The following is a 112,601-nucleotide window of genomic DNA, read 5'->3' on the forward strand; positions in this document are numbered from 1 at the left end:
CAACACGCACCTCTCTCCGTCAGGCCCCGGCTGGGTGCGGGTCAGCCCCTGTAAGCGGCGAGTTCGGAGGCTTGGGCCACGAGATGGCGCTCTGGCTGGTCGCGGCGGCCCGGAGCGTCCGGCTCTAAGGCGGGCCACTGTCATTCCCGGGTGGGCCGCCAGGTGGATCCCGCTATCGCGGCTGAAGTGCCCCGGGTCGGGTGAGGAGTCGGCGATTGGGGGGCCGCACCTGTCAGCCTCACTCCAACCCTGCTTCGGGCTGGCCCGGGCCTCCCGCACAACCCCGGCAGCCATTGACCCGGGCTGGGGAGGTCGCTGTCAGTGGCCGCTGAGTCACTGCCGCCCGAGGGTGACAGGGAGCGGCTTGGGAGTGGCCGGTGACCTCAGTCGGTACTGACGCAGGGAGACAAGGTGGGATTGGGGTCAGCCTGCACCCAGGGCAACAGAAGAAGGGAGGGCCAGGGCCACCACTCAGGAGGCAGAGCCAGCCCACCCCTGTGTCCCGGTACCTTCTGTTCAGGGAGCAGACAGCACCCACAGAGGGACCCCAAATCTAGGGCAGACCCTGGGCCTGAGTGTGTCTGTTGAATACACAGCTGGTTTAGATGACAGCTGCCATACTGTCTGCTCACTGGACATGCTGGGTTATTTCAGCAGCTAGGCCACCTGGGCAGATGGCCATAGATAACCAGTTCAGAGAGGAGGAGGAGGCTCAGAGAGGCTGAGGTTGGTTTGAGGACACACAGCATGATTGGAGGGGTGGGACTCTGAGCCCCTCCCCCAACTCCACACATCCTGCTGGCATGGGCAGGCCAGGGTTGGGGTACGAAGGGACATGTGTTCAAACCACTTCTCCAGAAGCCACGAAAGGGCTGTCAGCGGTGGGGCTAGGTCATTTGAGGTTGGGTTAGCCCCAGGAAGGTGGGAGTGGGAGCTGGTGGAGGTGCAGCCTCTAGGGAACCTGGAGTGCCACGCCAGGGCAACAGCAAGACTCAGAATGCCCTGGGGTGGGTAGGGAGTTGAGGGGAGACTCATGAGGTCTCCCTGGAAATCGATAGGTGGGAGGCAGAGAGAGCCAGGTTGGGGTCAGGTCATTCCTGGGGAAGGACAGAGGATGCCCATGGGCAGGTGGCCAGAGCGGCACCTCTGCCTCCCTGGGTGACAGGTGAGTCACCCTACCTGTGTGTCCACCAGGGCCTGTGTGAGTGAATTGTCTCAGGGAGCCAGCCCCCCAGAACAGCCCTGACCCACAGGAGCCAGCCAAGGTTAGCAGTACTGAGCAGGCTCACAGACCCGCTCCTGCCCACAGCATTTTCTTCCCTACTTTGCCCGGACACAGACTGAGTGTGGGACTGGGAAGGGGCAGGCCTGGGGCCTGTAAGTAGGAGCAAGTTGGCATATCTGCAGGTGCCTGTGTCTTACCTACCTGGAAACAAGGGAGGGAGTTTCAAGATGAAAATGTTCCCTCAGATTTTTTGGATGAATGCTCAGCATGCAGGATCTTATTTCCCTGTTAGTTCCTCAGTCGTGTCTGATTCTTTGTAACCCCACAGACTGTAGTCCGCCAGGCTCCTCTGCCCATGGAATTCTCCAGGCAAGAATACTGGAGTGGGTTGCCATTCTCTTCTGCAGGGGATCTTCCCAATCAAGAGATCAAATCCAGGTCTCCTGTATTGCAGGCAGATTCTTTACCACCTGAGCCACAAGGGAAGCCCTATAATACTACAGTGGGTTGCCATGATCTCCTCCAGGGGATCTTCCTGAACCAGGGATGGAACCCGCATCTCTTATATCTCCTGTATTGGCAAGCGGGTTCTTTACCACTTTACCACCTGGGAAGCCCTAGTTCTCTGACTAGGGATAAAGTCTGCGCCCCCTGCGTGAAAGGATGGACTCTTTTCCACTGGACGGCCAGGGAAGTGCTATGTTCCCTCAGGCTTTGAAGGCTTGATCCCCTGGCTTTTCCCACTACTGCTCTTGGGATATGGTTGTCATTTGAGTCCCAACCCAGGGTCCATGGTTTTTTGTGTTTTTCCACAAGAGTTTGTTGGGCTTCCCAGGTGGCGCTAGTGGTAAAGAATCTCCCCGCCAATCAGGAGACTAAAAACCGTGGGTTCGATCCCTGGGTCAGGAAGATCCCCTGGAGGAGGGCATGGCAACCCACTCCAGTATTCTTGCTTGGAGAATCCCATGAACAGAGGAGCCTGGGAGTCTGGTGGGTAGCAAAGAGTAGGACAGGACTCAAGTAGCTTAGCATGCATGCACAAGAGTTTAGGCTTTCCCCTTTTTTTCTAGCTGATCTGAGATTTCTGGGGTACCGGTACTGAAGACTTCTCATTCTTGTCTTGGCCATTATTAAGCCCTAGACCCTCAATGTTCTTCAGTTCTTGGGAATTTTCTCATGTTATTTCTTTCATATTTTTCCTCTTTCCTGGGTTTTTTTTTTTTTTTTTCTGTTTTGTTTTTTCCCGTTCTTTCATTTGGGGTTTTCTATTAATAGGCCGGCCATACCTCCTGGTTGAATCTTTTAATAGTCCTATTTTTCTTCTATCTCTTTATTTTTTTTAACTTTCTGTAATATTTTTTGACTGCTTCTGACCCTGCAGTGGAATTTAATTTAATTTTATTTATTTTAGTTACACTGTGCAGCATGCGGATCTTAATTCCCTGACCAGGGATTGAACCCATGCCCCCTGCAGTGGAAGCGTGAATTTGCTAACCACTGAACCTCCAGGGAAGTCCCTACAGTGGATTTAAATTTAGTTATTATGGTTTAAGAAAAAATTTTTTGAGACCCTTTCAGACTTGTTAATTTTTTTTTTTTTTTTTTTTTACCATTTGTCACACTTGTCTTATTTTCTTTTTGTTTTTCTCTTTTAATTTCTAAACCATTTGGGAGTTGGTCTCGGACATTCTGACCTTTACTCCTTAATATTTCAGTGTTTTTTCCCTAAGAACAGGGACATTGTCTTATATAACCACAGTACAGTAGCCAAAATCAGGCAGTTTCACATCAAGAGGACAGTTCATCTAATCTGCAATCTAAATTTCAGTGATGACAGTTGTCCCAATAATGTCCTACACAAAATTTTTTCCTGACCTAATCCAGGATCTGTGTTGCATTTAGTTATCCTAACTTATGACACACTTAGTCCCCAGGGCCTCACTCCTATTCTCTGTACCATTTATAGCATCACCTATAGGTGAGAAGATTTTTATCAGAAGCAGACCAGCACTAATGCCTCGAGCTGAGTGGCGTGGCATGGTCCCCATGGGAGCCATTTGACGAAGGTACCCATGTGCAGAGCCTGTTTGACTGTAGGACAAGGCAGTGAACTATTTCTGTTTTGGCCCAGAAGTAAGAGACGTAGTTTAGTCCTTTTTGGATCCCCAGCAAGGTTTCTGGCACATAGTAGGTACTTAATAAGTGCCTGTGATTGTTGGACATGAAGTGTCTGATTCTTTCATGATGGCCTGAGCTTCTGCAGATAGATTTGGCCTTGGCATGGGTGTTTGGCTGAGAAAAGAAGAGAAGCTAAAGGCAAAGGAGAAAAGGAAAGATACACCCATCTGAATGCAGAGTTCCAAAGAATAGCAAGGAGAGATAAGAAAGCCTTCCTCAGTGATCAATGCAAAGAAATAGAAGGAAACAATAGAATGGAAACGTCTAGAGATCTCTTCAAGAAGATTAGAGATACCAATGGAACATTTCATGCAAAGATGGGCAAAATAAAGGACAGAAATGGTATGGACCTAAACAGAAGCAGAAGATATTACAAAGATGTGGCAAGAATTCACAGAAGAACTATACAAAAAAGATCTTCATGACCCAGATAACCACAGTGGTGTGATCAGTCACCTAGAGTCAGACATCCTGGAATGTGAAGTCAAGTGGGCTTTAGGAAGCATCACTACCAACAAAGGTTGTGGAAGTAATAGAATTCCAGTTGAGCTATTTTAAATTCTAAAAGATGATGCTGTGAAAGTGTTGCACTCAATATGCTAATGAATTTGGAAAACTCAGCAGTGACCACAGGACTGGAAAAGGTCAATTTTCATTCCAATCCCAAAGAAAGGCAATGCCAAAGAATGTTCAAACTACCACACAACTGCACTCATCTCACACACTAGCAAAGTAATGCTTAAATTTCTCCAAGCCAGGCTTCAACTGTATGTGAACCGTGAACTTCCAGATGTTCAGGCTGGATTTAGAAAAGGCAGAGGAACCAGAGATCAAATCGCCAACATCCCTTGGATCATCAAAAAAGCAAGAGAGCTCCAGAAAAGCATCTACTTCTGCTTTGTTGACTCTGCCAAAGCCTTTGACACTGTGGATCACAACAAACTGGGAAATTCTTCAAGAGATGGGAATACCAGACCACCTGACCTGCCTCCTGAGAAATCTGTATTCAGGTCAAGAAGCAACAGTTAGAACAAAACATGGAACAACAGACTGGTTCCAAATCAGGAAAGAAGTATGTCAAAGCTGTATATTGTCACCCTGCTTATTTAACTTATATGCAGAGTACATCATGAGAAATGCTGGGCTAGATGAAGCACAAGCTGGAAACAAGATTGCCAGGAGAAATATCAATAACCTTAAATACGCAGATGACACCATTCTTATGGCAGAAAGCGAAGAAAAACAAAAAGAGCCTCTTGATGAAAGTGAAAGAGGAGAGTAGAAAAGCTGGCTTAAAACTCAACATTCAAAAAACTAAGATCATGGCATCCAGTCCCATCACTTCATGGCAAATAGATGGGGAAACAATGGAAACAGTGAGAGACTTTATTTTGGGGGCTCCAAAATCACTGCAGATGGTGACTGCAGCCGTGAAATTAAAAGACGCTTGCTTCTGGAAGAAAAGCTATAGCCAACCTAGACAGCATATTAAAAAGCAGAGACATTACTTTGCCAACAAAGGTCCATCTAGTCAAAGCTATGGTTTTTCCAGTAGTCATGTATGGATGTGAGAGTTGGACTATAAAGAAAGCTGAGTGCTGGCCGAAGAATTGATGCTTTTGAACTGTGGTGTTGGAAAAGACTCTTGAGAGTCCCTTGGACTGCAGGGAGATCCAACCAGTCCATCCTAAAGGATATCAGTCCTGAATATTCATTGGAAGGACTGATGCTGAAGGTGAAACTCCAATACTTTGGCCACCTGATGGGAAGAACTGACTCATTGGAAAAGACCCTGATGCTCAGAAAGATTGAAGGTGGGAGGAGAAGGGAATGACAGAGGATGAGATGGTTGGATGGCATCACCGACTCAATGGACATGAGTCTGAGCAAACTCTGGGAGTTGGTGATGGACAGGGAAGCCTGGCATGCTGCAGTCCATGGGGTCACAAAGATTCGGACACGACTGAGTGACTGAACTGAACTGAACTGAACTGAGTGTCTGTGTGTGTGTCTGGGTGCAGGCATCTCTGTGTGTTTTTGTGTAAGGGTGCACTCAGGCAGAGTCTGGGCAGAGGCTTCTATGGTCACCTGTAGAGTTGTGAGCTCCTGACTGTCCGTGCCAAGTATTGACACACCTTGGCCACTGGTGTGTCTGGAAGCCCAGGTGGGCAGTAAGTAGTCATATTTTGATGAAGCTGACCTGTTCCTCACTCAGTCCCATGTAGCCGGGACTCACTCAGACAATGTGAGTGCTCCTCTTATCCCAAGAATGTGCAAAGTCCTGAGATGTGGGTGCTGGAAGATCGCCCTGTGGCCATTGCCCTCAATCCTGTCCTTATGGTCCCTTTGGAAACTTTTGGCCTTGCTGGAGCCCGGAGGCCTCTGATCTCTCCCTCCTCTCTTCTGCCAGATATAGCCCTTGTCTCCCTCTCTCCCCCGCAGCCCCCCACACACAGGCTTTACAACAGACAAAAGCCAGGAGATTCACCAACTTCGTACCCTGACAGCCCCGAGTGGGGGTCTCCCCAGCCCAGCCTATAGGTTTCTGCTTAAAGTGGAACTGCCAAGATGGTGTGTGTGTGGGTGCATGTACATGTGTATGAGTGTGTGTGTGTGTGTGTGCGCGTGTGTGTGTGTAGATGAGGGTCTTAGGAGGAGGGGTCGGTGGGGGAGGCGAGGGATCTTGAGAGATGGTGGTGGATGGAGCAGGCCAGGCAACCCCAGTGTTTGTTTCATGTGGAACAGGCCGGGCACCCCCAGTGTTTGCCCACACGGTGCAGTCTGAGATGTGGGCGCCCCCTCCCTTCTGCCCTGCTGAGGGGAGCTGTCACCCTAAACCGCCAGCAGGCCTCCAGTAAACCAACCTAGGCCCCCACCCGCCCGTCTAAGTGGAACTGCGGGGCAGCGGAGAGCTCTGCCATGAAAAAATCATGAGGACACCAAGCTGTGGGCCTGTTTCAGGAACAATGCAGGAGGCCAGGCCTTGGGCGCCTGCCAAGCTGGACCCTGAAAGCAGGTGATGGGCCCAGGAGTGAGGAAATCAGGGCCTTGGGCTGTGCCCAGCGGCACCTGGACCACCGGGGCAGCTCTCACCCTGTGGGGCCGAGGAGTCCAGGGCAGAAGGTTAAGGAGGGAAGGCAGAGGCCTGGCCATGGGAGGGATGGTGTACCCGGGGTGGGGTGGGACAAGATCACCAACCAGGGCATCAGGTGGTCAAGGCCTGGGGCTGAGGCTCTGGGGTGAGGCATCAGCGATCTCTTCTGTGAGGAGTAATTCCCAGAGACTCACTGCCCTGTGTGCAGGGGCCTTCTGCCATTGCTCAGTGCAGGGGGCCAAGATCTGATTTAGGAAAGGTGTGACTGTGGAGGTCCCTCAGCCGGTGGAGCTGCCCTGGCCCCCATCCTGGGCCATTTCCCAGTTTCCAGGGCTCCAGGCCAGCTGAGGCAGAGAGGGCCCCCTCCCCCAGCCTGCACATACACAGCACCTGTGCCAGCTCACACCACCAGCATCAGTGTTGCCCGGGCACCAAGCCTGGTGCACGCGCTGGTTGCCATGACAGCAGGCAGCGTGCTGGCAGGAACCCAGGCTGGGCTCTAGCATCGAGGGCTGGCTGTCTAGACGTGCAGAGGTGGGGGTGCTTTCCCTGGTAGCCCCGGAGGAGCCTGGCTGGGGGGAGTGGGGGGGGGTCCCTCCAAATGGCTAGGACTGCCCAATCCCCAGCATTCCAGGAAAGGAACAGTTTTCTGAGAGCTGCAGGGTGGATGTTAGGGGTCTGGGGGGCTTTAAGGCCCTCTCTGCCCCTGGTCCCCCCACCTGAACACTAAGGGGGGCAGGAGGCCAAGGATCGGCCCCAGCCTTGTCTGCTGGGGGTGTCTGACAGCTGAGGCCACTCCTACCTTCTGGGCCCAGCTGTGGCCCAAAGGGCCTATCTGGCTGTGTCCATCCGCAGATGGCCACTCCCGGTAGTAGGGGCCAAAGACATGACTCGTTGTAGGAAATGGCGCCCTCCAGTCAAACATATTAAAGTTGGTGCGTTAGGCGGCCTGACATCTGTGCCCAGGCCTGGTCCTGGTTGCAGATGCCAGTTCAGGGTGGTGGGCACACACTGGGTTCATGCCCCCACCCCTGGGAAGGGACAGGGTCAGGTTCAGAAGTGAGCAGGGCAAGTGAATGGGGCTCCCAGAGTGGCAGGGACCTTGAATGTCCCAGAGCGCAGGCTGGACAGGGCAGTGGTGGGCACATTTGTGTGCCCCAAGTGGGTGGCTGTGTGGAAAAGTTCTGGCAGGGGGCATGGGATTCTGTGGGAAGGGTGCTCCCCATTGCCTGTGGATGCTGCCACGGTGTGAGAGACGCCCCTGAAAAAAAACTCCCTTAGGCCACGCATAGCCTGGTCACCCTGCTGGGCAGCACCGAGGGGGTTCTAAGACTGGGATCTAGAGTAGCATCTCCGGGCTGGGGCTGACCCAGTAGGTGGCTGTGGCTCACTCTGCCCAATTCCTGCCTGTGTGTACTCACACTCACACACACACACACACACACACACACACACACACGTCCAGACTTGCAGGCATCCTGCCCCATCTATCAGCAGATCCTGGGCCCATCACACAGGAACCTCCACATCAAGCATTCACAGGCATTTATTAAGTACCTACTATGTGCCAGAGCCTTGCAGGGGATCCAGAAAGGAACCATGACCCTAGCAGGCAGCTGGGTGAGGCCCTGAGATCCTGAGAGGAGGAGGGAGGGAGGGAGGAGGGACCATCTGTGCAAGGCCCCCTCCCTCCCAGGAAGCCTGTGCCGGAAGGCCCGCCTCTCAGAGCCCACCTTCCCCCACCCCCCTCCCCCCTACCCCCTGGGCCCCTGGATCAGTGCCAGGGAGCCCCACCCACCCCCTCTTGGGGCTGTGGGGCCCAAGAACTGAGAGGCCACAGGCACTTCTGGCTCTGCTGCTGAGAGGCTGCCTGGATCCAGGCCTGCTTAGCGCCTGGCGGCTGGGCTTCCTCCCGCAGGGCACGTGATGCCCATGAGCGCCCTGCCAGCACCAGTCAGCGCTAAAGAGGCCGTCATGCTAATCAGGCCCGGCGGGCCCCTTCAGAAGGCTGGCTGGGGGTTGGGAGTGCAAGGAGAGAACACTGCCCGTGCCTGGGGTGGCCACGGGCACAGCTGCCCCTTGGGCCGCCCATACACACAGGAACTGAAGTGCGGACAGCCTCACGGCTGGTACCGCCAAACCAGGACACTTCCCTGGCATCAAGCGCTGGGCAGTGCAGTCCCCTGGGAACGTGGGGGGATTTCGTGTAGGCCTCATCTCTCTGGAGGGGGTGCAAGCCCAGACTGCATCTCCTTCCCATGGGGTGCCTGGCACACAGCCTAGTCAGTCAGTGTCCCATAAACCCCTCTGGGCCACAGAGGTGGACCACACTAGCCAAGACCAGTTCCTCACTCGGTATGCACCATGCTGTGATGGGGATTTGTGTGCAGACCTCTCTCCCTGAATCCCAGTGTGAACCCCTCAAGCAAGGGGTCGGGTCTCCCGGTCTGCTCAGTGTCTGCACGTGCCTGGGGAGGTCGCTGCCTGGGATCCGGAAAGTGGAGGAACGACTCCCGAGCCGTGTGCCCATCCGTCCCACTCACCTCCTGGGTCCTCCGCATGCCCAACCCGAGGCCCCTTCATCCTGTTGGACCCCCGCATGGCCTTGAAAGGGATGGAGGGGTGATGCCTGGAGCATCAAGGGCAAGACCCAGGAGGCCAGGGCTGGAAGGGCCCTGCAGCTCCCACTCCTGGTCTCCAGGGAGGCCTGAGGGTCACACGCTGTGATGAGGAAGAAGACACCAAGGCTGGCCCAGGCCCAGAGCAGGTGGCTCTGGTTTCACTACTTGGCTCCTGGCCCCTGAGGCAGGTGCAAGAGACAGACAGGCAGGGTGAAGCTGAGCAGGCCCAGCGCAGCTCCCAAAGACAGCCTCCTCGGGCTCAGGGTTTGGGGAGGTACAACAGGGTGGGACCCCAGAGATTGAGCTGGGAGGTACTGGGGTCAGAGGTAGCCGCCTGTGGCTTCTCCTAGCCTGCTGGCCTCATCCTTCTGCTGGGAAGGCTTTGCCCTATGTGATCGTGGGACTCGGCCCATTAAGGACCCCATAAGGACCCCACAGTCAGGCCAGTCGCTCTATGCAGTATGAGTGGCAGTTCAGGGGTCCCCAGGGCCACCCATCAAGGCTGGCTTCACCAGAGCCCGCCCATGGCAGACAGAGCAACCTCATGGGCCCTGAGAGTTGCTCAGGGTACAGGGGTTGGGTCTGAGCCTGGCCCTGTGACCCCAAGTCCAACGGCCTGCCATCTCCTCGTGCTGCCCGGGATAACGTCTGCTCCACATGCATGCTCCCAGGTCACCCTCCCTCTGTGCAGCCCGTGAGGCAGGTGTGACTGTCTCCATCACACAGCTGCCACCTCAGCCCAAACCGAGGGCCCTTCCCCCCGGCAAAGCCAGGCTGCCTGGCCAGTGTGAATCCAGCTGAGCAGCTGCCTCTTCACACCTGGTTTGGATCTAGGTGCCATGAGTACCAGGATGGGGGCATTGCCTGGCCCGCTCACTGGCACCGACAACCCTGCCTGCCACTTTCCCAGCTACAGGCCACCCTTGGGAAGCACCAGACTCAGGGCTGCAGGCTGTGACCCAGGGGCTGCTGAGGAGGACAGTGCAAGGCTCGGCCACAGCCGCCCAGGTAGCAGCAAGGAATCAGAGAAGCGGTAACTGGATCTGGCGGCCCAGGGTGGAGGGCTGCGATCGGGTTGCGGCCACACGCAAGTTTTCCACCAGGCAGCTTTCTCTACCTTGGGAAAGAGCTGGCCTGGGCTGGCGAGTCTGTGCAGTGGGTCTGGGGGCCTGGGGGTGGGGGGCAAGGAGAGAGGCCAAGACTGGGGGGTAGGTGTCCAGAGGGCGGGGTACAGCACCAGAGCCAGGGCCAGGCAGCCGCCAGCGAGCACAAGGAGGTGGTCAGCCCTGCGGCGAGTGGCGCTCTCCAGTCCCGCCGGCCCCGGGCTCTGGCCCCTGGGTAGTCCGGGAGTGGCTGAAATCCAAGCTGGGGTAACGAAAGGCTGCTGCTGTTCCTAAGCCGGCACGGCTCTGATCCGCCCTCCCACCCGCCCTCTGCTGCCCGCTGGCCATGTAAGAGCTGCCTGGGCCCGCCACTGCTGGTCAGAGGCAGCATCTGAGCTGGCAGCGGGTCCATGACGCTAGTCGGGCCTGGGGGCCGTAGGCCAACCCAGACGAGCTGGGCCTCTAGGGGACCCCAGGGGTGGTGAGCACAGAGAGAGCTTCCTGGGCCCCTCTCGGGGACCTCAGCCAGGCCCAAAGATGCCCACCAATGGCCTGCACCAGGTGCTGAAAATCCAGTTTGGCCTCATCAATGACACTGACCGCTACCTGACGGCCGAGAGCTTTGGCTTCAAGGTCAACGCCTCGGCACCCAGCCTCAAGCGGAAGCAGATGTGGGTGCTGGAGCCGGACCCAGGGGAGGGCACTGCCGTGCTGTTTCGCAGCAGCCACCTGGGCCGTTACCTGTCAGCCGAGGAGGACGGGCGTGTGGCCTGCGAGGCGGAGCGGCCGGGTCGCGACTGCCGCTTCCTGGTCCTGCCGCAGCCCGACGGGCGCTGGGTGCTGCAGTCAGAGCCGCATGGCCGTTTCTTCGGTGGCACCGAGGACCAGCTGTCCTGCTTCGCCACGGCCATCACCCCGGCTGAGCTGTGGACGGTGCACCTGGCCATCCACCCGCAGGCCCACCTGCTGAGCGTGAGCCGGCGGCGCTACGCGCACCTGTGCCCGCAGGAGGACGAGATCACGGCCGACAGCAACACGCCGTGGGGTGTGGATGCGCTCATCACGCTCATCTTCCAGAACCGGCAGTACTGCCTCAAGTCCTGTGACAGCCGCTACCTGCGCAGCGACGGCCGCCTCGTCTGGGAGCCCGAGGCTCACACCCGCTACACGCTCGAGTTCAAGGCGGGCAAGTTGGCCTTCAAGGACTGCGATGGCCGCTACCTGGCACCTGTGGGCCCTGCGGGCACTCTCCGGGCGGGCCGCAACACACGGCCTGGCAAGGATGAGCTCTTCGACCTGGAGGAGAGTCACCCGCAGGTGGTGCTGGTGGCCGCCAACCACCGCTATGTGTCCGTGCGGCAAGGTAACTGGGGTGCGGGGCCAGTCACGGTGTGTGTGTGTAGGGTCCTGTAGCGAGTGGCTCCGGGTTGAGGGGTGAGAATACGCTTGTAGTAGCACACGGTGTGAGTGAGTGGGCCGTAGGCCATGTATGGGGTCCCTGCTGAGCCTCGGGCCCGCTGGACAGCTGCTGAATGCAGGATGGGCAGCACCCAGCTGGAGGTGGTTGAGGCTCAGGCTCACTGCTCCTGCCCCATCCACACCGGGCTGCCCTCTGCCCACCCTTCCCCTTTTCTTCCATCACCCCACTTCTGAACTTTAAAGGAAACTGGGGCTGTGACCAAGGGCAGGGAAAGCAGGCAGCAGGAATGGAGTGGGGAGGGGTCCTGGGGGCCCTTCCAGTCCAGGGAGATAGATGCAAGCGGTCCCTCCAGGGCGTGGACTCCTTGGTGGGGAGACACTCTCTCTGCTCAGCAGGTGTCGCATGGCTCCCCCCAAGTCCCCGATCATTGGTCACCTGCTTCATGTGACCCGTGGTTCCTTCTACACGTGATCATCTGCCTGTGGGGTGAACATGGGCAGCTCTTACTTCCCCTCGAGGAAAATGAGGTTCCAGAGTGGCTCCATGCCACTTGGACTCCTGGCTCTGTGCACCCAGAAGGGGTGGGTGTACCCGGACCCAGCTCACTGCCACCACCTGGTCCCAGCCCTGAGCACATGGAGGGGTGGCCCAGCTGTGGCTCTAGGGGTGCCTGCCTGTCGTTTGGATCTTCAAGGCCAGTGCAGAGTAGGGACTGGCATTCAGCAAACACCCCTGAGTCCTTGTGGCATGTGGTTGGGTCCTGGGGTGTAAGGGAGGACAGGCAGCCCCAGTCTTTCCCATCACAGGTTCTACTGTCTAGCCACACTGCTTTCTGCCCCTGACCAAGGCCCATATGCTTGGTTTGCCAGTAAAAGGCAGGCAGTAGTGGGGAAAGCTTTCTCTGTGAGTCAGAGGAAATGCTGGATACAAAGCATTTGTCCACGTTCAGCTTGTGAGTGAGACAAGTATAGTGGGTATGGTGGTGATGCTGGTGGTGGTAAAAGTGGTGGTGGTGATGGTAAGGGTGCCATGGTGACAGAGATGGTGCTGGTGGTTCTGCTGGTGATGGTGATGGTATTGGTGGAGATGGAGATGATGATAGTGATGGTGATGATGATGGTGGTGGTGGTGAGGGGGGGATGGTAGCCGTATAAACCATTTTTCATTCTCTGGATTACCCTGCATCTGACCCAATCCCTTTGATGGGGGAATTCCCCCACAAAGGAACAGATTCACTCCCCCACCACCACTGTGAGGCCAGAGGTACCTACATTCACCGTCCTGCTTTCCTTGCAGTAAGCCTGAGGGCATCAGACCTGGCCCTGAGATGTTCCAATGTTGACTTTGCTAACCAGTGATTCAGGGAAGCAGAGTGTTGCATCTCAGGCTGAGGGAGCAGGGGGATAGTGCCACTAGGTTTTGAGGCAGCTGGAGTGGTGGCTTCTGTGGGGTGGGCTGGTGGTCCCTTGGTCCCTGTCATTTTGCTGGCCAGGTAGCCCCCAAACTTGTGTCCTTCTCCCAGGCCAGGGTGTTTGTGAGCAAATTGGCTTTTCCTGCTGATTTTTTTTTCTTTCCCAACCTCCATCAACCAGAGTCTGCTTGTTTTTGCTATGCCCACTGCCAGCCCTCACTGATGTGGCATTGCTGCCGGGCTGCCCAAGAAGCAGTGTTTGCTGCTGCAAGTAACAATGGCTGCTTATTGGCTTAAGCCACGAGGACACTAATATCTTGCCTAAGTGGAGGTCTGGAGGCACAGGAGTTGTGGGGTCCCAAACAGGCACCACATCCAGTTCAGTGGCATCACAAAAGTCCTCCGCTCTTTCCTCTTTGAGGAACTGCTCTCCCAGGACAGCTCTGACCTCAGACTGGTGTCCCTGTGGCCACAAGACGTCTGCTGCTATTCCGGACCTCATTTCCAAACAGAACAAAGTCCAAAGGAAAGAGGGGCACTGGCTCTTTTTGTGGCTTTGCCGGAGTAAGAATAGGTCTCCTGTAAATGCTCAGACACCCCTTCTTGCTCACACATTCACCACTTGATCAATTTCTCCTGGGACAGTAGGGTCCATGCTCTTTGCCAGCACCAACCAGGACTCCATGAGACCCTGCTGCTGCAAGATCAGGGTCCCAGGAGCAGCCGGCTGTGTGAGGCTGAGCCCCTGGGCTATATCCTGTCTGGAGGGGGGTGTGTGGAAGGTGATGCTGGGGACACCAAGAGGCTTGACCTCAGAGTTGGGGGTGGAAAACCTGCAACCACAGCCTCAGACCCCTGGCTTCACTCCTCCCGTTAGTACCTGTCGGATGGCTCCCTCACCTTCTCAGGTCTTGCTTCAGGGAGGCCGTGCCTGGCCAAAACCCCAGCAGTCATGGGCACAGGACATACCATTTTTGTTGTCTACCGCTCCCCACGGGCCGGCATCTGGAGAACAAGGGCCATCGTTTTGTTATTGCTGATCACAGGCTGGGGGCAGCAGGAGCCTACTTTGTGCAGTACTGCTGATGGGATGGTGGGGTTGGCAAGGAGAAGGGGTCACTTTCTTGGGGTAGGAGCAGTGATCTGTGTAAGAAGGGAGACAGACTCCAGTCTGGGGGACAAACGGACAAAGCCATGGACCCCCCCCCTCCAGTCTGGGCCCTGCCTACTGTCCCACTTCCTTCCCAGGGGGCGGGACAGGACAGGATGTGGCCCTGACCCTTCAGCCCTGATGGGGGTATGCCCCACTCCCTTCTGCTCGGCCCGCTGGAGGTGTTGGGGCTCAGCCTTAGGGGAACTCTGTGATCTGCCAGTTGCGATGGAACAAGGACGTGGTTTATGGGAAGATACCAGGGAAACTCCACTGCCTGACTGCTCTTCCCCACCCTGGTCACAGATGCCCCATTCACCTCCCTCCCAGGCAGAGTCCCAAGTAGCTTTGCCCTCCCTCTGGGGTCCTGGGAGACCACACACATGTGCATGACGGGCTGAGGAGGTGACAGGGGGCCAGTCCCTGCTCAGTGCCCAGGAGCAGACCCCAAGCCCTCGTTGTGTCCTGAGCCATGCTAGGGAAGGACAGGAACCCTGCTGTGTCCACCCAGCAGCTTAGGGAGGAGATATAAATAGAGGCTGCTGTAAGTCCTGGGTCCAGAGAGCAGGAGCAAGCAGATTACCTGCCGATTAGCTGAGGCAGGGGATTTGGCGGCACGGAAGGGCCTGGCTCCTGGGGCTGTGTTGGGAACCCGGCCTCTAGGGAGCAGTGCGCCTGCACAGCGCTGGGGCAGAACTCCAAATGTTCTCAAGTCCAAAGGGTTCTAGATGAGACCCCCACTGACTTCAAGGATGCCCCAAGAGCATGCCTCCCCATCCCTCTGCTCCCCACCCCACCCAGGGTGAGGCGTGAGGGGCTTCCCATCTCCTCCCTCCAGGGGTCAATGTCTCAGCCAACCAAGATGAAGAACTGGATCACGAGACCTTCCTGATGCAAATTGACCAGGAGACAAAGAAGTGCACCTTCTATTCCAGCACTGGGGGCTACTGGACCCTGGTCACCCATGGGGGCATCCAGGCCACAGCTACACAAGTGTGAGTGCACCATCCTCACCTCTGTGACCCCCCTTCATCTCCACCAACACCAGCATCACCACCTCCACCATCACCATCACCTCCTCTACACGCACCACCTCCGCTGACGTCACCACCACCTCCTCCATCATCACCACCACCATGATCATCTCCATTTCCACTACCACCTGCATCACCACCTCCACTTCAACCATGGGGACCACATAGCCACCCAACCAGGGAAGAAGGCTGCTAGTGTGCGGGGCAGCTCTTCATGGTGGTGGGCGTAGCAGTGGAAGTCAAGTGCCTTGAGTGGGTGGTACTGGACTTGAAGGAGATGGGGGAGGTCTGACCCTGAGTCCCCATGTCCTGCTCCTCTGAGGGGACCTTGACCTGCCCCTTCCAGTACTGAGAACACCATGTTTGAGATGGAGTGGCGGGGCCGACGGGTGGCCCTCAAGGCCAGTAACGGGCGCTATGTGTGCATGAAGAAGAATGGGCAGCTGGCAGCCATCAGCGATTTTGTGGGTGAGCATACCCTTTCTGCCCTGGGGAGCCTGGGACTGGGCGCTCTGCCTGGGGACAGTGCCAGCTCAGCCCCTGTCTTCACCCAGGGCTGGGCCCTCTCCCTCCCCATGGAGCTGCTGTCTGACAAGAGTCATACTCCCTAGTCCAGCCCATTGTTCTTGACATGGGGGCTCAGATCCAGAGCATCTCGATCACTGCTGCACTTCTGGGGAACCAGGGGCTCACATAAGCTTTGGGCAGATCCAGGCGCACAAGCGGGGCGGGTCCTGGCCTGGTGCTCTCGCGGGGCCGTGGGAAGGCCACTCAAGCCCTTGTCTTGCCAGCAGGGGAGGACGAGGAGTTCACGCTCAAGCTCATCAACCGGCCCATCCTGGTCCTGCGCGGCCTCGACGGCTTCGTCTGCCACCGACGTGGCTCCAACCAGCTAGATACCAACCGCTCGGTCTACGACGTGTTCCACCTGAGCTTCAGCGATGGCGCCTACCAGATCCGAGGTGCGGGCTAGGGCCAGCTGGAGGGGCGGGGGCCCGGAGAGAGTGGGGAGGGCTGTGCCCAGCCCGGAAGGGGGCGCGAGCCGCCCGCCGACCCCTCTCTGCTCCACCCCAGGCCGCGGCGGTGGGTTCTGGCACACCGGCAGCCACGGCAGCGTGTGCAGCGATGGCGAGCGCGCCGAGGACTTCCTATTCGAGTTCCGGGAGCGCGGCCGCCTGGCCATCCGGGCCCGGAGCGGCAAGTACTTGCGCGGCGGTGCCTCGGGGCTTCTGCGCGCGGACGCGGACGCGCCGGCTGGGGTCGCGCTCTGGGAATACTGAGTGCCGCCCGTCTGTCACCCATTAAACCGTGTCTGTGACCAGCAGCTCGCGGGTCGGTGGTGCCTCTCGGGGTGTGTGGGGAAGGGTTCACATCGGCCTGCCAAAGGTTCGCTGGACGCTCGACACTTCGTCATCCCTCATGCCCAGAAAAATCCAAGGTCGGCACTTGTCCAGCCAATTGAACGTCCGGAGACCCCTTTCTGGACGGCCAGTCCCCGGCCTTCTTTTGCCTGCATCACTCCTTGGCACATATCTCCTCCCCAAGCTCGGAGGCGGGGGTGGGTGGGAGAGGACCCCCACTCTACTGAGTAGGACCAGGATGGGAGTGGGACAGCTGGGAGGAGCCTCATCCCAGGTCGCAGCAAGTCAGGTAGGTTAGAGGGTCTTCAGGGTCTCCATAGAGCACATCACTGCTCCCTTCCCCAGGGGCAGCGTCTTAGGGAATCCTGGAAGCACCTGATGAAGTGACCTCCACCCCTCCCAGACAGGGTTATGTGCGGCCAACCATGGGGGGAGGGCTCTTCTCAGCCTGGGCACTGTCCTGCTGCCACCCAGCCCCACCCAGCGTAGGAAGGGCGGACCACCAGGACAAGGCCCACGGTTCATCCACAGGTCTCCCCAAACCAGCTGGCACCCAAAACACCCGTTACCAAGGACCCCCACCCAGGCCAATGCCTCTTGGAGGTGCTGTGTAACCTGAACCACAGGAGGTGGGAGTGGGGTGGGAGGCGTGCCCCCTGGGATTGGCCTAGGCCTTGAGGACTGGGGTCATGGAGGGGTTGGGGGGACAGTCTGAGCAAAAGTAGGGGGAGACCACAGGCCTCACCGATCCTTTGCCTCAGCCCACACCCTCTCCCACCCTGGGCAGCCCTCACTCTTACCTGGGGCCTGAAGCGCCCCTTCCAGTGAGTCTGGCCAGTGTGATGCACTTTGGGAAAGGGGGGCAGCTGGGACCCCTCTCCAGGGCCTCCCTTGGCTGGCTCCCTGCCTCACCACTTCCTCTCACCTTAGGGATGAAAAAGAGTTGGGTCCCATGTGGGCCAACAGGCCAGGGTGGGCTGACGGACACTGGCCCCGAGGGGACGAGGGGACTGCCCTGCGTGCGGTCTGCACTGCCCCCTGGTGGCCTGGGGCACAGGAGGGTTGCCTGCTGGGCACTCTTGGCACCTTTGTTCAAGTGCTCCAGTGGGCACCAAGGAGGGTCTCCTGTTTGCTGACCTTGGCTGGACAGGCTACTTGGCTTCGGACATGCTGAGTGGAGTCTGTGCAGCCCAGGGCAGTGGCTGGAGGTGGGAGGCACGGAAGAGGGCTTGGGGGTCCCTGTGGGCTGGCCTACCCACTTCCTCCTTCCCCGGGAGGTGACAGGAAGACAACCCTCAGAAACAGCCACTAAGGGGGTATAGGCCCTTCCCTGGTTGGGCCACAGCTCCCCTCCAGGCTGCATAAGGACCACCCAAGCCAGCAGGGACCAGAGGCCAACTGCTTGCTCATCCTCGAAGGCAGCTATTACACTGCTCCCAGCACACACAGGGACAGAAGTCACAGGACAGTACTGGGTGGGCAGACCCCCTCCCCGTCCTCCCTCCTGCTCAGAACACTCCAGTGCTGGGTCTGTGTGATGACCCCAGACCGCAACTTGGAGCACATCACCACCCGTCTCCCTCAACGGAGGACGACGAGATGCCCGTGGTCCTCCCGGGAAGGGGCCCCCAATGACCTGAATGGCCCTGCAGGGACCACTTCACCCCAGTGTCTGAGGGTTCCCACTGGCCTGAGGACCCCAGAGAGGCCAGTTCAAGGCTCATCTGGGGAGTGCAGTGGCCACCAGCCTTGGCGGGGGCTTGGAGCTGCGGTGAGCCCAGGAATACAGGTCAAAGCTGGCACCAGACCAAAGCAGGGGGAGGCGTAAAAAACAGCCCGGACAAGGCAGAGCAACAGAAAGGGTCATTTTTTGAGGCGGGCTGTCTCGCAGGCCCTGCATGCACAGCAGGAGAGCACCGTGGGAAGTCCAGGGGGAGGGCCACCCTCCCCCAAAGCACCGGAGCCACCTTGGGGCTGCTGTCTGCCCCAAGGGACCCTTGGAAACAACGCACAGTGCTGGGCGCTGGGTGTGGCCCCGGCCAGAGGCAGCTAGTTGTTGAGTGTTTTGGCCACAGGGCACCTGCAGGAAAACCCCCCCCACCCCCACCCCGAGTCTTTGTGCTTTGGTCACAGGGAGCACCCTCCCACCTGGTGACCCCAGTAACTGCAGAGAAGCAGAACCAAGGCCCCCAGAGCGGGACAGCTGTGCAGGTGCGGACAGAGGTCTGGACAAGAGGTCTATGGGAAGGCGAGTGGTGCTGCTAAGAGGGGCAGCCCCGGGCTTTGGGCACCGTGGTGGGAACCAGACAACCGCTGAAACGCACCTGCCCGAGTCTCAACCCCGAAGCCCCATCTCTGGGGCCCCCGCATGCTGCGAGGGCAGCAGTGACCCTGCTCTGGAGTCTAGACCCCACGGCCAGGCCCGACTTCTGAGCGGAGCAACGTCGATGATCCAGCCCCGACGTTCTGGGTGGGCGGCGGCCCAGTGGCGTGGAGGTTGAGTGCAGAGGCCGTGGCAGCTGCTTAAGGAAAGGAAGGAGTGATGTGGGAGGATGAATGGGCCCCCGGCCCAGCAGGGTCATGGACCGCCTGGCTATCCTGACACGACAACTACATGACCTGCCTCCTCTGAGAACACCCCCACCGGGGGCACCAGGCGGCCATCTGGGGGGCCAGCTGCATTCACCCCAGACCTTCCCTAGCTGTAACCAGGCCGAGTGCCTCCTGGGTCAGGAGCCAGGTTATCTGCATAAAACCATGGAGGTACTGTGAGCTGTCAAGTGTTTAGAGGCTGGGAAGGACCCGGGCAGGGCAGGCGTTGGGGAGAGAGCTCCCGGTGTCCCAGGCAGGGCGGGGCCCACCTGGAGTCACAGCAGGAGGAGGCTGGGGCTGCGGAGCCGCCGGTACACCTGCAGCAGCCTCTGGGCAGTGGCGCAGGAGCTGGCTTCGTCCTCCGTGCACAGCCGGTCCCGCAGCATCTGCACCTCCCGCAGCAGCGTCTACAGGAAGGGACGGTGGCGACAAGCTAGGGGCCACCTTCCTACCAGGCACATCGGTGGGCCCCTCCGAGGCGGGGGGACACCCACCACTCAGATCCCACCCAGGCTGTGGCAGGTGGCCCAGGAAACTCACTCCTCTGTGGCCTTAACATGATGACCCCTCGGGACAGGAGGCATGGCTGGGCTGAGGGGAGACCCCGTCCCTAGGGGACTGAATGTCCTAGCCAAGGTGGGACAGCGTGACCGTGCCCATTCTGCCCTCATCTTGCCCCTGCAACAGGAGCCAAGACCTGACTATGGGCTGAGTGGACTGGGAGGCCCCACCAAGCTGGGCGACACGCAGGTGCTTGTGTGTGTGACCCCAGTGGAGCCCCGGGGGGTGGAAGGCTCAGGGCACGGACCCCCGAAGGGCCTCACCTCATGGTTGGCCTGCATCTGGTGGAGATACTGCAGGCGGAGATCAGGTGGGCTGGAGCCCCGGGCGGCCTGCTCCACCACCAGCCTCTGGTGGGATACAAGGCGTAGGTGGCTGGAGAGGGCACCCCTCCCGTGTGTCCCCAGACAGAGCCCAGGGCTCCTGGCACCGGCCCGCAGAGCCAGGCAGCCCTCCCTGCTCACTGAGACATCCATCAGGCCTCCCTGCCTCGCCCCTAGTTAATCTCCACTCCACACGAGCCCTAGCGTGATGGTCGTTTACTTGGAAGTAACCTTCCTGGTTCCCAGAGAGGATGCTCCCAGATGGATCCAGGCAGCAAGGCCCCCACTGGTCTCCGGGGCAAAAAACTGAGAAGAGACCCCAACACCCCAAGAGGTAGCAGGAGGTGCCACCAGAGGCAGAAAATACACATCTGACAAAGTCCCCCAAATTCCAAGTGGCCAAGTGAATGAAGAATATCCTGTCGTAGGTGCACGATGTAGCTGACGGAGGCCAGAGGTCTGCAGCCCATGAGAAGATTCCCATTAGGGGAGTGCCCGCAGCACTCTGTCAGGGGCTGACTCGTGCTTCCCAGATTCACACGTGGAAGGACCAGTCCCCAGCACCTCAGGTGATAGTGTTTGGAGAGAGTCTTCACAGATAATCAAATTAAAATGAGGTCAGGTGGGTGGGCTTTAATCCCACAAGGCTGGTGTCCTTCTAGGAAGAGATTAGGACACAGACATGCCAAGGGATGACCCTGTGAGGACCTGGGGAAGAGCTGGCCGTCCACACACCCAGGAGAGAGGCCTTGGAAGGAATCACCCTGCAGACACCTGGATCCCGGTCTCCGAACTGAACCCACTGTGTCCTGTCCACGGCACTTGGTCACCTGGTCCTAGCAGCCCTGGGATGCTAACTCCCCTTCTTGCAGGAAGTCTGGTCAGCATGCTCCCTGCATTCCTAGTTTCTCACTAACTGTCCGCCTCTTAGCTGCCATACTTGGCAGGTCTGGAGACAGCCCTGCATGTTTCAGGCCCAGCAAAAGCAACCACATGGCGCCCTCTGGGGTGCAGGGATGCAGGGGTGGGCGCTCTGCTTTGGGGACAGGAGAACAGAATCCTGAGCCCGGGCGTGAAGCTATGGCTATGCCATGGCAGGGCCGTCACAGTATGGCTGAGGGGGACCTTTGATCAGGGCTTGGCACCCAGGCTTGCCTGGGCACACCGGTGGGTCTGTTAATTGAACAGCAGCCTCCGATCCCTTGCTGGAACTCGGACTGCAGCTCTCCGACTCTCGGGGTCTGGGGTGGGGCCTGGGCATGGGCACTGCTAAGTTCCCAGGTGAGTCTGATGCAGAGCCCACACATAAGGAAAAGCGTGGGAATTGGCTGATAGCTGCCAACCCAGACCGCTCTGTGCAGCCGAGACCACGCACACACTCAGAACAGGCTGGAGAGGGGCCTCCCGGCCCTGGGACCACCCTGCTAAGGGCCCCAGCTCACAGATTTCCCTGGGGTCACAAAGACCTCCTCAGATCCTGGAGTTGTGGCCCCAGTAACCCCACAAGGCATTGAAGCAGCAGTGAGTGGCCCCCAGGGCTGTGTGTATGTGAGGGACTGGCTGCCAACTCTTGCTTTCTTGGCAAAGACATGGAAACCCCAACAAGCAGAAACCTTATCCCAGGACTTGAGCCGGACCTCTCCACACTACTGTATAGAGGAAATTTCATGCTGACAAATCACAGGTGGACTGTCTCCCTGTAACCACATGTCCTCACAGGCCACTGGGGGCTACTGCCAGGAGGGTGAGAGACAAGTCCCCCACCACCTCCCAACTGGCCACAGCTCATGTGCAACCCCAGGCAGGAAGCCAAAACACCAGAGTCCTGTGTCCCCACCACCCCACAGAGACTGCCCAGGCAAGCCCATGAGGGCCGACAGACCTGCAAACGCCTGACAATGGCGTGGTGTGCCCTGCACATGTTGGCTAGAGAGGAGCTCTCCACCTGGATCTCCGTGGCCTGGATGGGGCCCGCTGGGCACAGGTCAGTGACGGTCACCTGCAACACACAAGGACCCTCATTGGCTGTCCACAGCCTCACCTGGCCTGAGGGCAGCTTGGCCTGTGGGAGCATCTGAGCTGGCTGAGGCACGTGAGGCCTGGGTGGCCCCTCCACATCCCATTGTGGGCAAAGTTTGGGGGGCCCCAGGCCTCAATCTTCACACCGAACACGAGTTTCCACCTGAAGAACCAGCTAGCCAAGCAACAGTAAAGCTGCTCATCTGGAAACATCTGTCCAGGAAGAGCCCTGTTCCTTCTGCGTCCAGATGTGTGGCACTCATGCCAGAGGCAGTGATGGCTGTGGCTGCACCACCAAGGAAAGCCCAGGCCCCAACCCCTCCAGGGTCCACCCTATGCATTCCAAGTCACCCAACAGCAAGGTCAGGTTGTAAAAAAACAGGGAGGGGGCTGGGCAATGGAGATCTCTGCCCAGTGCCCTACAGCCAAAGATAAAGCCTGGCAAAGATGGGTGACAGCCAGGACGCAAGGCAAGACCCCAGGGACTTTAGGAAGGATGCTGTCCCTGGAAGCTCTTCCTTCTGGAACTGTGGGATGGCTGGGCACCCCACCCTCTCCACCACCAGGCCCCTGGGACACCCGACCTTGATGCTGCCTAGTCTGGGTGGACCTGAAAGGGCAGCCTCCACCCACCACCCTCAGAGGGGTGTGTTGGGTCACACGGGATGCTCCGCCACAGCCACCAACGCTGCAGCACAAGGACCAGCAGGACATGATCCCAAGGCTGCCAGGAGGGTCTCCAGAAGAAAGGTGTGTGCAAGGGATGCGGCCAGAGGACTGGGCCCCACCTCAGTGTCTCAGTGGCCCCTGGGTGGGGTATCTGAGACAGGACCCAGCACCCTGGGGCTCTGGGGGCTGCGTGGCTCAGGGGCTGGAGGGCTTGTGCTGCTGCTGGGGGTACACGTGAGTGAGTTGCTCGGGCTACTATGAACTCTAGCTGGATGCAGGGCCAGGGCCACGCATAGGGAGCGCTGGACAGGGTGGTCCTCATGGACACTTGACTGGGAGGCCAATGCAGCTTCTAGCCCTACGAAGGCCGCCCATCATAGCTTGCCTCTTGGACGTGGGTGCGTCGGACTCTTCTGGAAGGTGGGCCCCAGAATCTGATTCCTCTCTAGTAACCCAGGGACCCCACTCAGGACTGCTGCTGTCGAGGCTAACGTGCCCCCTGGGGCGGGAGAGCTGACCCCTGCTTACCTCTCGGATGATGAGGTGGACATCAGTGCCATCGGGGGCCACTCCCTGGACAGAGGACAGCGCCTGGGCCTTCACGATGTCTGCGGCAGGGTTCTCAGTGAGGAGCCACTGCAGGGTGGCACAGCCCAGGGACATACCTGGAGAAGAAAGGTGCACCGGTGAGGCTGGCCGGATTCCAGGGGAGGGAGGAAGGGCCCCGAGGCTTCCCGAAGCCAGTCAGTGCCACCAACCTGCGTGACTGTCCCCTAAGGCGGCCCTGAGCAGCTCTGCCGACACCTTGATGGTGGCCACTGACGGGGGCAGGTACTTGGCCCGCAGGGATTCGGGTCCCGCCGGCTGGCTGCCCGGCATGCGGCAAGTTCCCAGGAAGGTGTGGATGGGGTCCTTGGCAGGGCCCAGGGCCTCCGTGTGGGGCACGCCCAGGCTGGGGAAGCGCAGGCCCTGCAGCATGTCCACTGTGTGCTCGCTCAGGGGCAGGCACACACCGTCCTGCTCGGGCAGGACGACGGGGGTGCCCTCAGCCGAAGGGGGGTCCTTGAAAGGGTCCCGGGGTGCGAGGGCCCTGCCCACGACCTCCCGGAGGCTGTAGAAGAGCGCGCAGGACACGGTCACAGGCAGGTCGAGGGCACCGTCCTCGCCGGGGCCCAGGGGCAGCGTCACCTCGCGCCGACCGCCGGGGCCGAGCTGGTCCACGGGGATGGTGTAGGTGATGGCTGAGCCGGCCGAGTCCAGGTCTAAGGCCCGGGAGCTGCGGAGCACCTGGACGCATAGGGCCCAGCCCCGGTCCAGGCTGAAGCTGCTGCTGTTCTCCAGCAGGCAGGTGGCCATCAGCACGTCCTGCAGCTGCAGGCGGCTCCAGGCGGTGCTGATGGTGCAGGAGATGGGCCGCGGACCCTCCCGGCTTGACAGCAGGGCGCAGCTCACGTTCATGACTTCGTTGAGGCAGGTCAGGGCCTTGTCCCGCTGGTCAACTGCCTTCTTCAGAGAGGACACCCTGGAAACAGACATGGCTGCTGAGGGAAGACCCAGACCTCACTCCTCGTTAGTATAAGGTGAGAAGCCTTCACCTCAGGAGCTCCTGTCCTTCTCACACGACTGTCTAACCCGACCCTCCTCTCCAGCAACAAGAGACAAGAGGGCGGAAGATGGAGCTGGGGCACCCTGGACTTGGTGGCCTGGCCCCACCCCCTGGGCTCACAGAGCCTGTACCCCCATCAGGGTCACTGGGCCAGGAGGCACCCATGGTGGGGCTGGCCACCCCTGCTGTGCTCTCTGATGTGTTCTAAGTCAGCCAGGTGCTCCTCTGCAGAGCCACCACTGACAGCCCAGAGGGTGGCGTGCACCCTGGAAATGGTCCTAAACCACAGGGGCCTGGCATCCACGCTGGCCTCTATTATCACCTTTGGCCAGGCACTGCGACGTCTGGGGTGATCTCAGGGGTCAGAGGCAAAGTCACAGGCCCTGTCAGGACCAGTGCCAGTGCCAACGCCTTGGACACCTCCCGGGTGCCATGCAGGCCTCTGCCTGGGGTCACAGCCCACTGCTCACCTCTCAGACACAGTGCCAATTCCAGACAACAACTGCTTAATTTTCTGGCCAGCCTTTGCTGAGGTCACTCTGGAGGGCTGAGGTGCCTCATTGTGTGGGTCCAGGTGGCAGATCATCAGCCGGCCTTTGGCAGACAGGGCCAGGAGCTCGGCACCTCCTGCAGGAGAAGACACACGGGGCCTGGGTGGCAGGCAGGGAGGGGCACACGGCTGGGAACACACAGCAGTTTCCAGACTCAGATATGTGTTGGCAGAACACCAATACCCCCGTGAGGAAAAGAAGGTCCTCGGGACATCCTCGAGGAGTCCAGGGTGCGTCCTGGGCCGGGCTCACACTGTGAGGGGCCTCTCTGGGAGGGGGTCAGCCAGCAGAGGCATCACCTTGTACATGGACTAAAAGGGAACAGATGAGGGTCGTCAAGTTAGCAGGGTGTATGCCCCCTTCAACAGCCTCTGTCCTGAATAGAGCTGCTCTGAGATTTCCTAAGAGAAGTGAGTGCTACGCAGGCCCAGGCCTCCTCCACTGACCAGTCTGCACTTGCTGGGGCCTTTCTGGAAGCCTGCTGCCTGCCCCGCAGCGTTCTGCCTCCGTTCCCACTCCTGGGCACCAGGAGCTCCCTAGGAGACAGGTTCCATCTCCTGCGACCCACTGGTTCTGCAGGTCCAGTACCACTGAGGCCCTAAGCCCTGCCCAGAGGTGTGGCTCTTCCATTCCCTGCTGCAGGCAGCCCTCTTTCCCTCTGGGAGACAGCAGTTTCTTCCCTTCGAAAGCATTTCTTTCCTGTCGAGTATGGTCCACGGCAGGCCTTACGGTGCACTCATGGGCCATCTTAAGGGGACTATACGGTGGGGGGAGGGCAGCTGTACCCCTCCCCGCAGCACTGGGCAGACACGGCTGAAACACTGTCTGGCTCTGTCCGGAGGGAACACACACAGCAGAACTCAGGGATGCCCCCTCCCTGCCCCTTGCCTTCAGGGCAGGGTGGGCTCCTTGGAGGCCACTCGGTAAGTGGAACAAATGTTTTCCAGCCTTCAGGAAAAATGTAAAGGCTTGACCTGAACCAGGTTGAGTTTTCCCTGGACCACCTGCCACCTGAGACCTGTCACGGGAAAATGCTCTTACCAGGGGGCGCTGAGGTGCAGACCCTACCCAGGCAGAGGGACACAAACCCTGCCCCAAAACTCACACAGGACCCCAAGACCAGCATCAACCACAAGGCCGTGCCGGCGGAGGGTCGAGCTGCCCGGGGAAGTTTTAAGGAGAGCAGGAATGAGGCAGGGAGAGGAAGACGGCCAGTTCACAGGGAGGAGATGCCAGGGCGGAGGCTCCACCCACCCCATGGCTTTGGTCCTTAGCTGTCGGCCGTGGCTCATACCTTCAGGCTCGCCGGATGACACACAGAGGGTGGCGAGGCTGCAGACACCCAAGCTGTCCGGATACAGTAGAGCGGGCAGGCTTCCTGGGGCCCCGTCATGCTCCGTGGGGTCCAAGGGGGAACCCTCTTGAGCCAGGTCGACTACACGGAGGCCCGCGGAGGTGCTGTGGTACACGCGGCTGCTCCTGTCGCAGGCCGCACAGAGCACGGGCCCTGGGATGCTGTACTCCCGCAGCTCAGGCACCAGGTGCCCTGCCTCGTCCCAGCTGGCCTTGATGGCCAGCGTCCGGCCGTGGTGCCCAAGGGCCACCAGGCAGTCGCAGTGTACGTCTTCCACATCCTCGGCCAGTGGCTCTGTCCTCAAGGCGCCAATGAAGACGACAGGCTCCTCCAGGTGATGGAGGATCTTGACAAGGGCCTTCGGGTCACCCGGGGCTGACGTGGAGGTGACCAAGGTCTTGACGATCACACAGCAGAGCTGGCCGTCGGGCAGCCCACAGAGGACCACGGGTGACTCCAGGAGGGCGGCGTCAGCGCCAAAGAGGAGCCCAAAGAGGGCCCCCTCCAGCGTCACACCCCCAGAGCTCCAGGAGTGGCCGAGTGGGGTCCTGGAGCCTGGTGGTGATGCACAGCACAGCACTGGGAGGAAGCGGGGGGCTACGGACTCCCCCTGGCTCTCAGCTGGGGGGGTGCAGGTGGACAACTCCACCTCACCAATCTGGCCTCCCGGCCTGGGGTCCTCCCCTGGAGAGGGACGCTCAAACAGCTGCATCTTCCACTGGGTGGGGCCCAGCGCCAAGGTGACGAGCGCGTCATCAAGGACGGTGAAGGCATGCAGCGAGGTGTCCGGGAGCACACAGGAATCTGGGTCCACAGGGATCACAGGGACGGGGGGCTCACTGACCTGCCCATCCTCACTGTCCTGGTCGTCCCCGCCGTCCTCGTCTTGGGTCACAGACCTTGGAGAACCCAGGCAACTGTTGGTTACAGTGCTCACAGGCTCCCTTCAGGACAGCCTGCCACCGACATGATGGGTGTGGGGTCTGCACAGGCAGCAATCTCAGAGGCCGCCACCAGGGAGCAGCTGGCATGCCACAGTGCCTCCCACCTGCTCCAGGGAATGCTCTGCTTCCCCCACCCCGGTCACCCAGGGACACATGCATAACAGCATGTATCAAGGCTTCCAGAAATGGGGTTGGGACAGAAAATTCTCATCAGTGCAGAACTGTCAGGCCCCCGAGTACTCACCTGTGGTGAGTGCTCATTCTGAACCCAGTCCAGAGGTGACCAGACCATACAGGTCACAGGAGCAGTGTTTGAGGAGACAGGGAAGTACTACCACTCACAGACAGTGACAAGCCCATCTGAGGACATGTCAGCCTCAACCCGGGAGAGATCAGTGTGCGCCCAACCCAAAGCAGTGCCTGCCAGCGACCAAGCCTCACCTGGTCGTCTGGTCCAAAGACAAGCAATAGATGCCGCTCCGGGCGCACAGGACATAGAGCACCCTGCGAAGGGTCAGGAGCTCCAGGTGCCACACCTGACCGGGAAACTTGTACACGGCCTGGACGACCGGGAAGAAGGGCAGTGCTGGGTCAGGAGCGTGGGGGGGGGGCTCAGGTGAAGCAGAGGACACACACCTCAAATGCTCCGGCCGCTCCGAACATCCACGCCCGACCCCGCCCCCTCCAGGGCCCCGGATCCCCTCCCGCCCCAGCACCCCCGTTCCCTAGGCCCCCAGTCCCGGCCCCTCCCCGGTGTGCCCAGTGCTCACGATCAGCAGCCGCCCCTCCCGGTCGTAGACATAGACCAGCTCGCTCCCAGTGGACAGGAAGATCTCCGCCCCGTGGCACAGCACGCGAGGCTTACCCGCCGCCAGGCCCCCGAGCGGGCAGCAGAAGCCCGCCAGGTATTCGACCCGCGGCCTGGGGCCGGCCATCGTGGGATCTCCCTGGAGCCCGGCCACCGGCGGGGGCTCGGCCTCGCGGCGCGGGAGCCGGGGGGGCGGGGCCCTGCGCTTTACGGCCGCCCAGGTCGTAGCGCGGCCTCCGCCTTACGGCGGGGCCGGGGGCGGGGCCGCTGCGCGCCGAGTCTCAGGGGAGTCTCAGCGGGAACCTGGCCCTAACGCCGCTGGGATAAAGCTGGCGCAGACAGAGCTGTATGGCAAAGGGCCAACGTCTTTAAAGCCAAACGCGGGAGGCACAAGGGCCTGACCTCTCCACTCCTCTCCACTCGGGGGCTCCACTGGACCCGCCCGAAGTCGAAGGGCTGGGCAGGCTCCTGAACCCGGGCTAGTACACCGGCTCCCCCAGGGCGGCGACCCCTCAGAGCACGTCTCCTCCGAGCGGACAGTCCGCTCCTAAAGCGACTGTCTAGCGTTTTGGGGTTTGGTCTGTTAAGTCCAGAAGGGGGCGGGCAGCGCCAGGTCTTGACACTTTCAGCCGGGGTCTCTTCCCTCTGAGCTACTGAGCCACATCCACGCCTAAGCCGTCACCAGGACACTGCCGCCTCTAAACTTAACATGGACAGAAGGGTCTCTTCCTTTAATGCTTGAACTGTCTGTGGGTGTGTTAGTTTGACTGGACAGTGGGGAAAAGGGGTAAGTCAGAGGAATTCTGGGTTGAGGGCAGAAGACCATAAAGAAAATCACTGGTTAGGCCTTGGTAAGGGGCGCGGGTACAGCTCACCAGCAGTCCATCCTGGTGGTCAGGGTGAAGACAGGGCAAGATACCTCTTCTCCCTAACCCTATCCTCCACGGCTTTGAGGAAAGATCTAATCAGATGGCCCAAGAGTTCTCTGAATAGAGACTGAGATCAGAGTGACACTGAAAGATGCCTGCAGATAGGTCAGTTACACTCCTCTCAAGGTCACACATCTATGAGTCAAAGAGGCATCTGCGGAGGTGTGCCCAGACAGGCCAAGTTGAAGGGGCCCAGCAGCCAAGTGTTTTCTGGGCCTGAGTTAAGTTGACCTCACCAAGGCTGGTGTACCTACCAAAACAAGAAACCGGTGGCACAAGTTCTAATCCCCCTTGTTGAGGGTGGTGCTCAACCCTCAGGGCAGTGGACAGTCACTGTGCTTCTGGGTTGGACCCAGCATGAGTGCACCATCTGCAGTCTGTCCTTTGCCCCAAGACCAGCTCCTGCTTGACTTTTGGAATTCGAAGTGAGGACATGGTCCTCTCAAGACACACCACTCTGAATTCCTCCTCTACCCACCCCCCCCACCCCCACCCCCGAGTGCAACGTGTTCTTGGCTTGTGTTATGACCTCCAATCCTTGTGGGTGACATGCCCATACCAATTTCTACTCTGGTCCTCCCAGACTTCCAACACCAAGGGAACTACACTGAGATTGTCCCATAGAAAATGACCATATGGGCAAGTGGACTGCAAGATGGGCTAAGCCAGCCAGGCCTCACCACCCTGTTTCGGCCCCGACTGGCCAGGCACTGTGAAGTTGGTCACTGCTCTGCCCCACTCCCTTTGGCTCTGGGGGGCTAGCAGGCTCCTGGCCCAAACCCAGGCAAACCCCACACTCTGTGATACAAGGATTTATGACGGTCAGGCTATCCTGAACAGTGAGGGGCCCCTGAATGCTGATCGCCCTGGAGGATACAGACATGAACAAGGCGCTTAACCAGCTCAGGGGTGATGCAGAGGCAGAGGCCCTTCATGTGGGTGTCCCCAGAAGGCCTGTGGCAGGAGGTGAGACAGCAAAGCATGCTGTGGACAGTCAGTGGTCTCTATGCCACAAGTGGAGGCTGTATGTCTTCCAAGGACAAACTACTAACAGCACTGGGGGTGGGGAGGGACAGCATGTACAGGCAGTACCAATCACTTCTCATAGCAACATAGAATGCCAACATGTTGAACGTGCCTAGAAAGGGGGTGGCAGGACCCTGAGTTCTATTTCCAAGCAGTACCCTCCATTTGCTTGATGGAGGGGATATTCCAGAACCTCATCACTTCATAGAACCAACAAGGTCAGCAGCCTGAGCTATGCAGAGGGGAGGACACTGCTAATAAAAGCAGGCAAACTCAGGGACAGGATTGGAGCTGCAAGCTGAGGCCACTCATCCCAGTCCAGAAGCTAAGCTGGGCCTGTCTTACCCTAGGGCCCCCTGGACATCAGTGGTAGGGATTCTTATATACATGTTCAAGGAGCAGTGAGTCAGTGGCCAAAGGACAGAGTTGGCTGTGAGGTGTGTGTGAAGGCTGTCATTTGACAAGTAATTCAGGCCAAGCAGCGTGTCCCCTCCAGGTCTTGCTCCCCCCGTGTCTCTGCAACTTTGCGGGCTTCTGGGCTTTGTCCTTCACCTGCTGCCTGGCTGCCTGCACCTGACCCACCAAAGGCCAGGAGCAGCCACATGGCTGATAGTGGGAAGGGTGCAGGAAAGGCACAGAGGAGGCAAGGCTCTGTTCTTCCCATGGACATCACGCTGGGAGCACAGGGCAGAGGAGCCTGGGCAGGAGGGGGTCTCTATCCTTCATACTCTAAACACATCAGCAGAGGACAGTGACGTGTGGAGAGGAACAGTTATCAAGTCACCCGACAAGGTAGGCAGGTCAAGGATCAGGGCAGGGAGAGGCCTCAGGGCCCAGGAAGGACAAATGGGGCGCTGGCAGTCACTTCAGGTGCTTTTATTGGTTCACTTGCAGGGCTGGAATCCAGGCAACGCTACTGCAAACCCCAAGTGGGAGCACGGGGAGCAGACTGGTCAGTGGAGGTTGGGCACCTAGTCACCCTTCGCTGAGTTATGGTGCCTGGTGGCATGAGAGGGTGTGTCCACATGAGGGCAGGTAGGATGCAGGTGGGGCTGGGGGCCCCCTCCCTGTGTAAAAGGAGGATGGCTAAGCTGCCTGGGCCTGAGTCTGCTGGCAGGGTGCCCCCGCTCCTTTATGTTGACCGCTGACTGTCTTTGGACAATAAAGTGCATTACTGAACAGAGTGACTCAAAACCAGATGCAGAGAAATCACAATACTTTTTCTTTAGCTAAAAGACAGAAGGAAATGAACTATGCAGATGCCAGAACTTCAGGGTGAGCAGGATATTGGTTGAAGAGAAGGTAAAGACCAGAACAAGTGGAGGAGGAACGGCGGGGGCCGCGAGGTCTGAGGTCAGTGCACTTCTGCTCCCCCTGCAGACTCACGTCTGATCAAAGGAGCAGGCGACTTAGGCCAGAACGCACGCCCAGCTTTCTGGCAGGCGGCCACAGATGAGCTGGGGAAACGGGGCTCTGAGCCTCGTGCCCCCTAGAATAGGCCCAACCCACTGGCCACTTGAGTGTCCTATGCCAGGTCAACCTGGAGGTGCCAGGCACACCCCTGCCACAAGTGAACACAACACCCGAGTGTGCTCTGTTCACAGGCCAAGGGCGAGGGAGGGTCACATAGATTTGCGTCCTGCCCTAGGACAGAGACATGAAGTCCTCAAGCAGCCTGTGTCTGGGTCCACCTCTCCTGGGGATGGGTGCAGTGCAGCTCAAGAGATATGGGTTTTTTTTTAAGGCAAAGAGGCATCAGGATGTCACAGCTCCTGGGGAAGGGCCAGACTGGAACCCAGCCGTAAAAGAAATGCAGGACCCTAGAGCACGTGCAAGGTCTGACCAAAACCTTTGTCCTGGGATGGCCTGGACCCACACCTCAGCACAGTACCTACTTTCCCACGACCCAGCAGCAGCTCCACAGCCCTCTACAACCAGGTTCCCTACTCCCTGACCTGGCTTGTAATGTGGCCATGTCAGAGGCCAGGGTCTAGGCAGGACAACAGGAAGGAATGGTGTGGGGACAAAAGGGACCAGAGCTTCCGGCCCTGCCTGGGGTCACCCAGCTCACCCCACGCAGGCCTGGTCAAGTGTTGGCTGCCCGGGGGGTTGCCTGCTCAGTGGGGGACACCACCAGGCTCCTGCTCGGTCCTGGGTCTGCAGCTGTGCCAGCCGTGTGGCCTGGCAGGAAAGTCTCAGGCACTGAGGTTCATTTGTGAGGAGACCCGACCGTGGGTCCCCTGTCCACTCACCCAGGCTGCACACACCTCCAGGGACTCATTAAAGGAGGGATGAAGGTGGAAACTAGTCTCTCTCACTCCCCTTTTATGCAGTTTTTATCTTAAAAAAAAAAATAAATAAGTCTTCTGGGCAGGAATTACTGATTAACTGTTATTACAACCAAAGCAGACTTTAAAACCCCCCATGGACACTGGCTGGGAGCAGGAAAGGGCGGGCAGCAGATTCACCTGCAGACCAGGCGGACGGGAGGCCATGAGCCCGTGGCCACGCATTCCCACTGCATGATGGCTACCAGAAGGGGAAGAGGTGGCCCTCACAGGCAGGGTCTACCCCAGAGCATCAGGGTACAGAGGTCACCAAGAGCTCCCGACCAAAAACATGGGAGGAGCAGGAACAAAAAGCATCCAAGGAAGGAAAAAAGAAAGCTGGATGGTGGCAGCGAGCCCTCCCACCCCCTCGATTCCAGGTGATGATTCAGAGGCACCTAGTCCTTCTACCACAGTGGGGGCTGCTGCGGGGCGGCCGGGTGAGGCCACACCGTGCCTCCACCAGGAGACTGGTTTTAGCCAGTAGAGCACCAGTCTGGCTCCCTCTCTCCAGGGAAGCCTGGTGCTGAGAAACTTCCTGGGTCAGAGACCCCAGGGCAGCTGCCCCCGCCTTGCCTTCAGGGCTGCTGAGGTGGGGCACGGTCACAAGAATCTCGGCTTCCGAGAGGGCTGGGGTGGGCCCATTCCGCCAGCAGGGCCCAGGAGCCCTAGGTCCTGGGGAGGCTGCACATTTCGCAGTGGCCGGTGCCTGGCTGGTTCATGAAGGTGCAGTGCTGACAGGCCCACATGGCGGACGAGGCGGCGTGTGTGGAGCCCCCGACGGCTCCGTACTCTTGGAGGCCCGGAAGCTGCACACCAACTGTGCCTATGGGGTAGGAAGAGAAGCAGTATTCATCCATTCTGCACAGGAAAGCTGTCCCACCCCGTCTGAGAGTTCTGCACAGCTGCTTATCAGGACAGGAGTGGACTCAAAAAGCAACTTCCATGGGTGTGGACGAATGTGGCTTGAGAGCACTCACCCTGGGTCCCCTGTTCTCACACACAGAACCCTGCTAGGGAAAGCTGCTGTCTGCTGAGCAGAAAGCTGCCGGCGGTGGCCACTCACGCACCTGCCCACTGCCCCCGCCCAGCTGCTATGTCAGTGGCTCCTTCCTTTTCACTGCTGAGCAGCAGTACGTCATATGAAGAGCATCTCTGGTTATCTGTCTCCCTCCTGATGCACACTTGGGTCATTGCCAGTTTTAAGCTATTGTGAACAAAGCTGCTACGAATATTCTTAACACAGACCTTAGTGCGGATCTGTGTTTGCCTGTCTCTTGGGTAGTAGTGGGCTGGCTGGGTCACCCTCACCAGGGCGTGGGAGAGTTCCAGCTGCTCTGGGAGTGTGTGAGCATGCCATGCAGCCAGTGTCTGCATCTCAGTCACTCTCACAGCATGTGATGGTAGCTTATTTATTTATTCTAATGGTAGCTTATTTAATTTCCACTTTTCTGATGACTGATGGTGACCTTACTGAAGCTCTTTATGTGGAACATCTTCTATAGTTTATCTTCTCCTAGTCTGTGCCTTGCCTTTTCAAGTTTTTGACAACATTTCTTGATGAGCCCAAGTGTTTCATTCTGATAAAGTCCACCTGACCAATCTTTCAGTCAGTGTTTTTCTCTGTCCTACCTTCAAGGTCCTGAACATATTCAACTTTTTCTTTTAACATATATCTTTATAGTTGTAGATCTTACCATTAGGTCTATCAGCCTGTGATAGACCTAATGTCCCAGCCTGTGTTGACTTTTTCTTTTCCTTTCTTCTTAATCTTTAGCTTCTCCTGTTGCGTACACAGGCTCAGTAGACTCGCCAGATCTGTGACTGTGGCTGTGACCTGTGACTCGCCAGATCTGGAGCTCATGGGCTTCAGTATTTGTGGCACACAGGCTGTTGCTCCACAGCATGTGCAATCTTCCTACACCAGGGATTGAACCCTGTGTCCCCTGCACTGGCAGGCAGATTCTTAGCCACTGTACCACCAGGGAAGTCCTGTGCTGATTTTTATATACGGGGTGTACTGTGGAAGTCCCAAGTTCATTTTACCCACACAGATACCCATTTGCTTCGACCTGTTTTCCTAAAAAGGGTATATCTCCTCAGGTAATCGTTCAGGTGCCTTGTTATCACCCAATTCTCAACTCTCCATCTGGCCCATCAGCCTATTTATTTTCATGCCAAGAGCACCCTGTTTTAATCATGGCAGCCTTACTATTGAAAACAGGCAGTCCATGTCCTCCAGCTTCATTTTTTGTTTTTAATATTATTTGACTGCAGCAGGTCTTAGTTGTGGCACATGGGCCTTTGATTTTCACTGCAGCATACAGACTCTTTAGTTGCAGCATGCTAACTCTTAGCTGCAGCACGTGAGTTCCAGTTCTCTGACCACAGATTGAACTTGGACCCTCTGCCCTGGGAATGCAGAGTCTTAGCCACTGGACCACGAAGAAGTCTTCATTCTTCTTTTTTCATGATTGTTTTCTAGGCCCTCTGCAACCCCAGATAAATTTTAGAACTTTCCCCCCCTCCCTTCCCTTGCAAAATAAATATGTCTATGGGGAATGATGATTGAGATTATACCAATTAATTTTGGGAAAAATGACATCTTAGAAATATCTTGCCTTCCAGTCCAGAGCAATGGTATTTCTTTACCATCTATCTGGCTCTTCTTCTGGCACCGATACTCTTACATGGTATCGGTGCACTGCGTCACGAGATCTCTCATGTTCTGTGACTCTGCATCTGCAAAGGGTACTCCACTGCTAACTTATGTTACCAACCCCTGTGCAGCGAGCAGAGTTCTCTGAGTAGCGTATCTGTTGACAGCATGTGACAACCACACTGCACATCTCAGCAAAGTGCAGGTGCGTTCCCAGCGGAGGCTCCAGGCAGTGGGTCCAGACCGTGTCACCCTGCTGGTGTGAGACTGACGCTTGGCATAGGCTTGGGTTTCTTCCCACCCTAAGTATGAGGTGTGGAGCCAATGGGACCCAGCTCCTATGGGGTCACTAGCTTTTCATTAGTTTCTAGTGAGAATGGCAAGGCGTACCACATGCTCAGACTGAATCCTTTCCTGATCTAGTTTTCTTTTCTCCCAGCTGGGCCAGTGCTTATCTAGGGAAAAAAACCTCCTGGTCAAGACACCCTCCTTTCCCAGCTTTCCCATGTGCTCTTTCTAGAGCTCTCTTTTTAGAGAGAGAGCTCCAAACCACTAAAGCTGCTGGAGTCAATGTTTCTGTGTGAGGCATCTGAAGAATAACACCAGGGGCTGGGAGAGCCTAGTACGTAGAAGAGCTGGACCAGGAGCTGAGACCCTGGCCAGCACCTCATACTGTCCACCCAAGGACATGAAGCCATGGGCTTCGCTATAGGAATTTGGTGAAACAATGGGTCCCCTGTTTCAGAACATGAGGACAAGAGGTAAATGGCATGTCCAGCCCTTTTACGGTTTGGCTGTCAGGATCATATAAAAAGAAAACTTAAACAGAAGAGCAACACGATGAATAAATACCAAGGCTCCTCAGCCCCTGAACTTCCAGGTACTCAGTGTAGAGAAAGTAAGAACCCCACTGGGCTCCCTGTGGCTTGGGTTCCACTGAGGGTTTCCTAATTCAGGTTCAAGCATCTGCCCTCCAGATCGAGAAACTGTTTAAACACTTTTTTATATGTACTTTCATGTGTGTTTTCAGGGGGCACTGCAGTTTTTCTCAAAGCCACAGGGAAAAGGGCCGCCAGGGTCACCACCCTCTCAAGCTCTTGGCGAGGGTGCTGGGAGTATGGGGGGCAGCTCCCAAGGCTGATGAATGGAGGCTCTCACTCTGGAGACACAAGATCCCCTAATTCTATTCTTTCTTTTCCTCCTTCTCCACCAAGAATACTCTGAGGATTGATGGGGTAAGGGGAAAAGAAAACCCCAAGGAGCCCAAAAGCTCTCTGTACTCAGCACGTAGGTGAGTGTGAAATTCCTGTTCACCTAAAACAATGACTTTCAAACTACTCCTAAGATGCTTAAAGAATCATGTACAAAAATCCATGGAACTATGTACCCAAGATGTATGGCCTTTACACATATGTTACAGTGATTAAAAACAGCTGTGGACCCCAGCAAAGTTCTGTCTGTGCTTGTTCCACTGCCCATGATGCCATCAGGATACATCTGGGGTCAGGTTGCCAGGGCCCAGGAAGAAGTACTGAGGCCTGAAGGGCAGGAGCCCGAGCCCTGGTCATGGGGGCTGCAGGAGGGGAGGACACTTACTGCAGAGCTGCTCGATGGTGGCCCACTGCTCAGACTTCTTCCAGGTCTGGGCAAGCTCCTCATTTCTGGTCCTCACAGCCTCCAGCAACAAGCTGATGCTGTCCTGCAAGAAGCCAGAAAGGAAGGTTCCAACTCGCTTCGCTGACAGTGGACAGACTTGCTCACAAGTTTTTCCTCCCCAATATCAACACACTGAAGGAGGAATTTCGAAAATCTCCCAGGCTGTCACTATGAAATGCAAAACATCACACACTTAATCTATAAAGAGAAATGCTAAATTGAGCTAAAACGTAAATTCTTCCCAGAGAGCCCCAAGGTGACCACTGTGCTGCTCTCTCTCCTGAACTGACCGCTCCACCCCCTAGGTAGTCACAGCTCACAGCCCTTCTCCTGAGGGCCTAGGCAGACGGGCAGGAGCCCCGTGGCCATGAGGCCCACCCTCATTCCTCTCGCCTCCCTCAGTCCTCTGTCCTCATCACGTCTATATCTCAGTGTGCTTTGCAACCTAGAACTCCAGGGTAAAAGTGCAGAGAACTAAATAGCTTTTATAATTAGAAACTTACAAAGTCTTCCAGGGCCTCTCAGGCAGTACCTTCAGAAAATGCTTCCTAACAGGTGACTGCAACAACAATACACAGTTTCCAGTGAGAAGGCCCTAAGCTTTCACCATCTTCCCAACCAGACAGGCAGCAGCTGACCCTGGGACTGGAGCTACAACTCTCTGGGCTAAACAGAGAAGGCAAACCTAGTGTGAAGCCTCAGGATGCCCAGTGTCAAGTATCCAAGTGAGTAGTTTGGACAAAAACAAACACAAGATCAACCCAGCAGGACACAAAATAGCTACAGAAAAACAGCGGAAGGAAGGGGCTTCGCCCTTCTACTACGTCTCCTTGTAGAAATGTTTCCTTGGGTCTCAGGCAGAAAAAGGGCCAAAGTAAAAGGACAGCCACGATATAACCCATGCAAGAGGCTTCCTGACTGGACCCGCTGCTCCTGTGATGCTCAGAAAGAAGCTGCCATCTGTAACACTTCACCCTCATCTCCCCACAAAGCATGTCTTAAAAATGCCAACTGTGCAGCTGTGTGCCCGGGGCCTGGATGCTGGCCAACCTTCTGGGCCAAGGCGATAAACCAGAGCTGATTCGGGAGAAGGGGAGATCAGGAAGAAGCAGAGGCTGGGATTCTCAAACTGTTCCAACAGGAATTTTTAAATTGTTGATCTCTAATGCTCCCCCTAGAAGGACACAGAGTTAAGTGGCCTCTGCATCCCATATGATTTGTCCTCCGTCATGGAGGACAGACACTTTCAAACAAGCTAGTCTAACGCAAACTCTAAAACTGAGAAAGTCACCTATCGAGGCCCTCATGCAAGGCTGCTGCCCACAGGACAGGTTAAGGGGGCCTCAGCTGCTCCCGTGCTGCCCAGAGTGCTCCAGTCTGAGGACAGGAAGCCCACCTGGCTCGTACCTGCAGAGGCATGACGTCGTTGGTGACCAGGAACAGCAGGAGGTGGAAATCCGAGATAGTGTCCAGGAACACAGATGAGGTGTTCTGGGACAGGTAAGTGGCCAGGCTGTGGAAATCCTAGAGGGCCAGGTATGGAGGGGTGGAGACAGACACAAGCATCCATTGGTCCCAGGTCAGAGTAGGAGGAGAGCCACTGTCCTACAAAAATGGGACTGAGCACATTGAGCGCTGAGGGATGGCCCACCCCCTCTCCTTCTAGAACCATTTACTGGGAGCCAGGGATAGAGGAACACGCAGCTGCAGAGGAAAACTTCCAGGAAAATGCTCTTAGTACATCTGACTTACGGGAAGGTTTTAGCAACATGTCTGTGAAACTGACCCAGCTGCGAGACACATTCAAACTCACCTCTGGGGAGGAGTGGAAGTGGGAAGGGCCACCGTGGGGCTGCGAGAAGCCCCGTCTGTCCGGGTGCATTGTTGACCGGGCAGCAGAGTAGTGAGGAGCAGGAATTGGGGCAGAGGGATGGGGGGATTATATGACACTAACACTTTCAACAGGACTGAAGCAGGAGATTCAAGGGTGCTACCCCAGTCAGTGGCTCTGTTCCTCCACCAGCAGGTCAGGTGGGCAGTGAGGAAACCAAAGTATCAGAGAAGCCCTGGACACTATAGTCACTGCTTCAGAAGAAACTCTCAATGCAGACATTCTTTAACCAGGCCCCTTTCTGCAGTGACTGTGATCAACTTGGGATGGGTGTTCACAGGCCACTGACGTGAGGATAAGGCAGTCAGAGCAGTTCTGATGGGTCTGATGTGCAGGTGAGAGCCAAGGTGCCCAGGCCACATGAGGCCCCATGGCTCGGATGGGGCCAGAGAAACATGGCAGGGTGACGAGGTAGGGGGCAGAGCACACAGCAAAGCAAGACACCGCCACAAAAGACGGCGCTTACCAACAATCAATAACCTTGCTGGGAGAGGACATGAAGTGACCGATAAAACAGGCCCCCTGAGAATGGTCCTTCTGGCAAATCCATAGGCCTGAGGACTTAGAGGGATTTGCCTCTATGCTCATCCACTGCCCTTGCCCTAGAGAGGGCTCATGCAATCAGCAGTATCTTAGAAAAAAGCCTAACCAGGCTTTGTCACAAGAACAAATGAGAGTCAGAAACCTTGGTAATTTCTGGAAAAACAAGTGACGCTAGATAAACAAGCAGCAGTGACTTTAAATTATGTTTCTAAAGACAAGGAGCTTACCTGGGTCTCACCCAATACATCCCGGTTTTCAATAGGAAATGGATTTTGTGAAATAGAAAAAGTGTAAACTGGATCCTTGGGGAAAGTTGTTGTGATCTAATGAACAAAAACACAAACCCATGATAAATTAATTGTGTCATAAACAGGGATGTGGGCCCTGAGCACACCAATCCTTGGAGTCCTGAGCTGCTCACAGCAGCAAAGTCCTAACTGTTCTACCCTGAAGGGAACGCTTAGCTCTTAGGACAGCCCCTAAATGAAAATTCTGAAACTGTGACTCTCAGAGGCAAAGAATCATTTTTCATAGCTGGTGAGACTGTGGTACCTGTGGGCAGTTTCCTAACTCCATCTCCACTGGGATGGCCCCTCAGCTGCTCTCCCACTGCTGAGGGGGTTAGAGGGTGGGCCACGGCAGAGAGCAGAGGCGTGAGTGCCATCTCAGGAGCCAATTCTGTTCCCACCACCATGTCTGGAGGGCAAGTGCAGAATCAGTTCCTGACGGTTTTGAAAGCCACCGTGCCCTCCAGCGAGCTGGCTGAGGCCCCTTCCAATTCCCAGGCACCACTCCATGGAGCCAGGGCATGACCAGGCAGGAAGAGAAGCAAGGCCGGGGAGATGCAGGGCATGGCTCTCCCCTGAAGATGGCTGGAGTCAGGAGCTCGTGTCCAAGGAGGAGCCGAAGCCCTGCAGTGCCTCAAATGTGCTTCAGAAGCGACAGAGGGCATTTAAAATTCAAAATCAATAGTAGCTACAGGGACAGTGGCAAACGTGCAAAAATCAATACAAATACAGTTTCTCATTCCTCCTGGCGGGTGACCCTCCCCACAAACGCACCCACGTGTGCACCACCATCAGCCATCTTTTGGTTGACGCAGCTCTTCCTCTGCAGTATGACACTGGCAGCAGCAGATTACACCTCGTCCAGATTTAGCACAGCTATTCTGGTTCCTTTGGGACTATTTCTAAAGAATGAAAATGTGGCTCTGGCCTGTTTTCTGCATCAGTGAAGGCAGCGAGCTGTGCCAGGCTGGCTGGCTCAGAACCCGCTGTGCCTGTGCCAGCGCTGTGACAGTGAGCTGAGCCGTCAGCAGCTCCTTCACTCAAGCCCTGCTGGCCTTTTATGGATGACACCACGTGGCCTCAGGGCATAGGGTGTGAACACAGCACAGTGCCAAGTCCTCCTGTGAGGCCTCGCTCGGTTCATCTGAGAGATATGGAGACCGGAGAGCCTATGCCTCCTAAGGCTACATGAGGATCAAGTGTGCCCAGACATGTGGAGCCCACAGAACAGGCAGCACACATGGGGCTCAGTCTCAGCTGCTGTCATGATTCTAGAGATGGCGGAGGGGCCACCTCACTGCAGAGACAAGGCCTGTGGCGGGCTCACACCCCTCCCTTTGGAAGGCAGATAAAGGAGTGGACTGGCAACAACAGAAGACCCACTAGTAAGTAAATGTGGAATTAAGGGAAGTATTTGCTAGACCTGTAACTGCCCCTTGGAGAACTTCAGAGCCAAGTTCACACAGCAGTTTGACTATCCCAGAAGCCCAGAGGAGAGGATGCAGGGTGTCAAGCACTTAATTTTGTGCTCAAACCCTCTCCCCACCCAGCCTGCCTGGCTCACACCCCCACATGCAGAGCACCTCCACAGAAGGCCCGAACGGCCACCTGGTCACGAGGCTTATTTAAAGTCGTTGAATGTGCTGATCAGGTGGGGGTCTGGGCCTGGATGGGGAGTGAGCACACCTGTCTGGGCACCTGCTCCAACCTCCCTCCACAGAAGAGAGCACTTGAGTATAACAGGGTGGAATGCTTCCTCATCAACCAAATGCTACTGCAACAGCACTAAGGCAAGAGCTTAGCTCCTTCGTGAAAGGAAACGGGTGGGGAGGCCACTGGGAAAGAAGACCTCAGGAAGCTGGCTTTAAATCACGTAGACTCCTCCTAAGTGTATGCTCCATCAATCTGTTTTCATCTTAATTACACCCTAGGTAGTCTAAAAAGCAGATGCCTTTATGGCCTAGGTAATAAATATGTTCTCGGGAGCTGTCAGTTGGAATGGAGCGTTGGCGGGCTCGGCTCACAGGGACCCGCTGCTCCAAATGCAATGATACTTTACAGCCTGAATCACATGCCTGTCCTAGTCCAAATGTGGCCTGAATTCATCCTGGCAGGCAGCAGTTAGGAAACGAGCCACCTCCCGTACCCTGTGGACAGAGCGCTGACTGCAGCAAATGCATCAGGCTCTGGTCCTGCAGCACGCGCTGCCCTCGGCATACGACCACATCTCCGTGAGCGGAGCATGCCTCCGGAAAGGAGCCGAGGCTTGGGGAAGGTGTGCCAGTAGCAGGTGCCTTCTTGGCTCCTCGAGTGCCCTCCCAGAGACCATGCTGTCCCTTCACTCAAGGGCAGAGTCATGGCTGTATGCCTTAAGGACTGACTTGCAGCAGCCCACCATGAGCCTTGCTGTGGCAGCCACTGTGGCCAGGGCAGAACCTGCACACAGAGCCAGGGAGAGGCTCACTGACCTCTGGGGCTGCTTGGCCTCGTCAGTGGTCCTCTGCTGCACTGTAGGTTGGGAGAAATTAACCCCTTAAGTTGTTTTAAAGGAAATAAAAAATGAAAAGCCCTTAAGGTTTCTAGCTTTTCAGGGATGCCAGGGGCTCAGTGACTCAAACATCTCTGGGTGGCTATCCTGTGCAGGCAGAGGGGCAGGTGTTCAAGCGGCGCCCTCTCAAGGCCTCCCCCAGCCGTCCTGACCTCCGTGGGGAGATGACACACACTTACGTCTATGATCAGATACTCCACAGGCAGGGGGCGGGCCAGCTGGGTGATCTCATTGCCAAACTTGTCTATGTCCTGAAACAGGAGACAAAGGTCCAGGGTGTGAGTGCTAACCTGTGATGGGTTCTCCGTCCACATGCTTGTCTCACTCCTTAAATTACTACAATTCCTGTTGAAGTGTGTGAAAAGCAGAGAGGAAAATGTGCACATTTTTGCAATGACTCCACCTTCCACCATTTCTTGGAGGCCACGACCCAAGAAAGTAGACTTGCTCTTGGCCACAGGGGTCTCCGCCCCCCAGCCTGCTGCTGAAGCTCTGGGAGACAGACCCCAGCTCCCTTGAGGACAGGTTCCTGGAAACAATCCCCCTCAGGCCGCATCTGTGCCCCCTCCTTCTCTATAAGCTCTCCCAGTCTCACACCTGAATGCAAACTCTTAACAACCTTCCTCATACCTTTGAAAACCCAACTTCATGGAAACTTACTCCTTACACATTAACAAAATAAACACACACACACACACACACACACACACAAAGTACACATACTACTATGCAAACATGAAAACCCCACCACCAATCTGTCAAAGTCTAAACTTGTTTTGCTTTGTCAGATGCACGGAACATAAAGTTTAATTATGGGGAAAAATGGCCAGCATATGTTCATTAATCATAAAATGACAATTAGATCTGATTTATGTCAAACATGCTGAGTTCAAACAGAGCTCTCGAAATAAATTTCATAAGAACTAACGCTTTTCATTAAACATTCTGCGAGAGGATCATATTTTCTATCTAACTCATCACTTAACATTATATAAATCATTCATTGAGTCATATATAAATTATACATCCATAATTTCCAATTATGGAACCTTATATAAAAGTTTATGTTTATTAAGGCTCTCAGACCTTAATGGATGCCAAGCAGACCTCCCTGGGGCACGCAGGTGATGCAGTGCCACCCCGGCACATCACACCTTTTGGGGATGTCAGAGGCCCATGCCGTCTTTTGAGACAACGTTCACAGGCGTTAAACCAAGTCTGTTATCCTAACGAGAAGTCTAGAGGCTCCAAGCGGCCCTGCTCCGTTTTTTTTTTTCCCAGATATTAAACTCTTTGGTCCACAGCACATCTCAGATTACCCACACCTTCCCTACCTTTTCTCGGTTCGCAACCCAGAGAGCTGCTAGCAAGCATGTGCCCCTCTGCCCTTCCAGAAAATGGTTCAAATACATCTAAGCAAATACAACTAGCCAGCCACACAGGGAGTAAGAGCACCAGCAGAGGACAGGTTCCTGGAAACAATGCCCATTCTGTCTGTCTGCCCTCCTTGGAGGCTGGAATCCTGTCCCTTCCACCTGGGCAAGAGTCCTTGGTCATTCCGCATGCTCATTGCTGCAGCATATAGAGTGGGCCTGGCTTTCTGTGGCTCTACCAGCTTTGACACTGGCAGCCCAAGATATGAGGCTTGCTGAATGGGTCCTGGGCCCCAAAAGTGGTAGTTTTTCAATGGAGGAAACATGGTAGGAGGCGGGAATCAAACTCAATCAAACTACATCACCATTTCCAAAAATACATGCTTGCCCCTACAAGAAACAACCTCCAACAACTCACACATAATTAGCCCGTCTGGAATTCATCTTCAAATCTAATTAAGCTCTAATATGCAGAGACATTTTCACAGCACCTGTTCGCTTTAATCTTCCCCTCTAGGGATGTTTCTTGTTAAATGCTCCCCCCCCCTTTTTTTGTGTCATGCTATTCTCTTTCAAATTTAACTACCCCACTGTACCCTTCTGCTCCCCAAGAAAATAAAGGTGCTACATCCCCATCTCTTCCCTGGAGGAAAAGCAGGTACCTTCTATCTCTCCCCCATGCTTTCACTCAAATGTTTTTGCCAGCCAAGCCCTAGCCCCACACACCATTTTAAAAGGCAATTACTTTTTATGGGCGTTAGCAAATGTCAGGCAGAATACACTAGGAGAAAGACATCTTAATTCTAAGTTTGGCAGCCACCAAAGTGTCAGCAGTTTTATCTCCACCTGGAGCAAGACACTGGGAGAGTCAGAAATCGAGGTCCCTGACGCCTCGCTACCTGCCATCGGTCATGTCTAGAAACGTCAACGAGAAATCCAGGGATCTCTGTCTTTGTTAGCTCAGAGGCAAGCAGGCTTTGTGCCAGGACAACAGCAAAGTTCACTGACTGGGTGGCACCAGCTTGCTTTGGAAAAGGTGAATGAAATGCTTAATGTATTGCTTTTCTCCTTAAAGAACTGGCAAGAAGACAATAAGTGAAACTAGCAGCTTGATCTGAGACTTCACAGGATAATGTAAGAAAAAACAACATTCTCAAGACAAAGTCTCTTAAAGAATCAACATTTAGGAAACAGTCCAGTTGATAAGCACCTAAAGAGCACTTGTTAGAAGCAGAAGACCAGCAGAGCCTGGTCCAGGCTTGACAGTGTGTGCATGCACCCAGTGGGCCTCAGAGCACGCGGAGGGCACAAAGGGGTATGAGGACGAGCTGCTTTGCCCGAGAGCTAATAGCCAGGAGGGGCAGAGGGCAGCTGGGACAGCAGCTGTGTCCACTTCAGACTCCAGATCTCAGGACCAGGACTCACGGGTTCTGCTCCTCCGCAGCCTTGCCACCAAGGGTGTGCATGTCCAGCTCCATTTCCACCCTCGTGGGGATCTGACCACAGACTTGTCATCTCTAGCTCAACGGAAAGAATGAAAGCCAAGCTCAGAGGTCTCAAGAGACCACAAAATCCTCTCCCTAGACTGGGATGTTATACTCTTTGTTGCTGTTCAGTTTCTTCTCTTGCTGGCAACTTCTTGGTTCCTTGATACATTTTCCTGATTAATGCTGGAGGCAAACAATCTCCTGTGATGAAAACATTCGTTTAGAATTTCCTGGTAGTCCAGTTGTTAGGACTTGGTGCTTTCACTGCCAGGACTCAGATTCAATCCCTAGTTGGGGAACTAAGATCCTGCAAGCCAAGTGGCACAGCAAAAATTTTTAAATTTAAAAATAATTTAAAAATTTAAATTAAAAAAAAAATTAAAAGTAAATAGGCAAAAAATAAAACATTTGCTTAAAAAAGTTGAATAGTGCAGAGTCTTACCCTAACAAATATAAAACTGCATTATGAAACTAAAATAAATAGATAATGGATGAACATTACAAATCTGAATGCAAAATTAAATCAAAGAGCACTAAAAGAAAATATAAGTAAATAGATAGCTTTAAGTAAAGAATTATTTTCTAAGTATGATGATAAAAGCAGGAATTACAATGAATAAAGATTAAGGTATCTCTGAATCAGAAAATGTTAGAACTTCCTTTGTATGTAAAGTTAAAGAAATGATATATATGACAAAGGGTTTACGTATAAAGACCCCTCATAAACAAATGCAAAAATGATGAATCGCCTTAGAAATATCTCAGGGCACAGAGAAGCAATTCACACAGAAAACAGCAATGCACACAAGAGACCTGGGACAGAGTGAGTGCAGGGCATGGAGTCCCAAAAGCAGGGCCCAGGCAGGCGAGCGGACGAGCACAGGGCTGGTCCGCAGCACAGCCTGCTGCAGCCTTCTCAAGGCAACTTTGGGAGACCACATGAAACCCCTGAAATATAGGTTAACCTTTGACAAAACAACGCTGGTGGTTTGCTCGGAATGTCCCAAGTAACTCAGCACACACATGGAGTGAGCTCTGGGATGAGTCACAAAGCATGGCTAGTCACTGCCAGATGCTAGGACAAACCCATGTTGGGCTGAGGACAGGTGGGTAAATGATGGGTGGGACAGAGAGGACTCCACAGGCCCCCAGAGGGCGCCGGTCCCCTCCACAGCCACTACACCCCATCCACCTGTGTGCTCGCTTCTCCCCACCGCAGCCACCTGTCAGCTCTTGCAGATCGTCATCACTGAGGCCACAGCTCCCTCATGCCGGGAGAACCCACCTTGCCACCCTCCTGCCTGGGCAGCCACCTAAGAGCAGCATTCCCTGGGGTCTCTAAGACCCTCCTTGTCCAGTGAACAGTCCACCTTCTCTCTTCTACTTCCAGGGCTTTAATCTGGGGTGTCTCAGCAGATAACCCTGAAGAGGCACTCTTGGTTGGCACCTCTTGCCTTCCTTCCTGTCCCACTGCATCCAACTTCCAAACACAGGCACTGGCACCCCCTCCCACAGCCTCCTCTCAGCACTACTCATCAAGGTTTACAGCTCCAGCACCTACCACTCACCCAAACCAGAGACCCACTTCCTTCCTGGCCTCCCTGTGCAAGGCCCACAGGGCTCTCATCTCCAGAACACCCTTGCCATCCCCAAAGGTCAAGTCACCTGGACTGCAGCACCAGCATTCTCCCCCCTGGGCCCCGGACTCTGAACCCAGAATGAATCCCCCACACCAGGTGCTCCCTCCCCACAGCCTGGCCTTCAGCTCTTCCTGCCACACCTCACACTGCAGGCCCGCCTCACGTCTCTCTCCAGCTGCCCCTCCTGGATCAGCCACTGATCAGCATCTGACACTCAGGTTGCTACAGTGGCCTCCTGCCTCCAGATCCCTCTTCTTGCCACACCCAGCAAGAATGTTCCAGAACCACCTTCCATTTTTCTTTCTGTGGCTTCTCACTGCCCACCACCCATCATATGCACACCCCAGCTAGACTGAACCTGGGTCCCCTGGATGCACCATGCCCTATGGACGCGTGGCCCCCAAATGGGTTTCCTCCCCACCTGGCTAACTTCCTTGCCACACCAGACACCTCAACAGCCATCAACACACCGCCCAGGAAGAAAGGACGAGTGTGACCTGCTCACCACTACAGCCCCAGGACCTAGCGAGGCACCCGGCACGCTAGCCATGACTGGACTGAAATGCAGAGGCTACAGTTCCATGGGCGAGGCCTTGTCAACGTCCACACATCCGCATGAGCCTGGGGGTGCTGGAAGGAGAGTGAACGCAGGTGCTGGGGTGTCGAGTTTCTTATTAACCTGTAAAGTCTAATTTTCTTAACAAACACATGTTTGAGTTCACGTTAATAACATGCTCTGTGAGAGAACATTTAGAAGGCTTGCACCCCTGAGGCACACACAACCTCCACCTCAACATCCTGCTGCCCACCCCTGAGCATCCCCTCGCCAGCTGCTGAGCTCCTCTATGTGCATCTCTCCCCACCCTGACAGGGGGTGCACCCCGGCCATTCTTCACTGGTGCCACAGAGCTTTCCAGGACAAACAGATCAGAGCTGCAGACAAAGGTGGACCCTCAAGCTTTCCAGCCCTGTCCTCTGTGTGAAAGCACATACAAACGTGTGTACATACATGCACCAACATCTACAGGAATCGGGATTTTTACTATACATACAGATACATCTTATTTTTTAAATATATTTATTTACTGAGCCGTACCAGGTCTTAGTTGTGGCATGTGGGATCTAGTTCCCTGACCAGGGATCGAACCCAGGCCCACTGCATTGAGAGCACAGAGTCTTAGCTGCTGGACCACCAGAGAAGTCCCATACAGATACATTTTAAATTTTACATCATGAGTTTTATCGCATATCTTTTTTTTATCATATATCTTCACATAATTTTCAAACACACATTTTTAGTGACCAGAGAATATCCCACCATATAGATGTATTATAATTTAATGTTCCCATTACTAAACTTTTAGATTGCTTTAAGTTTTTGTTACCACAGATAACACTATGATGAACAGCCTTAGACAAACACGGGTATGTGTCCTGTTTACAAGGTATATTTTAAATCAACCCCAAAGCCCACAGGAGGACTAAAAGGATTACTTAAATGTTTGCTTTCATAGGCCTCTTTGCTCAAACTGATATTTTCCTGAAATGTATGAGAAATGAGTGTCTCAACTCCTACAGGGCTATAAACAATTCTGAGAAACCCTTCTAGCCTGCTCTCACTAACGGGCAAGTAAGCAATCTAAGAAAACAGCAGCATGATTAAGGAAATAATATGTTCCGTGACAAAAGGGAGCTCTCTTCTTAAGGGGAGGAAAACTTACAACAAGACATGGAAATAAAAAGCAAATCTCCACCATGATAAAGGGTCCAAAGAAACAAAACACAAAAAAGCCCCACAGCAAACTCACAGTTAATGATGAAATCCTGAAAACACATCTTTTACGATTAAAAACCAGACAAAAGCACTGGTTACTCAACACTTCCAGAAGCCCTAGCCAGCACGAGGAGCCAAAACGAAGGGAAGAATCATCACTCCTGCATAATGTAGAGAATCCAGAACACATGTACAAATTAGAGGAACAAGTAACAGAGAGCTGAACTGCCAAGCCAGTGCTTACTGCAGTATGCAGAAACTATAAAGTACCTAGGAACAATCTAACGAACAATGGACAGAACCTACAAGGAAAAAAATCCAAACTTTCTGAGAGATGTCAAAGGTATCGTTCGTGTGTGTCTGTGTGTGTGTGTGTCTGTGTGTGTGTCTGTGTGTGTGTCAGAGAGAGAGAGAGAGAGAGAGAGAGAATCACATCTGGGTGAGACCTGCAGGCTGGTCCTGAATTCTAAAGAAGGGGAGGGTTGGGAACAGTCCAGGCTCAGGGAGATAAGCAGAGTAGGGCCGCAACAGATCGGGGAAGAGTGACGTTACAGTGACTTGGACAGCACAGTACTGGTGCTGGCTGAGCAACACCAGTCAGGGGACAGAAGGGAGGACAGAGGTGAGGCCACAATCACCGGGACGACTGGTAATGGAGAAGCACTACAGATCAGCAGGGAAAGACAGTTTTCCCAATAAATGGTGTTCAGACAGAATATGGCTACAATAATTTAAGAAGAAAACTGGGCCCCTACCTTGGAACACACATTTGAAGCAATCTTGGTGGACTTAAAACTCAAAACCACCAGCCTTAGAGAAGACAAGATAACAGATTTTATTTATGATTCAAAATGCCAAACCATAGAAAGCTGACCACACAGAAATGTAAGCTTTCTGCTTCAATGACACCACGGGAGAGAAGAGGTGGAGATGTCACACTCCTGACATGGTCAGAGGCAGGGAGAAAAAGAATGAACCACCCAGCGAGGAACAGGAAACAGATACAACCAGCACATCACAGGAGACAAGAGGGAGCCAACAAATGAAGAAAAAGGAGCCTGGCCTCACTTATGATCAGGATGGCACATTTACAGCTCAAGAAAACGCCCCATGGATGTCTGAATGGTGAGCAGGACTTGGGCCCGAAGCTGAGAACGGTGCTTCGCGTGGCATTCTGCTCACAGTGGACTCGTGCCAAGGCAACACAATGGCCACACACAGGTAAGTCTCAGGATGCTCCAGAGTAAGGGAACAAGGCCTAGCTCGGAGGACACAAGAACACAGTTTTGGGTCTACTGTGTGCAGCAACATGTAAAACTCAAAATACCTGGTTTAGGAAAACATACATAGGAGGTAAAACTAGAAGAAAAGCAAGGAAGTCATACTGCACTCCTTCTGGAAGCAGAAAGGAAGACCCAGCAACTTCAGAGGCCATAGGAATGTTCTGGTTCTTAATTCTGGGGATTGGTATTTCTGCTTTTTTTTATTCCCTAAACATGTTTTATAAATAATCTTTCATATCTACTCAGTATTTAATTTCTAAAATTCTAGGGAAAAAAAAAAAAGATGGTAGCCTGATGACCTTGGAGCAATGTGTCCACACACACTGAGCGCGCCGGGCTTCACAGGTCTTTGCAGCTAATAGGGAACAGCTTTCCATGAGGACACCAGACCCCATCACTGCCCCCAGACCGGCAAGCTGTCCCCAAAAGGCTTATTAGGACTGCAACTAGTAGGACCACCAGGTCTTAGGGTCTAAAAGTGAGTCATTCTGCATTCCGAAACGCGCCATACAGACACATATCTTATAAGACAGGAACTTTTGGGGAGAAGATCAAACTTTCACAGTGGTTCCCAGCATGGTGTGATTTTGATGTGTGAATATTTAATAATGGTTTAAAGGTATTTATTCAGAGTACCTGATGCACACAGAATTTGTGTACGGGCAAAATCTGGGTTATCAAGCCAGAAATTGTTACTGAACACCACAGGAGAGAAGAGACAACAGAACTCTTAAGACTCTTGGAAATGTTTCCTTTCAAGAATGATACGGAGAACCCTTTCCCAGAGCTCCTTACTGTCCCACAAATCTGACAGGATGCCTGAGCGAGCTATATCACAAGCCAGCTTCACTGTGTCTCTCCACTGCCACCAGGCGAAAAGAGCAGATACAGCATTGAGGCCTTCCTGCTCCGTGAGTGTTTCTTGACAGGCTGCTACAGAGCAAAGACAGGTTGCTTGCTACCATACTGACCCGGCCTTTCTGGCACAGTGATGGTCCCTGCCCCCACTACCCTCAGACCATGCAGAAGCTCAGATTCAGAAGTAGAAGACAGACCTTCATTCCAAAGAGCTGAGGAGGAGACCAGCAGCAGGGACAAGACCCTCAGGCCCTCGCACTTTTCCTTTGCACATCACCCACTGCCACAGATGCCCACAGCAGGAAAGATCCAGTTTCAGACAGTCTCAGCCCCGCTTCCAATCCCTGAGGAGGTGAAGTCTTTGTCACAATCACGTAGTGTCTAGCCTTCAAGTTACCACCAGGATGAGGCCCTGGAGCCCCTCAGCTCTGGGCGCTTTCCTGGGTGTCTGACATGTCCCACAGGTAGTAGGGTGTGTCCTTAACACGAATGCTATTCAGCAATGAAAAGAATGAAGCACTGCAGACTGCAGGCATGGATGAACCATGAGATACTGTAAGTGGTGAAAAGTCAAGTCACAAAAGACCACACACTGTAGGATTCCATCAAGAAAACCAGAGAAAGCAAATCAATGGTTGTCAGGAGTTGGGAGGACTGGTGTGTAATTGCTAAACGATGCAGGGCTTCTTTTTTGGGGACAAAACTATTCTAAAATTAGATAGTGGTGATGGCTATGCAACCCTGCAAATATCCTAAGAGCCCCTGAGATGGGCACTTCAAATCAGTGAAGTGTGTGATGTGCAAACTGTATCTCAATAAAGCTATTTAAAAATACAGCCTTGTTGAACAATAAGAACAACAAAACAATGACTAGACACTGTTTAGTGTCTAGTCATTGCACACAGATACAAAAAAGAAAGCTGAAAGAATCAAATCAGTTTAAAGAAACTGGATCATCACTCTTTATGGGCTTTCATTGCTTGCCTTTTTTTGGTTCCAGGTCCCTCTGCCAGCAAGTCTTTGTGGCCTAAGTACAGTGAGACCATAAGCAGAACTGTGAATCTAGATTTCGTCACACAGTGAAAACATCCTTCAGCAACGGAGATGAAGTACTTCTCAGACATACGAAAGCAGCCTGCACCACAAGAAATAAAGGCTCCTCCAGGAAGAGCAACGGCAGATGGAAACCGGAGTCTGCCCAGGACGGGGAACAGGCAGGGTGCCAGACTGTGACCAGGAACAGCTCCCACGAGGAGGATGGGAACCAGGTCACTAGCCCCCAGGGAAGCACCCAACGCTGACTCTCCAAACCAGATCACAGCTTGCTTTCTTTTCTGGGAGGGGGGAGGGGTGTGGCACGCCATATAGCACACAGGACCTCAGTTCCCGGACCAGGATGGAACCCGTGTCCCCTGTAGTGGAGACCAGAGTCTTAATTACTGGACCGCCAGGGAAGTCTCCACAGTTTTCAATAAAAGTCATTTTTATAGCTTTCACAGGAAATAGATTTAGAAATGGATGACTGGGTCTCCTCAGGAGAGCCTCACTTCTGCAGGCAGCTCCAACCTTCACTCCTGCTGAGGCCCACAGGCACCAATTCCCCTTTTCAGAAACTGAAATAGTCTGTACTGCAATGGTCTCACTTGCTATGCACCCCAACCCCAGTGCGCATCATCCCCACTTTTGCTTATAAGCCCTAACACCACACAAGCCTGCATAGTTAACAAAAGCCCTGGAAATGCTACAGATCCCTTATCCACAAGCTGGCCTCTAGATGACCATGGTGGACCCATGGCCAGAATGCACCAAACTTAGTAACATCCAGGACAGGTCAGCGTCTGCACTGCTCTCCATCCACCTCTCTCTTCTGGCACCATCGCGTTTTTACCTTATAAAACACATCGGGCACATACTGCTCGCTGCTGGACTCCTTGGCGTAGCCGAGCTCGGGGGCATCCTTGCAAGGCAGCAGGCACTCATCGCGGACCAGCGCCATGCACTGATTGGACACCTGGTACCCTTCAAAGTGGACCTGGTTGTCGGGGCCACCTGCAAGAGAAAGACCTTCAGTGAGAAGCCACGGGAGGATGTTCAAAACAAGTGTCATTCTTCATCTCAGATCTGCAGAGCCAACTCCCGTGTATGTGTCTTCGCTAGAATCAAAAACGTTCAACTGCAGCTTCACGAGAGCTGTGGGCACAAAGCCTTGGACACAGGCTGTGGAAATGCCACTGCATCTCCTCAAACAGGCCCACCAGCGACATGCTCTCTCAGAACTGGAGGCAAAACTGTTAAACCTTTTCTAACACCCATCCAAAAGCACGCTTGGGCTCCTGGATTTTAGTAACACAGGGATGTGAATAACAGAGTCCCATGTTTCAGCAAATTTCATTCTTGAGTGAATGCAGAGAGATGGATGGGAGTGAACGGGAGAAGACAACACAATGCTAGTTACCTGCACAGTGCAGAGGGGAGCCCTGACCTCAGACACCTGGACAGCCGGCCTATCTGGGAGGCAGCCGGGGATCCTGCCACAGCACTTAGGAGGCCACGCTCCCTGCACCGAGCCCTGCCCTGCACTCCAACCTTTCTCAGGTCCTACTCCATAGAAACCTGCAGCAGGGTTACAGTTTGAGATGAGGGTAAAACCCACGGAGGTCAGGTAGGACCAACCATTCTGCCATCTTCCTCCCCTCCAGAATCAGGGTCACACTTTGTGGCAACTGCGATAGTTTTGGAGAATTTTTAAAAAAAAGCTCTTAACATCTCTAACTTAGTTTCCTTTATAAAAGCAGAGTAAGGTACCGATCAAGGAACAGGTGTTTTATGTGTCTGGCTTACAAACATTTACCAGAAGGCAGACATGATGGCCAAGCAATCAAATACGTAAAGGATGGGGCACAGCCAGCCTCCAAGGGACAAGCAGGGACTTGTTTCGACTTGACTGCACACCAGAGGCCAACAGCAGCTGGTTTCCAAATGCTGCATCACAATGGGCTCCAAAGGCCGGTGGACATCCAAGTCTAACATCTCCTCTCTGACCCTTGACTCTCACAGTTGGGGCGGGGGGGGCAGGCCTGGGCAATGACAGCTAACTAACGTCAAGGCAACAAACACAAGGCACATGACCCTCCAGTGCAATCCAGGGAATGAATGTCACAGCCCCATGAGTGAACTCTGACACTTTGGATAACCACTGTCCATCGCCACCACCCAGGAAAGGGAGAGAAATTATGCATCTGAGCATCTCACAGCACTACCAAGGACAACTCAGCCCAGATCTGAAAGGACTCTAACTGAAGATTTTATTATAAGTGATTTATTACCTTACAGTTTTAAAACCTGTCAGTCAAGTGCCTATTTCAGAAGCAAAAATTCCACGGACAATCTGTAATTTCCAAATTCTCAACAACAGGTATGACTCAATAACTGAAAGTACAGGCAGCTCCTGAGTTGCAAACTATTTATAATTCTAAACATGTACCAGTTCTTTGGGCTCATCAAATAATTCCCCATAGAAACAGTAATTAAAGGGGTTAGGTTACCATGGGAGCCTATGGAAGCCTAAAACAACAGTGCTCATGAGGAGCAGTTCTGAAAATCTGTGGAGGTGATTTTTGTTTTTCTTAACGAAGTGGGGCAGGGTGGGGCGGGAGCTGCCAGTTTTAGCAGGCTAAAGTCAAAGGTGCCGGACGTCCTGCTGTGTTCAGGGGAGTCCCTCACGACAAAGAACCGCTCTACATCACACCTGGCCTTGAAATGTCCTGTGCACACTCCTGTAGGCAAAACCTGTATTTGTGGGGACCTGGGATTAGAATCAATTGCATTTTATACACAACCACAGAAATAAATGCTCATAGATTTAACAGCGTATCATCTATGAATAGGATACCATATAAGTTGAGGAAGGGCCCTGCCTGGCTCAGAGTTCTATGGAGGGTTGCTGGCTGAATGTCTAGGAACTATGTCACTGATGCCTGCACAGGGCCTGCCCACAAGGCTGGCAGCCCTCCACAGTGCTGTCCTCAGCAAGTATCAGTCCCCAAGCACTTGTTGGCTCATGGAGTGTATTGTGTTATTACATGTTCCTTCACTGTTATTTTTCCTTAATGTTACAGTCATCGTACGACTCTGCTTTCTTTATAGAATCAGGTGTGTAGGCTGGTATATTATCTATGAACTTTACTTTCTGGATAGTAAAGACGTGTCATAAATGTACTAAAGAGCAGGTATCAGGTCTGATAGGTTTGAGAACCACCAGCCTAAATGCCTAGACCCAGAATCTCAGCCTAAATGAAGTGAGTGGGGGTTTATGTGATGTAGGGAGTAGAAAGAGAGCACTTTCCTCCCCTGTGTCAAACAGAAAACTGGCTTGGCAAAATTCTGATCATGTACAACCTGTCTCTTCTCTGTTCCCCGCTTGGCTCCTGCTGCCCTGAGTGTTCTCATCACAATAGGTTCCCTGCCCCATGAGGCCCTGGTAGAAGGACTCTGTGCTATAGACTTAGTGCTTTCACTAATCCCTGTCCAAACTCCCATCTTAAGCACTTGACCCCATTAATTCACGTTAACATGTGAACAATGCTACCATAGCTTCTTGTGCCCCAAAATACATTCATTTCAAAGAGAAGGTGCCTGTCACTCTAAATGGATCTCACATCAAATGGATCTTGAAAATCCAGACAGCATGAAAGATGTTTTCCTTCATGGTTCCCATGGCAGTGGTAACAGGCTCAACTGGGATTAATAGGGGATATAGTTACTTATGGAAAAGGAAATGGCAACCCACTCAATACAAGTATTCTTGCCTGGAAAATTCCATGGATAGAGGAGCCTGGCAGGCTACAGTCCATGGGGTCATAAAGAGTTGGACATTACTGAGCACATATTTACTTACACGCTTTAGGATATTTGTAAACTGGGTTTTTGAACTAGAAGAAGTGTGGTAGCATGAGCGAACCGGATTGTCACCTCTGTGATGGAAGAACTCAAGGCTTCACAGGATCAAGGTTAGTGTTTAATAAACTGACCAGAGAGACTGTTTTTATGAGTTGGTTCTCCAAGTTTCAAACTCCTACTGCTTTTGAACCATATGGTCTTACACTTGGCGTTTCCCTAGGACAGCATCTCAAGTAGATTATAGAGGATTCGGTGGCACTTTTTATAGGCCATAATCTTATCACTATGTATTCATGACCTATGGGCTTCCCTTGTGGCTCAGCTGGTAAAGAATCTGCCTGCAATGCAGGAGACCTGGATTCGATCCCTGGGTTGGGAAGATCCCCTAGACAAGAAAAGGCTACCCACTCCAGTATTCTGGCCTAGAGAACTCCATGGACTAGAGTTGCACACGACTGAGCGACTTTGACATTCATGACCTATATGTGTAACATGTAATACAATAGACACAATATCACAAACACACTCATCACTCCCAATAGAAGATTTATGGAAAAGGTTTCTTAAAATGACACTTCCACTCATAAATAAATAAGTAACAGAAACAGTAAATTCCTTTTCTCTTACTTAACCAGAGCCATCCTTGGTTACTGGAAAGGGGCAAAGGCAGCCTAGAACTCAGATCCAGAACCAAGTGAACCTGGACTAAGGCTAAGAGAGTGGAGTAGAAGAGGGCTACACTGAAGCCACGATTCTAGGATTAATAGTTTTGGGTGATGCTGAGTTCAGGATTTCTGCCACAAACCAGAAAGAAGAATTTCATGGCTCACAGGCCCATTAAGAAAATCTATTGTAACTATGTTAAGAATGCACGGCTTTTCTGGTTGCTCACTAGTAAAGAATCTACCTTTCAATGCAGGAGACCCGAGTTTGATCCCGGGTCAGGAAGATCTCCTGGAGAAGGAAATGGCAACGCACTCCAGTACTCTTGCCTGAGAAAATCCCATGGCAGAGGAGCCTGGTGGGGTTACAGGCCACAGGGTTGCAAAGAGTCAGACATGACTTGGTGACTAAAACAACAAGTGGGTAGCAGAGCAGGCTAAACAGAGACTTGACATGATTTAATCCTTTCTTTCCTGTATCCATTCAGGCCTGGTACCAGGATGAGGCCAAAAAAAAAAAAAAAAGGAAAGAAAAAAGTGCCTAAAAAAGAATGCAAAGAGGAACAAAACCTATTGACAGGGTAGTAATGGTTATAATATAACTCTGCCTCCATTTATACCTGTAGCCACTGCAGTAACAAACTTGGATCCAAAATGTCCATCTGGAGATAGTCGACATATGTTGGGATGCTTATTTTGGAAGTCTCCTGCAGTGATACATTCTTCTGAACTCAGGAAATAGGTGTCCTAAGAAAAGAGAACCAGCATATCAAGTTCTACAGCATCATGTCAAAATATGCTTGCCATTTCTTATTCAGAAAATATTAAGAACTAAACTATGACGTGTCACAAACTACGGTGAAACAAGTACCTACACTTCCTACTACCAACCCCTCACAGAAAACCACTTGTAACCAGTAAGGCCAGAACCACAAGGCAATTCACCTCATGGGCTGACCTCTGAGAGGCAGGACTTCAGAAAGGTAAGGAGGGTTTTGATTTCTGAGACAGAATGAATAGACTCAGCCTTAGTTTATCAAGAACAATGTGTTTAAAATAATGTAGTCTAAAAACGTAAGCTGTGCAGAGATTCCCAAGAGTGCAGCCCAGAGATGGTCTGTAACAAAGTCCAGGCAAGCAAACATCCCTGCCCACCTCACCTTATTTCGACTATATCGAACTGTACCCTTCCGAGTATCTTCTGAGACAAGGTCTGTAAATATCCAGCCAACCTGCATAAGAGAGAAAAATACCTTCTGAGTTTCTCCCTGAAACAGGTGACGAATGCCTTCTAGCTTCTGCCCAGAGAGGAGACTCCGGGAGTCGGTCCTTTCTTTCTAGGTGAGTCAGCTCCTCAGCTAAGGCATCGTCCATACCTGGGCTTTCAAACAGTACTCAGCTGACACTGGCTGTCCTCCCCCTGATGCTGCCGGTTGGAGATGAGGGCAAAGGAGCAAAGCTCATTTATGTGTTAGAAATACTAAGACTCAGTACCACCTCTGGACCCAGCACTGTGCTAGGTGCAGGGGACCTTGGGGTGGACAAAACTAACAGAATATTAGTGAAAGGGAATTCTCCTTCTCTGGAGAGAAGGAGAAACAATGAGCGAGCAAATAAAGACAGTGCCACTTCAGACACTAGGGTTTTCTCCGTAAGACAGGAGAACATACTCCCTAGAAAATGCATTTAAAATAAAAGAAAAAACAACAGAGACTTCACCCAGCTGCTCCTCTGAGCACCAGTGCAGGGCTGAAGGAAGCATCTGAGGGTACAGGGATCTGAGACCTCGGCACGGTCAGCCTCCCTGGCACGTCCTGCTACAGCAACAGTGCCTGTCCACGTGCTCTGTGAATCCTGGCCCTCCTGTGCCCATGAGCCTCACAGCTGGTTACCATTCCTGAACCAGAACCTGGCTGGGAGGCTGAAGAGTGGCAATGGAATCCAGACACACAACCATTTCTGTCCTTCAAAGAAGTGATCTGGTGCCTGTGACCCTCTCCAGTACAACCCTGAAACTCTTCAACTCCACCTCCTGCAGACATGACCAGGCAAATCAAGAGACTTTCACTTTCTTTAAAAATGCCCAAATGAACAAAACCCCCAAGGAGGATGGCAATGGAGAAAATGAGACTTAAGGGATAAATGTAACTTAACATTAAACAAAACAGAATCAGAATCAAGCTGAGTTAACGGCTAAGGAACTAGTGTTTGGAGAAAGGCATTTAAGTTATTTCAAGATCTACTCTACCGTGAACCAAACATTTATAACAAAAATGGGTTAAAAAAAAACACACTGATTCCTCTTTTCAACATGAGAAACTTTAAGAATTTAAATCAAAATATGCCCCTAAATCATTATACTGACTCCTTGTTAGAAACAACGGGAGTTTTTTTCTTAAAATGATGCAGTAACTTTGCTCTATAGCATTCCTGGGTCATAAGGCACATTTCCAGTCTTCCCCCATTTATCTGTACGGAGTCTGTTTCTCCCTGTCTAAACTGATTAGGAAACAAAGGATAAAACTTATGTAGCTATCAATAGTGAATTTCTAAGATGTGTTCAAGTTCACATTTCAACAGTATCTATAAAAAGTCACCCGTATAGTTCCTAGGAACTCTACCAAAGATGTGAGATAAACTAGATAAACAGATTCAAAAAGAAAACCCTCTGTCTTCTAACTGCCCAGAAAACTAGCAAGGCTTATATGCTCAGATGAGTCAATTACAAACAGGAGGTTCGATGAGGGCTGAAGAGGAACCACTAGAATCTCCAAGTGTCGGGGACAGAAAATGATCAGTGCAGACAGACACGTGAAGGGAGAGCTCACACACAGAAGGATCTGCCTTAGCAGGCAGGTGGGACACAGAGCCTAGTGTCAGGTCCCCTGCAGCAGGAGCAGGGGTCTTGCTCCTGTTGCTTCTTTCCTGGCCCACTTTGAGGCAATCCGCAAGAAGTATGTCTGGTGGATTTACATATAACAGTCCCTACACTGGCATCCTTTTTTAGGCGCCCAATAAACACAAGCGAGGCTTCAAAACGTGCAGGGCCTGCATCTGACCTTGAGCAGTCCCGAACCAGGCCTGGCCACGCCAACCACCTAGATGTCCCCAACACAGAGCCCAGGTCCTCCCTCAAGGACAAAAAAAGTCTCAGTACCTTCCTCAGGCCAAGTTTGGCAGCAATTTCATCAACCACCTCAGCCTTTGGGTCCTCAAGAAGCTCCAAGCTATTCTGTGTACCAATCTGTGAGGGTATTAAAAAAAGATGGATTTAGAGGAGGGGTTCAGAAAAGCAGCAAGCAGCTCTGCTCCATTTCTGGTCAGCTGTCACAAAGGAGCACCAATCTCCCTTGTCAAAAAGGAGATTTTCGGCAGTAAAAAAGCTCAACCAGATACACAAGCCAAGTCCTCCAGGCTCTTTCCTTCCAGGGCTTGGCTTTGCTTTTAATCAAGATTCAGAAAACATGAAGAGGCAATATTCAGGCTGGTTCACGTTAGCGGCTCCACATGAAACGTGTGGTTGTTCAGGACTAGAGAAGGTTCTTTACTCCTTAAGGTTCCTTTGTTTGGAATAGAAGTTAGTTTCAAAACTCCCTTGGATAAATAGTTTAACTTCAAGTAAGCTTGGCTAGATTAGGCAAGGTTAGAGTTGCAAAGTAACATTCATTCCCAGAAAACAGCCTTGGAAAATCTCCACACAACTTATACAAGGACAGTGCTTAGCTTCACAGGCAAGGCAGAGTGAAAGAGCACAGAAGATAAACACACTCAAAGCCAACAAATGGGCACCTGAAATGGGTATCCTGCTGACTGGTGAGGAGAGTGCTCAGCTCGGGGTAGTGGGGGCAGTGCTTGGGCTGGCTCACATGCAACCTACACTGGCCATAGGACCCCACTTCTTGCAGTAGACAAAGCTTGCTGAAATCTTTAATCTGCACCAAAATGCAGCTCATAGGTTAAGCATCATACTGAGCAGAAGACACGGCTATCAAATAGGAAAGTGAAGGTAATTCCAAATTGAGTTATGCTAATTGGGTATATCCTTGTAAATTAGTTAAATCCTGGCAAAATAACAAAAGAACTTTATGTTGCTGGGTATGACCCATATGGAGATGATTAATACCTCCAGAGCACAGGTCAAAGCACAAACTCAGAACAAACCTAAGGATTTTTGTTTCATGACATGTGGCATCATGAGCTTCAACTTCTAATGAGCTGGAGGTTATTAGAGGTCAAATGTTTCAACCTCCAGGATCCCCAATTTGGGAGCTCTGATGATGCTGTTAGTAGTTTCGATGCCAAAGGCTTCTGTTCCCATTTTTTGTTCAATCATACTCTTAATGAAACTGTTAAAATACTTCATGAAAGGAACCTCCTCAAAACTGAACTGGAACATCATAAAGGACCCTCCTCAAAGCTGAACTGGAACATCATGTGCTTCCAAAAGCAGATCCCGCTCACAGGGCACATTCAGCACCTGAAGGGCTGGACAAGCAGGGTCTCTGGGTGAGCATCCACTGCCATCTTCCATCTCCTTGCAAATGAACCATCACAGAAGGCCTGGTCCAACACATCCTCTGTGGTTCTCAATACATAACAAGAATGTCAAGGGGGTAGACAACACACAATCTGTATAAATACACCCAGGGAAGAAATGGAATCTCTACAGGAGCCACACACCTGCAAAGGCCACAAGGCCTACAGTTCAGACCTTGGTTCATTAAAAAAAAAAAAAGTAGACCAGTTATGGCAAGATCTCCGGAACACAGCACAAGGGGACACACATGCGCATGGCACGATGCCCCCCAGAGATAAAGGAGAAGACAGGAGTATCTATGGATCCACTTACACTAAAAAAAAAAAAAAATCAAACTTTACAGATCTAAGCGAAAAACTGTTTAAAGTGAGGGCTACCTGTAGGGGAGGGAGGAAATCAGATGAAGGGGAAGACGCTGTTTGTAGAACTCACTTTGCAAATGTGCGAATTTTTTCCTTTCCCAACATTTTTTAAAATAAAAAATTTCAGGCATACAACAAAGTTTAAAGAATCAGTAGTGAACATCTATATACCCACCACCTAATTTAGCCTCTAACATTTACTATGTTCCATTTGTTTCTCTGCTCAGGCCTCAGTGCATTGCACTTTTTGTGTTTTTGCATCACAGTAACCTGCAGGAACAAGACCCTCTAACTATCTCAACATATCATAAACCAGGATGCAATACAGTTCCAGTCCTCACTTTCGTAGTAAAGTTATTATATAAAATAAAACAATATAAATATATTACATATATATAACACACAACCATATAAAAGTTTTACATAATTGTACAACAAATTTAAATACATATATATAAAACCAACCCCTAAATACTGAAAATCAAACGAACCTAAATGTTGGTTATAAGCTGTTGGTGACATAATTATACAGAGAAGATATTCCAGGCAACTTTACACACAGAAACCAACTGCTGGTCCCTAGTGGGATATACCCTAGGGACCCTACCCTTCCACCTAAACAATTCTAAACTGTTTTCAGTTCTACACTGGTGGTAATCTTGATACTGTTATTAAGTTAAATGTGTGGCATAAGGTAAAGAACTAGAGTAATTCTGTGACTCTAATTTCATAATTCCTAGGATAGGTGATTGTAGGCATGGGCAGAGGAGATAGAGAATCAGAAGAGAGCAACTTTATGACACTTTTGGGGGAACTGACAAAAAGTGGAATAAGATGGCAGATTAGATCTGTATCAAAGTTCAACTTACTTCAATTTCTCAATGCACTTGTTATATAAGAACGTGCCCTTATTCTTTGGAAACATACACTGAAATATTTAGGGGCTATGGTCTTACTCTGCAAATGTTCTTTTTGAGTGTGTCTAAGAGTCTACAGACTGTGGCAAATGATGCAGTAGGAAAAGCAACAAACAATCTGAAAAAGGCATCCCATAGAGCCATCAAAACAAAGCAACAGAGACCCACAGACTGTAAGTCCTGCTCATGTCTACCTGAGGAGGCTCATAAATTGCAGCTACTTCAGCCCTGATACCAAGAGGAATGTCCTTGTGCTCCGTGTACCGTCCATACAAGTACCCGAAGTGCTGGTTCCCTGTCTTCCTCCAGAAGTCAAGGAAGCGGTCAGCAACTGTATGATTCTCAAACATGATGTTGTCCACATGTCTGTATTTCTGTAGAGTTAACAACATTAGGTTAAATTCAAATACTCGATAAAAAATAATTGATTCTTTTAGCACAAGACTCTAAGAATGTGCTCTGCCCTTAAGACTACTTCAGATTTTAGTGGGTAGAAGGGGTAAGGGTGGGACTCCTCAATAAATTAATTCAAATTAACCTCACAAGGGGACATCCCTAGTGGTCCAGTGGTTAAGACTCTGCACTTCCACTGCAGGGGGGAGTGTTCGATCCCACATGGCATGGCCAAAAAAAAAAAAACACACCTTACTGGATTCTACCTAAAATGCAGGTTTTCACATATTCTAAGTCAAAAAAAAGTTTTCAAAAAGAAATTAAGACAGACAGAAAGAAAAGAGAACTAGAGGGATGGATGGAAGGAAGGAAGGAGAAAAAGAAAAGTAGAAAGGTTCTCAGACAGTCAAGAAGGCCATGGAATTCTAAGCAGCTAAACACGGGCTGGCAGTGGCAGGGGAAAGACGAGGTAAGCTATTTTTGGAGGGCTGGACGGTAAGAGTGGAAAAAGCCAGAATAACTACACAAAATTTTCCCTGAGCTCCTTCTTGAGCCTAATCTCCTTCCTGAGCCCAGTTCCCTTCTTAACCTGGCTTGGAAAGATGTCCTGAGCTGGTCCCAGGACAGTTCTATTCATAGTTGAGCCATAGCCAACTTCCAGAGCCACAGTTTCTTAAAAGGCAAAGTCACAACCACTGAGCATTTTAAACAGTCACCAGGAAAATTTTGCCTCTACACAAGCCAACAACACAGAAAACTGAAGGCTCCCCTCTATGCTTGAAGGAGCTAGAGATCTTTCCTCAGCTGTGAACACAAATATACTGCTTTCTGAACCCAGGTGGACACAGCCAACATCTCACCTGTCTGTTCAGCGTGATGGCACTTGGCTGGCACTTAGTACAGATGCCGTTAGGCCATGGAAGGTGTCCCTCACACCCTGATTTAATCTTGCAACTGATGTTCTCCAGGGCAACAAATTTCCCCCTGAACAAGAAAATGCAACTTAATTAAGCATTACAATGGTTAAAAGTTTAGCAGGAGGCTGGAAATAAAATGTAAGATACCTTACACTTCCTGAACAGAGTTCTCAAGAGCTAAGCATGTGGTAGCAACAGCAGGGAAAATGTGCTAAAATTTATTCTAATGGAGTTCTAGCTTCTGTCCCGTACACTTAAGACTGTACAGGATTCAGAATGATTTCTGACAAAAACAGTTTGTTTTCACTAACATCTATGAAGATTTTCAAGAGTACTGCTGAATATCTGGATTTAACCTATACCTCTGAGAGAAAATGAAACTCTTTTTAAATTTCATCAACTTAACAAATATTTATGTAATGAGTCTAACACTTAAGATTTCTGGACAGAATTCTTATCCATAGAAAAAATGTGATTAGGATACATAACAAAGATATCACCACTCTGCTTTTGGTCAGTGAGGATGTCCTGGGCCCCACTGTGGACTTGCAGGTGAGCCTGCACAAGTGCCTGCAACCTCCGTCGCTTTCCTGTTCACAAACAGCCCAGTGATCAGCACTGTCCCCACAGGCCAGCAGCATCATGAAAATGATGGCACTTGGGAAGCAAGGGTTACAACCAAGGCTGCGTGTTAACAACAGTGACAAGCAAGCCCTTGACCTAGACTGACAAAAGGCCAGCAAACCTTAGCACACTCGTGCTCTGGTCCAGACAGTTTCAGAGCTTACCCCACGGACAAAGCAAGAATAGGCTTCGGGTGGGATTTTTTTTTTCCTGGTCTAAGTTTTTTTAAAAGTCATTTCAGGATGTCAGCAGGCTGTCAGAGAAAAACTACAAGCAAGCGAACATGACATTCTTCATGAAATGTTGCTGACTTGTGCTCAGCCACCATCTCCTCTCGTTGCACAGACAAGAATCATAAAATCCCAGTAAGAAATTTGTTCCTTTTTGGTGAGGTGAACACATCAGCAGGATAGGGCTGCATGGCAAGGACTAGATGTAATTCAGAAGAAATCAAAGTGCTCTCAGCTTGCCACTGTCAAAGCTGCTCTCTAAGAGCCAGCCGTCCCCACTGCCCACCTGCATCCCCCGTTGCCCGCCTGGCCGAGACTGCAGACAGCAATGCTGAGGCACCAAAGGCCAAGCCAGGGATGACACCCAAACTTGGCCTTACTATGGCTGTGAAGCTGAGCTGCTAACGAGGCAGGTTCCAGGGCAAAGGGCTGACGGGGGCTGTGAAACAGGAGAGCCAAGAGAATTGGGGGGAGGTGGTTCAGGTTTTCCAAAAAGCAAAGGGAAGGTGGGCTGAGACTCCATAGACACAGGACTGGCCACTGACATGCCTCATCTCATTCATCTTCACAAACAGCTAGCTGCCAGGACACCGCATACCCAAGAGAAGGTTGCCAAGGTACCCCCGGGCCTCCACAGAGGCCACCACCAGCCTGGCCTCTGCCCATGCACTGGCACTGCAGACTACAGCAGGTACCAGAGTCTCCACCCACCTGTTTCCTCTTCTAGAATCAGAATAAGATTCACAAATTCAAACAATGCATGCCCAGACTTTGATCTTTACTTTTCTCATTCAAATGCCAAGGGGCTTTAAGCAACGTGTGCAAGAGACAGAAAATGAATTTCTGCGACCCAAAGCCACATGGGTGCCACCCCCGCATTCAAGCTGCTTACTTGTCAGCCCCTCCGGTCAGCTTCCGGATGTAGGCGTGGAAGGACATGTGCTTCACGGGAGGCTCTAGGTGGTTTAGGTAGTCCTCATCAAACGGCTGCCAAAACACACAGTAAACAGAGTCACACACCTGCAACTGGGGTCATGCCACAGCCTCCACCTGCCAAACCCTGAGGCAGGTGGGCAGAAAGGGAGAAATGGTGTTAGGTTCTATTGTTCTAGGTCAGAACCAGGTTCTCTGTGTACCAGTTATCTTCAAAAGATAACTCTATTAATCTCTATTAATTAATTAAATCTCTATTAATCTGTTCATTTCTATTAAACATAAAATGATGCAAGTCAAGTAAGTATCAAGTAAATTTTGCAAAAAAAAAAAAAAAAAAAGCCACAAGACGAAGCAAGAGGAGACTCATGAAGAAAATCAGATTGGCCTTCCTGCCGTAAATTCAGGGTTAACCAGTCACAAGTCAGCATTATTATGGTAACTCTCAATCTCACCAGGACAAATCAGTAGAGACATGAGATTCAGGGCAAAGTAAATCAAAACGATGATGAACACAAAAACCGCCAGGTCCAGCTTTGTGTCAGGTTTTAAAAGGATTGTCCAGGGAACCCAGTGTAAATGCTGCCCCTTTATCACAGCAATACCCTGTCCCAGCTGTTCATAATCTACCCAGAAGGTCACTCCCATAAATAAAGGCTCATCCTCTCAGTGCAGCCTGCACTAGGGGGAATCCGAGGCCCAGGGCAATAAATAGATAAGTTCCTTGAACCACTCCAACTCAGCCCAGGGACTTAGAGAAGTGTGGAGACGGCTCTGGGAACTCGCTGCGTGGACTCACCTCAAGAGGAACGCAGTGCACGCACTTCCCCAGAGGCCCATGCCGGCACCTAGAGCACAGGAAAGAGAAACGCACAGTGTCAGCACGTGTTCTTCTGCCTCCTTGCAGGCTGATACTCACAATGCATGTAATACTTAATGAAATGCTGCCCCAGCCACGTGAAATTATCTGAAATGGTACGTGGTGAAGAGCTTGTAACAGTTTAATATTTTGGTGTGTATTAAAACTATTGACCTGTGCATCAAACCTGTGATTCCATGGATATTAACCGCTTAAAATGACACAAACTAAAAGCAAAAGTAAATGAATTTCAAGTCAATTTAAATAAAAATGTTCGGTAAAGACTAAGAAAGTTGGTATGTGGATGTGGCAAAAACTCTTGAGAATGGTACAAAAATAGCTTGTGTGACACAGAAATCCCTTGCATTCCTATACACTAACAATGAGAAAACAGAAAGAGAAATTAAGGAAACAATACCATTCACCACTGCAACAAAAAGAATAAAACACTTAGGAGTATATTCTACCTAAAGAAACCAAAGACCTATACATAGAAAACTATAAAACAGTGATGAAAGAAATCAAAGAAGACACAAACAGATGGAGAAATATACCGTGTTCATGGATTGGAAGAATCAATATTGTCAAAATGGCTATACTACCCAAAGCAATCTATAGATTCAATGCAATCCCTATCAAGCTACCAACGGTATTTTTCACAGAACTAGAACAAATAATTTCACAATTTGTATGGAAATACAAAAAACCTCGAATAGCCAAAGTAATCTTGAGAAAGAAGAATGGAACTGGAGGAATCAACCTGCCTGACTTCAGACTCTACTACAAAGTCACAGTCATCAAGACAGTATGGTACTGGCACAAAGACAGAAATATAGATCAATGGAACAGAATAGAAAGCCCAGAGATAAATCCACGAACCTATGGACACCTTATCTTTGACAAAGGAGGCAAGGATATACAATGGAAAAAAAGACAACCTCTTTAACAAGTGGTGCTGGGAAAACTGGTCAACCACTTGTAAAAGAATGAAACTAGAACACTTTCTAACACCATACACAAAAATAAACTCAAAATGGATTAAAGATCTAAATGTAAGACCAGAAACTATAAAACACCTAGAGGAGAACACAGGCAAAACACTCTCTGACATAAATCATAGCAGGATCCTCTATGACCCACCTCCAAGAATATTGGAAATAAAAGCAAAAATAAACAAATGGGACCTAATGAAACTTAAAAGCTTTTGCACAACAAAGGAAACTATAAGCAAGGTGAAAAGACAGCCCTCAGATTGGGAGAAAATAATAGCAAACGAAGCAACAGACAAAGGATTAATCTCAAAAATATACAAGCAACTCCTGCAGCTCAATTCCAGAAAAATAAAGGACCCAATCAAAAAATGGGCCAAAGAACTAAACAGACATTTCTCCAAAGAAGACATACAGATGGATAACAAACACATGAAAAGATGCTCAACATCACTCATTATCAGAGAATTGCAAATCAAAACCACAATGAGGTACCATTACACGCCAGTCAGGATGGCTGCTATCCAAAAGTCTACAAGCAATAAATGCTGGAGAGGGTGTGGAGAAAAGGGAACCCTCTTACACTGTTGGTGGGAATGCAAACTAGTACAGCCGCTATGGAGAACAGTGTGGAGATTTCTTAAAAAACTGGAAATAGAACTGATATATGACCCAGCAATCCCACTTCTGGACATACACACCGAGGAAACCAGATCTGAAAGAGACACACGCACCCCATTGTTCATCGCAGCACTGTTTATAATAGCCAGAACATGGAAGCAACTTAGATGCCCATCAGCAGAAGAATGGATAAGGAAGTTGTGGTACATATACACCATGGAATATTACTCAGCCATTAAAAAGAATTCATTTGAACCGGTTCTAAGGAGATGGATGAAACTGGAGCCCATTATACAGAGTGAAGTAAGCCAGAAAGATAAAGACCATTACAGTATACTAACACATATATATGGAATTTAGAAAGATGGTAATGATAACCTTATATGCAAAACAGAAAAAGAGACACAGATGTACAGAACAGACTTTTGGACTCTGTGGGAGAAGGCAAGGGTGTGATGTTTTGAGAGAACAGCATCGAAACATGTATATTATCTAGGGTGAAACAGATCACCAGCCCAAGTTGGATGCATGAGACAAGTGCTCGGGCCTGGTGCACTGGGAAGAACCAGAGGAATCGGGTAGAGAGGGAGGTGGGAGGGGGGATCGGGATGGGGAATACATGTAAATCCATGGCTGATTCATGTCAATGTATGACAAAAATCACTACAATATTGTAAAGTAATTAGCCTCCAACTAACAAAAATAAATGAAAAAAAAATAATAACTTGTGTGGAAAACACCCACTCTGTGTGCATATTTTGGAAAAAAGGATGAAAAGATCACTTGGTTCTGTGGGTTTCCATCTGCACAGGGTAGGACAGTGGGGATGCACTAGAGTGGTGAGCGTGCTGACAGGTGCAATCACAGCACTGTCCACGTGGGGTGAGAACTCTCAGGTGCACCTAGTTCTGTATCTCAGAGCAAGAAGGGCCTGGATCTCCCAACAGGCAGGCTCGTCCAGGTGATACACATGGAGGCACATGAACTCTGAAAAAGATTTCTAGTGAGGCCTCACAAACACTGATCAGGGTGGGAGCCACCCTGGGTCCCTGGGAGGAAAGCAAATGGGGGCAGAGAGCTGACTGATGGCCACAGCCACAGAGTGGTTCCATGCCAACTGCATCTCAGCACTCTTTGAGGCCCTCTGATCGGAGATATACAAGTTCCTAATGCAGCATGTTGAATTCTAGTATCTCAGTGTCATGCTTGCAGAGTGATGCAGTTACACACTCCACTGCAGAGACAACCTTCACTCAGTTTTACATCGGAGTGTGAACTCAGATGTTTCTAACTAGTCTCGTTAAAAAGAACAGCAAAAAATCTAAAATAAACAAATGTACACAAGCATAAGCACTTTACACAATCCTCATTGAAAAGTGAACATTCCGAAGGGAGCAGCACCTTAAGCAAATGAAACATTCCCTAGAAGAACGGAAAGAGCGCACTGAGTATGGAAGGTTGAGCTTCGCCCACGAGAATTAAACAAGACGATGTGAATGAGGACCTGTGCCAGCAGGTGCCAGGGTACCACCCCCTCTACCCTGTCACACTGGCTAAAGCCCACTCTGCATGTGCATCCAGGTATTTCAGGGGCACACCACAGACAGGACTTGGTTTAAGGCTCCTTCCTTCTTTCAAATCTCTTAGTTCTCACCACTTTAAAATTTTTAAAATACATGTGGAGCACAGTTTGAGATTCAAACAATGAGAAAAAGCTCACAGAATAACTTAAGTGAGATGTAAGTTGAAAACAGATGGTCAAACTCAAAACTCACATTTCTTCCTCAGAACACATTACAGACATTTCACTTGACTGACTGACCCTGTGGCCCCGAGGGCACTTACAGCTGTGGGTCGCGGCTCCTGTAGATCTTCCCGTCCTGCCTGCTGAGGTACTGGTCGATCTCATCTTCCACCACGTTGGGAGCACCACAGGCCTTCAACCCCTGCGGGGCCGACGTCTCCATCTCAGATGACGGTCCCGCAAGGTTCGAGGGAAACAGGAACAGCAGATCTCCATGCCTGTTCGAACAACAAATGTAAGTTGAGGCTGTCTTCCTTTCTTCACAACCTGAGCTGCACAGAAGATCAACTCCTGTGAAAACCTCTGACGCCTACAAACAGCCAACACCAACCAGCCCAACGGCACAGACAGCTAGGCTTCCAATTTTAAGAGAGTGAGTGCTCTTTTCCTGTCTTCTCATGCCTCTTCACCTTACCAAGGTCAGCAGCAGGCTCTCTGGACTGAAATATAACTTCCCCACAACCACACTGCAGGATCTATGCTGCGCAGGCACAGACACACCTAGTTCTACACAGAAGACACACCACCTCTCCAGACACTGGAGCAGCACAGCCTCTACCCTCCTCCTCCTCTTCTGCTTGGTGCCCACTTCCCCTCATTCCTTCCGGGGCCCTCTCTTTAGCTCTCTCATCTACCTCCCTGGGGCACATCCTTCCACTTCTTTCTTTACACTCACACACGTGTCCGTAACATGCATATCACTGATGTACAAACCTGAGATGATGAGACATACACTTTCTCCATTTGCTGTTCTCACACAATCGCTCCAAAGATGTTCTACCTCTAGTCAACGAGATGGCACAGTCTCCCAGCCATAGGGCAGATTTCCCAGAGAGGGTACATTAAACTTTAGGAATTTTATTTGTTCTTAAAGCTGCTGACATACTGCTTTCTACAAAGGCTGCCATGATTCACACTGTAAAGGGCAATATTTGGTTTTCAATCATTTTCAATATGAACAGCGTCCTTTCCCCATTAGACCCACTGCAGACTTCGGCAGAGCCTGACTGCCCACCTACCACCATGCCTGAGGCCAGTGAACAGTCCCACCTGGGAGCACTGCAGGTCCTGAGACAATCAGCCAACCCCAGTCTTGGAGGAAAAGCTGTAGCACCTCCCAGTCTGGGAGGAAAAGCTGTAGCACTATCACTGGGTAAGTATTTCCTTGCTCTCAACAAGAGGCACGTGCAGGAAGTAAGACTGGAAGCACAGCCTGCAGCCTCCAAACAACAAACAGAGAGAACCGGAACAGGTGCCTCAGCCAGGATGGGGAGGCTGGGCTGCAGCTGTTCAACGGGTCTGCTCGGCCCTCTTTTTTCTTTCACAATTTAGGGTGATAAGACCTCCAATTTGTAATTGAAGATGTCTATGTCTAACAGCAAATGAGATATTCCTAAACATCCTCCAGGTTCAGGATACTTGGCTCAACTGCTCCATCAGTTTTAACAAACACACTCTAAAATGCATTGTGGAGCTTAAAGAAAGGAACTCCCAAGGGTCCAAAAACCCAGAGCAGCTCAAACAAGAATAGTGAAGGAGCCTATGGCCAGCTCATGATGGGAACCCTGAAGTTGGCTTACAGTCATTCTCTGGGTGACAGAGATGAGGCCTTGAGCCTGCCTGCCCAAACAGAGTTGCTGAGCCCAAAATGCCACACACAGCCAGATGTCTGAACATGTCTCAACAGCTGGGAAAAAACCTACCAGCTGACAAAATAGACCAAGGAGAAATCCCATCTGCCTCCATCCACCATGCTGTAGGCAAAACTGTCTGAGGGTCTGAAACCGAAGGCCTGCTCTTGCGAGCATCCAGGGTACAATTAGGGATGCGACTTGGTTCAAGAAACCAGACAGAAATTAACTTGAGTGCTAAGCCCACAACGCCCCCTTGTGCTTACAGTAAGTAAGTGTTAGTCGCTCAGTTGTGCCAGACTCTGCGACCCTGTGGACTGCATCCCACCAGGCTCCTCTGTCCACGAGATTTTCCAGGCTAGGATACTGGAGTAGGTTGCCATTTCCTTCAGTAGGAAAGCCAACAACCCCAGATCCTTCAGGGCCCCCCTAAGACCAAGTTTGGCCAAATACAAGCTCTCAAGAAAAGGTCACCAAATGTACAAGAGAAACAAACTACCAGGACCAAGAGAGGGCAGGAAACAATCAACAGATTTAGATATCCAAAGACTTCAGGTGTGGAATTCAAGACAAAGAATATATACTTATGTATGAAGTGTCAGCTGGAAATGGAATGAAGAATTGTGAGCAACAAGAGGCCATCTGCAATGACCAAGGGCTCCGAGAGTGGGCAGAGGGGCCGCAGACTTAGCAGCTCTTCCCAAATCCCCTGCTTAGAACAGGCTAGACAACACCAGCTATAGTGCAACAGGATCCTTGCAAACCCTAAATACACTCAGGAGAGACAGACTCCAGACACCTCAGGACCTGAGAGGGAAGCACCAGGTGTGTGACAGACCAAGGTAGAACCCCAAGGAACCCAGCAGTCTTCACTGGAACCCTGGGGGTCAGCGTGAGGGCAGAGCAGGAGCCGGGAAGAAGCCCCTGTGAGCACATGAGTTAACAGCCAGGACTGAAAGAAATCAAATAAAGTTAAAAATGTCATCACCGAAATAATAGAGAGACTGAAGGAGAGGTAATATTTAAAGAGATAATGGGGAAGAATTCTCTAGACCTCAGCTGCAGATACAGAAAATACATTTTACATCAGGTAGAATTACACAAAGCAACTAACAGGCCACTGAGTCCACACCTGGAGAGGTCAAACAGAAACCACAGGACTCCAAGACCAATGAAGATCTTTAAAGCAGCCAGAGGGTGAAAAAAAGAACCTACAAATGAATAAGAGAATTAGAACAGCCAGTTGAACTGTGAAAATGGCAACAAAGGCAGTGGAGTGAGACCCACAAGGAGTCCTGGGTGACCGACTCTTATAGACATGGTCAGCTAAGTCTCGATCAGTGACAGGACATGGTTCTCAAGTTTGGGCTCATGGAACTCAGTAAGCATCACAACCATCACTGAAAAGACACGCTCCAGGATCACCCAGAAAGACACGCCCTCCAAGTGTGACTGCACCTCAGGTGGACAGCTTTGCCTCGAGGGTGTTTCACTCTGCAGCCCCCCTTTTCTGCCATCCAGCCGTGAGAATAGCCCTGAGACACATAGCTGCCACTTCCATATTGCTCGTCCCGTGTAGGGACCCGACAACCATGTGGAGGAGGCGCAAGCCCCCCACCCCCCAACAGACAAGGGTGCAGGGGCCCAGTGAGATTGGGTGACTATTCAGGCACACAGCCAGGAGTAGTGGGTATGAGTCCAAACTCGAGGAACACCCATGAGAAGTGATTCTCAAGATGCAGAAACCCTTGGCAAGCTGGAAGGAAAGACAGCCCTCATCCACTGGAAACAAATATACACAAGACAAGGCTTTACATCATCACAGCGGCAGGCAATGAGCAGGTGCCGAACAAGTATCCGTTGAAGAACAAATAAATTCATGTTAAAATTGCATTTCCCCTACCAAGACATACTAATTGCGAATCTAAAATGGACCAAACAGATTGCCAAGACAGCCTATTATTCTGACTGGTAAAAGGCACACAGCCAAGTACCAACAAAGCCCAGCCCAACCCTTACTAGTGGTCACAGCAGCCAGGCTACCTATAGCCCAAATAAGAGAATTCCCTGCCCGCTACCTAAGGACAGCAAAGACCTGAAGGGTTCTGCTCACTGATATGTGAGCAGGTGTGCCCACACAGCTCAGACAGGGGTCAGCAAACCTTTTCTATAAAGGGCCAGACAGAGAAATATTTTTGGCTTTGCAGACCAGACAGCCTCTGTCACAATCACTCAGTCCTACCCTTGCAGCATGAAAACATATAAACGAATGGATGTGGCTGTGCTCACATAAAACTAAAAAAACAGGAGAGGTCTCTGCACCCAAGAAACTCCTTCTGACATTACCTATCAATTCTAAGGCATTCCAGGGGTCTTGCCAGCAAGAAATACAACACAGACCTACCAAGAAGGTCTCAAGGCATAACTACACACAGAGCTACATTCAAGGTCCTTCTCTGCAGTAAGGCAGCTGAGTGTGCAGTTGCACACACACTATAACTCCTCCTCTGTGACGTATATCCCTGAATTCTGCAAGTCAAACAGATCTGCTCGACAGTAACTGTATATTTGGCATGGCTGCCAAACACCTGGCAAGCAGCACGGTCACCTGCACTTTGGTTTGCGTTCAAGACCGTAATCACAGTAGCAGAAGGAAACAGGGCAGAAATTAGTGACTTCAGGCGGGTAACTAGTGCCAGCATGCCCTCCCCACTCCCCACCTTCTCCCCTCAGGCACTCACTTGATCTTCAGCAGGTTGAGGGATTTGTTAGATGACGCTGTTATTTCTCCAGTCTTGTTTCTATTGATGTAAACTGAGAAGCCATTATTTTGGAAGCCAAACTCCTTTGCGACCTAAAACAAGCCCCAAACAACAGAGATTTAATAAAATACTTAAGGGAATTCCCTGATGGTCCAGTGGCTAGGACTCTGAGCTTTCACTGTTAAGCACCTGGGTCCAATACCTGGTTGGGGAACTAAAACCCCACAAGTCACACAGCACAGCAAATAACATACCAAAATATTTAAGTATCACTACCCTGACCACATATATACATCAGACACTCCTAGTGAGTTTAGAAATTGCTCCTCATTAAACAAATTCCTCTTGTTATTTTGCTCTCTTACAAGGAAACTCGAGTCTGGGGCCAAGACATGGAGCTCAACTCTTAGGGTCATCTGAGACAGGGAATTTTGGCAGAGAAACAGAAATGATAAAATAGAACAAAATGGAAAGTCTACAACTGAAATAGAAAATTCACTGGATGGGCTTATCATCAGAAGGGAAATGACCAAAAAAAAAAAAAAAAGTCAATTAAAGATGGGTTATTAGAAACTATACAATCTACAGATAAGAGATTTGAAAGAATGTACAGAGCCTTAGGGAACCTCCAGAGCAATAGCAAATAATCCTCAGAAGAGAGTAAGGCTAGGACTGAAAAATATTTGAAGAAAGAATGGCCAAAACCCTCAAATTTGATGAAAAACATACGAGTAACAAATCCAGGAAGTTCAGCAAAACCAAAATAGGATAAATAAAGAGAAAACTATGCCTGGGCACACTGTCATCACATCGCTAAAAACCAAAGATCAATGGAGACCAAAAGACAAAGGAACAACATCTTTAAAGTGCTGAGGCAGGAATAAAAATCTGTCAACTCAGAATTCTCCATCTGAAGAAAATACCTTTCAAATACAAGGGCAAAATGAAAACATTCTCAAGTTGACAAGACCCAAGGGCACTGTTGCCCACAGCCTCCACCACAATAAATGCCAGAGGATGTTCTTCAGGCTGAACACCAGACAGAAACTCAGAGCAGAGCACACATGAAGATAAGAACTCCAAATCACACAACAGGAAATCATCACAGAATCTCCATGAGAATCCTGAGAGAGCAACAATGCTGGTCAGAAACAGGACCAGGTACTTTCTTGGCAGTCCAGGGGTTAAGATTCCATGCTCCCAACGCAGAGGGCATGGATTAAATCCCTGGTCGGGGCCTACGATCCCACATGCTGCGCAGTGTGGCCAAAGACAAAGAAACAGGCAAGACTAAAGACTTTGACGTTTTTCTGAAACAGCAATAAACTGAAATTAACAAATTGTGGGCATTTTATCTGTTCTGCAAAACCATACTGTTTTTCTATAGACAGAGCACTGCAAGTTATTGCCAAGAATAAGAAAGAACTCTTGCACCAGGAACATTGGCTGTGTGAGTTAGGATAGCACCCCTGGGATGTAAGGCAATCTCTGAAGTGGTGCAGGGTATTGTGTGGGCGGCCCTGTGGGCAGAGGGAAATCCCTATGACCACATGACTGAGATCTGTGCTTTCTATCAGCACCAAGAGCAGCAGTATTTTCAAATACAATAGCCAGCAACATTACTTCACACATGCTGAATCCCACTTTGGGGAGATGCAGAAATATACATACTAGGTTCTATATGGTGCTCCTGTGAAAATAACTGCTTCTTTGAACTCTGAATTATTTATCTAAAGATACAAAAATCGAACACAAGGCATCAGCATTTAAATAAAAAAATCTTAGCAGAGTCTTACAAGAGCACAGTTAAAATCTTAAAAACTGGGACTTTGCTGTCAGTCCAGTGGTTAAGACTCTGCCTTCCAACGCAGAGGGCACAAGTCCCCAGTAGAAGAACTAAGATCCCACATGCCATGCAGTGCATCCAGGGAAAAAAACTTAAAAACTTCATTTCACACCTGAGATAATCTTGATTTGTGACTACTGTAATAAAACCAGAAACATGGTACTGTGTGAGATGAATACAAATGTTTATAATGGAAGGTAACAAAAAAGAATACATGGCATGATTTCACTTAAGTTCAAAAACAGCCAAAACTAAAATTTAGGGTTTAGGAACGCACAGAGGTGGTAAAACACAGAAAAGTGGGGAAGCAGCTCCCATCAAGCCAGGAGAGGAACGACAGGGTGAGGACGTGGGAAGGCTGACCAATGGTTCCTGGAGGCTGGCAAATGCCCCAACCCAGACTTGGGTGTTTGCTTCATCATCAGTCTTTTTGACTGTTCATATTTTTCAAGCATCTCTCAGCAGGTACTTTAATTCACAGGTTAAAAAAAATGTGTAATATGATAAAGAGAAAGGACAGAGTCATTTGCTGCTAAGATGTCGGTTAAGAAAGGACTGAGGGAAATTTCCTGACAACCCAGCAGTTAGGACTCTGCATTTTCATGGGTGAGGGTGCACATTTGATCCCTGGTTGGGGAACTAAGATCCCACAAGCCACAAGGTGCAGCCAAAAAAAAATGATAGAGGTAGGATATGGGGTGACTCAGTAAGGGCCCTTTCAGGGAAGTGACAGCAGCAGAAGCAAACCCTTGGATCCTGGAGATGAGGAAAGATGACGCCAAACAAGACAGCCAGAAGAACCTGTCCTGGAGGGGTTTATGGTCTAATGATTCACAGAGAAGGAATTCTTCAGTGAGAAGCATTAGATGGTCTCAAAGGATCCAGTAACTCAAGATTCTATGACAGATTTTCATTGCAAGACGTCTCATTACACTTGCAAAACCAATTTCCTTAGAGAGCATAATGCCTCATATTAAATCAGGATCAAGGGTATCGAGTGTTGGGATGGGAAGTTGGAGCCAACAAAGTTCAGTGGTTAATGTAGTTTTCAGGCAAGTCTGTGAGGCAATAGGAAGGCCATTTCAAAGCCCACTTACAGGGCACAAATGCACAGCCAAATTATTAATTATCAACAATAGTATGAGTCCACTTATATGACACACCTGGAGGAGTCAAGATTTAGAGACAGAATGTAGGGTGGTTACCAGAGCTGAAAGGGAGGCAGGGAGAGGAAATTTGTGTTTAATGGGAACAGAGTTTCAGTGTGTGAAGATGAAGAAATTCTGGAGATGAATGGTGGTGATGGCTGCACAATACTATGAATGTACTTAACACTACTGAACTATACACTTAAACATGGTTTGCACGGCAAATTTTATGTTACTTTTCTTATCACAGTAAAAAAAAAAAAAAAAAGATACAAATCTACATTTGTTGACATAGAGCCATGTCCATAACCTACTGTGAAGTGAAAAAAGCAGGTTACAAATGATCACAAGGTGAGAAGTGAATTTCTCTAGAATGGGTGCATCTTACTTCTGTCTGCAGGGCAGTAGGGTTGACATATGGGTCACTGCCTGGACTCGTGTAACTTGTCACCCAGATACCTAAACAACCATCACCCCTCAACACTGCCATCAAACAATCCATTCAAAGATCAATAAGGGAAGAAACAGGGATCTCAGTTGTTGAGCCTTGTTGGTGAGGTGGAGAGCACCCTAGCACCAGCACCTAAAACACAGGTGTTGGGGGCTGACTTGCTGATCTTCCTGACGGGGCAGTCAGTGACTCCTTCAATAAGACATAACATCGTCACCTGAATCAAAAACTGGTTGAGGAAGGTTGGACTCTGAATGTGAGGTCACAGGGAGAGCCTATCCAATTAATTTCAGTTGGATTTTCCTCTTTACAAACGCATAATACATGATTAAAATACATTATTTCCAAATCAGCCTTAAAAAAGCACTTTACATATGAAGTAAAATGCAGGCATGCCGGTTTTTTTTCTTTTTTGTGCTAAGTTGCTTCTGTCATGTCCGACTCTGCGATCCTACCGATTGCATCCCACCAGGTTCCTCTGTCCAGGAGATTCTCTAGGCAAGAGTACCAGAGTCGGCTGCCAATTCCTTCTCCATTTTTTTCTTTAGTGACCCATAAATGTTTCTCCTTAACCTCAGGTTTGAAACAGCAGTAGTACAGTACAATCCTATTGTGGTGCACGTACGTGTACCTGCATACGCAGGAGTGCATGTGCACATATGCCTGCACGTGTGTGCACATAAAGATGCGCTACAGTAACAGGTATTTCTGGCTAGTAAAATTTTGAGTTATTTTTATTGCTTCTTCATACTTCCCCCTATTGTTTGAGGCTTTTATAATTAACCCATATTATTTGTATAATCAGAGGAAAGGATTTTCACTTGAGGGGAAACATCTCAGCGTAATAAATGTGTTTGTTTTTGAGTATTCCCAAGCAAATTTCTCCTAAGCAATGACTACTGTGGTGATAATGGCTTCAGAAATTAGGTCAACACTAAACTGTACCTCCCTGACTCCACCCACATCCAGTGACAGCTATTGCATCTATATTCCCTATGCAAGACAACAAGTAAATACCCAGAAGGAGCACTAGGATTTCAGGATACTTCTGAGGCAAATAAAAGTCAGAATAATCCTGTATTTTTAGGTTTCTCTGAAATCATTTGAATTTAACCTGTCCAACAACTCTGTATTTTATGCCAAGCACAAAAGTCACAAAACTCTCAAGTTAAAAACAAAATCATATCTCTACATGGTTACTACAGATATAAGAAATTTTCATATCACAAAGACCCGGAAAAGTAAAGAACAACTGTAGGCAGTCCTCTTAATCTCACATTTATCCCCACAACTGTCCAAGCAATAGCTACGTAATGCTTAATGTTTGTCTCAGACAATCTCTCAAGAACTCAAGCTTTTAGGGTATCCCAGCACCATCACCAGGAGTGAGCTGACAAGGGTCAGCTACTACTAAAAAAGCAAAGAGTAAAATATTAAAATGGAGTAGGAAATGGCAACCCACTCCATTATCCTTGCCTGGAAAGTTCCATGGCAGGCTACAGTCCATGGGGTCACAAACAGCTGGACACGACTGAGCGACTAACCACACGCACAGGATATTAAAAAGTCCTTAAAGACACAGAGATTCTCTTTTCTGTGTGCTGTCTATTGCACCTGGTCTTTTTTCTTTTATTCTTGTAAATACGGTCACTTAAGCAGCACTGTTGGAATCAGAATAGAAACTACTTTTCAGAAACCAAACTTCTCAGGTTAAGTGCTATAACTTCCTTAACAGATGATGGTGTAATCCTCAGCAAATCTTATTCCCTAGACTTCAATTTCCATCTTTGTGAAAACAAAAAGATCAGACTACCTGACACTGAAAATTCCCTCCGGCTTTAACGATCTGTGACCTTTTTTTTTGCTTATGAAAAATGATATTTTTTTATCATTATAAAAGTTAAAAGCTATCTACAACAAACTCAAATAATAAAGAAATGTATAAAGTAGAGGTTGGCAAATTTTCTCTGTAAAGAGCCAGGCAGTAAATATTTTCAGCTTTCAGGCCATACAATCTGTCACAACTACTCAGCTCTGCCCCTGGAGCTCAAAAGCAGTACATAAGCCAATGAGTCCAGCTGTGTTCCAATGAAAATAGGCAGACAGCCATGAGCCATGCTTTGCCGACCTTTAGAATGAAAGCATCAAGCAAAAGCCACTCTTCTTCCTTTGGCTTTCTCTTCTAGAGCTACCCCTTTTAGGTCTGGCTTATGCTCTTTAAGCCACATTCTCATATAACAGATTTGTATATGGAGCTTTACTTAATTTTTTAAGAAGAAAGTGGGATCATTCTATACATGTTAATAATTCCCCTTTGCCGGACGATTCAAGTTCTTCAGTCTCTGATTTTTCACTCACAAATATTCCTCCTGTGAAATCCTTTTACACTGACCTTTGGGCCCTTGGTCCTGCAACAGTAAGCAGTGGTCAGCTGTGACACATCTGATCCTATATCAGTCCCACCAATCAGGACAGAGAAAACCAATGCAAGAGACTAAACTTGGGAGTGGGGAGCAATCAAGAAAATGAGGGAAAGAGAAAAGGTACAGACTAGGAAGGGAACAACAGTGAAGGATGAAGAAAGGTCAATACCCAAACCACAGGTACCTTTTTCAAAAATGTTGCAGCCGTTTCCCTCTTTGTTGCCGTGATTCGCTTCACCCCATCTGGGGACTGGACACGTATTATCTGTGGTAAATGAAACAAGGTGGTTACTGTGCAGACTTGGAAGGTCCCGACCTATTACGGAAACTAACATCTGCAGTCTCTCAGCATATGAGCCACCGAAACTTAAGAGTCAAACTTCACCTTTCCCCTTGCGTATTGTAACCCAATGTTTCTAGAAGATGAAGCAGAGGTCTGAGCGTCATCAGCACAGGGGAGGACATCCTAACAGGGCTGCCCTAATAGTCAACTCGTATCATCTCACTCAGAAAAATACAGCTTGAATTTTTTTTTAATTGATTTGAAAAAAAAAAAAAAATATATATATATATATAAATTGATTTGGCCATGCCACATGGCTTGTGGAATTTTAGTTCCCCAACCAGGCTTGAACCCACACCCTCAGCAGTGAAAGTGCAAAGTCCCAACCTCTGGGCCACCAGGGAATTCCCACAACCTCAACTTTTAACCATTACTTACAAAGAATATATCTGAAAGACCAACATTTTTCTCTTCAGGTTTACACAAATATTTTTTTTTTATCAGCAGGGAAAAAACCCAAGAATCATGAGCAACTGAGTTGTTAAAAAAAAAAAAATCTTTGTTCCCAGATCCATACAGATTACTTTTAAAAGATCACGGAATTCAATGTGGAACTCCCTAACAGACTAGCAAGGATTAGGACCCGCAGCAAAAGCCAAGGGCACGGGTTCGATCCCTGGCTGGAAACTAAGATCCCCGCAAGCCACAAGGCCAAAATAGAAAAAAAACTAAAAACATAAAAGGATTGCAGGGAATCTTCTAATTTGTTATTTACTTTCAATAAAAAGAATAAAAGAAAAAAAGATGTTTAATACTATGGTAAAACTTGTCAGGGTTTTAAATATATGTATTTTCATGGCTAGCCATAAAATGGTTGTCAGGTCTGGAAGATAGCTGGACAGAGCAGCACTTTCTAGACTTGATTTTCACCCTGATAGAATCCCAGTGAAGGTGAGCTGTTGTGTCCAGGCCAACCATCCGAGGTCTTGCCTCAATGGGGAGCATGAAATGGCATGCCCTGCCACCAGCAAGACAGAGGATGTTCCAACCACCTGAGGGATGGGAGGAGCCACAAACAGACTGTGCCAGAAAGTACTCATGTTGTTCCTCTCAGCAATATTGCACTGTATATTGTATTCAAAACAACACTATACAGATGAGAAATGTCATAAGCAATTGATTTTGAAAGGCTTTCATTGATACAGGACAAAATGCCACAATGGCTTTCGATCTGGTCGATTTTATCAAACATATTAAGACTAATGTAGGGACTTCCCTGGTGGTTCAATGGCCAAGACTCTGGGTCCCAATGTAGTGGGCTTGTGTTTGATCCCTGGTCAGGGGACTATATCCCACACGCCACAACTAAGATTCTATGTAGCCAAATAAACAAATATACTTTAAATAATAATAACTTAGATTTTCCTAAACTATTCCTAAATTTCCTAAAAAATCACTTGCCTCTGTCTGTGTCTGTTTTGGTTTTTTTGGCCATACCTCTCAGCATGCAGAACTTTCCCAACCAGGCATCAAAGCTCTACCCCCTGCAGGGGAAGCAAGGAGTCCTGTCCCTAACCCTAACCACTGGACTACGAGGTAAGCCCTTTCTCATTTTCTAGTAGTGTGTGTGTGTGTGTGTGTGTGTGTAAAAAACTCGTGTCTGACTCTGCAACCCCATGAACTGTAACCCGCCAGGCTCCTCTCTTCATGGAATTTTTCAGGCAAGAATCAAAGCCCTACCCCCTGCAGGGGAAGCAAGGAGTCCTGTCCCAACCACTGGACTACGAGGTAAGCCCTTTCTCATTTTCTAGTATAGAGAGAGAGAGAGAGAGAGAGAGAGAGAGAGAGAGAGAGAGAGAGAGAGAGAGAGAGAGAGAGAGAGAGAGAGAGAGAGAGAGGGAGAGAGAGAGAGTGTGTGTGTGTGTGTGTGTGTGTGTGTGTGTGTAAAAAACTCGTGTCTGACTCTGCAACCCCATGAACTGTAACCCGCCAGGCTCCTCTCTTCATGGAATTTTTCAGGCAAGAATACCGGAGCGGGTTGCCATTTCCTACTCCAGGGGATCTTACTGACCCAGGGATTGAATAACTTTTGCTTAACTGAAAAGGTTTTGCCCCTATATTGTATTCAATTTTAAGATTTTGTTTTGAATAGTCCTTATGAAATCCCAATTGTTAAGAGTGTATTTTCTTTATTTTTGCTTCTCAAAACATCTGTTTAACTTTCTCACTCATCTGTGTGTACCACAAACAAAAAGTCTTTCGATTTTTGACTTCTAGTATACTGTAGATTCAACATCTAGAAAAATGTTTTCTTAATATACAGCCTGGACATAAGGTAACCTCCCACTTACTTGTTTCTGCAATCTGTCTCCAATACTGAGGCAGGTTAAGAAGTAAAGAGCCCTGCTTCTCTTTGAGGGGTGTCGTGACTGTGGCTTTCACTGTTCACTTAGGACCAAGAGCATGACACTCTACTCCTTGAGGAGTTAAAGGTCAGGATTACATGTTTCTGGAGAGTTCCAAAACTTAAGAAGTTATTCTACTTGTTCGTTTACAACAAGACACAGCAGTCGAGGTTTCCAAGCTAAGCTCAGTATTTAACTCCGAAAGACAAACATAACTTATACTGAGGGAAGTTATGGCCTGGCTTTTGACACAGGCTATAAAGTAAAATACACAAGAAAAGACAAACCAGGCAACAGACACACATTAACTTCTCGGTAACCTAGGTCTCCCTATTTATAAGAAAGTGAGCCCAGAATACTTCTTGAGGGAGTCAAAGAATTTGTGAGATAAAAATCAAGTTATTCCACAGAAACTTTTAGAAGACTTCTTTTAAATAAGTAAACTTTTGAAATAAATTTCAGAAGAATGATCTGTTTCAATTCCTCACAATGTGAGAAATTCAGCAAGAGATCCATGCTATCAACTAGAGCTTTGCCTTATACACAGAAACAAAAGTGGCTTTCTCTGAAACAACTCACTTATCTACAGGTATTTCAATTCAGTTAAAAATACTACAGTAAAGAAAAAGTTTGGAAGCATATCTGGGTGCTAACTCTTAAGCTATTTCTAGGCTGAGTTACCAACAATTGGTGGTAAGTCTTATTTTAAAACGAGTTAGTTACTCCTTTCTCTTGGGTCATTTATTACCTCTGCTCATCTCGAGGCTGCGAAACAGAGAAGGAGCCAGGGCCCCTGAATAGAGAGCAGAGTTAGGACTCACTAGAGGAAAAGTCTGAAAGTCCCAGAGCCAGAGGTTCCTGCAGACCTGACCATCCAGAGAGAATGAGTGCTATTCCCAACACCTGGCAAAACTGTTCGAGGCCCTCCCAAGGCCAAGTTCTGAACATGACTTGCCACCCCATACTGCTTTTGCTTCCCCCAGGAAATTCCAAGTGGCCCTTAAAGTTAACCAAAAAATTCTTCTGTCCAGCTGGTCTGTTGGTTTTTTTCCGGCCACACTGACTTCTTAGAGGAACTTTTGTCAAGTTAAGGGACGGCTAGTTTTTTCCTGATTTTCACTTAAACACACACACACACACAAAAACTTTAAGGGGACGTGTGTTAATCTCTAATTTCGGGTACAAAATGAGATCTTTTAACATCCCTTTACAGACAGGTAGCTGTCAAGGTCTCCCTGCCATCTGCCAGTCCACCGTCTCCCTTCTTCGCAGCTTCCTCTAGCGGGGATGGGGGTCCCCATTTATAGAAAATGCTCTTTTAGTGACCTGTAACAAGGCACTCACTGGGGCGACGGCAAAGAGGCAGGAAAGACGGATAGGAGGCGAGAAGGGGTCGAAGTCCCTGGCAACCCGGAGCCCCCTCTTCTAGGCGCGCCCGGCGAGACCCCGCGACCAGGAATAGAGAAGCCAGCACAGCCCACACCCTCAAACCGCCCGGTCTCCCACTCCAGCCAGGGACGGGAGGAGTGAGGAGAGGAGGTCGGGAACCCAGCCGGCTGGCCGGCCCAGGAGGAGGAGGAGGGCGGGCCGCTGAGCCTCTCCGCAGGCCGCGCCGGCAAATATGCTGCCTCATCCCGGCGCCCTCCCGCCCGGCCGCCCCACTCACGATGCTCTCGGCCATGGTGGCCGCTCCCGTGTCCGGGCTCGAGCCCCGGGCTGCCGCCGCCTGCCGCCCCACGGGCCTCGCAGCCCCGACCCCGGCCTCAGCCCCGGCCCCGGCCTCCCGCCGCCGCCGCCACCGCCGCTCCAGCTTCGCCGCCCGGCCGCCACCGCCGCGACGTCCTGTGCTTCACCCGACGCGCTCCCCCGGCCGCGCGGCCGCGCAACCAGGTTCCGGCCCCGCAATCAGGTTCCGGCCCCACCAACGGCCCGCGCCTGCGCAGGGCGGCCCCGCGCCGGGCTCCGCGGGAGGGGCGCCCCCCGCTGGCCACGCGGTGGAGAGACGCTGCGGTGCAGCCCAGAGGGAAGCGTCATCGGAGCGCATCTCATCCACGGACAGAGATCCGTGGGCTCGAATTGGGCATTCCCGGCGCCCTGCTGGTCAAACGGAAATTCTGTTCTAAGTGTGTTAGGGGGGTATTTGGAGCGGTGAGAATGGAGGGAGCATGCTCTGTGTAACATTGTAGGATTCTTCTAGAAGCTGAATGGAGAATAGTGCAGGAGGAGAGTCGGGGAGACCCTTGGGAGCCTGAGGCTTTAGTTCAGAGGGCAGAACACGGTGGCCATGAGGAGGCTGGACGCAGGACAAACATTGGCGGAAGAGTTGATAGGGTTGCTCCTATCAAGGGGCAAGGTGTGTGGTTTTTATCCCGCTGACACGCATCTTGCTTTCTCACCCTGTCCTGCCCTTGTACAGAACGGCCTCTTTTTGCTTCTCATATACTGACTGTATCCCTTACACAGAAGGACAAGACTGCATCCTGGTGGTGACGTCTCCTAGTGTGGTCACGCCCAAGCATTGAGAGATGCGCTATTCTACTCTACACCACTTACCTTTTAATCTCCGTTGTGTGACTGTGAAGGTATTACATTAATGTTTTAAAGTTATTTTAGTAGTTCTATCTCTGGGGCTGCCATGACAAAATACCACAGACTGAGTGGTTTAAATTTATTTTCTCACAGTTCTGGAGGCTGGAAGTCAGAGATCAAGCTTGGTTTCTTCTGAGGCCTCTCTCCTTGGCTTGCAGATGGCCGTCTTTGTCCTGTGTCTTCCCTCTATACAAGTTCATCCCTGGTGTCTCTCTGTGTCCCAGTTTCCTTTTCTTATAAAGACGTTAGAGGAGGGCCCGCCTTAATGGCCTGATTTTAAGCTAACTACCTCTTTAAAGGCCTACCTTCAAAGTTTCATTCTAAGGCACTGAGGTTGGGACATCAGCATAGAAATTTGGCCGGGGTGGCAGGGGGGACACAGTTCAGCCCATAACAGTGGTGGTAACTACACTTTCATACAAAGGCTACCCAATATCAGAACAGGGCTGAGATGGAGCCAGAGGTGACAACCATCTTCCTGAGAGCCCGCTTTGAAGCCTGATGCAGTAACTGATGACGCCAGGGGTTTTGAGGGAGAGACGAGCCACAGTCTGGTTGCACTGGGCATGACCTCCAGCTCCTGTCCTATCCCTGACCTACTGCCCGTAGCACAGCAGCCTGAGTGGTCTTTTGTCAGATTGGATGCATGTTACTCAACACCTGTCATCTCCTCATCTTACTCAGAGAATTTGAAGACAGCCACCCTTCTTCAGACTTTCCAGGCTTGCTCCCATCTAAGGCACTACACACGCCTGAAATGCTCTTCCTGCACGTTAGTCTGGCATGTGCCGAGGGCACGGCCCGGACCCCCACTCAGGACCAAAGCTGCTGGTGGCGCTGGCTGAGCTCCCCTTTGGGGACTTGGCTTACTCCCGATCACAGTCCCTTCCGCCACGCAGCTCATGCCCAATAACAGTCGATGGTTAGCAAGGCCCAGCCCCATGTCTCAGTCTGGGACAACTCTGCAGGCCATCCCAGCTGCAAGGATCCGTGAGGCCTTTATTGGGACTGTCTGACTGCTCATTTTCTCCCTCCGCCTGTGCCATGCTGCTTCCATCGCGGGTCTGGATCCTGAGACACTCCCAGGGGACCCTCCTGAACTCATCCTCACAGGGGCCTTGCCCCAGGAAAATCCATGAGGCTCATTCTCTCTCTTCCTTCAACTTCTTCTCAGTCCTCTTGTTCTTTTCTTTTCCTTTTTTTAAAATTTTAAAATATGTATTTATTTATTTGGCTGCACTGTGTCTTAGTTACCGCACCAGGGATATTAGATCCTGCTATACCAGGATCTTTAGTTGCAGCATGTAAACTCTTTACTTGTGACATGTGAAATCTAGCTCCCTGACCAGAGATCAGACCTGGGCTCCCTGCATTGGGAGCAGAGTCTTAGCCTCTTGACCTCCAGGGAAGTCCCTCTTTTCTTTTTTTAAATTGAGATGACATTCACAGAACGTACAGTTAACCATTCTAAAGGGGAAAACTCACTGTCTTTTAGTGCGGTCCCAATGTTGAACAATCACCTTCTCTATCTAGTCCTAAAGTTTTCTTCACCCCTGAGAAGGAAACCTCACACTCATTCAGCCGTGGCTGCCATTTCCCCCTTTCCCAACCACTGGCAACCACTAGTCTACCTTCTGTCCCTATGGCTTTACCTATTCTACAAGTGGAATCGTATAATATGTGGACTTTTGTGTCTGACTTCTTTCACTGAGCATCATGTTTTCAAGGTTCATCAATATCGTAGCCTGTGTCAGAGCTTCTTTCTATTTTATGGCTGAGTATGGTGGGCTTCCTGGTGGCTCAGTAGTAAAGAATCTGCCTGCAATGCAGGGGCTGCAGGAGATGCAGATTCGATCCCTGGGTCAGGAAGATGCCCTGGAGGAGGGCATGGCAACCCACTCCAGTATTCTTGCCTGGAGAATCCGATGGACAGAGGAGCCTGGTGGGCTACAGTTCATAGGGTCACAAAGAGTCAGACATGACTGAGGCAACCCAACACACATGCACACATACTCATAGCATGGGTGGAGCACATTTAGTTTGTCCATTCTTCTTTGATGGACACCTGCATTGTTTCCTTTTTTGGCTGCTATGGTCCTGTATATCTATGTATTTGTTTCAGTCCCTGTTTTCAATGCTTTTGGGTGTAAACCTAGGAACCAGACATCTTACTTACAGTGAGGCCTCCCTGATCACGTTATATAAGACAGCATCACCACTATTTTCTTTCCTTGCTTCATGACACTCATGACCATACAAAGCAGCACATAGTTACTTGTTTCTCCACATACTCTGTGACTTTCCCTGTGCTTGAATGTAAGCGCCCAATGGTGGGGGATCGTCAGCTTTCGTCACTACTGTACTGCAGGGCTCTGTACTGCAGACCAGTCCCTGGCAGAGAATAAACCCCGTGTCAGTCATCTGTACTCACGATGCTGCTGTGTAACGAACCCTCCCAAAATTCAATGGCTTAACATTCAACTGGCCCTCTGCTGGAGTTTTGGCTGGGCTCCAAGGAGTGGTCCTTATGGGAGCAGCTAGTGAGGAACCCGAAGCAAAAACACAGATAGGAGCTTCTCTGGTGGCTCAGTGGTAAAGAATCCACCTGCCAATGCAGAAGACATGGGTTTGATCCCTGGTCTGGGAAGATCCCATATGCTGAGGAGCAGCTAAGCCCGTGTGCCGCAACTATTGAGCCTGTGCTCTAGAGCCTGGGAGCCACAGCTTCTGAAGCCCGCATGTCCTAGACCCTGTGTTCCTGTGCAACAAGAGAAAGTGAAAGTGAAAGTTGCTCAGTCGTGTCTGACTCTTTGAGACCCCCTGGACTATATGGTCCGTGGAATTCTCCAGGCCAGAATACTAGAGTGAGTAGCCTTTCCAGGAAATCTTCCCAACTCAGGGATCGAACTCAGTTCTCCCGCATGGCAGGCAAATTCTTTACCAGCTGAGCCATCAGGGAAGCCCAAGAATAGTGGAGTGGGTAACCTATCCCTTCTTTCTGACCCAGGAATGGAACTGGGGTCTCCTGCATTGCAGGCAGATTCTTTACCAACTGAGCTATCAGGGAAACCCGTGTGACAAGAGAAGCCACTGCAATGAGAAGCCTGCACACCACAACTAGAGAGTAGCCCTTGCTTGCTGCAACTGGAAAAAAGCCCACACAGCAACAAAGACCCAGAGAAGCCAAGCATAAATAAAACATATATATTTTTTTAAAAGAACACAGATAAACAAAGCAAATGAAAATGAAAAGTGCTGCTTGGGCCGTGCTAGTCTGGAATGGGACCCCAGAAGGAGATTTTAGGGGATGGCATAGGTCAGGGCACATGAGTGCCAGGCTGATCAGGGCCCAGCAAGCAGCCCATGTGGCTGGATTGTAAATGGTGAGTGAGGAAGGAAAAGAGATGGGCTAAAACATCAAACAGAGGAAGCTGAGAAAGGGAGTGGGGAGTACAATGGAGACAGGACAGGGCACACGAACCCCCCAGAGACCACCCTTTCTCCTGCCATGCAATCGTGTTTGCAGAGGGGCCCCTGGCAGCCTCTGTTTTCCACGGTCTCAGGGCCCCGGCAGCCAACAGCAACATCCACACACATCATAGTCTCATGCACTCCATAAGTTGGACTCAGGAGGTGTGGAGGTTCATGCCCAAGGTCTTGCAGAGTTGGTGGGGGGTAGGGTCCCTCTCTGAGCCTGTCTTCCCACTGCATCCAAGCTAGGCAGGCGGGGCGAGAAGGAAGACGATGCAGGCTCAGGGAGCCTGGAGCACACCTCTGTCTGTTCTGTGCTGCATGGCCAGGGTCCTTCCAAGCTCTAGGGCCCAATAGTGACCTTGACAATGTCCTGCTGCTGAGAAACTCAGAGGGTGAGGGATCCCGGATACCTCAAAGCCAAGAAGGATGTAATTTACCCAGTGACATGTGGAAAAAATAACAAAGGCACTTCAAATATACATACATACATTTGTACATAGTTATGGGCTTCCCTGGTGACTCAGATGGTAAAAAATCTGCCTGCAATGCAGGAGACTAGACTTTAATCCCTGGATCGGGAAGATCCCCTGGAGAAGGGAAAGGCTCTGCACTCCAGTATTCTTGTCTGGAGACTCCAATGAACAAAGGAGCCTGCCAGGCTACAGTCCATGGGGTCACAAAGAATCGGATACAACTGAAGCTACTAGGCGCACACACACACACATAATTATATGTATATATTTATATGTGTATGTATATAATAATGATGGTCAGTCGCTAAGTTGTGTCCGACCCTTTGCAACCCCATGAATTGCAACACACCAGGCTTCCCTGCCCTTCACTATCTCCTAGAGTTTTCTCAAACTCATATTCATTTTATATCTATTTATATTTATATATATATATATAATTTCTTTCTTTCAGTGAATAAGTCAGAGGATAAACTGGCATTTAGTTGTGGGCTGGTCTCCCAGGCTATTACTGAGGCCCAGGATCTGATCCTCCAGCTGAGCTGAGGGGTAGCACTGAATCAGCCAGGCTGTCCACACTGGGACCCTCTGGCGATGACCACGAGGGCAGCCCCCTGACAGCTCCCACGTCATGCCTGCAGAGAGCAAGGCCAAGAATCTGGGCTCAGGAAGAAGAATTCTCTGCATCTCGACAAGCAGAGGCTGTGTTAAGCCCTAAAATATGACTCCTCACATGATCCGGTTGTGACCACATCATCCCAGTAGGGCTCACAGCTCACAGAGCAGCCAAGGCCACAGGCAACACCAGGTCTGGTGTCCCAGCTGGAGAAACCAGCAGGGTCCAGCACACCTGTCCTGGTGGAGGATGGAGGAGGGGGAAAGGAGCCCGCTGCTGTCCCAGGTAAGCAATGCTGTGGCGACTGGCAGGGCTGGAGGTGTTCTCTCCCCGCTACCCCACCCAGAGCCCTGCTGTGTACTGGGGAGGTGGATGCCCCACTGCTAAGATTGGGGTAGGGCTTTATTAATCAGGTGACTTAACCACCCCCAGCACCCTGTTCCAACCCTGAAAGGTGACCCAGCCTTACCCTGTGTTTAACATGGCGTGGGATGCATCCACACCCCAAGGGTAGCACACACCCAGGGACCATCACCCATCACCCCCACATTTTCCCCGCCCCCCCACCTGTGACCCAGCCCCCATCGGCCTTCTCATCTCCCTGTTGCCCTCTGCCTAAGGCTGCCATCCACTCAGCCCTGTATGGCCCCTAGACAAGAGATCTGGCCGGTCTCCCTGTGGATCTGGGTGACGGGAGGGTGGGCTCTGGCTTGGTGCAGAAGGGGCTGAAGGCCAATGTCGTCGGCAGCTTGTCCTTTTGCTCTTACTGACTTGTCGAGGTCTGGGGGATGCTGATCAATAATGCTTAGTTCCTCTGCTCTGATGCGGTCAGACAGGTGGGGAGTAAAGGGCTTGTTTCTTCCTGGGAAACTGGGAACTCTGCCCAGGCCTGGGGTCTTAGCTTCCTCATTCTTCCCACAGCCAGACTTTAAGGGCCTGCTGCCCCTTCCCCTGCAGAGAGGGGGCAGAAGCCCTCCCACCCCTGCCTGCCAGTGGAGGGGTTGGGGAGCAGGCAGAACTGAGGTGGAGACTGTCCATCAAGGGACAAAGTTCCATCGATGAAACTGGCAACTTCTCCCAACTTCATGATCAGTGATTCAGGCCTCTGTTGGGGAACTGAGAGGAGAGCGGGCCCCCCCAACCCTAGGCACCCCGTTATTCTTTTCCTGGGTAAGGCCAGGGCCCCCAAACTTGGCTGAGGGTCCTCCTGGAAGGCAAGCTGGGGTCTTTGGGAGGCCCTGCACCTCACAGAGCCCTGGTCTCATGGCCGCACCCATGTCCCTGGGCTTCTAGGGTCTCTGAGCGCCCCCTTCCACCTATGCTGTCTAGCTTCCTCCCCCTGCAGGCTCTGACCCTGCTCCCAGCTGAGCGTCACAGGGTCTGAGAGAAGGGGATCACACCGGTGAGACCTCCCTGTTCCTCCTTCCTCTGCAGGAGGCTGGAGGTCAGGAACCACCCCTCGCCAGGAGCAGCCCCCTCACTTCTAGTCGCCCAGGACCAGCTCCCTGGGAGGACCCAGCCTGGAGGGCAGGCCTTGGGGGGCTCCTGGCCTGCTTGCTCCCCTCAGAAAGCAGCTGCCTCAAGTGCCTACTCTTCCTGTCCAACTTCCTCTTCTCCCTACTCAGCCTGCTGGCCCTGGCCATCGGGCTCTGGGGCCTGGCTGTCAAGGGGTCTCTGGGAAGTAGTTGGGGGTCCCCCCTGCCCGCAGACCCCATGCTGGGGCTGGTGCTGGGTGGGCTGGCGGTCAGCGCAGTGAGCCTGGCGGGCTGCCTGGGTGCCCTCTGCGAGAACGCCTTTCTGCTGCGCTGCTTCTCCGGGGGCGTCCTTGCCTTCCTGGTGCTGGAGGCCGTGGTGGGGGCCCTGGTGGTGGCCCTCTGGGGCCGGTTACAGGATGGCCTGGAGCACGTCCTGCGCCTGGCCATCACCCACTACCAAGACGACCCAGACCTGTGCTTCCTCATCGACCAAGTCCAGCTGGGGCTGCAGTGCTGCGGGGCGGACTCCTACCAGGACTGGCAGCGGAACCTGTGAGTCCCGGAGCCCACGAGGGAAGAGGGTAGCCCCACAGTGACTGGCAGGGTCTCTGGGGCTGGAGAGGAGGTGGGCCACACTCACGCCCATACTCACTTGTACACACACTCACCTGTACAGGCTTCTCACCTATACATACTCACACATGTGCACACGCTCACGCGGGCACATTTGCACATGTACATGCTTGGGCCCAGCCAGGGCCACATGGTCACACAGGGATGATAATGGAGAAACTCGGATAGCAGACATAGAAAATCATTTTTGGAGATTGTTGTTTTATTGTTTTTCTTCCCCCAGTAAGGACATCATACAATATATCTCAGTGTCAATTGAAAATAACTTTTAGGTTAATCTAGCTTCCCTTGGAGAAGGAAATGGCAACCCACGCCAGTATTCTTGCCTGGAGAATCCCATGGATAGAGGAGCCTGGCAGGCTACAGTCCACAGGGTCGCAAGAGTTGAACATGACTTAGTGACTAAACCACCACCAGCTTACCTTGTGGCTCAACTGGTAAAGAATCCGCCTGCAATGCAGGAGACCTGGGTTCAATCCCTGGGCTGGGAAGATCCCCTGGAGAAGAGAAAGGCTATCCACTTCAGTACTCTGACCTGGAGAATTCCATGGACTGTGTAGTCCATGGGGTCACAAAGACTTGGACACGACTGAGCGATTTTCACTTTCACTTTAGTTTAATCCAGGACATCCCTCCAGACTATGACTCCACACTTCTCCCTCTGCTATGTGTGTATGTATGTGTATATGTGTGTGTGTTTAGAGTCACATGGAGACTCTTGAAAACCAGCCACTTGTACCCATGAGTCCCTGAGACGTGCTGAGCCCTTCCTTCCGAGTACCAGGCACCCTAGAAGCACTCTACAAGGCTTGTTTTCACTGGGTGGCCATGTGTGACTTTGGGTTGGTGGCAACCCTTTCTGATGTTGTTATGTTCACCCAGCCTACCGGTCTCCAAGCCCCGGCCTTAGTGAAGCCCACTCTTCGAGGAGATGAGACTGTGCCTGTATGGGGCGGGGGGTGGTGAGGGATGAGCCTGCAGCTCACAGGGCCCTGGATGCTTTGACTAGATGCCTAGTCAAAGCCAGGGGCACCTGAGGGCTGCCTGAAGCAGGTGATAAGAGCAACACTCCCTCCAGGCCCTGTGAGCTCCTCCCAAGCCTCCTGTCCCTTGTCACTGTCCAGTGTGACCCCTCACGTCCCCCCTACAACCCACTGACCCCTACAGAAACCTCTGCCAGTCCTCAACCCCCCTTCTCCGGCTCCAACCCTGATGCTCAGACCAACTCAGCAGCGTCTGTGGAGCAAGGGTGTCTTCCTTCCAGCCCCCATCAAATGCTGGCCTCCCTCCAACTGCCTTGTGCAGTATATGCCTTCTAGCCAAGAAGCGTGTGCAGAGGCCTACCTGGTACGGGATGAATTATAGAGAACTGGGTATTGTGTGTGTGTGTGTTTGTGCACAAGTGTGCATGTATGTGCCTCTATACATGCATGCCAGTGTGGATTCATACTGTATGTATATGTGTGTGCATTCATGCCTCTGTGCTTGCATGCATGCACACATGCTTGTATGCATGCACATGTGCATGCCTGCGTGCCTATGCACGTATGTGGCCATGGAAGTTTGGAGGTGGGTAGGAGACATTCTGGGAAGCTCAGTGGTAAAGAATCTGCCTGCCAATGCAGGAGACACGAGTTCAGTCCCTGGGTAGGGAAGATCCCCTGGAGAAGGAAATGGCTACCCATCCAGTACTCTTGCCTGGAGAATCCCATGGATAGAGGAACCTGGCAGGCTACAGTCCATGGGATTGCAAAAGAGCTGAACACGACTTTAGCAACCAAGCAACCACAAACAAAGAGTTCACACTGGGGTCCCAGACCAGGGGACCTGCCCTCCAGACTGACACTGTGCGCCCTTGCAGGTATTTTAACTGCAGCTCTCCTGGGGTCCAGGCCTGCAGCCTTCCTGCCTCCTGCTGCATCGACCCCTGGGAAGGCGGAGCCTCTGTCAATGACCAGTGCGGCTTCAGGGCCCTGGGCCTGAACGAGGATGCGGCCCAGAGGGTGGTGCATCTGGAGGGCTGCGGCCCACCACTCCTCCGGTGGCTGCACAGTAACATCCGGACTTTGGGCTGCTACGCCATCGGGGTCGTGCTGGTCCAGGGGGTGGAGCTCCTGCTGGCCATCCAGCTGGTGAGGGCCCTGACTGTCCACAAGGGGGCAGCAGGGAGTGGGGGCTTGTCCATAGGAACCCGACCCAGTGTCCCGCGCTCTGCCAAATTGGTCGTGGGCCGACCAACAGCGGGGAGGAAAGACCCCGCTGGGGTCTGGGACTGCAGGCCGCCCCTCCCCTCCCAGGGCAGATGTCAGAGTAACCTGCCTGGGTGCTTAGGGACACACGCCTTGGATCCCCAGGCAACCTCCACCTACTGACTTCCAGCTTCCCAAGGTTCCCTTTCCCTCACACTGCCCACTTGCTTGCAAACACTGCTGTTCCAAGTGTAAGCTGACCTCGACGACCGCCTGGCCAGCATCTGCCTCCCACAGAGGATGCCAGGCAAAGCCACCTGGCCGGCAGGAGGAGCGGGGAGCAAGAACTGGATGAAATCCTGCTTGCCAAGCCCCCAGCTCTGAATTTCACCTTGACCCTCACTTCCAACATTCACCTCTGACTTCCACTTCCAACCACCTCCAAGTCCCACCTCGAAGCCCAGCCTACGAAGCTCCATGTCTTCACCATAGCCTGGCACCTGCCTTCCTCTGAGGCCACCTCCCCCTTTCCTGTCCATTGTGGTGGTTAAGGTTGAGGCCCAGGCCTCTCTCTCCAGAGTCCTTTTTTTTTTGGCAGAGTGTAAGTTTTATTGCGATGTATCACTCATACAGTAAATTGCACCAACCTTAAGTGGGCAGCATGAGGCTTCTTACTTACCTGCACACCTGTGGACCCACTACCACTACCAAGTCTAGCTCCAGCCCCAGCAGGGTTCTTTGTCCCCTCCCCGAGGTCACCCCTGGTGGAACTTTGTTACCTTCAGTTCACGTGGCTTTTTCTGGCCTTCACATAGACGAAATCATGGGGCCCCCTTCTCGAGAGTCACTCTCCAGTGCTGTGTGAACAGAGCCCCACGTCCGTGTGGACATGCACTTGGGCAGTTTCCAGAAGATGACTGCTAGTAGGGACAGTTTTGTGCAGGTCTGTGTGTATGTATGACAGCGTGCCTCACTGTGGGGTCAGGAGTGGAATTGCAGAGTTGCTGGTGGGCATCTGTCTGGCTTTAGTGGACACTAAGGGGGCAGGGGGGCCCAGTTTCCCTGCACCTGTCTCCTCACCTGTGGGGAGCAAACAGGCTTTCTCGCCCCCTGACCCGAGCTCCTGTCCCTGCAGTATGTGAGGCTGCCCACCTTGCCCCGATCTGGCCTTCAGGAGTCTTCTCAGCACCTGATGTGTTTCCTCCCCTCAGCCTGGCCGAGGCCCCGCCATCCCTGCCACTTGCGCCTGCGCCATCCACTCCTACTGAACAGACCCTACCCTTAGGCCCTGTCCCCACTGACAATACACCCCAGACAAGAGGTGGGGAGCACAGTAACTTTATTTGAAACAGGACAGCAAGCATGGGCCACGTTGGAAAGGAGAAGCTTCCTACTGGTGTGACTGGTCCAGAGGGTTCTCATTCTCTGACGCCTGCAGGACTCCTGCCATCCACCTGCCGGCCCAACGGCCTCAACTGGGAAAGGCTAGTGAGGGGAGCCCGTCCTCACCCCCAGATGGGCGGGGGTGGTGGTGGGAGGTGGCAGGAGGTGGGATGTGGCAGACACCACTGGGAGGCCTGCCCTAGCTTTCCAGCCTGGGGAGGAGAGGATCTGTGGACCAGTGTTTCCGGAAGTTAAGCAGGGTCCGGCTGCCCCGAGAGGGTGTCCTGAAGGTGGTGGGCTCCTGGTAACTAGTGTCCAGGAGGCTCGAGGCTACCGCCCTGTGAGGGTCTCCAGACACAATTCAGACACTCTGGACCTCCCAGGGGGGCAGCCCTCCTCAACGGAATCTTAAGCAGGGGGTCAGAGCAGGCAGCGGAGTGGAGGGGCTGAGGGTGGGGGTCCAGGGCTAGATGATGCCGTACTGGGCCAGCTCGTGCAGCTCCAGGTGGTTGAAGGCCTCCCATGGGCAGATGACGGTGATGTCTGCAGGACAAGGGGGCAGTAGGTTGAGGGTCCCAAGGCCCCCAGTGCCGCCATGCCCTCCGGGCCCTGTTGTCCACACCCCAGTGATGAGAGTACAAGGTCCTTTGGGCGTAGAGCCCTCCTCTCAGGACACACCACCTTTGGGGGGTATTGAATGGGTGCCCTGCCCAGGAAGAGAGTGGGTGCAGCAGGCCTGGAGGCGGGGCAGAGCAAGGTGGGCCTTGCTGCTGGTGAGGGGGGTCTGGGACTGGGACAGCAAGAGCTTTGTTCCTTCCAGCCTCTCCAAGCACCTAAGGAAGGACCCTAGTCGGGTGGTGTCTGAAGCTTGCAGTCGAGAAAGGGAATGAAGCACAGCTAGGGGAAAGTGCCCTCTGCCTGGGGTGGGGGGCTGGGCCCCAGGCACTCTGGGGGGGTGGGTGAGTGGGGGGACCTAGGTGGACACTTGTGGTTGTCATACCTGTTCCCAGACCTTCCATTCCGGGGATGTCATCACCAAACCTGCAAGGACAGAGCAGTCAGGGCAGTGACCAGGAAGAGAGGAGGGGGGGGCGTGCATACACTTGAGTGCAGGTTCCTGGGAACATGGTGTGTCTGAATGTGTCCTGGGTGTGTACAGATAGGGCTGCGTGTGTGGAGATGCACATCAGTTAGTGGGGTGCTGGTTGAGTGTCTGGGTGGTGGTATGGGTGGGTGTGCTTTCCAGACCTTTCAGCAATAACAGCTAAAAAGGGTGACAGGGACCCCCCCTTCCTATTCCCAGGGAATGGGGACCCTGAGACAGGCCGGCTCAGGCCCCTGAGGACCGCCTCACCCACTTAGGAGGATGGGATCACCTCCCACGAGAAAAGGGTGGCTGAGGCCCCACCCGGCCCCCCACCCGCAGTGCAGCGCCCCTCCCTCTTGGACAGCTGGTGGGCCCTCCACCCCCCTCTCAGAGCCACCCCTCCCACAGATCTGCTTACCCTTGAACACCTTTCTTGGGGGGCTTGCTCTTGAACTGCCTGGTTTGCCGCTGCTTAAATTTCGGGGGCCCTTTCCTGGGAGTGACGGGTCCCCCCATCACCCTGGTGGCCGAGCGGATCTCGGCCTTGGGTGGCTCCAGGTTCATGGCCAGGTTGACAGAGATCCCGCAGTGACCCTCAGCTTCTGGACTCCCTCACGTTCTGGGCCCTCCTGCTTCCGACCTTCCTCGCAGGTCTCAACTCCCTGGAACAGAGGAAACCCTGCAATATGAGACCCACCGGTCCCCAGTAGGACTTGGATGGCAGTCCCCTGACCCGGGGAGCCTCTGCCAACTGCACCTGGGGCCCAAATGAGGACCAGGCAGGGGGTGAGAGTGCTGGGTGGTCCCCAGGTGCACCCTCCTTATGGCTTCCCCCTTCTGCATTCCCCATCCCAGTCTCTGGGGTGGAACACTCAGCCTCATTTATGGTGGCATGTTGGGTACCCAATGGTGCCTCAAAGTAGCCCGAGAAATGGGAGGGCAGGGGAGGGGTTGTGTCACAAGGAAACCCCCAACTGGGCTGTGTAGCCTTGGCTCCAGCAGTGTCTTCCCTCTGCTGGTAAACACAACCCCTCCACCCGCCACCACTCACGAGGCACCAGCATCACCTGCTGGTGTCCTTGAACCCACTGCACGGGGTGGCCTCCCTTCCTCCTCTCCCCCATAGCCTCCCCCTGGATGCTCTAAGCCCTGGTGACCTTGGCCAGGGGAAGCTCACCTTCCTTTAAGCCTATTAGCACCAGAGGGAGACTCTAATCTCTCAGGAAACACTGTGAGCCCAGAAGGTTCTGGGGCTAAGTACATGACACAGCCAGGAGCCACTACCCTGGCACTGGATGCCCCAGGTACCCTCTTGGGGCCCCTTTTCTTGTCCATTTGTGGGCTGCAATGCCTGACTTCCGTCTGGGGCCACTGCCCACTGCCTGCTAGAGTTTAAGGGCTGAGACCAGCTGGGAGGTAAGGACAGGTTGTTCTATCAAGACCAGTGAGGAAGGCCTGGCCTTGAGTACCAGGGCACCTAGTTGGATAGGCCCCGCTGTGGACCTGCCCTCCCTAAGTTTCGGCCTCTGAGCTGGGACCAGCATCAGCCTGAGAGGAACCAGGGATCAGGGGCCGGATCTACACTGGGTCCAAGGTGGACAGCAGCAGGTCTGGTGGCCCTGGCAGCTCAAACCCCATTACACCCACTCCTCACAGCTCAGGCACTGTAGGCCCAGCCAGTCCCTTCCCCAGTCCCAGGCCATGGGCCTGGTGTGGGCAGTTCTGAGACCTGATGGAGCTCCAACTATCAGATGCTATCTCCATGGAAACCGCTGCCCAAGCTGCCCTGGCCCCAGCCTGGCCTGTGGCTTGTGCCCACTTAGGTTGGCTGAATGTGTGTAGCCTGAGGCTACAAGACCATTGCTAGCCTGGGGGACAGACTGCACCACCATCTGACACGGGGAGCAGAGGATGTGATAGGCTGGGCATCCTCTCTGAACAGGGCAGTGGGTGGCCTCCCATAGACCCAGACCTCAGAACGGTAGTAAAAAGCCCACCAGCTCCCCATCCTCTGAGCAGATACCTGCTAACACCCTTGGGTAAGTGGCCACCAGGAAAGGCAACCTGGGAAGGTCGCTACTCACCAAGTTCTGGGGCAAGTCTCAGGGGACCATGGGTGTCAGTGGCAGGCCTCCCTCAGCAGGGTGCCAGCTGGGCATTTATCCTGCAGCTGGGTAAGCTGATTAGGACTGTGCCTGACACCACACTAATGAGATTGTGGGGTTGGGTAGCACTACCGAGGATTCCCCGAGATGGGGGAAGAGGCTTAGATGCGATCAAGGGAAGGACAAGCTGGGGACAGGGTCAGGGCAGGCAAGGGATATATGATCATGAACAACCAGCCTCTCCTGAAGCTGCTTGTTTTAAAAAAAATATTTGTTTGCTGTGCTGGATCTTAGTTGTGGCATGTGAGATCTGTAGCTGCATCATGGAAACTTTTGGCTGTGGCATGTCGGATCTAGTTCCCAGGTCAGGGGTTGAACCCAGGGACCTGCCTTAGAAGTATGCAGTCTTAACCCCTGGACCACCAGAGAAGTCCTTGAAGCTGCTCATTTTGAAGCAAAGATGACATGGCACTGGCTGTCATCTCAGACCTCTCTCCGCTCTGTCATCTCAGACCTCTCTCCGCTTTCAGTCCTGACAGCTGAGGAACCCCTTTCTGCCCCCCAAAGCCATGTAGCCTGGTCCTGATCCACTTCTTTGGCCTCACCTCTCATCCCTCCCTTTTGCTCTGTGCTCTAAGGAACTTCTTCCACCCCTAGGGTCTTTGTACTTGCTGTTCCCACCATGTGGTGCATTTTCTACATCTCTCCCCTTCCCCTAGCTTCGTCCTCCTGGGATTTCACAAAGATCAACCCCAGGTTCATATACACATAGAAAATCTTTCATTTTTTTTTCCACAAATATGTTTTATTGAGGAAAAAATAGTAAACTTCTTCCTATATCTCTGAGATTAACTACCTCCATGTTGTAGACCCTTTCAGGGGCCTCAGGCCCACTAAGGTCTGCTGTGCTTTTGTCTCCAGGGAAATCTCTTCCTGGGCCATTTCCAAATCTGTAGGACATGACTGAAGTAGATGCTCTCTGACATAAAGTGTAACAAACATGTATTGCTACTATCATGTTTCTCTGAAAAAACCAGAACTGATTCTGGATGACATGATTAGCTGGCCAAGATAGCTGGCACTACTGGGTGTATCCTCAGGCATTAGTACGGCAGCATGTCTTGTGGCTGTGTGGTTTCATTCTTTGGTCCACAGATCTGCCTTCATGGGAAATGCTGGCTTTACTTTGAAGGCCTCTACCTGGGAAGGCCTGTTTTATCAGCTCAACTCCTTAGTGAAGCTGGATCACAACCCTAGCTTTTCTCTTAAATGAGGAGATAAAACAGGCAGAAATTCGTTTAACCCTGTCCATCCAGGCCACTGGTATCAGAGCTTGGAAGTCTGTAGTTGGATGGGTGGGATGCTCCCCAGGTCATCTGTGGGTATTTGTGCCTACCAGAGCTTTGCTAATGGCCACCTCAGGGGTCAGATGGTCCTCCTTCTGCTGTACCACTGAGATTAACCAGAGCTGACCTGTGGGTCAAACTTCTGGGACGCTGGGATATGGAAGGGGGCGCCTGGGCTCACTGCCACTTAAATAGTCAAGGAAACGGGTTTACTTTCACCTTCACGGGTTGGTGAAGGCTCTAGGTGCCCTGTGGACATATGATGACTTATGACATAAACCTACAGATGATGACACAAAAGCCTGCTATCTAACCACCACAGAGAATGTATTTATTCTCAGGCAAAGTCAATAAACAACTCTTCCTACTCCTGCCGGCACCAGCCGCACGAAGGGGCCATGGATAAAGGCGGCTGTCCCGAGGAGGAGAGTGTCGGGGTGAGGGTGTCTGGCCAGGTGGCTCAGCCTCCACTCCTAATGCGGAGCTGGATCTCCATCCGGAGGAAGGCCTTGAGGTTCTCATCAGTCACGTGCTCCTCCAGGGCGGCCAGAGCCCGCTCCCCGCCGTCCTGGTAGTGCTGCAGCAGCGCATCTGCATACTCTACCCACACGCAGTTGGGGCAGCCGCTCATGCAGCAGTTGGTGGGTGGCTGGAGCTCAGGAGGTGGCGGGTACAGAGGTCCTGAGGGGCCCCCGCCCGGCAGGGAGGACTTGGGCTGCCCGGTGCCCGCTGCACCTGCCTGGGACCCCACTTCCACATGGTTCTTCCCAAACTCTCTGTGGGCTCCACGGACTTGGATCCTGCGAAGAAGGCTGCTGCCTCCAGGAAGCTTTTGGCACCAGTCCCAGCTGGACAGTGGCCCCTAAGGATGCAGATAAGTGCATGAGTCTCTAGGAAGCTGGTAAGGCCCTGCCTGCCTTCTGCTCTGGGCAAACTTTGGCTTCCTGTCACTGGCAGGGGACTCCATGTCTTTCTCAGCTTCCTTAATTCCTGCATGACCTTAGACAAGTTACTTTGTCTTCAGACTCAGTTTCCCATTTGTAAGAGGGACCTGACGCTTGGGATGAGGATGACCCATAAGTTCGTGAGAGAGGCTGGGTTCGAGGCCTGGCAGCAGGCAGGCACCAGGCAGATGCTGAGTGGTGAGACTGTATCTCCAGCTAAGGTGCCTTTGCCTGGTGGTCAGGACTGTGGCGGAGGTGGAGGCATGTGAGCTCCAGCCCAAACAGCCACCTCGCCCTCTCCAACCGGTACTGCCACATTTCCCTCCCGGGACCATCCTTACTAATCGCATCAGCCCTTCATCCCTCTTCCTTCTGTCACAGGAGAAGCCCAAGTCATTCCCAAGGTCCAGGGGGCAGCCTTCTCCCCACCTGGAACCCCCACCCTAGCCCCTTGCTCTGTCTCCAGGGCACTGAACACGGGCCCACATTTTATTTCTCTAACTTCTCCAGCGAGGAGCATCAGCTCCTAGTCACTGAGGTTTCGCCAAAGGCCTTGCACACAGTAGCTGTTCAACAGATATTGGACGGGGAGCGGGGAACGAGCGCAGACCCCGCCGGCACTACCCCGAGCTCTGGTCAGCGGCGGGAAGAGCGGGGCTCCTCGGCCCCTATGGGGCCCGGCCTCCCGAACACATCCCGTCCCCGTTCCCGTCCCCGCTTGTACTTGCCCCGCCGAGGGTAGCGGCAGCCACCGCGCGGCCTCCCCCAGCTACCCTCCTCAGCAGCATTGCCCGCGGCCTGGCTCACTGCGCACGCGCTGCAGGCGGCCGTGAAAGGCGGCCGCTCTGGCCAATCCCGACCCGTCAAGGAGCTGTATATCGTCGGGGAGTTGATGGGCGCAGGAAGCGGAAGTGGCGAGAGTAGGGCGGGACCGCGCGGGAGTGCGGAAGTGACTTCTCCTGTGAACCCCGTGCGTGCAGATGGCTGGACTCCGGCGCGGAGTGGCGGCGGCGGAGTCGGCGGGAACGGCGGGGTTTGGGAGACCAGGGCGACCGCAGGGCCGGAGGCAGCAAGAGTTGGGGAAGCAGCGCTCGGCACCATGGCCGGGACCGCGCAGGTGGGTGCGGATCTCACCGCCCTGAAGACACCTCGGCGCCCCTCCGCATGCCGGGCAGAACTCGCCGCCGGGTTCGGGCGGTGGGCGTCCGGGAGGGTCAGCTGGGTGGGCAGAGGCGTGACGGAGTCTCCGGTGTGGCACATGTCACCTTCCGGGCGCCGTCTTGTCATCCTGGACGAAGTCAGGTCCTTCCACTCAGGGTACTGTGGGAGACCGGTCCAGGGACTCTCCGGGCGGACTAGGACGAGGTCGTGCTTTCTTGACCGGCACGCACGACAGCGGCCAGGTTAGCCTGCGAAGTTTCTTCCTCTAGGCTGAGCTTCGGTTTCTCTGATTGTGTTTATGCACCACTTGAGACCTGTCTCACCCCCGTGTTCTCCTTCACAGCAAAGAAAAGAAGAAAGTGAATTGCAAGCCCAAGAACCAGGATGAACAGGAAATTCCTTTCAGGCTGCGAGAGATTATGAGGAGCCGGCAAGAGATGAAAAATCCTATCAGTAACAAGAAGAGGAAGAAAGAGGGTAATTGCAGGTTTATGCTGGGTGGCCATAAAGCCTTATGTGTTTGAATCCACTTAATTGCACAAGTATTCAGTGGCGTTTCAGGCAGAAGAAATCTGCGAGGCCCCGGCAGTTCAGACGGTGCAGGAGCGTGTGGAAGGCTGACTGAAGACTGGTGTCACCAGGGCCAGAGTGGCAGGTGGCAGCAGGTGACAAGGTGGTTTCAGGTGAGGCTCCAAAAGGAGCCCCTGGGATCTCATGGGCTAAGATGGAAGTGTTGATTTCACCATCGCCCCCCAAGAGTAGTGGAGATACATCAGAGGGGACAGTCAGTTCAGATTTACTTGAAGAAAAAGGTCTCTATGTAAGGATTGAGGGGTGAGAGAACACTGCAGGCCAGTGATACTATGATGATGTTCCTTGGACCAGAGTGCAGAAGTCATGGTGGAGAGAAGTGGATGGTTTCCAGAGGTTATGGAGGGAGTTGATCAGACCCCCTGGGAAGCTCATTTCCCCACCACCCCCACCCCCACCCCTTTCCCCAACCCCAGGTTGGGTGCCCACCTTTCAGCCTCTCCCTGGATGCTGGGGGAATTGGGTCCGGAGTGTTTGTGTTTCATGTACACGTATAGGTGTATGTGTTCCTAAACATGACACTGGTTTTGCAGCAATGCTATTTTGTCATTTCTTTGTAAACCTTAGTCTTTTTATTGGGGGTTAGATGGCTGCCAAATCAATAGTGAAGTAAAGAATTGAGGAAGCAGAGGGGTAGAGGAGGTCACTGACCCAGATGGATGATGGCACATTCTGAACCATGCCCTGTAGAGTCAGCGCTTTTGGGGGTTTAAATTATTTAAAAAAATATAAACTTACGTACTTGGTGAAATCAGTTCTGAAAGGTATGAGATGAGGCGTCTTTGAATCCTGTTCCCTGCCCCTAAAAGAAACCACTGTTCATCTTCTTTTTTACCTTCCCAGGGGAAATGTTATGCCTATTTTAGTTATTTACATGTTAGTCTTATGCATATTTCACTTTTCACATATTAGTAAAAGCTATACTTTCATTGTGTATATTGTTTGGTGTCCTGGGTTTTCCCTTCCAGTGGATTTTGTAGATCTTTTGACGCCCTTCGCCATAACTCCATGAAGCTCTCCTCAACATTTGTGCAGTGACACCTCTGGATGAACATAAGGGGATTCATTCAGCCAGTCACCTAGTGATGGACACTTAAGGTCACGTCACTTTTTTCAGCTGAGCTGCAGAGGACGTCTTTGGTGTGTGCCAGTGAACTGTGGGGATGCCACCCCAGGGTGCCCCCAGCTGGCATCTTAGAGATTGTTTAGTTCCCATGTGAGTCTGCTCTTCCCTTTCTGTGGCCTGGGGAGGGGAGATGAACATGGGCGACCAGCCCAGCACCACCCAGTCCTCCCCGCCTTCACCACTGTGCTCTCTGAGGTCTCCCTTTTGTCTTCAGCCCAGGCAGCCTTCAGTAAGACATTGGAGAAGGAAGCAAAGGGAGGGGAACCGGACATTGCCGTACCCAAATTCAAGCAGAGGAAGTGGGAGTCCGACAGGGCCTATGTCCGGCGCATGGAACAGGAGGCCCAGCATGTGCTGTTCCTCAGCAAGAACCAGGCCAACCGGCAGCCCGAGGTGCAGGCGGCTCCCAAGAAGGAGAAGTCGGAGCGGAGGAAAGCGTGAGTGGGGGCTGGAGGGGCTGGGAGGCAAGGCTGTGGGGTTCCTCGAATGTCTTCTGCATTGACAGCATCTTGTTGCCAAGGCGCACCCTCGCCACCCCGTGAGTCAGGGCAAGCAGGACCTGGTGTCAGTGGGTGTTGTTCTCTGCACCTCAGCCTCTTGACCTGGGAGGCTCTGACCTCATAGAACTCTGAAGGCCTGGCTTTGTCTGTACCTCTCTGTGGAAAGCATCAAGGGATCCAGGAGCCAAGCGAGGGTTAGCTGTGCCCTCCAGGCCAGTCGTTGTAGAGAAGTAGAAAAAAAGGTGAGGCTCCTTCCCAGGAGTGCTTGCATACCACCAGGGGAACTGTGCCTGCCCCACAGAAGTCAGTTTCCAGGATTGACCTTTCCAGCCCCCAGAAAATTTGAGAGCCTGAGGCTGTGTCATTTGGACAAGTTCTGTGACCTCTCAGACTCAGCTTCCTGGTGGAGATACTGGCACCAGGAGGAAGCCCACCACCAGCTGCCCATCCCTACTCTCAGCCCTGGAGAAATCTACGACACAAACTATGTGCTACCTTCTTGAGCCTGTGGGTGGGGGCTGGGGCAGAGGTTCCAGCAAACAAATGCTTTTTGAGATGTGTTTCTGCCTGTACTGAAACTTTCGTCATGAACCAAGCCAGGCTTTCATCAGAAATTTCTCTGAAAGCAGGGACTTCCTGGTAGCAGGAAGCAGGTAGCAGCCAAGTGCTACCACTGCAAGGGGCATGAGTTCCATCACTGCTTGGGGGACCTGAGATCCTGCATGCCATGTGGCGTGGCCTTAATTTAAAAAGAAAGAAAAAAAGAAATTTCCCTAAAGCTATAAAAAGTTTGATCGGTAACAGTAAGGAGACATGTCACACATGCTACTGTGCAGGACCCTTGAGACAGCAGCATGGTTGACACTTGGGGCAGGTGATTCTCTGGTTGGCAGGGGTGCTCGCTGCTCGTGCCCTGTAGGACAGTGAGCAGCATGCCTGGCCTCCACCCATGAGGTGCCAGGAGCACCCCACAAACACATTGTAACAGCCCAGGACATCTCTAGAGATTGTCACATGGCTCCAGGGGTACTGATGCTGAGGACCCTTGACTTAGAACTTTGGGAGGGTCTGCTGGGTTCAGGAGTGCTCTCTATGGGTCGTGGGGTTTGGAGGAAGCCCCCTGGGGTCTGCCATAGAGCATCCCTCGTGGGCAGGGGTGACCTCTCACTGTTCCTGAGTCCAGTGAACCGAGGGTTTACGAGTAAGAACAGCACTGTGCTCTCTTTCCAGGTTCCAGAAGCGGCGACTGGACAAGGCCCGGCAGAGGAGGGAGGAGAAGGCAGCAGAGAGGCTAGAGCAGGAGCTGCTCCAAGGTAGCTTTTCCAGAAGCAGTTGTGTCGGGGTCGGTGGGTGGGCTAACAGTGGCTCTGGGTGCCAGGCCTGCAGGGTTTGTGTGGGCAGCAGGCCTCAGCTGTGCTCCTCTGCCCCTCCAGACACGGTAAAGTTTGGTGAGGTTGTGCTGCAGCCCCCAGAGCTGACCGCCAAGCCCAGGATGAGCGTGAGTAGGGACCAGGTAAGCAGGGGTTCAGGGAGTTGCCAGTTTCGCCCCTTGATGCTGCCAGGTCCAGGGCACACAGGAGAGTGCCATGTTCTCACGGACTGACTTTTGGACTGACCTAGACCCTTCCTTAACCTCCCCTCCTTCCCAAACCTGTGGCTCAGCCTCCCTCTCTCTGTTCTTCAGCCTGGCAAGAAATCACTGATGCTGAAGAAGCTTTTAAGCCCCGGTGGTGTGTCCCAGCCTCTGACCACCTCACTGGCCAGACAGAGGATCGTGGCGGAGGAGAGGGAGCGGGCCGTGAACGCCTACAGAGCGCTAAAGAGACTGCAGCAGCGGCGGCAGGGGACTCAGTCGCCACAGCCACCCCACCTCGCTCCCGGAAAGAAGCCAGAGATGCAGCTGTGATGACGAGGGACCAGAGCTGCTGCACCTGGGCTGGAGCTGGACAAGCAGATGGCCTACAGTTGAGAGTCCTTTCCCAGGACATATTCTGGGACTCAGGTTGGGGAGCGGGCTCCTGTTTTTTCTCCCTAGAGACTGCTCTTTCAGGAGCGACCATCCGCTGGACCCATATCTCGCATAGAGCATTGTCTGTCTCCTGAGCCCCCGTAGATGGAGCCACCACCTGGGTGAGATGCAGTCAGTGTCGTTTCCTTGAGCCTAGCATCACATGCAGCTTTGTTCTGAACACACAGGTCCAGGCTGAGACACAACCCAGGGCCACTTTAGGGAGGGCCAATCCCATAATCCTGTCCCTAAACGCCAGTGAATTGTAGACACTGCTGACTCAATAAACAAGGCTCTACTGGATTCGACAGAGCCACACGGCTGGAGCCAAAGCCAGACAGCAGGCTGGTGTGGAACAGGGGCGGGGGGTCAGCATCTAGGCCACCTAGACCACTGTCACCACGGTCCCCGCAGGATAGGTGGAGCCACTTCCAAGCTTATGTTGGGGTGTGAAGACTGAGCCACCCACACTGAGGTTGGGGAGGCTGAGTCCTTAATGTCATCAAGGCCTCTGGGGAAGACATGGCGGGGCTCTCCAGCAGGTCCAGAGTGGCTAGACAGCAAGGACAGGAGCCCAGCCCAGGGCTCTCTTGCGATCAGAGGGGCCATGTAAGTTCCTGCTAAGGGCAGGGCCTGGCAGGGTTTGAACCTCACACGGGCGCCAAAGGACGGAGCACCTGGGTTTATCCTCCTGCTCAGGTGTGGGATATAAGTGAGAGCATGGGGATGTGGCTTACAGGCTGCTAGCAGTTGAACATGGAGGGACAGGGTCAGGCTGCTCATAGCCCTATTGGAGGTTGACAGCCACTGGGCTGCCTTGCTCTCTACAGCTCAGGCTCCTCTAGCCAGCAAAGATGGCCTGAGCAGCTCAGTCAGTGCTAGGCCTCAGCACTGGCCAGGGCGGCCCTAGAGAATGAGTGTGGAATGGTATGGGATCTGTTTTGCTCTTCCCCAAGTTTGTATTTTATGCAGTGAATTTTATTTTTGAATTAAAAGATTGAAGTTCTGGAAGCTGTACCTGGAATCAGGGCTGTCACTCTCTGGGGTGTGTTTCTGCATGGTGGGTGACCTCAGCCCTTGCACAGGGTGGCCAGGTGCTGGCTGGAGGCAGTAGCCAGGACTCACCCCCCGTCACATGGCAGTCGGGGCGGGCAGCACATCTCTCACCCAGTGCTGGCATCCTTCTTACAATCAGCTTCTGAGACAGGCAGGGCCATGAGAGCGAGGGTGAGGTGGGGCTGCTGAGAAACACTGGTGTTTCCTGGACGCACTGCAAGTACGGTATGAACGTGGGAACAAGGAAACAGGTCGTGGTGAAGGACGTTTGCCCTTGGTCACAAGAAATGTGGAAATTATATTTCCCTAGACCCTTGTCAGCGTGCCTCTAAAACTGGTCAAGTTGGCTTAGCTGGCTTTACCATCTGAGATATCACCAGGCCCAACCTAACCCAACAGCAATGGTGACCAGGCTGGGGTCATCCCTCAGATAGGCCCCCAAGCTGGGCATCACCCCTCAGGAACAGAGCCCAGATTCGGGTCACCTCTAGAGATAGAACCCAGGTAGGATCAGCCATCAGGACATCCAGCCTGGGTTAAGGGTGTTGACTATGAGCATGAAATAAGATCTTTGGCCAAAATGAGTTTATTGGAATCAGAATTTCAATTCAGAACAAGCAAATTGTGTGGCAAGTTGGAGGAGTCAGCTTTTACTAGGTTTTAGGTGGAATTAATGCTTTTGAACTGTGGTGTTGGAGAAGCCTCTTGAGAGTCCCTTGAACTTCAAGGAGATCAAACCACTCAATCCTAAAGGAAATCAGTCCTGAATATTCATTAGAAGGACTGATGCTGAAGCTGAAGTTCCAGTACTTTGGCTACCTGATGTGAAGAACTGACTCATTTAGAAAAGACCCTGATTCTGGGGAAGATTGAAGGCAGGAAGAGAAGGGGATAACAGAGGGTGAGATGGTTGGATGGCCTCACCAACTCAATGGACATGACTTTGAGGAAGCTCCTAAAGTTGGTGATGGGCAGGGAAGCCTGGTATGCTGCAGTCCATGGGGTCGCAAAGAGTCGGACATGACTGAGCAACTGAACTGAACTGAACTGAGGGTGAAATTAGGGGGGCTCTGGTTTTCCATTGACTGCAATGAGTAGCTTATTTCTGAGTCAGAGAAAATCTTCCTTCCCGCTGGGTCTGTGAGCTGTGGTGCTGAGGGATGCATGCGTGAGAGCCTTCCCTTCAGAGCTTCCCGACCCCATTCTGATTGAGCTTTCCTTTGCTCATTTCCACATTCCCCCCTCCCTTTTGATCCGGGTCTTTCCTTGAGACCATTACTGATCAGTTTTAGTGGAATTGTGTTTTGTCCCTCAATCCCGGGACCTTGCGTGGATATCGTGTGCCACGTCAGAGGGAAAGTGCATAGTGATAGAAACTGAGTGAGGCCACGTTTGAGTAGTAAGGAAAGTAGGAGAAACTCAGACATTTTCCCTCTTAAAATCGTATCTTGTGAAGAAGATACGAGCATCAGCAGCATCTCAAGGCACTGAGTCAATGTCATTCTATTTAGTGTGCATTTCTGCAAGGTGTTGACAAGCAACATGTACAAAGTTTTAAAATAGGGAATTCCTGGTGGTTCAGTGGTTAGGACTCTGCACTTTCCCTGCCAAGAGCCCAAGTTCAGTCCCTGGTTGGGGAACTAAGATCATGCAAGCTATGCAGCATGGGAAAAACAAACAAACAAAAAACCCAAAAAACCACAACTATGCAAAGCAGAATGTAAAGGTAATAATAGGACAGCTAGCTTGTATGATGGTTCTAAACCATGACCCAGGACCTGAAGGTAGCTGAATAAATCAAAGGGCCAGGGAGAGTCAGGTGAAATTTGTGCTTGTTCCCTCATCTTGTGTAATTGAGTTTCTCCTTCTCCAAAGGTGTTTATCCAAGTAGTAGTTAGTAGTAGTATTTGCTATCGGACAAATGCTTCCTTATTCATTAAGTATGAAATCAAAGTCTATGTAGCTGTCTGAAATTACTTCAGGTGATGAGTCAAGTGATAGTTGTTGGGCTGCACAATTTGTGATTATGTGCTCATTGACACTTGCTCTGACCTAAGGAGGTTTTGATGAGAACTGGCCAAATGGCACAGACTTGTATAGCACTTGACCAATCAAGTGGGTTCCTCAATCTCTATGAAGTTCAAAAAGTGTTCCTTTCCAATGGTATCCAAGCCACAGAGGAGGCAGTGGCCTGGCTGTGTGGAAAAGCTTTGGTCCAATGAAGAAACATGCAAATCATCATTGCTGTTTGGTCGTTCAGTCGTGTCTGACTCTCTGCAGTCTCATGGACTGCAGCCCCCTAGGCTCCTCTGTCCATGAGATTTCCTGGGCAAGAATACTGGAGTGAGTTGCCATTTCCTTCTCCAGAGGATCTTCCCAACCAAGGGATGGAACCTGCATCTCCAGCATAGGCAGGGTCCTTCACCACTGAGTCACCGGAGAAGCCCTGCCAATCGTTACCAAGAATTTCGCCCATGAGATGGTGGGCAGCTCTGTGAAACCCACTTACCAAACCTCGAATGGTCTGTCAGGCAACTTGGAGCGTCTGGGAGGGAGCCATGTGGACAGTTTTCTGGATTGCGTTTTTGGAATGACACCAACCCTGGATCCAGTATCTTCCCACATAATGCTGCGTGATATTTGCCTGATGTCATCTGCTGAGAATTCATTACTTGGGAAAGCAACATAAGCCTGCACGCTGGTGTTCAGATTCACAATATCCAGCGCTTTAAACAGTGTGTCCATCTGCCCCCTCACTTTATCACCACCAGTCTGGTGTAAGGGCATGACCTGTTCACTCCTGTTGGAAGAGCACTGAGTGTTGTGGGTTCAATATCTTTTTTTCTTGATTTGCTGAGGTTTATTGAAGACCTCCACAATTGGGAATCGAGCTCTAAGGCAGGGATTGTTCAATAGTACTGGGGTTGAGCATTGAGAATGTAGCTCCAGTATAGAAATTCATTCCCAGTCTGGAGAGTTGTTTCTCTGAAGCAATTAAGAGGGAGACTTGGAAAAGCTGATTTCCTGGAGTCCCATCACTGAGAAGTGGGAGGACCCTAGAAAGATGGATTGGGTGACTGAAGATGCCCAGAGCGCTTTGGTTTCTCAAAGCCTTTCTTTCAGTGTCCTGGCTTCTTATAATAATGATGAAGGCTGGGAGGACTTTGCTTAGGGGCCTTATCTGTTGAACTGAAATATTAAGGATTTTTTTTTTTTTTTTTTTTTAGTTGGAGGCTAATTACTTCACAACATTTCGGTGGGTTTTGTCATACATTGACATGAATCAGCCATGGAGTTACACGTATTCCCCATCCCGATCCCCCCTCCCACCTCCCTCTCCACCTGATTCCTCTGGGACTTCCCAGTGCACCAGGCCCGAGCACTTGTCTCATGCATCCCGCCTGAGCTGGTGATCTGTTTCACCATAGATAATATACATGCTCTTCTTTTGAAACATCCCACCCTCACCTTCTCCCACAGAGTTTCACATACATTAATCACAACAAATCATGATGTGAACAGCAGTGAAAAAGTTTAATCATTGGACTGAACTGAAATATTAAGGATTTTAATGTTTGGTTTTTTTTCTTAGTAGAATCACCTAGGGTGCAGGCTAATTGGTTTGCCAAGTTAACTACATTTTCAGAGGACAGTTTCCCATTCTGTCCTAGTTCTCTTAACCAAGAATGTCCTGGTTTGACCTGTTAATGAACAGAGTTGAAGGCCACCCTAATGAATTTGTTATCCATAGGGAGACCAGCATTCTCCTGAAAAACAATTTGGAATCTACTTGTGATCGTGTGATTTATGTATAATATACATTTGGTCTTCATCCTCATTTCTGGCACAGAACTCCTAAAACCCTTGGAATTTTCTGATTAAAGCAACAAAGATGTCTCTTGTTAGGTGAATGAGTTGGGTTTTGGACCCCACCTAAACATCGGGGCTGGCTGCCAAGAGAACCAGCGTGATTAGAGTGCCCATTACCTCAAACTGCCCAAACTCCAGGGAGGGGAGAGGGCCTGGAAGTTGAATTAATGATTCAATCAATTATAAAACCCAAAGGGCAGAGTTTAGAGAACTTTCAGGTCGATAAACATGGCAACGTAGGGAGTGTTTGCTGGAGGGGGCATGGGAACTCTGCCCTTTCCCCATACCTTGTTCTGGGTCTCTCTTCCATCTGGCTGAGTCATTTTCTTTTATAACCAGTGATCGGGTAAGTAAACTGTGCCTCTGAGTTCTGTGAGCCACTCTAGCATATTCGTTGAACCTGAGGAGGGCGGTCCTGGGAACCTGATTTAGAGCCTAGCTGTCGGTCAAGAGCAGAGGTAACAACCTGAGTTTGCAATTGGCTTCTGAGGGCAGTTGTGCAGTCTTGCACCTCATCTTATAAAAACAGAAAGCATATAACTGCCCTTCGGGATATGGTAAATGGGAACCAGTAAGGGTGGCTGGAAAGACTGATGCTAGGAAAGATTGAAGGCGGAAGGGGACGACAGAGGATGAGATGGTTGGATGGCATCACTGACTCAATGGATATGAGTTTGAGTAAACTCTGGGAGTTGGTGATGGACAGGGAGGCCTGGTGTGCTGCAGTCCATGGGGTCGCAAAGAGTTGGACATGACTGAGCAACTGAACTGAACTGAAGGGTGGCTGAACCCAGTGTGGGGTAGAAGCTGGGGTGCCATGGTGGCCCTGTGTGGAGGGCAAGAGCCTGTGAGCACCCACCTAGCGGCAGCTGCTGGAACTTTGGATGGGAGAACTTCCACTTGGGGGTTTACCACCTTGCCACCTGACAGTAACTGAAGCTGCCCCAGTGACTAAAGGATATAAAGTGATCTTAAGCTCCAATAGCTGTGATGTCTAGGCCGATGTCAGAGACACACTCTAATGCAGGTGGCAGTGCCCAGAAGGGTTCCATATTAACATGGAAGTGGAAATGGTTTACACCAGACCAAGCTGCCTGCAGAACGCAAGGAGATGCAGGACGCCTCTTTTCACCCGGGGAGGGCCCTGGAACCACATGAGGAGGTGCTGGAGTCTACTTGGGAGTCACTTGGACAGTGCCCTACAAACTGCTCTCAACTGACCAACAAAGAGCTGTTCACTTTGTGAATGGCAGTTCCAAGTTGAATGGACAGCATTTTGTTTGGAAAGCTTCTGTGTAAAGACCAGCAAATGGAGACTGATTGAAAAAGGTTAAAAAGGACCAGCTTGTTTGGGCTAAATTACATGCATTTTTCCTAGCGCTGATGAAGAACTGAGCTGTCGAAGCCCCCAGGTTTGAGTTTTTACTGACTGGGGTAGTGGCCAATGGCCTGGCCATATGGTCAGGCAGGAGGGCAGTGGCCTATTTAAGGATGTCCATTTGGGGCACAGTCCCATGGAAATCAATGGTGACCATTTGAGGGGTGTGTTAAGAATTGGACATGTTGGTGCCTATCAGAAGAACCCCTTTCCAGGTTTGGAAGGTGACTGGAACAAAGATATCCCCATGTGCTCCTGTGAGATGACTACCTGGGTCCATGAAATCTGTGGACATGGGCGCTGTAGTAACACTGAGATGGGCTGAATGCAGACAAATAGGCAGGCCTCATTTTATTATGCTTCACAGATAACTTTTTTTTAAACAAATTGAAGGTGTGTGATAACTGTATTAAGCAAGTCTGTCTATAGGTGTCATTTTTCCAAAACCATTTGCTCTTTATGTCTGTCACATTTTGGCAATTTTCACAATATTTCAAACTTACACACTGGGGAACTAAAATATTTGTGTGGCTGATTTTATTATGATACTTGCTTTATTGTGGTGGTCTAGAATTGGAATACACAGCATCCGCGCCCTC

The 112,601-nt window shown here is 51.6% G+C and overlaps 7 protein-coding genes across 11 annotated transcripts; 3 read left to right on the top strand and 4 right to left on the bottom strand.

Moving 5' to 3' along the window:
- Nucleotides 1-10,758: 10,758 nt before the first annotated feature.
- Nucleotides 10,759-16,549, top strand: FSCN2 (fascin actin-bundling protein 2, retinal). Of its 2 annotated transcripts, none has more exons than XM_065910794.1 (5): nt 10,759-11,584; nt 15,041-15,197; nt 15,583-15,745; nt 16,003-16,198; nt 16,311-16,549. In XM_065910794.1, exons 1-5 carry the CDS (start codon nt 10,759-10,761, stop codon nt 16,514-16,516), a joined length of 1,548 nt encoding a protein of 515 aa, XP_065766866.1. In that variant the 3' UTR covers nt 16,517-16,549. The 2 variants fall into 2 exon arrangements, with proteins under 2 accessions (XP_065766866.1, XP_065766867.1); XM_065910795.1 differs by having other exon boundaries at nt 15,583-15,704; nt 16,031-16,198.
- Nucleotides 16,550-18,446: 1,897 nt separating this feature from the next.
- FAAP100 (FA core complex associated protein 100) lies at nt 18,447-28,699 on the bottom strand. 2 transcript variants are annotated; one of them, XM_065910557.1, is made up of 10 exons: nt 27,987-28,699; nt 27,658-27,776; nt 26,213-27,171; nt 24,838-24,994; nt 23,520-24,283; nt 23,290-23,426; nt 21,956-22,072; nt 20,014-20,100; nt 19,459-19,596; nt 18,447-19,119 (listed from the first exon to the last, which is right to left on the bottom strand). In XM_065910557.1, the coding sequence occupies exons 1-9, from the start codon at nt 28,149-28,151 to the stop codon at nt 19,465-19,467; spliced, it is 2,637 nt and encodes an 878-aa protein (XP_065766629.1). In that variant the 5' UTR covers nt 28,152-28,699; the 3' UTR covers nt 18,447-19,119; nt 19,459-19,464. The 2 variants fall into 2 exon arrangements, with proteins under 2 accessions (XP_065766629.1, XP_065766628.1); XM_065910556.1 differs by having other exon boundaries at nt 18,447-19,116; nt 27,987-28,698.
- A 2,483-nt stretch (nt 28,700-31,182) lies between these two features.
- Nucleotides 31,183-83,853, bottom strand: NPLOC4 (NPL4 homolog, ubiquitin recognition factor). Its single transcript, XM_065909015.1, has 17 exons — nt 83,668-83,853; nt 79,498-79,578; nt 73,425-73,537; nt 69,094-69,270; nt 65,579-65,627; nt 64,739-64,833; nt 62,936-63,059; nt 61,877-62,056; nt 59,024-59,110; nt 57,027-57,098; nt 56,487-56,613; nt 52,194-52,354; nt 42,070-42,141; nt 39,283-39,378; nt 38,029-38,145; nt 36,562-36,664; nt 31,183-33,132 (listed from the first exon to the last, which is right to left on the bottom strand). The coding sequence occupies exons 1-17, from the start codon at nt 83,680-83,682 to the stop codon at nt 32,975-32,977; spliced, it is 1,827 nt and encodes a 608-aa protein (XP_065765087.1). The 5' UTR covers nt 83,683-83,853; the 3' UTR covers nt 31,183-32,974.
- Nucleotides 83,854-89,399: 5,546 nt separating this feature from the next.
- On the top strand, nt 89,400-94,715 carry TSPAN10 (tetraspanin 10). The gene is made up of 5 exons (XM_065910871.1): nt 89,400-89,435; nt 90,585-90,594; nt 90,718-91,177; nt 93,120-93,522; nt 94,659-94,715. Exons 1-5 carry the CDS (start codon nt 89,400-89,402, stop codon nt 94,713-94,715), a joined length of 966 nt encoding a protein of 321 aa, XP_065766943.1.
- Nucleotides 94,716-94,777: 62 nt separating this feature from the next.
- Nucleotides 94,778-101,151, bottom strand: PDE6G (phosphodiesterase 6G). 3 transcript variants are annotated; one of them, XM_065909385.1, is made up of 4 exons: nt 101,041-101,151; nt 96,336-96,579; nt 95,831-95,871; nt 94,778-95,373 (listed from the first exon to the last, which is right to left on the bottom strand). In XM_065909385.1, exons 2-4 carry the CDS (start codon nt 96,479-96,481, stop codon nt 95,297-95,299), a joined length of 264 nt encoding a protein of 87 aa, XP_065765457.1. In that variant the 5' UTR covers nt 96,482-96,579; nt 101,041-101,151; the 3' UTR covers nt 94,778-95,296. The 3 variants fall into 3 exon arrangements, with proteins under 3 accessions (XP_065765457.1, XP_065765456.1, XP_065765458.1); XM_065909384.1 differs by having other exon boundaries at nt 96,336-96,575; nt 101,037-101,125; XM_065909386.1 differs by having other exon boundaries at nt 96,336-96,596; nt 101,037-101,075.
- OXLD1 (oxidoreductase like domain containing 1) lies at nt 98,596-101,162 on the bottom strand. The gene is made up of 2 exons (XM_065909383.1): nt 101,041-101,162; nt 98,596-100,230 (listed from the first exon to the last, which is right to left on the bottom strand). Exons 1-2 carry the CDS (start codon nt 101,098-101,100, stop codon nt 99,829-99,831), a joined length of 462 nt encoding a protein of 153 aa, XP_065765455.1. The 5' UTR covers nt 101,101-101,162; the 3' UTR covers nt 98,596-99,828.
- Nucleotides 101,163-101,254: 92 nt separating this feature from the next.
- CCDC137 (coiled-coil domain containing 137) lies at nt 101,255-106,702 on the top strand. Its single transcript, XM_065909087.1, has 6 exons — nt 101,255-101,429; nt 101,817-101,950; nt 103,405-103,627; nt 104,921-105,003; nt 105,124-105,203; nt 105,375-106,702. The coding sequence occupies exons 1-6, from the start codon at nt 101,293-101,295 to the stop codon at nt 105,594-105,596; spliced, it is 879 nt and encodes a 292-aa protein (XP_065765159.1). The 5' UTR covers nt 101,255-101,292; the 3' UTR covers nt 105,597-106,702.
- The last annotated feature ends 5,899 nt before the right edge of the window (nt 106,703-112,601 follow it).

This window comes from Muntiacus reevesi, chromosome 18, assembly GCF_963930625.1.
Source record: "Muntiacus reevesi chromosome 18, mMunRee1.1, whole genome shotgun sequence".
In the NCBI taxonomy this organism is placed as follows: Eukaryota; Metazoa; Chordata; class Mammalia; order Artiodactyla; family Cervidae; genus Muntiacus; species Muntiacus reevesi.

Bases quoted from the DNA above. Each gene is read 5' to 3' on its own strand.
- NPLOC4 (XM_065909015.1), bottom strand. The intron at 39,379-42,069 runs GTAAGTGTGTGT...TTTGTTCATTAG, and splicing joins TGGAGTATCTGATCATAGAC to ATCACAACAACTTTCCCCAA. The intron at 36,665-38,028 runs GTACGAGCCAGG...GGCTTCTTGCAG, and splicing joins ACGACGTCATGCCTCTGCAG to GACAGCATCAGCTTGTTGCT.
- CCDC137 (XM_065909087.1), top strand. From the start codon at position 101,293: ATGGCTGGACTCCGGCGCGGAGTGGCGGCGGCGGAGTCGGCGGGAACG. The intron at 103,628-104,920 runs GTGAGTGGGGGC...CTCTCTTTCCAG, and splicing joins AAGTCGGAGCGGAGGAAAGC to GTTCCAGAAGCGGCGACTGG. The intron at 105,204-105,374 runs GTAAGCAGGGGT...TCTGTTCTTCAG, and splicing joins TGAGCGTGAGTAGGGACCAG to CCTGGCAAGAAATCACTGAT.
- PDE6G (XM_065909385.1), bottom strand. From the start codon at position 96,481: ATGAACCTGGAGCCACCCAAGGCCGAGATCCGCTCGGCCACCAGGGTG. The intron at 95,872-96,335 runs GTAAGCAGATCT...CTGTCCTTGCAG, and splicing joins CCCAAGAAAGGTGTTCAAGG to GTTTGGTGATGACATCCCCG. The intron at 95,374-95,830 runs GTATGACAACCA...CTTGTCCTGCAG, and splicing joins AATGGAAGGTCTGGGAACAG to ACATCACCGTCATCTGCCCA.
- TSPAN10 (XM_065910871.1), top strand. From the start codon at position 89,400: ATGGAGGAGGGGGAAAGGAGCCCGCTGCTGTCCCAG. The intron at 91,178-93,119 runs GTGAGTCCCGGA...GCGCCCTTGCAG, and splicing joins CAGGACTGGCAGCGGAACCT to GTATTTTAACTGCAGCTCTC. The intron at 93,523-94,658 runs GTCTGGGACTGC...TCCTCCCCTCAG, and splicing joins GGAGGAAAGACCCCGCTGGG to CCTGGCCGAGGCCCCGCCAT.
- OXLD1 (XM_065909383.1), bottom strand. From the start codon at position 101,100: ATGCTGCTGAGGAGGGTAGCTGGGGGAGGCCGCGCGGTGGCTGCCGCT. The intron at 100,231-101,040 runs GCAAGTACAAGC...CTGCATCCTTAG, and splicing joins CTGCCGCTACCCTCGGCGGG to GGGCCACTGTCCAGCTGGGA.
- FSCN2 (XM_065910794.1), top strand. From the start codon at position 10,759: ATGCCCACCAATGGCCTGCACCAGGTGCTGAAAATCCAGTTTGGCCTC. The intron at 11,585-15,040 runs GTAACTGGGGTG...TCCTCCCTCCAG, and splicing joins CTATGTGTCCGTGCGGCAAG to GGGTCAATGTCTCAGCCAAC. The intron at 15,198-15,582 runs GTGAGTGCACCA...TGCCCCTTCCAG, and splicing joins CAGGCCACAGCTACACAAGT to TACTGAGAACACCATGTTTG.
- FAAP100 (XM_065910557.1), bottom strand. From the start codon at position 28,151: ATGGCCGGCCCCAGGCCGCGGGTCGAATACCTGGCGGGCTTCTGCTGC. The intron at 27,172-27,657 runs GTGAGGCTTGGT...GGGTTCTCCAAG, and splicing joins TCTTTGGACCAGACGACCAG to GTCTGTGACCCAAGACGAGG. The intron at 19,597-20,013 runs GTGAGGCCCTTC...CCCTTCCTGTAG, and splicing joins AGATGCAGGCCAACCATGAG to ACGCTGCTGCGGGAGGTGCA.